General features: G+C 36.4%; 7 protein-coding genes across 8 annotated transcripts; 6 read left to right on the top strand and 1 right to left on the bottom strand.

Moving 5' to 3' along the window:
• Nucleotides 1–5500: 5500 nt before the first annotated feature.
• LOC121414032 (organic cation transporter protein-like) lies at nucleotides 5501–24146 on the top strand. The gene is made up of 11 exons (XM_041607072.1): nucleotides 5501–5690; nucleotides 7695–7970; nucleotides 15758–15861; nucleotides 16247–16401; nucleotides 17767–17935; nucleotides 19500–19638; nucleotides 19994–20085; nucleotides 20579–20787; nucleotides 21193–21301; nucleotides 21666–21875; nucleotides 23738–24146. Exons 1-11 carry the CDS (start codon nucleotides 5538–5540, stop codon nucleotides 23829–23831), a joined length of 1710 nt encoding a protein of 569 aa, XP_041463006.1. The 5' UTR covers nucleotides 5501–5537; the 3' UTR covers nucleotides 23832–24146.
• A 47040-nt stretch (nucleotides 24147–71186) lies between these two features.
• LOC121412983 (apolipoprotein(a)-like) lies at nucleotides 71187–88813 on the top strand. Its single transcript, XM_041605747.1, has 8 exons — nucleotides 71187–71292; nucleotides 71634–71719; nucleotides 72557–72817; nucleotides 76238–76502; nucleotides 81645–81791; nucleotides 82163–82248; nucleotides 85468–85728; nucleotides 87895–88813. The coding sequence occupies exons 2-8, from the start codon at nucleotides 71659–71661 to the stop codon at nucleotides 88158–88160; spliced, it is 1347 nt and encodes a 448-aa protein (XP_041461681.1). The 5' UTR covers nucleotides 71187–71292; nucleotides 71634–71658; the 3' UTR covers nucleotides 88161–88813.
• A 12473-nt stretch (nucleotides 88814–101286) lies between these two features.
• On the top strand, nucleotides 101287–104601 carry LOC121412982 (ileal sodium/bile acid cotransporter-like). The gene is made up of 2 exons (XM_041605746.1): nucleotides 101287–102282; nucleotides 104587–104601. Exons 1-2 carry the CDS (start codon nucleotides 101287–101289, stop codon nucleotides 104599–104601), a joined length of 1011 nt encoding a protein of 336 aa, XP_041461680.1.
• A 3741-nt stretch (nucleotides 104602–108342) lies between these two features.
• LOC121414030 (transcription initiation factor TFIID subunit 13-like) lies at nucleotides 108343–112769 on the top strand. The gene is made up of 4 exons (XM_041607070.1): nucleotides 108343–108424; nucleotides 109843–109939; nucleotides 111617–111714; nucleotides 112605–112769. The coding sequence occupies exons 1-4, from the start codon at nucleotides 108344–108346 to the stop codon at nucleotides 112767–112769; spliced, it is 441 nt and encodes a 146-aa protein (XP_041463004.1). The 5' UTR covers nucleotide 108343.
• A 309-nt stretch (nucleotides 112770–113078) lies between these two features.
• LOC121414031 (ribonuclease P protein subunit p21-like) lies at nucleotides 113079–113597 on the top strand. The gene has a single exon (XM_041607071.1). It carries the CDS (start codon nucleotides 113079–113081, stop codon nucleotides 113439–113441), a length of 363 nt encoding a protein of 120 aa, XP_041463005.1. The 3' UTR covers nucleotides 113442–113597.
• A 3727-nt stretch (nucleotides 113598–117324) lies between these two features.
• LOC121414029 (uncharacterized protein C6orf118-like) lies at nucleotides 117325–127629 on the bottom strand. 2 transcript variants are annotated; one of them, XM_041607068.1, is made up of 8 exons: nucleotides 127541–127629; nucleotides 123722–124065; nucleotides 122793–123323; nucleotides 122304–122435; nucleotides 121525–121712; nucleotides 120290–120602; nucleotides 119987–120048; nucleotides 117325–118077 (listed from the first exon to the last, which is right to left on the bottom strand). In XM_041607068.1, the coding sequence occupies exons 2-8, from the start codon at nucleotides 123974–123976 to the stop codon at nucleotides 118020–118022; spliced, it is 1539 nt and encodes a 512-aa protein (XP_041463002.1). In that variant the 5' UTR covers nucleotides 123977–124065; nucleotides 127541–127629; the 3' UTR covers nucleotides 117325–118019. The 2 variants fall into 2 exon arrangements, with proteins under 2 accessions (XP_041463002.1, XP_041463003.1); XM_041607069.1 differs by having other exon boundaries at nucleotides 123722–123978; nucleotides 127541–127611.
• Nucleotides 127630–127654: 25 nt separating this feature from the next.
• Nucleotides 127655–143686, top strand: LOC121414028 (cleavage stimulation factor subunit 2-like). The gene is made up of 9 exons (XM_041607067.1): nucleotides 127655–127790; nucleotides 132829–133077; nucleotides 134208–134239; nucleotides 135413–135520; nucleotides 136102–136221; nucleotides 136937–137984; nucleotides 139835–140091; nucleotides 140769–140837; nucleotides 143033–143686. Exons 1-9 carry the CDS (start codon nucleotides 127754–127756, stop codon nucleotides 143159–143161), a joined length of 2049 nt encoding a protein of 682 aa, XP_041463001.1. The 5' UTR covers nucleotides 127655–127753; the 3' UTR covers nucleotides 143162–143686.
• The last annotated feature ends 493 nt before the right edge of the window (nucleotides 143687–144179 follow it).

Below are 144179 nucleotides of genomic sequence, written 5' to 3'. Positions count from 1 at the left end.
TTGGATGCGAAAGTTATTGTATGCTTGAATTTGCCAGCGCCATTTTGAGGCTGCGATGAATGCAAGGAATGCTTCACAGGGTGTGGAAATTGTGCACTTTTCACGCTGGGTTGAAATGAATCCTGGGGTAAAAAAAATAATTGACTGGGGTAATAATATGCTGTAAATCGTTTTGAGCCGTTCTGACAAAAGCGATATTTATCATGTTTATTATTATTTCTTATTAATGGCATCTCATTCATGATCAAACAAAGTGCTTAAAATGCAATAGAAATATTAATTTTTTAACTTGAATTTTAGTTTGAAATCTATACCTGTATTATTAATTTTGTTATGATATTTGTCCTATTCGTAAAGTCAAGCGCTGCCTATGTGGTCCTTTTTTCAGTCGAATACATTAAAATACTCTAGTTAAATCAAACGTTGCATGAAACTTCTTTTTATGTTCAGTACAGAACGAAATAATCTGCTAGCATCATTGCCAGCTTAACTATTGCAAGAAATATTTGAAAAGTCCACTTTTCTGATCAGTAGAAAGTGCTTGAAATATACCTCCTTCAAGTCTGTAACCCCCCCCCCAAAAAAAAAAAAAAAAAAAATCTGCTCGTGCTTTGCGCTCGCGTAATATGTTTAAAACACTGCTTGAAATTTTAATTCCTCATGTTTTTTTAGTGATACAATAATTAGGCCCCTTGACCCCGTACTCGTTACTTGTATCATCCCGTTGCCCTATCAAGCGCACTGACTTCAAATGGCTTTTGCTATTTGTGTACTCGTTCCATACATAATTGGGACCTTTCGCAATCTTCACCGACGCGAATTTTGGGGTCCCCTTACACAAAAGTTATCGCTTAATCATACACTTGATTTTAAGATTGATTGTACATTATAGTCAATAGAATCAAACGTAGAAAACTGCTGTACGATCAATTCTAAACTTTGTGTTACAGGGGGGTTACAGGCCCTACAGATCTGCTTTTCGTGTGCAAAATCCTTTCCCGCGACACCCGCACTATACATACATGTATATTATGACTGATGGCTGGAGATATTCGAAATGTAGGACCTAAAATAGATTATGACATGGATAAGAAAGTGGTTTTTCAAACAGATCGAGTACATATTGAATGAGGAAAAACTACTGAATGAACGCTTAGATATAGATCATTACACTCCATCGAATCGATATTGCATTTAATGTGGATTATTGGTGGATCACTGGCAATTGATTTCATGGGTCAGATCAACCTCTCTAGCCAAAACCATTTCTGTACACAGCATATACATGTACAATACGTTTAAGCACAGACCCTATAGGGTCCATGGTTTGAGCTAACGGGTTTCTTTGTTCTATTGTGTACGCCTTCTTCACAAACGATATGCCTCTATAGCACACGATGTAATGGGCATTATGTTTTACATTCCCCAGAAATGGGGATTAGATTCAAATTCCGGGGGACCACTTCCATTGATGAGTGGATACCATGCGCGACAATGGAGTTTCGAAAAGCACCCTAAACAATGGAAGTAAGTCTTTTTCATATTATGAAAATGCATCTCTTAATTAGTATTTGGATTGTGACACCCTACAAGTATTGGATATGTCAGTATCCCTTTTTCAGCATTTTAAACATCGTTTTGACACCCTTATAACGCTACATAGGTCTATACGTAATGTACTTGCCCACTCTGTCCCCTTTTACGCGTGGTTGCTCTTGGTATCCACTAATCAATGGAAGTGGGCCCCCCGGCGGCCTCTCGAGCTCTAGGAGGAATCAAATGTGGCTTTGGAAAGTCGTCCTCAATCGGATATATCGCTGTTACCATAGTAGCAACCAGAATTTTGCACACGAAACGCATATTGAACGTTTCCGTCGCAGACGCGAAACGAAAAAAAAATCTCATGTCACTCAATTTGCATTGCCGGCTAGAGTTTTACGACGGGCCCAAAAAGTCTCTTCCAAAATCAACTACCGTTGTAAATTAGCGTCCGCGTCCTCAAACGAAAGGTCGGGATTAGCAATGGATCCACACATTCCTGAATCACTCCTCTTGCCTTCCTATTCCAGTCCGAACGTTCCTGAAACAGTCCGCTTGCCTTCTTATTCCAATCCGCACGTTCCTGAAACTGTCCGCTTGCCTTCTTATTCCAATCCGCACGTTCCTGAAACATTCGGCATGGCTTCTTCTTTGCTACCGGTGGGTGTTTCATAAAGCTGTTCGTAAGTTAAGAGCGACTTTAAGAACGACTGGTGAACCTTTCTTACGCGCTAAAAATATAATGGTGAACCGTCATTTATCACAAAAAAGGATCACCAGTCGTTCTTAAAGTCGCTCTTAACTTACGAGCAGCTTTATGAAACACCCACCTGAGCTGACCTGATCGCGGATGGCTTCCGGAAGACGCGGAAGGGTTTAGGAAGGGCGGGACATCATCAAGACATCGTAAGGACAAGGTCCCGAAGGTGTCAGGAATTCAATATCCGCGTCGAAATTTTGGTCGAGACCAAAATTTGGATGCGGACAAATTTTGATTTCCCGAACACCAGGAAGGGTTTAGGACAGCGTGCGGACACTCCCAGGAATGTCCGGACAGGTTGCGGAAGGGTTGCGGATTGCAATTATTACATTCCGCGCCTTGTCCTGACGCTGTCCTGGCCCTAGTGGAAAAGGGGTATAACGTGCTTTTACCGCTTTCCCAGTGAATGTGCAGCGAGTTGAGTGATTGCTGATCGGGCCCTCTAGCGCACTCAACGTTCTTCTTGTGTGTTCCTAGTGGCGTGTGCCTATCGTGTACTCATGGCGAGGTATAATTATAAGCGCGCCAAGCACCACCTTCCTCGTCACTTTTCATCCAGCCCTCATGGATGATGACAAATTGAGGCTCATATTGATCGTTTTCTAAAAGAACCTTTGGGAGTTCTAGAAAAAAATGCGATCTATGTACGGTCTGTACGCGCCCAATACATGTATACACGCAACACGTCGGCAACGCGTGATGCATTCGTTGCAAGCCCGTTAGCGCCTTTCCCAGATTCCTTACCAGAGTGGGGCGTACAACGATGCACCGATCATTTTGTCCACACTTTTGACTAAAATCTAACGCGTGGGCCTTGCGTCAGGCTATAATATGTGACCGGGCCTTACAGACTGTTTATGCAATCGAGAATATCAATACTAAATAATTTTTTGGCATTTTATCCTCTACTGTATAGGTATTGATCAATATCCTTCATGTAGCAGATGCACTGTGTTACTCAGCGAGTTTAAAAACTGGCATGCATGGGGATTTGCGTTCCAATAATCAAACAAGTTTGCTCAATCAGATGTCTGTTTCCATGGAAGGACAAAAGAAAATACGACTGCCGTCCTCTTGCGACATGAATGATGATCATAAAACAAAATGCAAATGGGGCATTATCGGGATATATCCCGTTCATGGAGCTATTAGAGATGGACTTCAACGCTATCATTTCTTTGATCGAAGGGGATCCGCCGCCTGGTGATTATGTGCATACAGGTGTTTGACAATAGCGACTACTAAAGCGTATCTTATTTGCAAAGGGATAGCATTCTTGGTTTTGGTTTTGCCGGCTGATGCCCAGTGTTAAAAAATGCTTTTAAATCCACATGCCTCAGATTTGAAGCAGCAAAATTAAGAAGCAGACGATTGGGTGACAAAAAAAATATGCTATCATTTGGTCCGCACACTTCCGCATACACATAATGACCTTAATAACATAAGAAATGCTCTCTACATGATATGAGCCATGTATCTTTGCAACATTAGGAGGAAAATTCGAAAACTAGGATTATAAATATTAGAAAATCAATCAAAATATTGCCTCTATATTAAAATATGCATATATTTTCCCAAATAAAACACAAGGACCTGAGATTGTCAAAGGTAAACAGAACTGCAAATTGATATTCCAGGATTTAAGTGATTTATTATCTTCTGCGCATACAGTTTGTGCAATATCAATGTCTTATCCCGAACTGCTTCTTTCAACTCACGGCCTTATTGACGCCGGAACACGATAAGATGAAAGTATGCAAATATGAAGAGAATGTTATTCAGAGCACAGTGAAGGCCACATGTTAGTGAATTCATTGACTATTCGATAATATGAATGTCCATGGGAGAACCACCCCCTCTGAAAATATACACAATAAAAATAGCTACACTCAGAGACCGATAAAGTTTGGATGGTGTTTGTTATTAATATTATTATTATTTATTTGGCCATAAAAACATACAAAAATTGTACAATGCAATTACATAAATACAATTTGAAATTGAATAATTAAATATAGATAAAGTAGAAATGAAAAAGAAAAGAGTAAGAAAACGGTTTTTCCGTGGGCCAGGGCTCGCAAAAGTGAAATTCAGTACTATTGCCCAGAGGCATGCGAGCCCTCATGGAAAAACCGTTGAGAGAATATTGCACATTCGATAAATAAAATTGCACATTATTAAAATTCAAATAAAACACATTGACAAACATTCTAAAAAGTATGTAACGCCAGGCAAGATACAGTAAAAGAAATAAAGACGGGTATTAGAAAGAATTTGAATACCCATGCCGGACTGATTAAGGAATGTTTGTAATGCTTGACATAATATAGCACAAAAATAACTTAGATTTGTGTGAGGTACTAGAGCCCGAAAAGTAACAATGAAATGAAATAAGGAGAAATGCACTAGACAACAGCAAGAGCATGCCTCCACATTCCTATTAATAGCATGTGTACTCGCCAGGCTCCAGTACCTAATACATAACACTCATAAAGACAACAAATAGTAAAATTACAGGAAACTCGCCTCCTTTGTTAAAGAAAAAGAAGAGAAATTAAGAACTGCATAGTAATAATAATTTAAAAATATATAGTAATGATATTGTTTCGACAAGGGGTTTCAAATATTTACTGACATAGCAACATATATTTCTCTCTACAATTAACAACCTGGCATACCTTTTCAGGACTAAGCTTATTACAGCAGAAGCGTACTAAACTGTATCTTCAGAACCATGGTCACTACAATTACGAAATTGATAGTTATTTTCGCCCATGCTGATGGTCCACATAAAACTAAAGGTAAATCTAAACTAGTATTACTGCGCTGCAGGTTACTTTAATGTCACTGCCTGTTTTTGTATTTAAAAAAGAATGAAAGAAATCTTATCATATGGGGGACGAAAGTTCACATTGAAACATTCTGAAACCAGATGAATCAAATTTCAGTCGCATTGTGCGAAACAAGTTTTGATAATATTGACCCAGTCGGAACACGCACAATACCAAAGTTCAAGAGAATTAAATGATGTAGGCCAATAACTTGAAGCTCCCAGAAAGACCTAGGGGAAGGAATAGAGCTTACTTCCGTGAAACAACTCATTCGCTCATAAACATAATTTTCATACAATTCTCTCTCGAGAGATGCCAAACTTTTGTCTTTGGATACTGGTGCATGTAGATCATCAAGGGATCTAGTTTAGTTGCATCTCTCCACTTCATTACAAAGTATTTCAATTATGTTTAAACTTGACGACCTTCTACGGGAAGTTGGTGAGTTTGGTCCCTACCAGAGGAGGGTGTTTGCAATCACCAGCACCGTGGTCTTCTTCTCTTCCTATGCGTCGATGATTATTGTTTTCTTTACACCGAACGTTGATCACTGGTGTGAGGTAAGAGAGGGTTTATTTTCTCCTTTTTTTTCAAAACGGGGGTATGTTCCCTTCCGTCATTGCGAACGCATTTTTTTTCACATTACGTTTCCAACATAATCATCGTACGAAATTTCGTACTTAAAAAGAGAGTTTTATAAAAATGTTTGATGATACATAAAGCAAACTAATTTCATTGCTCGAAATGTATGTCATCCTATTTACATTTTGACTGAAATGAAAAGATTATCAAAGGCATAATGAAGGTCTACTCATGCCTTTATTGGCAAGAATATAGAAGAAATTATCAAGGAAGAGGGCCCATGGGAAAATCAAAGGAATTTGGAAGAAAAATACCACGGGGTGAGAGTAAGTTAAGGAAGTAAAACATAATGAATAAATTAACAACAATGACATTTATTGCAAATTTAAATTAAAAAATACGTCAGGATTTCACTTAAGCGAGTATCGGGTATTCTTTTTGGCTCATTCAGGTTATCTTTAATTTTTGTGGAAATAATTGTGCAAGAAAATAAGAAATTTACAACTAAATAATGGAAAAGTCTGTTCTCGCTTTTCTTTGAATATAATCACATCAAATATCGGAGGAGAGTATCGAAATTTGAAGCAAAAATCTGAATACATGCATGTCTGTTAAATATTATCTTAGTTCATTTCCATCCACCTTTGTCAGGTTTTCATAGACATAAGAAACAAAATTGGACCCCCTTCATTAGCATAATTGGACCCCCTTCATTAGCATTAGATCTACTTTGGGCTGTCACTCAGTGACTTAGCGGCCCCGGAAAATACTCCGGTACTGTCACGAATGGCAGTTGCAGAAATAGACCAATCGGTTGGAATGCTTTTTTAATGGTAATTTCTAAATACTTAATGTATGCCCAACAAAATACAATTTATGCACCAACGTAGCAACGAGCCTGGCCCATTGTATAACCTATTGAAAGTAGCTTTTGCTCGCCTTTGGAATAAGGTAGTTTCCTGGCGGAATTATGTCCGCCGTAGTGTAATTCGAAGTGGTATAAACGAAATATGTATTACTTCACAGACCCCCCCCCCCGCCCTTATCTCTCTCATAGTGCTCAGAATATCATTGGCCAACAGACATAGAATAATGCAACAATAACGGCAAAGGTCACCGCTTCCCTCGCAAAAGTGAATTATTATATCTACCATCTTATTTCGACACTGATGTAAGTTGGCAACGCGTAACCCTTGCACTCTATTATTCTGACTGTCTAAACACAATTTTAATTTATCGTTGATTATGCCAACATAAATCAAATTTTATTAAAATGATAACACAAGACCTGCCTTTCCAATTAAAATAGTTTAATGCCGGAGCTTACCTTGAATCTTCGTGATTACGTGTAAAGTGCCCTATTTAACGCAGTATTCAAAGGGCAAGTTCATCCCCAGCAAAAAGATGATTTGAAATAATCATGAAAACGTATAACACTGAAAAAATAATCAAAACTGGATATAAGATAATCTCACTTTATTTTCCAAACAGTAATATGCATAATCATCAATATGCTAATGAGGTAACCGATGGCGTCACCCACAAACTGTTCTTTTTCTTTCTTTTTTTACATACAAATGTTGAACATTTCGGTTTTCTCCACGTGGATATTCGAAACTAAGTTTGATTTCACCGTGACGAAGAGGAATCACCTCGATTGAATCTATTGTGATTTGATGAAGAGTCTCGTTATTGTCAAATGCGCGAAAAGAAATTACATTGTATTTGTTTTTACAATAAATTATGGGCAATTTCATCTACCATGTCTACTTTCTCGCTTGAATATTACTCTGAGGAGAAGGCAACCATGTTAACTGTTCATAAAAAATAAGAAGAATTTTAAAATGTCCAAACTTTCTCATTTTTACATCTAATTTTGGTTAAATGTTGAGCATCATGCTTTATGCTTGTTTGATTTTCGTTTATTTCTGGAAAGTTTTGTGATAAACAGTTCCATTTTTAATCTCGTTCTCTTTCCACAGACTCAAGATGGGTCATTTTTGGAAGCTTGTGAGGGTTCTGGATTAGATCTGCAAGATTGCCAGATTGCCAAGAAGAATGCAAGCATCCCTGCGAACTATACATCAGATGGAAAGCTGATCTACGCACAATGTGAGAAATATAATGTGTCAGGAGTGGGATTCTGGCCTGGGATGGATCCGTCCAATTACAGCACCGAATCACTACCGCACATTATCCCATGTGATCAGGGATGGGTCTATGATACCAGTCAATACAAATCTTCCATAGTGACAGACGTGAGTACTGAAGGGGGAAGTTCACCTTGACAAAAAGTTTATTGTAAAAATATAAGAAAAAAATAATATGAAGTATTGCCGAAGTTTTGAGAAAAATCCATCAAAGAATTTAAGAATTCTTAGAATTTGAGTATTTGATTTGTGACGTCATATGCGAGCAGCATTCCTACACATCACGAATGGTAAGAGATCAAAGAAATGTCATTTTCTCAAAAATTGAAAATGGTTTATGGGGAGACCGGGGTTAGTTGGAACATGGGGTAAGCTGAAACATTGAAATTTTCTTTAAAGCCTGTAAAATAAATTTATGCAATACTGCCCTCAATTTATTGCTATTAATAATACAGCAGTGTTGAATCATTATTGCAATAAATTGAGGGCAGTATTGCATAAATTTATTTTACAGGCATTTAAGAAAAGTACTTTGTTTCAACTTACCCCATGTTCCAACTAACCCCGGTCTCCCCTACTGTACCTTTTGTATATCAACAGACAAATCATATCACACCCGATCACGAAAAGAAAACAGGCATAAACCATCAGGAACCATTAAAAATCTGAAATTCGTGCATTATATAATACATGACATATGGGCAGCTGCTCATTTATGACGTCACAAATCCAAAATTTAGAATTCTAATAATTTTCTAAATCTTGTACGGATTTCCTTCAAATCTTCAATATTTTGTTGTTGTTATTTCTGTTTTTAACAAACTTTTCTTCTTTTCTTCAGGATGAACTTCCTCTTTAACACTACTACAAATTGCTATGGTTGATAAGCAACTGCCATGACTGTCAAAAGCTAGTATTCCTAGACATTGTCTCTGTTTCTCTCACATTTATCAAAAGGCCCCGAAAAAGTCTAAGTCTCGTTGAAATTTTGTAATAATTCGATGATACGGATAATTCCGAATAATGACTGTTCCAATAAAATAAAGCCAGCGTAATTACATGCTATTGCTGTACATTGCGTATCAAAAAAAAGTTTACACTTTGAAAAAGCCCTGGGGATTACAAAATATACAACATATGGGTAATTTTTTCACATATAATCTTGGGTTTGGGTCTCACCTATCCAATGAAAATAAAAGTTTTGTCAGAATGTTACACTTGAGTGAGCACTGTCCATTTCTGTAAAGCTCGCAGAAATTTGTTTGCGCAGAAATGCTCGTTTTCATGCTGTGTCAAGGGGAAAGGGCGAAATCAAACTTACACTGCGAAAGATTTATCATACATTTTCCTTGCACTTTTAGTCAATTGAAATAAAACGGATACATTCAAGCATTTTGTAACGATTTTGCCACCCAAATTGAAATTTCAACACTTAGTAAGCGCAACCTTTACCCTATTTGTGCCAGCAGGTTCTGAGGACATAACTTAATCTAAAAAAAAGTTTATATCAGACATCTCCAGCATTTTTTCACTAAGTTTTTATCATTTAAAGTGGGTTTACATTTCATTTTTCATTTAATAATTGTTTCTCCACACTTTTCCCCCAAGCTTAGCAATGATTAACAAAATGAAAATCAAGCTTAAGCCATTCCATGTAAATCACAGCTCAGTGTAAAGCAAATATCGTCACGATGGCCTCGGTGTGTGGGGGAGTGGGATGGGGCGAAATGCACTCTTCGAAGTGTTTTGGGCAAAGGAAACAAGTCAAACAAAGTAGAAGATATTTTCAAATCAATTTTACTAGCTGAATTCCATGAGTTCTTCATGATTAAGGTCTACTTTTATTTCCATAACTATTTCAAAGTTCTGCGCAAATCATTTTTCACTAACTTTTCAAAAGTAAGTGTTGCTCACTCAAGCGGAAATATTTTTCGACAGCTATATCGTCATTTGCATAAATGGATCTGTACCAATGTTAAAATGAAAAAAAAAATCTTCAGGATATTTCAAATATATGATTTTACAGGATTTTTTTCAAAGTGCAAACTTTTTTTGATACGCACTGTATAGCACTTAGAGACTTCTGATAAAGAAAGTGTTTAGCGATATAAGCAATTATAATCATGATTAATATAACTAATGACGTATATAATGATAATAGGTCCTAGTGCGTGTTTTGGCCCAAATATTTCAGGCGCCAAATCCCTTCAGATTCGATGTTAAATGTTTCCCCGAAATACACTAATATTGATACATAAACATGATAAAAGTGTAACTTCTCTGACACGAACGCTCATGCATGACCCAAGGAGTAGGAATAAGTATTTACTGCTCTATAAATTGTATGGCTATAAATATTTTTAAGGGCACTTGTTTTATGTATCATATTCTGCTTCCGTTTCAAGGAGAACAAAATTATGAAAATGGGACTCATAACGGTTTACATGCGATAATATTCTATTGGTAAGCAAATTGTAGGGTGTACGTAAAATAAATGAAGACTAACAGTCAAACACCTTAAAAGGCGATAAAACGCACAATTTTTATGGTACGACCCTCTCATTAAATTCTTTTTAAACTTCCTGTTGATCCAAAACCTTTTGTTGAAATATTATCGCACGGAAACTGTCTGATTCAGCAGTTTTCTCGCAGGAGAATTAAATGCACGTATTATCATAATGATTAGATTTTTATTAGTCTTTATGGCATACTTACACGTTAAATAGCCAGTAAATCATACATAATCACAGGTTGCTTTGTATGGATAGAGATATTCGGTTGTTTCTCAAGGAACCTTGTTCCAGAGCACCCCGAAATAATGAAATTTAATACGTCATATATTTGGTGACACGACACTGGCTCCTGCAACTATCGCTCCGGGCATTATTTCGTCCAAGATATAGTGTTAGGGTTAGGACTGTAATAGGGTTTATTTTAGGTGTCGAGTTAGGTTTATTGTAGGGTATAGTGTTAAATGCAGGGTTGAGGTTGGCGATTCCATTAGTGTTTGGAATTTACAGCGGATCAGTTGTCACCGGAGCAAATGTCTTGGACCCACAATTTTGCCCAGTCCAATATATGATGCCATATGATCCATGGGTGTTTATTTTCATAGGTATACTCATGAGTAACTTAACAATATTAACGTGTAAATCATCATGATCATCAAAAGGTGACAGTAAATGTATCGAAAATGCCCGTCAAAATGACAATGATCAGCTGGTAGGTCTTTCCTTAAAGGACAAGTCCACCCAACAAAAACTTGATTTGAATAAAACGAGAAAAATTCAAAAAGCATAACAGTAAAATTTCATCAAAATCGGATGTAAAATCAGAAAAGTTATGGCATTTTAAAGTTTCGCTTCATTTTACAAAACAGTTATATGCACATTTCGGTCGGTATGCAAATGAGGAACCGATGACATCACTCACTATTTCTTTTGTATTTTATTATATGAAATATGTTTATTTTCTCGTCATTGTTATGTGAAATGAAGTTTCTTTCCTCCCTGAACACGTGAAATTCCATTATTTTAACATTTTGTACTTCAGGCAAGGAGGTCCTAATCGTCAAATTCGTAAAAATTGAAATATTGTATAATTTAAACAATAAAAAAACAAAAGAAATAGTGAGTGAGTGACATCATCGACTCTCTCATTTGGATGTAACTGGCTCGTTGATCAGTGTAGTAAAATCACGCGAAATCGTCATTACGCAAACATGTAATAAAATGAGGTCACCACAGTGAATCGATAACAGCGAGAGCGCTGCACATTGCCAGCGGTTCACGGAGATTTCCACGCAAAACCTATGAGAAACGAGCGAGAGCGAACGATTCCACGAGCTCTTCCCCTTCTTTCCCTTCCCGGCGATTTGTCCCAAAACAAAAGGATTTCTGCAAAGTACGATACTTTGTTTTTCAACTTTATTAGCATTCGATCTATCCGCGCCGATTTTTTTTTTACCGTGGCATTTTGTTATAAATTACCAAAAGAACCTGTACATCAGTTTTGCCGAGCTGAATAAAACGACTGATAGGCGTTTATGACAGCCGTCATTCACGTAAACTTTTGTATCCGATATGTAAACTTTCATTCTACACTTAGTGTATATTGATCAATATGCACACAACGTCGTACTTGAAGGTTCGTTATAGTATTAATATTCATAGGTGATAGCAACGGGGAACATAAGATTGACATGTACAATAAAAACCAGTAAAAACTATTTAAAAATGATGAGTCCTTGATGCAGTTCACCGACACAGTGAAGGATCAGGATCGTCAATTACAAAACAGATGAACATGATGAAATTATAAAACTTACATGACTTGTCCAATATCGCATGAATCATTAATATCCCTTATTTTTCCTTTGGCTTATGACTGTTAAGTGCAGAAAAGGGGGAAACGGTGAATAATTTGGTACTGGCTGTATGGTCCCGTGGTCAGTAAGCGTGCATGTTTGTAGGCCTACATTCACAATGATCACGTCGATGGTCAGAGAACAATTTCCCTCATTCATCTCAATCCTCTCTTATCATGCTTATCATTACATGTATCATGTGTATACCAGGGAGATGGGGTTTGGTGTGTGCATTAACGTGTGCATACAAGGAAAGATAGCCGAGGTATAGGCCTTCGTTTGTGTGTAAGTTCATTGGGCATGTTGGGTCGTCTCTTCGGTCAAGAGCATGGGTGCTGTGTGCATCATTGCACGGTGCAAGCTTGTGTGTCAAATACGCGCGAAACGACTAATAACAGGCTACAAAAATCACTCGACCATGCTGCCGCTATGCGAATTCGGTGTGCGAAGATTACGTAACTTTCACCGAAATTAACGCTACACCGTAATGACGATTTCTCGTTATTTTACTACACTGTTGATATAACTATTTTGTTAAAAATAAGCGAAACCTTGAAATGTCATATTTTTCTTATTTTACATCAGATTTTGATGAAACTTTCAGCATTGTGCATTTTTCTCTATTGATTCAAATCAACATTTTTCTGAAGTGGCCATGACCTTTAAAATTTGTGAACCGGAAAGACAGTTTGGTATTAAGTTTCAGTTGTTAAAGGGACGGTCCAGGCTGGAAATAATTATATAATAATAATTAGAGTATGCTGAAAATTTGATCAAAATCGGAAAACAAAGTTATTGAATTTTAAAGATTTGCATTATTCCGGTGAAACAGTTCTGGGCATTTCTTTATGAATATTCATTAGGTGGGCTGATGATGCCATATCCCCACATGTTCTTTTGTATTTTATTACAGGAAATTAGGTTTATTCAAAAAAATTCTACCAAGATCTAAAACAACAGGATTGACAACTGATTAAGTGCATTAGTTATTGTTTATTGCCGCAATTTATTTCATCATAATGGGGACACATCATTTACACATGTATGAAAAATGAAACATTTATGATTTCATGTAATAACATATGAAAAGGGAAAGTGGGGATGTGACATCATCAGCCCACCTAATGAATATTCATGACGATGTGCACATACATGTAACTGTTTTCAAAAAATATTATTAGATTTTAAAACTCAATAACTTCATTATTTGTTATCAGATTTGGATGAAATTTTCCGCACTTTGCTCTGTGAATTTTACTCTATTTTTTAGATATAAATATTTTCAGCCCAGACCATAAAAAATTGAAATATGTCGTTTGACCAGAGTCCAAGGCGACTCTGATGTTTTGATTCTCCAATTTTCGACAAAGACATACTTGAAGTGTTTTGTCATGAAAGGCAGGTGCCAGGTAAAAAATGACAGAGGTAATAATGGCAAAGGTAAAAATGGAAGAGGTCAAAATGGCAGAAGTAATAATGGCAGAGGTCAAAATGGCAGAGGTAATACTGGCAGTGGCAAAAATGGCAGAGGTCAAAATGGCATAGGTAAAAATGGCAGAGGTAAAAATGGCAGAGGTAATAATGGCAGAGGTAAAAATGGCAGAAGTAAAAATGGCAGAGGTAAAAATGACGGAGGTAAAAGTCATGGCATCCTAGATCAGCAAGGAAAAGATAGAGCCTTTGCAGTTAATATCAGTCATAATTATTGACCTTGAATGACTCCTATCGACAAAAAGAGTATTAGAAACTGATGAGATATTATTTGGATTTAAAAAAAAATAATTTTAGGTCTATACTTTATCCTCGATATGATTAAACTCAAACATTTTCATGTCAAAATTATTCCAATTAGTAAGTGATGAAAGGATTTATCTTGACTAGTTTGTATAGTAGAACAGCACTTCATGACAAACGAGTTTTAATGTAAACACCAATATGCGCTACCATTAACACACTGAAATAGACGAGTTCGGGATTTCTTTCAACCACTTGCATAACTTGGATAACAGAAAAATAACGAAACGTTCTGTAATAAAAGTAACTTTTTCATATTTCAACATCATAATGGATAGAAAAGATATTGATATGATACATTTATAGTTTAATGTAAATGATATAGTAACAGCAACTAGTGTTAATTTTTTTTCAGTGTAATACCTCATTGCAGCTAGTCCAAGTGGATATCAGGTTCATTAACTAGTTTCTGTGGTAACGGTTACCGCATGAATTTTGAAATGTGTAGCGAATCAGGGATTTAAATTTGTAGGTGTTTCTTAGGTACCATCCTATCGACCTGTTTTGAAGGGGAAATTCGCCCTGAAAAATGGTTTACTGTGAAAATAGCAGAAAAAATAGATTGGTGAAGGTTTGCTGAAAACCCATCAAAGATGAAGAAATTTATTAGAAGTTTGAGTTTTTGATCTGTGACGTCATATACTCGTTACTACCCCGTATTTTATGCACAAAATATCTACTTCAAACTTTTTTAATCAGTGGTTCATGATTGCTAATAAAAAAAACTTTCAGGAGCAGATGTGGAATTATTTGTATGTCAATAAACTTAAAGTACAATCAAAACCATTTTATTATTTTAAAATGACATTTCATTGATATTTTTATTACACCATTTATGGGAGAAACTGCGCGCTAATGACGTCCCTGTTAACGTAAAATTTTAGTAGCTTTTTAAATCTTGCCATTTTTTTACTCTGCCATTTTTAGGTCTGCTATTTTTACCTTTGCCATTTTTACCTCTGCCATTTTTACACCGAGCCGGAAGGCATTTGGCAATACATTTTCTATGTGTTTGAGTCCATCGTTCGTCATGGAAGAGAAAACTTCCCAATTTCGTGAATGTACAACTTTAAAACATATTGGGTAAACGTCTTCCATGTGGGTAATTATGTGTCAAACCGACATCGAGCATTGGGGGGATTTTTATTCATCCACTGTGATGAAAATTTTGCCCACTCTAAAGTAATTGCTGCCTATTTTTTAATCTGACTGGACAATATTCTTCCCGCATTGGGTAAAATACTTGCCCAAATTGGATGGACACATAAATACCCTCGTGCACTGTAAACAATATTGGGCAAACTTTTAACCAGCATGATGGTAATTATGATAACCCTATAATACAGAGACACGGACATCTTTGATTTAGGCTTAAGTGCATGAAAGGAAGCAATTATTCGAAATCGGCGACAATCAGTTGAATTTGAGAAGGAATTAGTGTTTTTCATTCAGCTACAGTTTTGAGGAATTTTTCAACTAAAATAACACATCGCTTTTGTTGTTCTGCAACAATCAGTTTATGTTTCATCTTCGCCTCTTTTTTGTCATAACTTACAAAAAAGGGAAAATTTCTGGAGAGGATTAGAAGGGAGAATACAAAAAACACTGCTGAAAGTGCATCTAATTTGGTTAAAGAATAACGGCAACTTTCATGTTAAAGTAAAGAAAAAAATATTTCTTTAAAGAAACTCCCACGCTCAGTTCCATGAAACATTTATTTTGTTTTCCTCCTTAGTTTAACCTGGTTTGTGGAAAGGAAGATCTTACCCAAGTATCCCAGTCAGTGTTCTTTGGTGGATACCTAGTTGGATCCCTAGTGTTCGGATCTTTGGCTGATGTGTGAGTATGTTTCGCAAGTGTGAGTGGCGATTTCCTACCATAAAAGTTTTCAGAGTATTCGGGCGTTTATCTTTCAAAACTGCATGACATTTAAGTTTCTTGGTTGACCGATTCAAAAGGGGAATCTTTCATTTCAAATTTTCAATCGATTTTGTGGGCGTGTCCAAAGCCATCGGTTCTACTTAAAGTCATCATAACTGCCAGGTGCTGAAAATTTGGATAAATGATTATTTAAGATTTGTCAAAACAATATTCGTTCTAATTTTGGCATTTAGCAGAAAAGACCAGGCCAAACTCGGTTTCCGTTTGTAAAAGGTGCAGCTCGTCCAAACGTTCAAGTGTGGCTTTTACGTGCATTAAAGTTTCCTCTTATCTACCTTGATAGGATAGGACGATGGTGGTCTTTGATGATCTGTTTGATCATACGGCTCATCACCGGGTTAGCCCTTGCCTTCTCTCCATCATGGTGGGTCTTTACTACCATTCGATTCATCCAAGGATGCGCTGCCGTAGCTACTTACATTATCGCTTTCGTCTTAGGTAGGGCATTAAAAAGTGCACACATAATTCCCAGGAATGCACATAGTATTTTCATCCATTGTAGGACAAAAGTACTTGCAGATAAGGAGAGATGGTAATTTTTAGCATGGCTCCTATCTGGATTGCCCCTGATGATTAGGAAAAGATCCGCTTTGGGTTTTTTTTTTACCGTTAAACACATATGTCGCAGTCACACTAAAGAACGTACCCCAGATCCAATAAAAGGTTTAGTGTTATCCAATGCCATACCGGCTGTCAAGTTGGAGTTGTTTTCGTATGGTGGGACTGTACAATAAACGATAAAATTGCATCGGGGCCATTTCAAAAAGCTGTTCGTAAGATAAGAGCGACTTTAAGAAAAGCTGGTAAACCTTTCTTACGCGCTAAACAATCGCCAATGAATATACCATTTGCCACGAGAAAGGATCACCAGTCGTTCTTAAAGTCGCTCTTAACTTACGAACATTTTTATGAAACACACACCAGGGCTTCTGGAACGAGCATAATGCTAATTCATCAACAAGTGTAGATTTATGAAAGTTTTCATCCAAATCCATCATGCCCGAGGATTTTATGTCTGCCTCAAGTAGTAGTATCATTATGATTGTGTATAAACCCAAATCGAACACAAACTTCCACACGATGGCCCGTAATCTCAAGTCGGGTTTAACTTAGACCGTGGTCTAAATCTATGCTAAAATTATGGGAAGCCAAGAGTGTCGAAATTTTTGTTAAGTTTTATGTTTCTTATGTTTACTGTGCTCTTTCCTGATGCATCGATGGTGAAGACAAACATTTATTTATACTCCCTAGACAATTATAAATGATCTGAGAGCAAAATGAGCTGAAATGTGAAATCTCTACTGTTAGTGATTTATGTAATAATTTGCTATTCATATTTAAACCACAAATTTAAACCTGAGTTTAAGTTAAACCTGACATCAGAATATGGGCCACTAGCTTTAAACGCACACACACACACGTGCACACCCCTCTTCTCTTTTCGCTTTTCTCCCTCTCCACACACACACACACACGCACCTCAGCATACACATTCTCACATACACTACACCCCACCTCTACACTCACACCGGAATCCTCATCAAAGCATTTTAACACTGTTTATTAAAGGTGAATCAGATTCCTATGTCTTTGGACGTGTTAGAAAATAATTGCTTTTCATTTTTAATCATTTTTATATCCAGTGAAATTTCCGTAATATGTTTTCCAGTTGTACTTGAAAATCTCATTTAATCTTAAAAAAAAAACTTTACCATTGTATTTGAAATAAAAATAATCACCGACACCACAATGAAGTACTGATCTTAAACTAAACATTTTTTTTCTGTGCCGGTCAATTTTCAGTTAATGAATATGCAGGTCCATCCAGACGGTATATCACCGGACTGCTGTTTGGTGTCCCTTTTGCCACGGGGTATGTATCCCTAGCTCTGGTTGCCTACTTCATTCGCTACTGGAAGACTCTAGAGATCGTTGCTACAGTCCCTATCATCGTCCTCATCGTGATAATGATGTAAGAAACCAATTATATCAAATACACTATATTTGTTTTCTAACTTTAGAAGACATGGAATGATTTAGGCCCGTATTCTGAAGTCGGGTTTAACTTAAACTCAGGTTTAAAGTTGTGGTTTAAGTATGGCGAGCCAATTGTTACATAAATCACTAACAGTAGAGGTATCATACTTCAGCTCATTTGGCTCTCAACTCAGTCACAATTATCTAGGAAGTATAAAAAGATTATTGGCTTCACCATCGATGAATCAAGAAAGAGCACAGTAAACAGAAGAAACAAACAACTTAATAACAAATTGGATACTTTTGGCTTTCCATACTTAAACCACAACTTTAAACCTGAGTTTAACTTAAACCCGACATCAGAATACGGGCCATTGTGTTTAACATGCTTGAGAGTGACTGTATGTTGTGGGTTTCTCAAAATCTGTATTTAGGATGTGTAATTGATTGTAAGCGACAGTTTAATATCTACATTAGATTTGTCCCTTAGTACGATTCAATTTTATTTTAAGTGACGTGGCAAGGTAATATATTTTCAAGAATACAATTTTTGTCGACGTTAAATTTGATTTCTTGATACTGTCGATTTATTCCTGTTCCATTATACTTCAGACACAATTGCTCTTCGGCGGCCGTTAAGCAAGTCGAAAACAGCAGTTTTAACATTTTTGTACCAGCTCGATAAAAGTGAATAAAACTGCTGTTTTCGACTCGCCGTACGGTCGCCGTTTAGCTAACGAGACTGAGGTATTAATGCAACCAAAGGATTGAATTTCTAAGTTTTATGGAGGGATTCATGATTTTAAAAATAAAGCAATTCAAGTTAAAAGACCAGTTTGTGTAAATTCGATACTTGTTAAGATGTAAAAATATATTATATACATACCATTATCACTAAGAAAAATCTCTCTACGAGAATAATATGAGAACAATAAGCGTAATTTTGGTCATCTATTCGCTATATATTTCTGTTCTATGAATGACTTCTCCCTAAATGCAAAGGACCTAAACTGGTCCCTAATCTCACTCCTCTCAGAGATGAAAGACCAGTCCTGACGGAATAGGATTTCACTCTTTCAAGAGTGAATTTTTACCATTCTTGAAGTGAATGTGTGTGTCTCTTTTACACTTTTCACTGAAAAAAATAAAATAGAAAAACTTAATAACTTAATAATAAGGATTTAAATCTCATACCTTCAGGACTGGTTAATAATAATAATAATATTTATATAGCGCCATCTATCTAGAAATATTCTATTCCGAGGCGCATTGTTTATTATCATTATTACCCCGGCTTTAGCTCGAGCTGCCTTTCAGCGCTCAGTGCATTCAAGGAATTAATCCTGCCGGGTACCCATTCGCCTCACCTGGGTTGAGTGCAGCACATGTAGATACATTTCTTGCTGAAGGAAATAACGCCATGGCTGGGATTCGAACCCACGACCCTCTGTTTCAAAGTCAGAAGACTAATCCACTGGGCCACAACGCTCACTCTGAAATGATTGTGAAAAGGGACCAGATTAGCTCCTTTGCATAGAGAGTTCGTATTTCTTTGGTAGGTTCCTCCCCGAGTCGGTGAGGTGGCAAATATCTAAAGGTAGATTTGACCAAGCGGAAAAGACACTTGTAAAACTAGCAGAAGCTAACAAGAAGACCCTGCCATCGCCGATTTTTACCGAAGAGTTCAAGAAGGAAAGGGTAAGATCGAACCTATATAGGGCCTTGATTCTAAAGGTTTGAATTATATAGGCCTAATCATGAAAACCTGTACTCAATTCCCAGAAGGGCTGGCTCTCAACATTGGCATTGGTGACGATAGCTTACAACCGTAGCTTAATATGCCGAAGCCAATTACAAATTGTATAGATCTGTTTACATGTATATCAATGATGGCATAGTCCGACATATGCACTGTATTTTTCACATAAAAAGAAAGCATCTATGATGTTTTAATGGATACTGTCGTCTTTTAATTTTCCATTACAAATGCACATTACCCATAGATATTAATTTGATACCAACCACAATTATGGTTGTATTTGATTTTATATAGATATTAGAGGATGCAAGGCATCAAGTATCAGCTCTGGATCTCTTCAGAACCCCGAAAATGCGGCTACGAACCATCAATCTCATTTTCAACTGGTTTGTATCTTAGCGGAATGAATTTTCATTTTAAAAAGTGTAAATAACAATTTACTTAACATCGCAATAAAAGATTAGCTAGCTTTGAAGTTTCGGAAACAGGTTATATGCATGCTCATGACAGACCATAACAAAAACAGGAATGTCGATTTATACAAACCGAGCTTTTTTAATCATGACATTAAAGGCTGTCTTCTGGTACATGTTTTATGACCAATTCCTAAAGGTTATATCAATACCCAAATCAAACGCATTTTGTTTCTTAAAAAAAAATAAAATAAAATCTCAAAATATACGAATAAAACATGCGAAAGGAACAGATTGTTCAATTCATGATTCAAAAGCCTTTTACATACATCTGGGGATGAAAATTACATTGCCTCTTCCCCTCCTTTCGAGATAACACTTTTTACAATTTTTTTGGTAAAGTTTTATTAGCTTACCCGTGGCCTATACTACTTCACCGTTTCTCTAATTTCTATTCTTGTTTCAGGATGGTTAACGCAGTCGTATACCATGGAGTGTCTCTGAATACCTCAAACCTTGGTGTCAATGACTACGTAGCCTTCGCTGTGGCCGGAGCCGTTGAGATCCCATCCTACATTTTAGCATCCTTTTTGATCGAGTTCATAGGAAGGCCCCGGTGTTTGTGTGGATTGCTCCTACTTAGTGGAGCATCGCTGCTCTCTACAGCCGTAGTTCGTAAGTTATCGGGTATCAATTAAGTAAAGGTATTTGAAAAATAACAATTTTTTAAATCCACAACGTTTTTCGCCTGGATATTTTCAGCCCCTGGAACGGCGCTGACAGTCGTTGCAATATGATTGGCAAATTTGGAATATTTGCAGCCCATTTTGCTCAAAAAAATTTGTTTGCAGCAACAGAGGTGATAGTTCTATCTGGCAACCTACATAAAAGCTCCCATAAAATCCTAAAAAAGAACCGATGTTCCATTTCATTTTACTTATCTACAGCAGTTAGAGTACATAGTTTTTTATATCCCCTTATATACTCGGCTCATGCTACAACGCTACCACACCAAGCAAAGACATTTAAAAGCGCAGTATCATTTGGAATACACCATTTTTTTCCTCTTTATATTTTCAGCCCCTGGACCGGCACTGACAGTCGTTGCTATGATAGGCAAGTTTGGAATATCTGCCGCCTTTGGGGTTCTCTATCTCTACTCTACTGAACTCTACCCAACATCGATCAGGTAATCGATGTCGGCTGTAAAATTTCAGACCATTATTCCCATGTCATAAAAAAGACAAAAGAATCATTCACGGCGTTGAACATTGCGATTAGTCATACATAAATGATTATGAATAAATGCGATATGTATATTATCACAGCTTAATCAAATTGTGAGTGAAGCGTAATACTCATCACGTACCATCACCTGTCATATTGCATCATGGACTTAGGTACAAGGGTTCCAATCATATTCATATTTCATTTCTTGGCAAAATGAATAAAATCAACGAAAAGTATCAGAAATTTTCAGGGGAATTGAAGATAACAAGGAATAACTTAAGAGATACATTGGTTGATAGTTTTACGTTTGATTTTTTCGTTAGGAGTGCTGCAGTGGGTTTATTTTCAACGTCGTCACGCGTAGCAGGGATCATTTCCCCCCTCATCCTCACGCTCTCCAAGTATTGGAATCCCCTTCCTATGGTGATCTACGGAGCAGCAGGTGTAGCCGTCGGATTATCAACCCTCCTCCTTCCTGAAACTCGGGGGATGAAACTACCAGACACATTGGAAGAGGGGGAAAACTTTGAAATGTAAGTGTATTATGACAGGGGGAATTTCCCTGTAATTATGATTATGAACTACTGAGCTTTACAAAGTATAGATATGGACTGCTATGTCCATTCTTTCTATAGACTCATGGGGACCGCAACGCGACTATGCACGATGGCTTTGCCCGAGGACATGGTCTGGCCGGTAATGTACCTGCGAGGCAAAAAAAAATCCACATCCCGAATATCAAAGCAGTCCATATACATGTATGTTTTATGAACCGAATCTATAATAAGTATAATTCTCTAAAATAGTCAAGATCTAGATTCAGAGTCTAACATTTCTAGGCCATAAAACAAGTGAGGGCTAACGTTAGGTTTTGAAAATCAAACCAGTCCATTTATATCCCGATATTATAATAAGTATAACTTCTTCAAGTGTCTACATCTATAAACGTCAGATCTGAGATTGAGTGGAAGAGCTAGCACTAGATCTAAACAAGTTTGGTATACATCTAAATCTAACATTAGTCAAAGCATCCCCTAACAAACTTCTAACGTTAACGTTAAATCCGAGTTAGATCTAGCCGAACTCACCTTTTGCAAGCATTACGGCATGAACAACATCAACATGGCCTGATGATTGACACATCCGTCACGACTCATTTCCGTTCCCGATTCTGTTAAATAACATCTATGTTTTAGGAATACTCAATAAAATGTTGCGGATAGCACAAGCAGAGGCCAATAATCCGTATCGTTTCATCGATATGTTATATCCGTTGCGTGCAAATGCGCGAGTTGTCAAAAATTATCCATTAAATCGCGCTCATATTTATGGTATCTGCAATCTTCCCCCCCCCCCCCACAGAAGGCAAGATTTTCCACGCAATTAAATGGGGATCTCAGCCAAATTAACTATGCCTGTTGTCAAAGGGCGGTCAGGGGGGAACGGGCAGAAATCTTGAGAACTATGCGAGTTGCCCAACTTTTGACCAATCCGAAGAACGGACTATTCGACATTCTTAAAGAGAGTTTTATAATGGCCACATTTGACTCGTGGCTTTGTAGCTATGGAGCAGCAAGTCGATTTTCATGTCTCCGTAATTCATATATACATGAAATATTCATAATTCCAAAACCTAATACTGATGATTTTTCTTGATTACATGAACCTCAACACAGCAATGAATGAAATTTGCATTGATTTTCTCGTGACCTGGTGCTGAAGACCTTCAGTATTCAAAAGGATGTCATTCCACCAAATATGACATTAATGATCAAGTTGCCAACAGCGCTGTTATCAAAATTTACAAAACTTTGGAGATTTTCTATATTTTTGTTCCTTCTCTGTCCTCTGAATAGAGGTAGGCTATATATCGGGATTTGTTTATGACAAGAGCCGATTTTAAGTGAGTTTGTAATGTTGAGTGTATTCCTATCTATCACCCTATTTTGTTTCATCAATATATTTCAACTGATTTTTTATCCTCGAACGGAGATATTGTTCCATACATGATTTGTCTTAAGAGTAATAGAAGTGGGAGCAGCAGCATAAGTAGTAACCATTGTAACAGTGGAGGTAATGAGGTTGGTAAGAGTGGTGATGGTGTTGGTGGTGGTGGTGGTAGTGGTTGTAGTGGTAGTATCTGATAACCATTATTGTCATCATCATGATGATGATTATTATTATTTCTACTTTTATCAATCCTGTTAATAGAAGTAATAGCAGTAGAGGTAGTAATAGTAGTAGTAGTAGTAGCAGTTAGTAATAGTATTAATATAATTATCATTATCATCACCATCATCACCAGCGCCTTCTTAATTACAGTTTTCATACTCATACACATCATTTGCATAATCATCATTATTCATAGTGTTTTTATCTTTTTTTTTCTTTAAAGGAAACGAGAAGAAGGCGCCATGGAAGATGTTTCGTCCAAACCAGAGTATTTTCCAGTAAGATTGTCTGAAGATGAGAGGGAAAACGTAGTTTGAGTTTGACGAAAAGTTCTTGGTTGTATTATTTTATCTTGTTCCATATACACATATCGTAATTCGTAAACACAATTTCTTTTTTTTTTTGGTTAAGATACAGATATTTTGATATCTGCATTTCGAAATCTAAAATTCAACAAACACTGCAGTTACAGTAGCTCGCATGCTCCAAGAACAAATAATTTATGGTATATCAGATGTTTTCCTACACGACAGGATGAGTTCATAAATCCTTTTCGATGCATGTAAATGGAAAGGAGAATAAACGATGAGAAGAAAATCGTGAACAGAATGAAAACAGTGTATATTATTCGTTTTTTCATATCTCGTAGGGGTGGGTGTGTATGTTTGTTTATGCTCGATTAGGTCTTGTTCGAGTAGGTGTGAAACAATTGTAAATTACCCCAATATACACCAACCCCACCAACACTTTTCCATATCTTTATCTTTGTTTATTAGATCTCAATAAAACGATTTAAAGATAGTAATTGCAATATCATATACCCTTTTTACACAGGATTTTCTTAGCCCCGGACTATCGCTAACCCCGTACTATTTTTTTTTCCTTTTCACACATGCCAAATTGTTATTGCTTACCCCGGATAAGGAATGCTTGCTTTTCACACACGAAATTCGCTAACCCCGGACTAGTGGTTTTTGTCGATCATTCGTAGTACAAGTACTTCAATCGTACACTTTTTACACACGCTAAAATTTCCTTAACCCCGTACTATAGGTGGGGCTAAATTGCCATTTAGCCCCGCAAATAGTACGGGGTTAAGCTTAGCCCACTTTCGTTTTACACTAGCGATCTTAACCCCGTACTATCGCTCTTAGCACCGCAATTGCTGGAATAACCCTGCTTTTTTGCAGGGCCAAATAATCCCGTACTAAAGTTAAGGTTAGCCCACTTTGCAAAAATTCTGTGTAAAAAGAAAGTGGGCTAAGCTTAACCCCGTACTATAGGTGGGGCTAAATGGCAATTTAGCCCCACCTATAGTACGGAGTTAAGGAAATTTTAGCCTGTGTAAAAAGGGTAACAATGTAACATAGTTGATCTTCATGCAGTTATATACAGCCGGATAGAGTCACCACCATTATAGACCAATGTATACAGTGCGTATAAAAAAAATATACACTTAGAAATAACCCTAATTCATTATGCACATGTATTTGTAATAACCTGAAGCTTTTTCCATATTTCATCATTGTTACGGATCTCTTAAACAAATGACAATATGACTGTTGAGGGAGCATCGCTTACTTGAAAAATTCATGATAATGATCTGAGCAGAAATAGAAAATTGTTGTTCGCATGAAAGAAGACGTTAATCATGAAGAACATATGGATTTTGGTAGATATCTAGAAAGATATTTAAAAGTGCCATTGCGCCCCCCCCCACACACACACACAGGCCATCGTGATGATATCTGGTTTACACGGAGCTGTGATTGACATGAAATGGGTTAGGTTTGATTTTCCTTCTGCTTCTCACAGTCAAGCTCGGGAAAAGTGTCGAGGAACATGTCTTAAATGCAGTATAAAATGTATACAATCTTTCAAAGGGGATGCTACGGTTTGAAAATATTTATATCTAGATATGAAAAAAAAATCACAAAGCAAAATGCTGTAAATTTCATCAACATCTGATGACAAAGAGCGAAGTTATTGAATTTCAGATTTAAGCAATATATTGTGAAAGCGGTTATATGCACGTCGTCATGAATATTCCTTGGATGGATTGATGATGTCAAATCTCGACTTTCCTTTTTCTTTTATATTACCTGAAATCCTTATGTTTATTTTTTTTTAGTATATGTGTGAATGCTATGTGTCCTTTGTATGAAATAAGTTGCAGCAATGAATATCTAATGCACTAAATCGGTTCTAATATTTGTTGGTTCTTGGAGGAAAAATAATAAATCTATTTTCATATAATAAAATACAATATTAGATAGCCAAGACAGATAGCCAAGCGCGATTGGTCCATAGCGCGTCACGTGATATGATCGAAATCAATGTATTTTCCAAGCCGGTCAACCTTCGATGAATATATTGACCAACCAGTCCATGAATATATTTATCTACGTGTATGGCGCCCTCTTGTGGATTAGATGTTAGCATGCATTATCGACCTGCCTTGGGTCCTGGACCTGGACTGGGCTCGAACTCAGATTTAGATCTAGGGCTAGGCCTAAACAAAGTTGATTTGATTAGAAAAGGGTCATTCATTGCGTAAGACTAACGTTACTTAGATATCTATAGATCAAGATACTGTAAGATCTATACCAGTTCAATCAATCACTGTGAATATCATAAACATGCTGCACGCATCATTAGGCCTTATCTTCATCATTAGAGGCTATCTAATATAACAGATATTGACTGATGGGATGTGTGCAAAAAAACATTCTTTGGACCACCTAAAGGATTAATATTTTCCCTCGTGATCATATTTTCCCTCAGCGCTGCGCGCTTCTGGAAAATATAACCCCCTCGGAAAAATACAAATCCGGCTGTCCAAGGAATGTTTATATTACACACCCCATCAGTCAATATCTATATAAAAGAACATGTGGGGATGCCTACATCAGTTTGTTCGTTGAATATTTATGAAGACACGACTATATATGTTTCACCGGAATAATGGAAATCTCTCGAATGCCACGTTGCTCACTGTCAGACTTTAATTAAATTTCAGTATTTTGTTTGTCAGATTTTTCTTAATCTGTTCAAATCATATCATTTTCAGCCGAGTGAAAAAATGCTGGAGTTATGTCCTCAGATACAGCTGGCATAATTTGGGTGGCAAATAATAATTATACTTGCTTATAAGCGCTTAATACTTACGTTGTCAGAAGTTGTTTTTTTTGTATGTATCTGTTACATTTTAATTGCCTGAAAATCCATAAGAAACCTATAACAAATGTACCGCACAGTCAGTTTGTTTACCCATTTTTCCTTGACACAGTGTGAAAATGAGCATTTCTGCCCAACCGATTTCGGCGAGCTTTACAGATATAGACGTGTAACATTCTTCATATTATTTTTTTACTTTCGTTGGATAGATAAGACGCAAACGCAACAACATATGTGAAAAATCCCCATGTCTTATATTTGTTAAATTCCCATGACTTTTTAAAAGTGTGAACATTTTATTGATACATAATATACATATGCAAGAGAAGCAAAAGTTTTATTTAGACCCACCTGAGTTAGTATGTCGACAGTACGACAGTTTGTAATGTTATAGAACACTCATTCTCCTTCTTTCCATTCCCTATCGTCGTTATTACAACAAAGAATTTGGTCCGGGAGTATTTATTAATATATATATTGGTTAATTATATAAGCAAGATTTTATTTCAGGAGTCTGAATAATAATGAAAATATCCACATGTTACAGTGAAAATACGCATGGAAATCGTTCCATTCATAACCAATGACATAAGATCTATAACTCAAAGCAGGAAAGAAAAAACGAAAAGAGCTAAATCATAGTAATACAATATACGAATTCAGAAGGTCAGCACCGCAAAAAACCTTATTTGCTAGTGAGAAGACAATGAATCGTCATCCGAAAGCAACTCTCTAATGAGGCCCTGGCAAGCCAATGTTGCAGTACTCCCAGTGTGTGTCAGTGCCCGCTACGAAGCACCAGACGAAGAGGGAATCATCAGGATTGCGGCAATAGTTGTGGTTCCCGAGCCCTCCATCGGGGTGGCTCTCAGGTGTAATACCTTCTTCAATGGCTATCTCAGAAGTCCAGTTCTAGCACTCCTCTCCAGACCTGGCGGTAGAGATGCTGCCATGGTAGTCCTTGCCATCGTGCCTTTCATATAGTCCAGTCAATATAGGGTTTGACCCACCACTAATTGCAACACTTGATATTCCACTGCAATGCTTTCCAAGAAGGTCCCCTTAACAACATACTAAAAGTACCAAAAAATCCAACCAGTGGAAATTTATGAAATTTGCATATTATGCAAATTAGCCATAAAAAGTTAGAAAAGTAAGGAAAATAGTCCAAAAATTACAAATTAACTGTCCAAAACCATTTTATTTGAGCGAAAATTCATGATAAATAACTTAAATCAATGTTTTTAATCAAGAGTGCAAAAAAATCTACCTCATTTGCATAATATGCAAATAAGCATCCTTATATGGAAAAATTGTCAAGATATTGTGAGTTTTCTCTCATTGACTGCTTGAAAATTTCAATAATGTTGAAATTTACATGCTGCTATCACTAAGGACGTTGAATAGATTTATATTTAGCTTAGTGTCTGTAGTGTCATTTGCATATTATGCAAATAAGTATGTAATAAATATTCAAGAAAACACACTGGTGATACATTCCTCAAGAAATGCAAGTAGATTATTTATTGAAATTTGAATATGGCAATGCCTTAAGTTACAGGAAGTTAAAACCATATTAAAAGTCATTAAATAGACAAGCATGGGAAAATCACAAAATTTGCATTTTATGCAAATTAGCCATAAAAATTTGCAAATGAGGAAAATAATCCCAAATTTGGAAATCAAGTGCGGAAAACAATATAAATTGAACGGAAGTTTATGATAATCTTTACAAATTTAATAATTCTTCAAATAAAAAATAATGTAAATAAATCTACATCATAATTATGAGCATACTTGTAGGAAAAGAACAAACCAGAAATTTTTATTTTTCTCACACAAACAGTTAAACCCTCATTCCACAGAGACCAAGACCTCTGAGAGACTGCTGTAAGACCATAAAACTTGCTTGATCTTTCAACGAACTTTTAAAGATATCTGATGTCTTTCACGATTCCTGATAGATCTTTCAATGGTCTTTGTGGTCCCCCTGAGTCCAAAACTTTTTGAAACGGTTCAAAACAGTCTTTCAGCGGTCTTACAGGAAAATTGTTTTTGCTGGTCTTTCATTGGTCTTTCTATGATCTTTCGGCAGTCTCTCGATATTTTTTCAGAGATTACTGTAAGACTCATGAGAGATCATTGAAAAATCGTCGAAAGATAATTGAAAGACCAGGCAAAGTCAATGGAAAGAATTCTGAAGGATTACTTGATGCATAAACATCTCTGAAAGACCATTGAAAGATCTCTATAGGACAGGTGTCTTTCAGAGTTCTTCGAGGGGTCTTTCTGAGCCATTCCACAGAAATGACAAAATTCAGTGATCTTGGAGACTGCTGTATAAGACCTTGCCAATTTTTGGTCTTTGAAAGGCCCTTCAAAGGTCTCCCCTCTGTGGATCTAGATCATGTATGACTACTAAGATTGCCTACTAGTACATTAAATATCAGCGTAATATCTGAAGTGGAATGTACATATTATGCAAAGAAGCATCCGGCATGTTATAAATAATCAAGAAAACTTGTGATATTTTCCTCTAAAATTCCACGTAGATTATATATATGTAACCTTGATGACCTTGCTTGGTTATTGACTTTTTTCATGAGCAGTTACAACCGGAGTAGATACCCCACTCATATTGTGCAAAGATGAATCAGTTCTACATGGGTCCCACTGTTTGAATGCTTCATATTTCTACCCATGTTCTCTCCTTGACATGGTAGAGTCTTTGCGTTTCTTGCTAGTATAGTCCACGCTATCATGCTCCTTGATTGTCAAGTGATCAGTACAAGATGTCACAACCAGTTCAAATAAAAGCTCGTTAGCTTTGAATAGTTGTTCCTTGTAGCACACCACTTGTCTTGGTGGTGAATATGAGTAACTTCCTTGGATCACGAGATCCCTGGGCATGGTTTATAAGTATTGTACCAATGAGCATTTGCCCATACGAGCGACATGAAAGCCATTCATAAAGTCATGATAAAGGCTTAAAGTGTATATAGACATCTTTTCAGATACAGGAATCATGATTAGACGTCCTTGCTGAATCCAGTTGCTGCTCCAGGATGAAGCATCCGTTTTCTGTTCTTTCCTCTTTGATGAATCTCCTAAGGATGGCAACTATCTCCATATATTGTAGCTAAGTTTCTAAGCAAATCGTATGCAAATAATATCAATTTCCTGATATTTATGGCAAATGGAAATTCCTAAGTGAGACAATGAACAACCAAGTAGACGTTAACAGATGAAGGACTAAGCCAACGGAACACCATTAACATCACCATCAAATACCATCCAACAATGATTAAACAGTGTGTACCCATACCAGGATTTGTTTGCCACTTTGTGTTATTCATTGGTATACCGTGAGGGTATACAGAGGAATAAACCTTTCAGAAATTATGGTACGACTAAGGATGTCTTCTGGAGGAATGCTGAATTTCATAGTGTCATACAGATGTACTTTGGACAATCATACAACTCTCTGTACATACTGAAATCCGACAAGTCGAGCATAGGAGATTGAATGTCAATCAAGAGGACTTTGACAAGAACCAAACCATTACCCTTGTCTTCTTCCGACACAAGGCGCCTCAATGAGACACTGGACATAAATTGTGTCGGAAAAAAAGTTTTATACGAAGGCTTGCGCATGTTGAGCTCCTAAAGCATCAGTAAGGTGAAGCTCAGAATAGCTACAATGCATTAGAGGACCATAGAATGGTTATAGACAAGCCTATAGTACATAATTTGTTGACCGGATTGGCAATGATCCAGGCTGTAACAACTACCATGTTGGAAGCCCTTAATATCATGGTCGACATTGGAAGACAACAGATTCTTTAGTCTTAGTATTTACCACTGATCATGATGATGATGACGCTGCTCTGCAAGTCCTGGAACCCTGTTCTGACCCAGACATGGCCAGAAAACATATTATTTTTTAGTCAAGCGGGTGTAGCCAAACTACTGAAGAAATTGTTAAAGAAAGCAATCTGCATGAGGCTACTAGGCCAGATGGAATCTCTGTTACACTTCTTTATGAGACTACTCATCAGATCTCACCTGCCATAAGTTTGCTTTTCTTGGCCTCCCTTCTGTCGTTCCCATCCATATAAGAAAGGGATGTTAGCTCTAACAAACTACTCACCAATTTCAAATAATGGGCTTTGTTCTTGCCAATTGCATCATCTTGTCAGACTAACAACATGGCTTTAGGACGTGAAGAGCACATTTTCAGTATTTCCCTTAAATACAAATTATATTAGGATAAATATGCATGCTTAGTGATAGCAGCATAATGATTTGAACAACAGTCAATGTGAGAAAATCAAAATTTCTTGACATTTTCCATATATGGATACCTATTTGCATAATATGCAAATGAGGCAGATTTGCTAGCTTTTTAAAATAAAAAAATTGTACTGATTTATTCATCATTAAAATTTTGTTCAAATTAATTGCTTTTGACATTTAATAATATAATCTTTGGATTATTTTCCTTATTTCCTATTTTTAATGGCTAATTTGCATAATAAAAATTTAATTTTCAGGCATTGTGATGAATTCTCATGCTTAGTGATAGTAGCATATAAATGTGTACATAAATCAAATGTTTTTAATCAGTCTATATGAGAACAATTGCAATATCTTTAATTTGTTCCATATAAGGATGCTTATTTGCATAATATGCAAATTAGGTAGATTTGTTTGCGCTTTTGAATAAAAACATTGAATACAGTTATTTATCATTACTTTTCGCTCAAATTAAATTGTTTTGGACGCTTAATTTGTAATCTTTGGACTATTTTCCTTATTTTTCTAACTTTTTATGGCTAATTTGCATAATATGCAAATTTCATAAATTTCCACTGCTTGGATTTTTGGGGACTTTTAGTATGTTGTTAAGGGGACCTTCCTGGAAAGCATTGCAGTGGAAAATCAAGTGTTGCAATTAGTGGCGGGTCTCCCCCCTATTCTGGCTAGATTGACTGGACTAATAGTGTTCGGCTGCCACATGAGTGATGGAATCTAATGAAATTCAGAAGAAGAAAAAATCAATGTACACCAAATCTAAATTTCATTTCAGTATACAAAAACTCCAATATCAAAACATCTCTGCTTAAGGTTCAATAATGTTATTTTTATTGTATGATTGTATCTTATTTATATGTCCATTGTAAAATATGTATATGTTCTTTTTATCGTTGCAGGACCTCTTTGTAAATCAGTTTTATAACTGAAAGGGCTACCCTGCGTAAATAAAACTGAAATAAATAAATAATAAATAAATAAATATAAAAAAATGTTAAAATTTAAAAGGAAAGTGTGAGAGCTCCAAGTGATAAGTGTTTCTGAAATTACTACTCTGAATGAAAAATTTACAAAACATCAAAGGATCCTACATTAATCCAATCTGTAGTATTAAAAACCCGACCTGCCTCTAATTGCTATATCCTGGAAAAGATCATCCTCTGATCCCACTTTCACGCTTCAAGAAAATTAATTTACCTTTAACTTCGTTTTAGGTCCTTAAAAATTAATGCTACCAAATATTCATATGAAAGGACACTGGATTGATCTGTCTTCACAGCCTGCTTCACAGAAATTCATCTTCGCCAATGGGTAGATGCAAAAGAAGCAATTACTTGCAAGTAACTTCTTAAAAAACAAGCAATGGGTCAGATGCATAAAAACTAGCAGTTGCATTTGATAGGCTTTTACTTGACTTTTGCTTGATTCTGAATGCATACAATTAAGCAAGCAAAATGCTTTTGCTACTAAGTCCAAGCAATTGTCAACTGACTGCTAGTATTTCTTTGACGGTTAAGCTATTGCTAAAGAGCGTATGCGTAAAACAATCATTATGCTTGAGCGTTTAAGCACTTGCTTCGGTTTTTCAAGCTCCGTCAGGGCAGCTTGAGTGTTTGCTTGAACAGGGCGTTCGCGTTTTTAATCATGTTTATGCATCCGAGAGAGAACCCAAATATGTACAGTAGCCTTAATGTACATGTTTTCTTCCTAGTGGGTGCACACCAAATGCCAAACATATACTTCACCGACTTTTGACTACATGTATGTGGACTACGAGCCGCTGACTATGTAGACTAACACGATATTTTCGCAAAATTCAAGCTATTAAAAGATAACCAGGTTTCAGTATTGATATTTGGACCATATATAAAAACTCTTCACTGGTTTTAACACCGATTAGTATGATTCTATGTTTAATTGAAATATTCAAAATCATAATTAATCGACATGCAACCCACTCTCCTCCCCCACAACCTTTTCCCATCCCATCACCTACCCCTTGCCTTTTCTTTATCTGTTTTCTTCCGTAAATTTGTTGTAAATAAGAAAAAAAATAAAAGAAACATGAACATCTTAAAAAAAAAAGATTTAAGTTGTTTTTGTCATGTCTGCCCTAATGTGTGCGCGTGTGTGTGCGTGTACGTGCGTGTGTGTGCGTGTGATAATTGGTTTGAGCAATTGCTTGATGGAATTAATGTTTCAGTGATTTATCGATTGATTTCATTGATCAAAATGAGTGGCTGGTTAATAATTTGATTATTAATGGAAAAAAAATGATCCACCAAACTTTCAGAAGAAAAGTGATAAAAAAGGAAGGAGTAGGTGAGAGGATAGGAAGAAGGTTGTATGTGTGTGCGTGTGTGGGAGGGGGAGGACAGTGGGTTGCGTAATGTTAATTATGATTTGGAATATTTCAATTTAGCCAATTCCCATTCATCCTTAATCCCGTTCACATCTACCAGATCAATGATACAATAAGATGGGAGTGGAAGTGTGTGTGCGTGTGTGTGTGTGTGGGGTGGGGGTGGGCGATGGTGTTTCGGGATTGATAAATAACAGAGAAAAGGGAATGGTATTCAAGGTATTCAAAAATATCCTGTTGATCCATCGATCATGAATATCTCATATCGACCTTATTTTGTAAGCTACAAGTAACTTACCTGTCCAAAATTGGAAGGAAAAATCATGTGCAGGCACATTTTCATACCTCTAACTAAGTGAACACTGTTCATCGAAACATGATTTTTTTTTTCAATTTTTCATATCATATGAAAGGTTGGTCCTTCAGCTTTCTATACATATCGACATTTCTTCATAAAATTACATATGCTCAATTTGGCAACCATTTCAAAAGTGTTACGTTTTTTGAGACACACGGTATAGTTGCTGCTCATTCGGAACACTGATCCGTGGAATCATTTGTTACTGTCACAGTTGAGTGAGTACGATTGCATTTTTACGTACAACCGGTCATTTGCAGCCATCTTTAATTGGGTTGAGTCTGTACTCTTATACTGACAAAATGTCTAAAACTTCCAATGTTATACGCTAGGCATACACGTAGCTCACATCAATCGTCTGAATCTTCTCAACATTGTGTCTTGATTGGAGAACTTACAAAACAGCAAGATTTTGCCGATGTATTAAAGAAGGCAGTTCGAGACGCAGTTCGGGAAGAATTTGTAATAGTTCGACAGGAATTAGCAAAGCTAACAAACCAGATTGAATTAAATGAATATAAAATAATGTCACTACAAGTTGACTTACAAAGCAAAAGCAATGAGATTACTAAAATTCAGAATCAACTAACTCAACAGAATGATAAAATCTCAGCACTTCGACTTGCAGGAAATGAAGCAGAGTTGTATTCCAGAAGGAATTGCATAAGGTTGTTTGGCATCCCGGAGACCAAGCTTGATAATACGGATGATGTGGTTTTAAAGATTGTGAATGAAAAGTTGAAAGTCGAGTTAAAAAATGAAGACATTGACCGAAGTCATCGGATTGGACCAATTCATAACAAGGAGGAGCCCAAAGTACATACATCAGTTCCGACTTCCATGTCTACATCCTCTTCACCGCCAACTATGAATTCCTCATTGAACGCGAATTCAACTTCGTCATCGGAACCGTCTTCGTCAACTTATGCCAGCAAATTGAACTCATATACGTCAACTGTTGAAAGTCGTCACAGAGCTATAATAGTGAAACTTACGTCCTACCGCATTCGCCAAGCTATACTTCATTCTCGACGCAAGTTGAAGAATTCTGGAATATCCATATCCGAAGATCTCACAGCAGCAAATTATGAAATATTGAAAGCAGCTCGAAAATCTACTTAAATCAATGCAACTTGGTCAAATGATGGTCGTATTTTCGTTGCATTGCCCACCACGAACGGCAAGTCTGTCAAAAAGCTTATCAGATCCTTAGAAGAAGCAAAGTTGCTTTCAGCTAATTGAGAATTTTGGTTTTGAAGATCTTGTAGTTCTAAGGACAATGAATGCTGGAAAACAATCTACATGTACACTTCTGTTTAGATTTTTAGAGGGCACCCCCATCGACTCTGCTTCACGTACATATACGTAGAAGCTTTTTACTGTTTTAGACCATTTGACTTGTATTTTCTTTGTTTCGGTTTAATTTTAATTGGTTTAAGTTTATTTTTTCCTTCTTCAAATCGTCGTATATGCTGAAATCATCATTTTGTGGAATATGTAGAAAAGAGGTAAAAGCTACACATAATGGGTTGAAATGTACAATTTGTACCAAATGGATTCATATATCCTGTTCCGATGTTACAAAAGATCAATACAAACACTCAAATGAATACTTTATTGATTGGAAATGTCATAAATGTTGTTTAACTGACATGCCTTTTTATAATGTGACGGATTTACATTGCAGTCCACATAAAGAGGAACGTACAAATAACAACGGAAATGAAATTATTTCGAAATTCATTGATAACAATGGCCTCAATTGTGTGCATCTAAATGTCGTTAGTTTGAATATTTCGCACATTTCTCTTATGCACCTGTCATTGTTTCATAAGACCTAGTCCTTGTCTCTTCACTATCTGCCTGTGGAGTGAAACTTGGATGAAAATTATCACACTTTGATTGGATTATAAATGAAATAAAACGAGATTTGTATCTGGTTAGGTTAAAGATAATTTTAGTTTAATGATATATGATATAAGTTTCTTGTTTCTTCTTATGGGTGAAGGTTGTTATTTTTTGCAGCTCCACTTACCAGCCATATTAGTATACAGAAGAGATAGAAAGGACTTACCGTGGCGAGGAATGTAGAGCTCTTGAGCGATTTTCTCTCCGTTTACTGCCCGATGTGCCAAGGTCTGCTAGATCTACCCGGTGTTTTGTAAAGGTGGAAGCCAATATTTATAACAACCAAAGCAGATAACATCCCCAGAGTAAATCAAACGCTTATTTTTTATTAGATCAAAATATAATTTGTTAACCAAGGTCATGGATGATCAATGGACATTTAATCAATCAGAGGTATATATGGATAAGGTTGCCTGATTGGTTTATATGGAACCAAGCACCGCCCTCGGACAAACTTCAACGCCCTGATTTACGGGGGGGTCATCTAGGGCCACTCCTATCGAGACTCACTCATCTCCGTGCTCGTATTACTATGCACACCGGGACTAGAAAATAAAATATAAATTCTCCTGGTGACTGAGAAACCAAAATTTTACATGGCTGCTAAGTCCCGCCTCGCATCCTGAATGTAGCCACGTGTTATGAATGTCATTCAACAGTTTCCTCTTAAAGTCGAGTCGGAAATTCCGGTGCACCATCTTGATTTATAGTTTTAACCAATTTTTTGTATTGCCTGAAGTGCCCTTTGCCAAATTGTATCCCATGGGGGTCAAAATTGGCAATTTTGGGCGGAAATTTCGATTTTTCATGAAAATCAATCATTTCCATAATATGTTTTTCCAAAGACAATAGAAAATCTTAAAATAACAGGCTTTTCACTATCGTTTATTTATTTTTACCAAGAATGCGTATAGCGATTTCCATTTATTTGAATGCAGGATAAAATAGCATTGCCGATTAAATACCTTGCTCACAGGCATAGGTGCCGCGGCCGGGGATCGAACACCGGACTTTCAATAGATAGGCGCCTTAAACCACTCGGCTTTACGGCACCTTCACAAATTTCGTTTTGTAGTATTCTTTTATTCTCTTCTTTCATAAAACAAAATTGAACATAGTAAAATATAACACTCATGATCATAAATTAAAAAGCGATATCAAATCAAATTACACCATAATTACAGAGTTGGGTTTGAACGTACAAATATTGTGATCAACACCTCCGTACCTTTGACAATTCATCACAAAATCGAAGTACAACAATGTCTTGAATAAATTCTAAATCAGTTCAATTTGTTCTCAAATTGAAAAAAGTACAACCTATTTACCTTTTCTTGATAGTTGTATCACCAAAAAAATCTGTAAAGAAACCTGTAAGTTATTAAAATACTACGGTTTTGGTAAGAAGCTAAATATATGAGAAAATTTAATCCTTCAGAAAGGCTAAATTGGAGAGAAGATTAAACTTTGGAAAAGGGATTGTTTTGGATTAAACGCCATATATTATTATAATGTTTGTTAATTATCTATCTCAAAGATACCATAGCAAATTTGTCAACACGTCAATCTACAGCAGTGCGCTATCTTCAGCATCAGATTTTTCACGTTCATCAATTAATGGAGGTGCTGCAGTTCGTCACCTTTTATGTCCAAAATTCAGCAATGTTCATTTGTGTCCCGTCATAGAAGTAAGTTTCGTAGATTAGTGAGATAATAGGGGAGATAATTTGTTGATTATATAATTATGTCAAGAAAGTCAAAGAGAGTTATTGACGAAAAATAGAAGTAAAAAATTCATTACAAATGTATACGTGAAAAGAGGTTGAAGTTAGTACACAATTTTTGGCCCCAAATGCTCGTGTTAAATCTGATCACAATTGTCTTAAATGCACATAACTGAAATTTATGTTATAAAGTAAAAGCTACAAGATGTCTAAAATCTGAATATTTGATTAATGAAAAGCTTCAGTTATAAGCTTTGTTTAGTTTTTTTGGAGCAATTACTTATTAGTGATGTTGGAAAATGTAAATATAAACATTTCCAAGAAGTTCAGTTCGGTTTGGATTTATAATCTTAGCAAGAGCATGAAAATATAAGACATCTTTTAGTGAGAATTAAGAGACAAAATATGTGGGTTTAATTTTATATTTCAAAGTTTGGAATGTATTTTAAAGCATATCTACGCTTAAGACAAGTTGCCCGTTGTGAGTGAAAGTGCATAAATTTATATAGATCTATACAAAAGGATACAAAAACATGGTCATGAGTCTGATACATGAACGTTTGGTGAATTCATGAAGTGTATTTTTAAAAAAAGTAGAAATAAGTTTCTGACAAAACTAGTTTTGGTTCATGAATAATTGGATGTACATTTAATTTAGAGAAATGCAGTCTTAAAAGTTATTAGGGATTTGTGTCTGCATAGTTGGACTCAACTATGTTTGTTGGCTCCCTGCCAAAATTGGGCAATGATTTTAATTTATAAGGAGTGATTTTGATAGAAAATAATATTGTCTGCTACATTCAGACTTTCAGTTGGTTTATATTAGTCTTAATCCATGCTTTTACTAAAAACAATTAAAGTCAATCTTGGTCAGAATATTTAGTAATACTTTGATGGACAAATGTAAATGCATCAAGACCAGGTAACACAAAATATTCATTTTTAAGTGCATGTTTTAATTCAGGATGAGATGACTCAAAATATGCTGTTTTGTTTTATCATTTCAGATTGAATAAAATCTACAAATCTACTGTAGAAATATCTCAATTCCATGGTTCACATCTCTGCTTGTTCTGTTTTATCCAACTACTAGTTATTAAAAATACTACTAAGTTATTAAAATTGCTACTAGTGAGATTTATGAGAGAAGATTATTAAGAGTTTAGATACCAGATGTCGATTGCGATCGTTTTCTGGACAGTTCGGGTAATATCTTTAAAAAAAAAAAGAATGAGAATAATGCCAAAAATTTCAGGCTTTTGGTCAATATTGGGTAAATTTTTACTCTGCTTTTAGAACGTATTTACAAGTAAATCTACCATTCTAAAGCCCCCATTGAGCATGTTGTGACCAAAAGGTGTTTCTGCTATATAGCAAGCCACTTTCACTGAAACCGCTTGGAGATGAAAGAGTAGGTTTCATCTATCAGCTACATAATAAGCCTACCCCATCAGGAGGCTGCCAAAGTCACCCACCCCTATTTATGGGAAAATCTACCAGATTGGAGCCCCAATTGAGAAGAATGGCATTTTTGCTTCCTCCCTTTCGTACCTGACTTATATTTGGAAGGGTTTTTTTAAGTAGGTGGAGAGTGGCAAATTGTGGATTGACGCCTTCCCAAAGGACGCTAGGCCATGGAGAGATTCGAACACACGACCCTCCGATTACAAGGCTAGAATCAGAACCGCTACACCACAGCGCTTCAACAATCGAGTGTAATCGAGTGTGTTTTCAGACAACTTTTTCTCAACCATACGTCAATCATACTTAAAGAATGATGTATCATATGAAAAAGAAAAGATGTGTACTAAGTTATGAACTTTGTTTTCTGAATACACAGCACTAAAAGTCAGAAAAGCTAACTCAATAATGGAAATTTGCTCGTGCAAATGAAAATTTAGTAACACCACTTTCTATTATCACTCATTTTTCTGGGACGCACTGTAAAACTTTCCATCACTATGCGCATTAAATGCATTTCTTCGTGTTATCGACGAAGACATGCCAGACCGATTGTACTCTCTCGACTCTTGAAAGCCATGCCAGAGATCACATTGTAGTCGGTATCATTAGTGTGACTCAGACACGGAGGTTGCTTTCTGGTGTCATTTTATCGCAATATCGAGTAATACATTTGGAACTATTTGCCCTTTATCTCAGCAAATTAAGACATTGGCTTTGTCATGAAGTATATCAGTATTCCCGTTAATATATCCTGTTTCGTGTCGAATGCTTATATTTTGCATTAGTTGTTGATGTTTATGATAAAAGAGGAAGATATTAATGCACATGCATTTTTATACCGAAATAATGAAAATTTTGGCATAAATTTACCGAACAGTTCAGAAAACGATTGCAATCGATTTCCACTGTTTAAATCATAGTGAAAAGCGTATTTTATTTTTGTGGAAAAATAATTGATTTTCATGAAAATCCAAGATGGCCGCTAAAATTGCCAATTTTGAATAGCATGCGACACAATTTGGCAAAGGGAACATGAAGATTAATTAACTAGACACTTCAGGCAATAGAAAAAAGGTTGGTTAAAAATATATCACGGTGGTGCACGGGAACCCCCATTTCAGACTGAACTAAAGTGGTATTTTTTAATCACTTTATCATAGTTTTTATGATGATGATTAGACAAGTGTGAATTTTCATCCAATATTTGTAATATTTTACAATGTTCACACCCTTCACTGAAGTAGTTTTAAAGTTGCATCTTTAACGAACACACTAGGAGCACCTATTCTGATAGAACTTTGCACCTTTTTATTCAACAGAGACTCAAAAAGCATTTAAAGGGGAAGTTCACCCTGAAGAAGACTTTGTTGTAATAAAAGCAGAAAAAATAGTAAAAAAATATTGGTGAAGGTTGGAGGAAAATCCGTTAAAGAGTAAGAAAGTTATTAGAGTTCAAAGTTTTGGATTTGTGACGTCATAAACGAGCAGCTGCCCCATGTGTTATGTAATATAAAACGCATGAATTTCAAATTTTATATGGTTCCTGATGACTTAATTTTGTTTTCTATTCATGATCGGGTGTGAAATGATTTTTCTATTGATATAAAAAAGGTACAGTAAAAAACATTTTCAATTTTCTGAGAAAATGACATTTCAATGATTTTTCACCTTTCGCTATGTAGGAATGCTGCTCGCATATGACGTCACAAATCAAATAATTGAAATTCTAATAACTTTTTAATTATTTGATGAATTTTTCTCAAACCTTCGGCAATATTTTTCATTATCTTTTCTGCTATTTTTACAATGAACTTTTTGTCAGGGTGAACTTCCCCTTTAATGATGCCTGACGTATTGCAAAATGATGGAATAATGCTTATAACACTCATTCTTTCTGATGGCTTTGTCGCTGAACTCTTGCGCAAATTTGCCACCAAAATGCAACCTGTCTCATCCATGCAACACCTCAACATATTCCTTCATTAAACAAACGAGTTCAAACGAAAAGTAGCGTGCAGAGTCAGGATATGTCAGCATACCTGCACATATAGGTAAAACTATTTAAAAATTATTTCTCAGAAAAAGGTTACGAAACAGGAGATATATACAATTGAATTTCCATACATTTGCAAAAAATACTCAAATCCATTTCAGAATAATTATTTTGAAGGTCATGTTGTTAGGTTCAGGTTCACAATCATATTCTAGCTAGGGTATAAAGAAAAGCCTGCGATTTGGAGGCATGGTGCCAAGTATATACATGTACTTGAAGATTAGTGCTATCCTGTTCATATCACCTTTTTGCATTATTTCCATGAAATAAGTCGATATCATTGATCTAAATTTTGGGGGTTTTCTTGATTGATTATCTCTTCAAAGTTGTGTATTTATAAGTTAATCTGTAAATCGAGATACCCCCTCCTCCACACACACACAAACACAATCTCATACCAACACAACGAGCAAATATCTCCCCCCCCCCCCCGTTCTCTCTCTCTCTGTCTCTCTCTTCCCACTCCCTACCTATTTTTCCTATACATGTATATATATATATCTTGCCCCAACCCCTCTCCCGAAACAACTCTTCTACATAGATGATTCATATCACATGATAATGCACTCACCCACATATAGAGTTTACGCCTGCTTCATATGGGGAGTCTGTGGGTTGTTGAGGAGTGGTGATTTTTAATATGCACAAGTCACAATTAAGTGACAATATAAGGTATACAGGCATTTTGTTATTATTGTAATTTTCACCTCGACAAAAAGTTTATTGTAGAAATAGCAGAAAAAATATACTGGTGAAGGTATTAGGCATATCTATCAAAGATTTAAAAAGTTATTATAATGTTTATGCTTTCATTAGTGATGTCATGTGCGAGCAGTTTCCTACATATTGCTTGGGGAAAAATCAAACGAATTGGCATTTTTTATTTTTGAAAATAACAATGGTTTTGATCGTACCTTTAGTATATCAACAGACAGATTATTTCACACCCCTCGATATATTCCTTCGTTAAACAAACTGTAGCGTGCTGAGACAGGATATGTCAGCATACCTGAACATATAGGTAAAGTTATTTAACAATTATTTTTTTAGCATAGGGTTACGAAACCGGAGATATATACAAGTGCATTTCCATATATCTGCCAAAAATACTCAATTCCATTTCAAAATAATCAATTTTGAAGGTCATTTTGTTATGTTCAATTTCACATTCATATTCTAGCTTGGGTAAATAAAAAAGCCTGCGATTTGGGGGCATGGTACCAAGTATATACTTGAAGATAAGTGCTAACCTGTTAATATCTTTTTGCATTATTTCCGTGAAATAAGTTGATATAATTGATTTACTTTTTTTCTTAATTATCTCTTCTTTGTGTATTTGAAAGTTAATCTGTAAATCGAAATACCCCCTCCACACAAACACACACACACACCCTCACACCAACACAACGAGCAAATATCTCCCTCCTCTCTCCCCTCTATCTTAATCTCTCTCTCTTTTCCCTCCTACCTATTTTCCCATGTATATATGTATGTATATATATATATATTCCTATTTTCCCATGTATATGTGTATGTATGTATATATATATTCCTCTCTATCCCATTATATTTCTATCAACAGGCAAGTTCTCTTACACCCGCGCCTAAAAAAGTATAGTCATCATGAATCATAAAAACATTGATTTTTTCTAATATGGGGAAGCTGCTCGTATATGACGTCACACATTCTAATAGTTCTAATATTCTTTTTTAATGTTTGCTAGAATTTCTCAAACCTTCACTCTCATTTTATATTACTTTTTTTGCCCAGGGTGAACTTCATGTTTAAATTCCGAAGCACAAAACAGAATCACAATAGAATCTATATTATACAGTGAAAAAAAGGTTTACACTTAAAAAAAAGTCCTGTAAAATTAAACATTCGTAATATCCTGAAGATTTTTCGACATTTTAACATTGGTACAGTTCCATTTAAGCAAATTACGATATAACTGTCGAAAAATATTTCCGCTCGAGTGAGCACCACTTTTGAAAAGTTAGTGAAAAAATGATTTGCACAGAACTTTGAAATAATTATGCGAATAAAAATAGACCTTAATCATGTCGAACACATGGAACTTAGCTAGTGAAATTGATTTGAAGATATCTTTTACCTTTTTTAAATTGTTTCCTTGTCCAAAACACTTCGAAGAGTGCCATTGCACCCCACCCCACTCCCCCACCCACGGAGGCCATCGTGACGATATTTGCTTTACACCGAGCTGTGATTTTCATGAAATGGCTTAGGCTTGATTTTCATTTTGTTAATCATTTTCAAGCTTGGGAAAAGTGTGGAGAAACAAGTATTCCATGAAAAATGAACTGGAACCCACTTTAAATGATACAAACTTAGTAAAAAATTGTTGGAGATGTGGAGATGTCTGATATAAGCTTTTGTTTAGATTTAGTTATGTCCTCAGATCCAAAAACGGTAAAGGTTGTGCTTACTAAGTGTTAAAAATTTAATTTTGGTGGCAAAATTGTTACAAAATGCTTGCATGTAATCAGGGGCGGATCCAGGATTTTGAAATAGGGGGGCGCCAGCGGCGAGGGAGCGAAGCGACCGAGCGGGGGGAGGGTGTGGGAGGGTGGATACCCCCCTCCCACGGCAAGGACTTTTTCAAAAAATCATGTCCAAAGTCGTATATTGAGAACACCTTTAGAAGAAAAATGCACACTTAAATCACTGTAACTTCATGAATAAAAGACACATACTGACTCATTTAGGAGCTGGTTTCCAGTCACACACCGTATAAGCGGTCATTCAAAACATACATTTGGCAATGGCTCTTCAGTCACTTGCTTGCATCGTGTGATTGAAACGTCAAATTTAAGTGATACGAAACTGAGACTTGTAATCGATAAGTTCCGAATAATCCATTCTGTTTATTGTCATTTGTGTATTTACATTGTGTGTTTCAAACGAGAATAGTTTAGTCGTATGGCAACATGCATAAAATTTGGTTCTTTTTTCCCCAAAATGCACAGTAAATTGTTACAAACTACAGAAAAAACGACATCATCTTCTGGTAATCAACCTTTTCCCTCGTATTATTTTCAAATCATCTTCAATATTCCAGTCATTCTGCACAACCTCGAAGTAATATAATGCTTCTTAAGGGGATTCTCATCATTTTTATTGTTTACGTTCAAAGTCTCTCATCGCGTTGCCATCTTAACTTATGACCAACCAGGATGAAATTGTATTTATATTTATTTTAACATAAGATAATCAATTTTTACGAAGCACTTGTTAAAACTATACCACAAATAATTAATTATGGTTAATGATAAAATGCTAGAAAATACATGTAAGGAGCTTTGATATCCAGTCCATAATTGTATAAGTTATAACTATCAGTGGCAGAAAATGTAAAATAAACCGAGGCTCGTCTTTGGTATACAGAGTTCAGAAGGCATTTTATAAGCTTTTCATTTATGAAATTACATCTTGTTTAGACCATGAATTCATATAGGCTTCCAATTTGATGTTTTTTCTACATGTTGAATCAATGTATACTATAGCTTTCAAACCAACAAAGTAAATGTTGTAAACTGTATTGATTGCCTTCTGTTGGGCAAAGCTATTCCTGCCAAGTTTGAGCTCAATCATGACTTTTATTTTTTTAAGATGAAAATATGGAAAGTTTATTTATGCAACACAAACGAAGAAGTGAGACATTAACCCCCCCCCTTACCCCATTTAAAAATGGGGTAAGGGGGGTTAATGTCACAATTTCTACTTTTTAACAATACACAATGTGTCCTCGGGACTTTTTTCCCCAGCACGAAAGTTTTTTTATTCCCCCCCCCCCGTCACATAAAATCTTCGCTCCTTACGCTGACATATAGCTGCCTATACACAGCAAACGCGGAGTGGGGTCGACTGGTGATTGAGAATATACAATTTTGCTCCTTGATAATTCGTTGGAATGATTGCTTCGGCGAAACTTAGTTGGGGCGCCCTGGATAATATGCCCCTGAATCTACCGGAAAGTGTAAAAGTTATACATTTCAGTGAAAACGTACATGACCAAGGCAGAATGATAATGCTGCGCACGTGGCGCCCGATATAGGGCTTCATCTTTGAGTGAAGAATAATCTCGGGGATAGACATTATCATTCGCATCGTTGACACTTTCTCTCGCGATCTGTTACTTACAATTTACATGTATTTGCCATAAAGACGGACAAACGAATGTTACAAAAAACACAAAATTGCGGGGGAAAATGATATCGAATCCAACATCTTCACACTGGTCACTGCACTGCAACTCCCGATTACAAGTGGTGCAACTTTCCAACCAATCGACTTGCGCGCCCTGGAATTCCGGAATTTACATACTGCAATACAGTATGACAGAGGTGCATTTGTGCGAACACAAAGGCCATGAGCGTAAGTTAAAATATAGTTTTGACTAGATCTAGCCCTTGAAATTGACTACATTGTACCAATCCAGTAAATATAACCATCAAAAAAAAAATCCAGCGAAAATAGGGGGGGCGCCCCCCTCTGGATCCGCCACTGGTAATCGTTTTACTTCCATTGACTCAAAGTGCAAGGAAATTTATGAGAAATGTTTCGCAGGTTAAATTTGATTTCGCCTTTTCCCCTTGACACAGCGTGAAAACGAGCATTTCTGCGCAAACGGATTTCTGCGAGCTTTACAAAAATTGACAATGCTCATTCAAGTGTAACATTATGTCACAATTTTTACTTTCATTGAATAGATGAGACCCAAATCCAAGAATATGTGTGAATTACTTATATGTTGTAGAATTTTTAATTCCCAGGGCTTTTTCAAAGTGTAAACTTTTTTTATATACGCACTGTAGAAAGAGTGATTGTATTACCGATCGGCCTTGTATTACCTAGCGGGGCGTTGTGGCCCATTGAATTAGTCTTCGGACTTTGAAACAGAGGATCGTGGGTTCGAATCCCAGCCATGACGTAATTTCCTTCAGCAAGAAATTGATCCAAACTGTGCTGCACTCAACCCAGGTGAGATGAATGGGGAGGAAGAAATTCCTTGAATGCTTTGAGCGCCTAGGCAGCCCAGCTAAAGCCGGGGTAATAATAATAGCTGGGAGAAGAGTTTTCGGAACTGAAGCGGCTTCCCTGGGTAAATATACCTATATTATTATTGTTATTACCGAACGCGCACGTTGTACGCGTCAGAAAATAATTTCTGTTTCTGTTGATGGTAACACCCGTAAAGACTCGGCAGGATAGCGTTTTGATAGTAAATGCCAAGCTTGTATATTTCATACGCTCAAAACTTTGCAACCTTCCAAAGGGAACTTGAATAGAAAAATGATGAAAATGGTCAAAAAACTCATTTTCAAAGTCCTTACATTCACAAAATAATGAAATATTGTAAAAGATAGCTCATCAGTTATTTGGTTGTTTTCTCAACTTTTCCCATAGAAAACACATGTTCGGTAATACCATAACATTTTCAAGTGACCGAAATATTTCACATACGAAGGGTGGTCCGATTGGAAGCTTCTATCGTGTAAATATAAAAACGATTTTGGCAAAATTTTTACATATTTGTATTTTGTAGGTATTCGTATGTTTATGGTGAAAGTTTGGTGAATTTTTTTAGAATATTGTGTTTGGTATGATTGAATTCCTTAAAAGTGTTTGGTAATACGATCCACTGCCTTTGGTTGCATGTGAGTGTGTGCGCTCAAAGCTCAAAAATGGAATGTGACGATTTAATCAATACGTCTAATAATAATAATAATAATAATTACACTTGCTTATATAGCGCTTAAAGGGGAAGTTCACCCTGACAAAAAGTTTATTGTAAAAATAGCAGAAAAATTAATAAAAAAATATTGTCGAAGGTTTGAGAAAAATTCATCAAATAATTAAAAAGTTATTAGAATTTCAATTATTTGATTTGTGACGTCATATGCGAGCAGCATTCATACATAGCGAATGGGAAAAAAATCGAAGAAATGTCATTTTCTCAGAAAATAGAAAATGTTTTTTTACTGTACCTTTTGTATATCAATAGACAAATCATATCACACCCGATCATGTTTATATATGGTATACAATTTGTTTTTGTTTGATGGAAGTGAAATAAATAAATTTGAATTTGAATTTGATCATGAATAGAACACAAAATTAAGTAATCAGGAACCATACAAAATTTGAAATTCATGCATTTTATATTACATAACACATGGGGCAGTTGCTCGTTTATGACGTCACAGATCCAAAACTTTGAACTCTAACAACTTTCTTACTTTTAAACGGATTTTCCTCAAACCTTCACCAATATTTTTACTAATTTTTCTGTTATTTTTACAACAAAGTTTTCTTCAGGGTGAACTTCCCCTTTAATACTTACTTTGTCAGAAGTCTCTAAGCGCTCTACAGTATGCAGCATAAATACCCTGGCTTTAGCAGTGCAGCTGTTACGCGCGCTGCGTTTCAAGGAATAAATTCCTGCCAGGTACCCATTTACCTCGCCTGGGTTGAGTGCAGCACATTGTGGATCAATTTCTTGCTGAAGTCTAATAGTATAATTATGTAATACAAAAATATTACAAAGTTTGTGTTCATGCCGTGGTTCACCTGGATAGATTCGTCCTCTGTTTAGACCCATAAATAACTATCAGAAACAACAGTGATTATTTGCAGTGATAGTTTGATTCAGTCCGGTCTACGCTGATAGTAAGACACAATTTAAATGTTGTAAACATTTTCCTCGTTTCGATTTCTTGTAATTATTGTTAGTACAAGTACAGATTGTAATTTTTAATACATTTATGTAGGTAAACCGTAAATCAAATATGTCTCAAAGGTCTAAACAATCATGCAAATTGGTGATAAGTATGCATGAGATAAACACTTTAAATAATAGAAAAAATAATGTGCATTCCTGTCCATACCTTGTAATAGTGTTTTGTAGTATGTATTTAACTTCCTGTTATCCTTTCAATCATTCACCTTCACTTGTTTACAAACTCCCCCAATGTCTTCTGTGAATTCCAACCCCCCCCCCCATACTATTTAACTCCTAAACCTTGACCATAAAAAGACCAATCCTCAGTGACGTCAGCTAACTTCATGGAAGAAGTATGACTCACACTCCAGCCCCAGTCACTTGCACAGAGCATCACCACACCCCTTATACCAGAGAAAGTTTGATAGACCAATCAGATCAAGTTTAGATCACTACCATCTTGAATTGTTACACCCCAAACTAATGATATAATAAGACTTCTTGATTTTTGCCGACGACTCAAATATATTATTTCCCATAAGGACCCCCAAATATTTACTTGACACACTCAATAAAGAATTAAAACTAGTCTCAGAGTGGATCAAAGCCAATAAATTATCGCTTAATCTCACTAAAACCAATTACATGCTCTTTAGCAATATCATTGAAGAACTCCAAGGTAACATTACTTTTGATAATATTAATATTCAAAGAGAACTTAGTCCGAAATTTCTTGGAGTAACTATCGACGATAGACTGTCATGGAAAGAACATTTAGATAACACATGCAAAATTCTTTCACGGAATATTGGAATTATAAATCAAGTTAAATTCTATTTCCCGACTCGTATATTACTAAACTTCTACTCTACGCTGAAACTCCCGCATTTGAACTTTCGTATTATTGCATGGGGGTTGTGCTGATTTTCATTTGAAGAGACTTTTAGTTCTTTAGAAAAAAGCTTTGCGCGTATTTGCCATTCTCATTATCGGGCACATACGAATGTTCTTTTTAAAACTCATGGAATTCTTAAGATACATGATCTTTACCATTATAATCTTGGATCTTTAATGTTCAATCTTAGTAAAGATGAACTACCAGACGTATTTTATTCTATGTTTACACGAAATATCAATGTACATCACTAACCTACAAGATCTGCTGGACTTTCCCATTTACCTAGAACGAGGACATTATTAACAAACAAACTGTTCATGTCTTCTGGTATCAAACTTTGGAATTCACTTCCGCAAACTTTAACGAAATAAGCCAACTATCCATAGCTTCAATAGAGCACTTAAAACAATCTAAACAATAACTATAACACTCACATCATTCATCCTACTTAGGATATCTTGTGGATCTTCTGTTCTTCCGGATCCCCCCCCCCCCCGCCTTTATTTCGTTTCTTTTCCCGTGTCTTTTCATTCGCTCTACCTGTGCAGATTATTTTTTTCTTTTACTCGTTTTTGTCCTTTGTTTTGCTGCTGTTGTTGTTGTTGTCTTTTTTCAATTTGTCTGTTCTTGAAATATTTCGTCTGTCTTGTTTTGGAATAACTTTTTGTCATGTCTTGTTCTTGCACCGTTCTGTCACGTCCTGTTTTCGTAAAGTTTTGTCTCGTGTGTCCTCTTAAGTTTTTCTTCATATCTTGTAATATAATCCAGCCTCGTTTATCTTTTACTTGGGAGAAAATATATATATATATTTCACAAGTATGTACATATAATTTTACAAGAAAGATATGATGACTTGTATATTTTGAACTTCAACAAGAACAATATGATTTGTACATTATTTATATATATATATATATATATATATATATATATATATAATATATATATTGGGTTTTTTGCATTAATGCGTCTTATTTATTGAGGGAAACCTTCAATAACACGCTTTGCCTTCCAAAAGGTTCCTATTTCATTTCAAAATGCTATATCATATTTTGCTTTACTTTGTAACTTGGTTGAAATTTTGGAATGAATAAATTCGTTATCAATCAATCAATCAGTATACAACGATAGAATATTAGACCCACACTCATCCAGATAGACTGACCAACTTCAAGACTTATAGATGTCCATTCAATATAATTTTAACTTCAGAATCGTAATCTTACACTAATAGAAAATATTACATTCATCTTCCTGCAACACGACAATAGTCCAGATTGGACTTTGATGTATGGAAGCTCTCTTTCCCAAATTAAGCTAAAGGCCTGGTCACACCGCCCGAGCATTGTTGGAGCGGTCGTGGAGCGGAGAGAAAAAAATTATCACCACTCGCTACCGTTCACCGTTTTCGATTTCGATTTTTTTTTCGATTTTTGTTTTTGACTTTTTCCCCAATTTTGTGAGCGAAATTCGACCCTCTCTTTCTACCGCCCAAGCGTTGTTGAAGCGGTCGTGGAGCGGGAAAAAATCATCACCGCTCGCTACCGTTCACCATTTTCGATTTCGATTGGATTTTTTTTTTCGATTTTTCCCCAATTTTTTGAGCGAAATTCGACCCTCTCTCCCTACCGCTCCAACAACGCTCGGGCGGTGTGACCAGGCCTTAACATAGAGGGCCTCCTGACTCACAATCGCCCAGAGGTTTCACAGGCCTAATTCATTACCCATAGACTCATGTGTTAAATTGGCACTTTAAAAAATTCATAAAAAATAAGGATGAAATTCGGGGTCGATTGTTTACTACCAGTGGATAGAATATATATCTGGCAATCCATATCTGACCAGAAAAGGGTCCCTCGACCGGCTCATTTTGAAAATAAATTGGCGTGTTTGAAGACACCTTCGGGGGGAGCAGATTCATTACCTCAAATAGCAAAATAGCCCTAATCCTTCCGCCAGTCAAAATATAGTCCAAAATTGGTGATATTTCTTCCCAATCTGGGAAAAGGAAGTTCAGTAATTACCAAAAATAGAATCAGTTTTAGATGTACAATCATATGCATACACTTTGTCAATCAGCCATATCAAAATAAAAAAATAGCAATGGGTTGGCTCGAATGAATATCTATGGCCTGCCACTAGTGATTAGGCCCGTGTAACCCAGAACCATTAATGGCTCTGTGTTCCCTAACACAGGTGCAAATGTGATATGAATGGATTGACACTAAACCTTGACCATAAAAAGACCAATCCTCAGTGACGTCAGCTCTGTTAAGTATTGGGACTCAGGGGACCCTCTATAGCTTTGAGAAATAGAGCTTCCAGACATCAAAGTCCAAACTGGACTAACGTCTTAGTTTAAATTTACACACGGTAAATATATTTTTTTAAGAATAATAGGATTTATATAGGCAATGAATCCACCTTGTTAGCTGCTCAAGGCGCTTCAACAGTACCCCGGCTATATAAGCTAGTCTATACCGATTCCGGTGCTCACAACTTTTTGAGGAATTACTTCCTGTCCGTACCCATTTATGTCACCTGGGTTAAGTGCAGCACCTGGGTAAATTTCTTGCCGCAGGAATGCAACGGTATGGCTGGGAATCGAACCCACGTCCCTTAGTAGTGAGAGCCGTCGGACTTCACGGATGTAGTCGGGATCTGGTCCCGTAACACAAGAATTAGCGCTTAATCCTTTTAATTTTGAAGAATAATCTGATTGGTATACCTGATCAGACTACTGAGTTAAAATGCGCATGTAACGATGATCTTGATAAGCCATCTCATTTAGCGATTAATCACTAACCTTTGTGTCAGATGGGACCCGGGTCAGGTTAAGTTTAGTTGTGGTATCAAATTTATTGTTTCAAAGTTATGTGTAAAGGTTGTTCATAATGCACCCAAGAAATGTTTTTCGTTGTCAGTTAATAACTGAAATAAACAATATCAGGACTTCAAGCCACAGTGATAAGAAGTAGTAGTGGATTTTTCATCACCACCGACATCATTGCTCCGAATTCATGCATTTTTGTTTTATTGTCTCTCAATATGATAAATCATACTGGATTAATGCATGAAATCTTCATAAACCATTATTCTTAACCTTGGATAAAAAAATGAATCAGTGCCATTATTATTGTAATTTGTTATTTTCATTATTATTTTATTATTATTATCATTATTGTTATTATTATTATTATTATCAAATTTCATTAATTGATAAGGTCCTGGAGAGGGTCATGACTTCGTATTTAAAGCATAACCTTGAAGGATATGGCATGCTTCCTGACAATCAGTATGCTTTACAGAGACAGTCCTGGTGACAGTTTTCGATGATCTTCTCCTGGCTGTTGATATGTGGTCGTTCAACTGCAAAATGCAACCTCTGCCAAATTCAACTCCTCAACGTTCTCCCTCATTTTGCCAACGTGTTCAAATGATAGTATATAGCGTTCATGTATATTGTATGTCAGCGTACGTACCGGCAAATATATGTAAAATTTGTAAAGAAAAATATTTTTATCATGTGGTTACGAAGCAGGAAATACAATTACATATATCTGCCAAAAATAGTTTCAAATAAAAAATAATCAACTTTGTGGGACATTTGGTTATGTTTAAGTTTACAATGCTCTATGTAGTCTCATAAAAATATGACTGTGATTTTATTGTGACAAGCTAAGGTATTAATCGCATGCTTAAAGACAAATGCCAATCTGTACATGTCTTTTTTTTTATTTCCATGCACCGGGTATATGATTATCATTGAACTAAATTTTTCTTTCTTCAGAGATTATTTAGTTTCTTGAAAGTAAATGTTTTGTAAAATTAATTTGGAATGTGAAATACCTCCACTTAGCGAGCTAATATCCCCTACTGACTTCCCCCACCCTTCTTTTCCATTGATAACTCTTCTACATTAATGATTCACATTAATTCTTAATGCACACTATACACACACGCTCACCCACACACATGTACAGATTTCACATTGCAAGATAATTATGCACAAATTCCACATGCTCACATGCATAGTAAACACTTGCTCTCCCGCAATCATATAGACATATAAATCTTCAAACTTTTCATTGATATAATACCGAGATTACATATATGTTATTGAGATCATATGACGAATGCTTGTAATTACCATCGTAAAACTATCATTGCAAAGCGAGAATATACTTTAAAAGGTGCGCACCACACGAAAATTTATCTTGGATTCTGTAGCCTTTGTTGATTTATATTCAAGATCAATACTTTTTAGTTTAAGAATTCAAAAGAAGAATAATTAAAATGTTCAAGTAGTAATAAGTTAAGAAGTATTTTTTTCAATATTACATATATATATATATATATATATATATATATATATATATATATATATATATATATATATATATATATATATAATAATATATATATATATATGTATATAGTGTAAAGAAATGGATGAAGAGAACAATGGTAGGCGTAGCTTAAATCAAGGTTCCCCAGAGCTATCTACCCTCTGGAAAAATTGGTGATGCCGAAAAAATGTATCTGCCGGGAATCGAACTCGGGCCCCCAGCTTTGAACGCCGGTGCCTTAACCACTAGACCACAGAGGCGGGTTAGTGGCTGGCCGACCCTGATCCAATTGACCGTCAGATAGACAGATTTTCGACACCATACCAATTATAATTTCCTTTGTCGGGTGAAGTTGGGTTTTCAACAATGACAAGCCGCCATGCCTCTGCTGGATCAAAGCTATTGCTTTGATACAAAGCTAGTCCTTTGATACAGTACACGTATGGGAGAAAGTATGCAAATGTGTGTGAAGCTATACATGTACAACAGCTTTGGCAACTCTTTTATTTTAAATATTGTGTAAAGAAATGGATGAAGAGAACAATGGTAGGCGTAGCTTAAATCAAGGTTCCCCAGAGCTATCTACCCTTTGGAAAAATGGTGATGCCGAAAAAATGTCTCTGCCGGGAATCGAACCCGGGACCCCAGCTTTGAACGCCGGTGCCTTAACCACTAGACCACAGAGACCGGTTAGTGGCTGGCCAACCCTGATCCAATTGATCCAATATATTTTGTGCATAGTTATCTTGCAATGTGAAATCTGTACATGTGTGTGGGTGAGCGTGTGTGTACAGTGTGCATTAAGAATTAATATGAATCATTAATGTAGAAGAGTTATCAATGGAAAAGAATATATATATATACCCGCCGCACCACACAAATAGTCAATAACGTCAGTCTGCCTGAAGATCGCCTCAAGTCCGGGCGTGAAACCGCCGGTAGCAGACGTTTAATAGGTATGTATATAATTTATATATATACATATATATATATATATATATATATATATATATATATATATATATGGGTGTGTGTGTGTGTGAGGGTGTGTGGGTGGGTGTGTGTGCGTGAGTGTTGGTGTGTGTGTGTGTTTAACGAAAGTTTCATGTGAAGAGAGGTTTGATGAATTGAACGTTTGCATTATATACTTATTGTATATATACGTGTACAAACTTTAAAAATCTCATAAGAATAAAAGGGACTTTTGTTCATCTATTTGAATATCTTGCCAAATTAAGACGAGACGGAACACGAAAATGACCAGCGCCAGCTATCGACGTGGTGGATAAAAATGAATGATGAAGCTAGGCGAAAATCACCAGAAATAACTTAGTGATATAATAATAGTGATATTATTAATTACCTTTTCTTTAATAAATCATGAAATATCCTTTATTACCTGAAAATATGAAAATGCTTTTTTTCCGCGGGTTTATTTTTTTCTCGGTTCTGCAACCCAGCAAACTTAAAAATCTTGCCTACAGAAAGGGTGGTGATAGGTATTCTTGGACTACTAATAAAATCCCGTCAAATACTCAAAAGATAAAATGACGCTCATTTTGGACGTATCTGAAGCAGTAATAGTCTTAATTTATGTGTTCATGTTATTCACAGTTCTTAGATGTGCATTATTGATTTGATATGAAATTTCATTTTTATAAAGGACTTCAGATTCCCTGATTTCACCGGAAAGAATAAGTGATGTGCAACCTCTAGTTACTGACTGACTGGTCAGGAGAGAACGGTGCATTAGAATTAGAGAAGAAAGTTGATCATTAAAACAACATTTTTGAATTTATATGAATCGTGCACTAGACCTACATGAGACAATATTCCAGCTAATATTATTTCATTCGAAGTCTATCAGGAAAAGATAATTAGGGACTCCAAGTACCTCTGCTAAAAAGATATAGTTGATTATATTATAGAATAAAGCAATTCCCATGCTATATGTATACTTCCTTACTATCAGGTTTTAAGGAAATCATAGTAGAAGCTCCACAGAATGGTCTTTGAAAAACCACCTTGTACCGTTAGTGTCTACCGTTAGGCCTTACGGCTATATGAACAGGTTAATGTACTTGTACCATAGGCGGGGGGACGTGTCCCCCCTAAATTTGAGGAGGGGGGGCGACCCCCCCCCCCATTAATTTTTTTGTTGCTGACCTTTTTTTTTGCTTGTCAATTTATTTTCCTACGTCCCCCCTAAAATGTTTGTGTTGAGACCCTTTTTTTTTTGCTTGTCAAAATAATTTTGGTTGTCCCCTTCTAAAATTTTGGGCTTCCGCCGGCAATGACTTGTACCCTTGTACGCTGTGGAACACCTGTAATCTTACTGCACTGAGCAATCTTACTTGCATTTGTGTCAAATAACCCCAAAAAGAAATGGTATTTGGTGTATGTAACCTAACAAATTTATTGTAATAAAACTGTTTCCCCCTTTTTTTAATAGACCTGTTCTGAAAAATTGTATAAAAAAAATTGTACAAAATCTTTCCTGTTATAGCAATTTACAGGATGATTTCGTTATTTCTTTCTGTAAAATCAGTTTTTTAACTTCTCTTATGTAAAATCTTCTGGGGTTTTGTCCTGTGTACCCGTGCGTGATGCAGCACCTTAATATTTCCAACCTAGCAATAGCAAGGTGCTATAAAATAACACTTTCCCGGTTTACATGAACTAGAAATCGAATCCCGAAGTGCTTAATTTAACACTGTACAAGGACCCGGGGCGAGGACGAAACACTGGAGATGCAGTTACATCTACCAGCAAGATTATTTTTTTTGCAGACTGAACTATCTTTGATTTCAACAAAGTCAGGTTATCACCCGCAAGATTTTCACATATTTTAAAAGCTTGTGTTTCTTCTTACCTACTTATGTCATGGAGGTGCTATGGGGTCAATTAATTATGAGTGATTTATTTTCGATCAAATTAATATGGTGTTACAATGTCATTTTTTTACACTGTTTTAAGCTCAATCATTTAATATCACATTCTATTTTATATCTCCATTACAACTTCGCACACATTTTCCATGTTAGAAATGAGAGCGAAACTCAATATTTTCACAGCGATGACATTGGCTTGCTATGAAATCTGAACAGGAAAGACGTATTTGTATCATTTGTATAAAAACACTGAGTAATATAATTGTAATAAATGGAAAGTGTAAATTGATATAACCAGGAAACACCAACTTTCTTTGCGAAAATGTACCTACTGTAAAGCAATAGTGCCATTATCAGTTTTTAACATGATTACAAAGGTGTGCCAAAATTAATAATTTCAATAAAAAAAGACCGCTGAAGGTCGCGCCAACACTCAAATCGGTAATAAAAAGTCGGATTTTGCGTGATTGCCTTCGAGTGGACGCCCCTGCATTTGAAGAAAAAACTATTGGAAAACAATGAACGTGACCTCTTTCGGTTATTTTTTTAATTTGGAAAAAATAAGAAGAATGCGACTTGTTCTATAATCATGGACTAGTCGTAAAATGTGCGGTGGCATTAAAATCGTCCTGATGCGGTAGTTTAGTCGAAACCGATATTCTCTCTTTCCCGTTTGATATATATCGCTATAGATGCTCAGTGACACATGAAAAGGGGTAGAAAACAGAATAACAATACTCAAATCATTGAAAAAAGCAGAGCGTGGCTATCACGGATTTCTCGTGGGAAGAAATTTCCATATAGCGAGGGCCTTCCCAGCCCCACCCCATAGTATGTTTCACATTGTGTAACTGAGAGAAGACCGGATCACGGGAGTGTACCCGGGGGGCACTCAGTATATGATGCGTATATTGGGTATGTGCCGCGGAGGGGACCCCCATTTTTACACTAAAATTTCCGTTCCAAGGCATAGCATTTTTTGTCTTATTGAGAAAAAGAACAAAGAAAACCGCTCCAAAGCCTTGCATATTGTTCGTTACGCTGTTCCGGTCGCATTGATCTGCTATGAGCTGCACTTTTGGTGAAAAGTGGCCGCATAGCGCTGTCCGACCATCGCCTCTGCGCGAACGCACCCGGCGGAGGCCGCGCTAGATGCATCATGCACGCATACCCGTTCCATAGGGATGCATACGCATCTCTGTACACGCTGGCGATCCGTTCCAAGGACCCCCTGTTTTCACAAACATTTGTAGTTCCGAAGCCCGTTCCGAGGACCTCCTTATTACAATAAGCCCGCTCAAAGGGCCCCGTTTTTTTTGTCTCGCCCGCGGCACACCCCTACCACTTTTTTGGTCGAGTGCCCCCCCCCCTCCGGGGAGCGTAGAGGGTCAGATTTTGGTGTGTGTTGATACATGTATATCATTACTATTCACTGGTGTAACGGTGTGGAAATCGATACCCCGACTGGGATATTTTTTATATCCATCAATAGACCTGTATCTTTTTGATGTATTCTATTTCCATTGCATTTCTTTGAATATCAGGAAACTAGACTCTTTCTTGTCGTATCTTTAACAGAGAACCGGGGGGAAATTGGGATTCGCTAGTCTTGTAAAGATTTTACATAATTTAAAGTGCACCTTTCCCCATATTCAAAACCTAATCTCTAAATGGGTTTGTTTTGTTACGCCAACGTGTGCATATATTATTGATTTCATAAATGACTCTTAAAATGGATAAATTGAACAAAGCAAAATACCAATATCGATTGTCCTGATAGCCATCATTCTTAGTTATATTATAGCGTAAAGATTTTTAAAAAATTAATAAGTGTTTGTTACAAAATCAAGCGAAACAGCATAAAATAGAACCGAAAGAGACATTAGACGCTATAGACGAGCTGTGATTGACTGTCAAAGTAGAACCGGGGGGCAGTCAAATGTATTGCTATGCACACGCGTTGCCAAATTACTTCCAAACACCCCCTAAACGAGTTTTTCTCTGTGTGCAAAATAACCACCTAAACAAGTTTTTCGCGGGCTTTATTTACACATTTTGGCCCCTAAACAAGTTGTCGCCTGAAAACATACCATATTCACGTTTGGCTAGTCTTTAAAAAAAGCTTTGGAAAAAAAACATAGCCTACATGTAAATACGTGTAGGCTATGTTGTATGTAGGCTATGTTCAGTAAAGAAGACTACTGAGAAGAAAGAGAAGAAAAAGACGCCGAAGAAGAAAGTCCCTTCCAAGAAATCGACACCCAAGAAGGCGACCAAGAAGGTGGTAGCCAAGAAGCCAAAGGCTTCGAACCCCAAGAAACGTTTTACCCTGCGATTGACCAGTCTTTCAAAACTAATCCTTTTTAAAAAGTGCAAGCACCCATGGGCAGATTTTTCTTCTGCTGCTTCTTTACAACGACCCTGCACGATATCATGCAATGTAAATAAATTATACAACGCTGTTTACTATGAACCTTACAGTAATTGTTTAAACAGATTAGACAACTGTTTAAATCTTAAGCAACAAAGTTTAATTTTTAATAACTAATTGTCAATTAATTAAACATGATTGTTTAAACGGTTAAACAAATACTGTAAGGTTCATAAAGTAAACAGTGTTGTATAAAATTTTAAACAGCGTTTTTACTATACATGTACAGAGTTAGTAAGCGATATTCTTATGCACGCAACTTCCCTTCATTTTGAAATACGTTATACTCTTGACCTTAATCAACAACTTGTTAAAGCGATTTTTATCTTTTTATATTCAAATTTGCTGGTTCGCTTCTCGCAGAAAGCCTTCGAGCCTTCACCTTTTACGCAAAACGTTACAAGTCATTAATAATAATCAAAATAATCATTTTTATCATTTCCCTATTTCCTTCGTTAAATTTTAATTTATTGTATACATATATTTTATGGGGAAGACTTTTGTAATACATGTACAATAATTTGGTTTACATTTGCACAATTATGTATTTTTATGAATTTTTACATTGTGATTCTAAATTGGAAATAAATGAATTGAATTGAATTGAAAATTGAAAAAAATATCATTATCATCATAATTTCTACTTTTATTATCATCGTTATTATCATTATTTAATTATCATCTTTATGTTAATTATCATTGTTATGTTAATTGATTGATTGATTGATTGATTGATTGATTTGATTGATTGATTGATTGATTGATTGATTGATTGATTGATTGATTGATTGATTGATTGATTGATTGATTGATTGATTGATTGATTGATTGATTGATTGATTGATTGATTGATTGATTGATTGATTGATTGATTGATTGATTGATTGATTGATTGATTGATTGATTGATTGATTGATTGATTGATTGATTGATTGATTGATTGATTTTATTCTTCTTCATTTCACACAAATTTACAAAGTAAGAAGGAACAAATCAGAATATGAATAAATGAAATGAAAAAAGGGAGCTCACTGGAAAGCATCGCTTGTTTATGTGAGTCCCTTGAAATAAATACCTGATTAAAATTCATCAAAAACAGCTAGAAATTAATAATGTTCAAGAGAAAAATACTAACGGGGTCAAGCTTCGTAAGTTTTATGCAATATATTACACTTAATACAATCCTTACTACATGATTCATACCCATGGCATACAAGAAAATATACAAAACAACGATTCTAATAGTGTTTATAAAATAAATTAGACAAGACAGGACGAAATAATAACAAGAAAAAAAAACAGTGTACACAGAGGACAAGACTAGACAAAACAGTACAGAAAGAAATCACACACACACACACAAAACAGAAAACAATTCAAACGACAAAAACAGACAGATTAATATCATAATCATCATTATCATTATTACTATTTACCCAGGGCTGCCAAATTAGTTATAAAGTGCTTTATCAGCAGTTCTTGCATATCATAGGACGTCATTACCACCTTTTTCCAGCCTAAATTCTGAGCGCCAAGCCTAGACGGCAGAAAAGGGCCCTTTAAAAAAATGGAATGACTCCCCCGCACATCGAACCCACAACCTCCTGTTTATGAGTCGGACGCTCTACCACTGAGCTATCATTTCCGGTTTATCAATCATTTTATTTTCATTTACAAATATACGTCGACAGGACGTTTTTTCAGCGTTGGCTTATGATTCCCCTTTCCTTTCTATGATCCTGCAAATATTGTTATTCATGAAGTGGTTGTTATTCAGATGTAAACCAAAATTCCTTTTTTTTTGGGGGGGGATGTCTCGGAAAACTCGCCGAGGAGTCAAATATTTGTTGAGAACTAGTTGCAAGCCCAGTGAGATACACCCTTTTATAATCTACCCCCCTCCCAGTTTAATTTCATTTATTTTTTTCCTTGTTCTTGAACAATTTGTGGGGGCAAGAATCCGCCCAAGCCCCCCCCCCTCCATCTGTAGTTCAGTTGTATGGAAGTTACAAATTGATGCAGAGGATTTTGCAGAGTTTTTAGACCCGGGGAGCGTTTCATGAAAGGACTTGTCGGACGTTTTATCCGACAAGTCTCATTTTATCCGACAGTTAGTATAGTAACATTACCTCTCAGCCAATCAAAATCAAGGAAAGATGTCAGATCTGACAACTTGTCGGACAAAAATGTTAATGAAACGGTCCCCCGGTCACCTCATTTGGACATGTTGGATGGTGACGTTAACTGTTGGTTCAGACGTGAATGATCGGATCTCACTAATACACTTCTGAAAACACTCAAATACACACAACACCATCTCTACGCCAGTTGTAAGGAAGTTACAAATTGATACGAGGTTCGAGTTTTGAGACCCAGTCTTGTCATTTGGATGGTGACGTTAACGGTCGGTTTGGACGTGAATGATCAGGTCTTATTTACACGTATGAAAACACGTATCCACAACACCATGTACATATCATTGAAGACAATAATGTGAACCATGATCAAGATCCGGTATTTCATTTTCTTACTTTTTCGTTATGTTTTCAATTTATTTTTTTCATTTATTTTTCGGGGGTTTTTTTTGGGGGGGGTTACTCATGAAACTTTTTGGGATCCAGTGCCTCCAAGACCATTCCCCTCCCTAGACGCCAACGCCAGTGATTGTTATCCACCTCTGTATGCTGTATACAGGCCCCAAATAACATTCAGATACATTGATCACTACTCTCGAGTGCTAAAATATTTTCCAAACAATTATAAATAATAATCGCTAAATAAGTTATCATAGGTGTCTTATAGGTTAGTGGTTGGGGGTTTAGTTCTTCATCTTTTAAATGGTGATGTCACAGCAACTTAGACTAATGTCGTTACTATGGTGGTGAGTTATTTTTAAACTAACTGCTAAAAATAAGCAAGCAGAGGGCAAATGGCTTTGTTCTCTCCGAGGGACCTGGAAATGAGTATTAATGCCTTACCAAAGTGCAGTTGCGCACCAAGTGGGATCTAATCCCGGTCACCAGAATCCGAAACCCCCGCTCCACCGACTGAGCTAATGCGCTTGCGCTAATGTGATTTTACAACGACCTCGCTTGCTGCACTATAGTGCGTATCAAAAAAAACGGGACAGATTTGAAAAGTCTATAAAATTTTTGTTTCAAATAATGATGTCTATATTTTGGTGTTAATAGATGCTCTAAGGTCTTATCTTTAAAATGCAATTAAAAAAAATAAATTTTATTCATGCTTGAGCGAACACGGGACATTTTTGTTGAGGGTTCAAAAAGAGGCTTGCGCCAGAATTGCAGAATATGTGTAATACAATGATCAGACTTCTTGCTAATCAGGAGACTCCCTCTTGACCTTTTCATTATCTGTTCCACAATTTTCGAATTATGCTCTCAAATTTCATTTACAAAGTTATTTATTTAATTGAATTATTTCGTTTTTTCATTTAATCTTCTCTTACCTTTTAATTTTCCTTCATAAGTAACTGAGAAAAGAAGTTTTTTTTTGTCAACCCAAGCAAGAAGATTTGAATGATTAATTGGGAAAACTTGTGATTATTAAAATCGTTTTATTATATGTGAAACAAACAATGTTATGTACCTTTAAAAGACATGAATCTGTTTTTCAATGGGTCATTAATTCCTTGACCAAGTTTAATTGCTTGACATGAAACACAGGAAGGGATTCATGTCTTTCAATGACAATGGTGTATTGAGTCAATTTTGAAGGAGCTAGATATGGCAGGTCGGGTAAAATGTATTAAAAAGTTGTGAGCGAGCGAAGTGAGCACGCAAATATTCCCACTTTTTTAATTACAATATCAAATTTTGTGATAGATTTTGACATAATATTCAGAAAATAATATCATATTTTACTTTCTATCTGTCCTTTTATTTCCTGTCCACTTCTTTTTGGTCATGATTTTTTTAATGGGGGGGGGGCAACCCGAGCGCCCACCCATCTGTGTGGCTTTGTTCAAAAGGCACCATAATCTTTGTAGCACAAAATGAAAGGATTTGAATAAAAAAATCCATGCTCTCCCATAATTCGGTTGAAAAAAAAATAGCTTGAAGAAGGAATATTCAAAGCTAACAGAGAGCATATTAAAAAGAAATAACAGAATAATTCAAGCAAATAAATAGATCTGAAAATGAATTTTGACCGCATAATTTGAAAATTATGGCAAAGATAATGAAAAGGTTAAGAGGAAGTCTGCTAATAAGCAAGAAGTCCGATCATCATATTACTCATATTCTGCAATTCTGGCGCAAACCTCTTTTTGAACCCCCAACAAAAACGTCTCGTGTTCGCTCAAGCATGAACGAAACTAATTTTTTTAATAGCATTTGAAAGACCAGACCTAAGAGCACCTATTAACACCAAAATATAGAAATAATAATTTGAAACTAAAATTTTATAGACTTTTCAAATCTGTCCCGTTTTTTTGATACGCACTGTATAGCCAAGCACAAGTAGTGATTGATATTGCCCGCGACCTTACTTCATTTTGAAATACCTCTTACCATGCTTACTATTACCCTCTATCAAAAACTTGTCTTCAGAGCGATTTTATTTGATTTTTTAATCAAATGTGCTGGTGCACTTCTCACGAAAATCCTGAAACCCAGCACCTTAAGACTAGACGTTAAAAAAAACCTATACAAGATTTTTTTCAGGGTCAGTTTTATAATATTCCCAGGTCTTTTCTATTGTGGGTTATTCGTAGATGTGATTGTCATTCAGTGGTCAGTGGCTTATTTTTTTTCCTTAATATCAACTTTTGGCTACTAATTCAGATTAGATTGAATGTGTGAAGAATTGACATTTAATAGTATAACATGTATAATTGAAAGAGATGAGTATTTATTGTCATCAAGATTATAGTCATCCTTCTACTAGTCGACATGACAATTTAATATTCCTGCCATTTTGAAAATGAAATCTCTTCGTTAAAAGGTGATTTAGGCAAAGGTCAATGCATCAAAAAATATAATATTCCCATAGAATCTTTATCAGTTTTCTTGCGTCATAATGAAAATTTAGATTGTTTCTATTACAGTTTGTTTATTTTATCTCATCCAAGGTGCCCATGTTCAGGACAACTGAAGAGGACATCAGAAAAAAGTTAGATAAACATTTAGAAAAACGATGTGGAAGAACAGAATAAGAGATTGATTGGTAATGTAATTCATATGAATCAGGAACAGCAAAGGACCAAGGACTGAACCTTTGAGTGCGCCACGTTTTATCTTCCGAAACTGAATTGACATGATTGAGCTTTACAGTACTCTAATCATTTATGCACACGATCGTCATGGATTTTTTTTTACCTCGATATTAATCATATTCAATAGCCTGGATTGTCTCCAGGAAATTTAAAAACAAAGCCTGCCAAGTCGAAATAGTCGATCACCTAATGTTCAACTTACAATACCTAATTTAAGACTAACATTCTTCATGTTCTTGTGTTATATTCTTTAAAATCCAGAATGCTCTGACTGAGCTGCCCTAATTTAGACAAGGGCGGCAGCCCGCCTTTTTTCATAAGTAATGAAACAAAAGGATGAAGGAGAACAAAGGGGAAAAAAGGGGGGGAAATGTTGATTCTAAAAAAGACTGTTATTGATTTGCCATCAAATAGACATGGTTAGCCAGTTTATCCGTTACTAGCTGCATCAGTATTTTAGACTCATTTTCCATAGCACATTTCAACCATAATTTCAACCGCAGATCTACGGCTATTTCAAAGGTGTTACCAAGGATTGAATGTATTGCATCTATTGCAAGGCGATCTGCATCAAAGAGACGAAGAGCAGGCTTGCCCACAGAGCGACGGAACATCTTCGCTCCATCAGGATCAGGTCAGCAGAGTTGGATCATCAGCCACTTCAAGGTGTGCTTTCTTCTGACTGATTTTCGTTCTGATGTGGCGAGAAGGGGGAACGCCTCATCCACTCTCTCGGCTGTCTCCAGCCTGATGGGATTAATGTATCTTTCCACTCCTTTCCCGTAAATTCATTCTCTAAATTCTATTTCCTCCCTCTTCCTCTTCCCCTTCTTTCTTTCTTTCTTTCTTTCTTTGTTTTTCCCCATCCCCTCTATCTCTTTCTCTTTATTTTACTTTGAACTGCGATTTTACAACGACCTCGCTTGCTACACTAAGTAGTTACTGATATTCAGTTGCCCGCAACCTTACTTTATTTTGAAATACGTCTTACTCTTAACCTTTATCAACAACTTGTCGTCAGAGCGATTTTATCTTTTATACTAAAATGTGCTGGTTCACTTCTCACGAAAAGCCTTTCATAACACCTTCAACTTCAGACTAGACGTTGCAAATTAACCTCTACAAGACCTTTTTCAGAGTAAATTTTATAATAATATTTCCATGTTTTTACTATTTTGGGATATTCATGGATGCGATTGTCATTCAGTGGACAGACGACTTAAATATGAACTAATCTTTTGGCTGCTTATTTAGATTAGATCGAATTTGTGAGGAATTTGCATTAGTATAAGATGTGTAATGGAAGGTTGAATATTTATTGGCATCTCGAATCTCATTGCCTTCTTGTGGACGATATATTTGTTCAGCTCCATTTGATTACCCTATGTCACCTATGTGAATCAAGAAATACATACACGAATCAATATCATATTGAAGAAAATATAGCCAGTATAAAATTGCATAATATCATTGATAATACATTTGCGTGAAATGGGAAGTACAATGGAAAGTCTGCGGAATTAAAATAAAGTATTCCTGCGATTTTTTAAATGAAATCTGTTCGTAATAAAGTCATAGACAGAAGTCAACGCATCCCAAAAAATATACGTATATATATTCACATACAATTTTTATCAGTATTCTTGCGTAAACATTTTAAATTATTTCTCTTAAACATTTTAAATTATTTCTCTTACAGTTTATGTATTTCGGGATCAGGACAATTCCCCCCCCCGGACAATTACCCCCGGACAATTACCCCCGACGACAATTACCCCCCGGACAACTACCCCCTGAGGACAATTACCCCCAGACAATTCCCCCCCCCGGACAATTACCCCCGGACAACTACCCCCAGGACAATTACCCCCCCGGACAATTACCCCCGACAACTACCCCCAGACAATTACCACCAGGAACAATTACCTTACCCCCCCCCGGACAATAACCCCCTAGACAAAGGGAATGCACAGAGTCATACGTCGGCCGTACAAACTACTTAAAACCCCCCTTGTTTATGACAGTCTCACGTTTTGCGCTCGCATTTTTGTTGAAAATATATCAACTCACAAATCCTATTTTTGATTACAAAAGTGCTTAAAATATTCAGTTTTCAGGCTTCGGTGTCAACTCATTTCAATCACTCATTAGGCTTATTACATTAATAAATATGATATTAAAAATTTCATGAATTCTTAATGACTAAATTGTCCCTTTTCAGAAAAGAATATCGACAATACCACAGTTTCATTTGTTTCATATCGCGCTTAGGAAGAGGAATAAGAAAGTTGTCACCAGTTTCATATGATGACAAAATGTCCTTAGACCTAGAATGTCCAGGTCCTTGGTCAAAATATTAATGAAGATATCAGCTCGCGCTTCACACTCGCATCATTTATCAAGTGCTTTCCACATCCACTTCACCATTTTCATACCGGAATATCAAATATTTTCCGCTCGCGCTTTTCGCTCGCATTATTGATTTTCGTGATAAAAATATCAGAATGCCCAGATTCTGTCTAACTCTAAAACACACGCACAATATTGAGATACCGCGCAGCTTCATCTTTATTCAAAACGTGCTAAAATTGTCTAGATTCAGATCAGATCGTGCTTTGCGGTTGCATAATTACTGTAGGAAAAAAAATACCCATCCTTTTTCATGATTTACACTAATCCACTTATTTTTGTAACCTAAGTTGTCATACATGCTTTGATTATTGTATAATATACTAAGTAGCCTCCAAATTAGCATTTATTATTCTTAGGAGACTTTTACTCACAAGGCCACTTTTGGCTTTATTTTAAGTCCTCCTTTTCGTTTCTCATTATTATTACCGTACACAGGCCTAATTATACATGAATATCATATTTATTTTAAGTAGTGTTTTGCATGTTTACATTTTTAAAATACTGATGTATATATTTGAATGTGTTTTTTCTATGTATATATACTCAATGCCTTTTTTTAGAAATGAATAAATAAATGAACTGAACTGAACAAAACATGATTAGAGTGTCCCATTTTTAGGTCTGAAATCTCAAATTTTTTCTGCTCGCGCTTTGCGTTCGCATCAATTGTTTGGTTTTATACCTATACTGTTAATGATTACAAAAAGTGCTAAGAATGTCATTTTTTTAGGTCAGAATTTCACAAGAAATTCAGCCCGCGCTTTGCGCTCACATTATTCAATAGTTGAAATATGTATCGTTTTAATGGCTAACATTTAATTAAATGTAATATTTTAACAACTACAAAGTACGAAAGAGATGAGTATTTCGCGCTCTTAATATTTAAATAGGGCTTATAAGCTAATTACACTTTTTATGTTGTTTTATAAGAATAAAGCGTAGAAATGACTGTTAGGACATGAGCGTCCCCCCCCCCACCGCCCTTATTTTTCACGACCAAGAAAAAAGAGAAAAGCAAAGGGATGAGGGTGAAATATAGACCTATCATTAGTTATGTCAAAATCTATCAAAAAAAATTTTGATAAAAATGTTGAAATTCTTGCTAGCTCGCTTCGCCCGCAACTTCTTATTAATTTTTACGTGATACGCTGTATTGAGCCCCCTCAAAAATTTTGGCTCATTACTCCACTGGGACAACCCCTTCAAAAACAAATTAAAATCAACTTTGAGCGGCCGATCTGGGTAAATATGGGTGAAAAAAATTTCGCCCCCCCCCCCGTATTGGGAAGAGCTGGATTCGCCCCTGCCATCTACAAAACTTTACGAAACCCAGTATGTCACCATAGCTTAAGATCATTCGTTTTGGCAATCTTCGCAGTGGCGTAGTATACGGGGGCCAGGGGGCACGTGCCCCTCCCTGAGATTTGGTTTGCCCCCCTGAAAAAAATTGACGGAGCAAAAAAAAGGGGGATAAAGAAAGAAAAAAAAATAAGGGGAAAGAGAAGAGAAAATAAAAGGAGGAAGAGGATTGAATAATATAAGGTGAAAGGAAGACTTTTTATGTCAACTTATAAAATTTTCGCTCATTTCCGCTCGCATTGCCTTTTCGATGAGATTCATATCTTGCTCAATATAAGCTGATATGGAGCTTAAAATATCAAGTTTTGAAGTCAATATACAAAACATATTTCATCTCGGATAGAGAGCTTTTAGCATTTTTAAATTTACAAATTGATTTTTCAAGTGCTATGTAAAATGTCCGTTTTATGGTCTAACTATTAATATTTTCAGCTCACGCTACTCGGTCGCATTATTTGATTTGCATAGGCCTACTTCTTTATAAATTCTTACAAACCGTCCTTAAAATGCACCTTAAACGAATTGTATCATGATTGCCAATTTGTATAGAAAAACACTGTATTTGATTATGCAATAATGTTTACAATTTAGTCATTTTGGTACTTAATTTCCTTCTTTAATGTTTAATTGCTTTCACCCAAGAATAATACACACAAAAACACCTTGTAATTTTACAATTTAGGTCCTAAAATGGTAAAATTACAAGGTGTTCTTGTGTGTATTATCTTTGCATAAAGTTTTTTTTAAGCACACTGTATTAAGTCATAAAGCCACATCTTAATCTGGAATATGCACCAATTGTTTCATAATTCTTAGCTTCTTGTTACTTGAATTGTTTTAAAATAACAGGTTTATCGGTCTTACTGGACAGTGTTAGTGTTGATAGTTGCGCTATCGACTTCCAATATTTCTACCTATGAAGACTGTGTCTTTTTTACATTTTATCTATTTGCCTGATTTCTTTCCTGAAATTAAACCCAAAATAAATATTTTTAGAAATCAGATCAGTTAAAATCAGAGATATTCAGCATTTGTGATTATTATGACTAATCGTGTTGAATCTTTCTATTACACATTTTCTGATGTATATATGCATAGCCAAACGGGAGGTTTCGGGTAGAGCCCCCCCCCCCCCCCCATTTTTCATGATGCAGAAGGCGCCGCTAAACAAAAAAAGGAAAAAAGAAGAAAGTGAAAGAACAGGAGAAAGAGCAATATAAAAGAGAAAGAAAAAGTTATTAACGTAAGATAAAATATGAAATATTTCGAAAACATGTGCCACCGACTAAAACTTACAATGGGTCCCGCTTAATTCTAACATTGATGCTGGAGAGAAGGGGGGATTTTCTGGGGTAATTGTCCGGGGTAATTGTCCGGGGGGTAATTGTGCGGGGGTAGTTGTCCGGGGTTAGTTGTCTGGGGTAGTTATCCGGGGGATAATTGTCCGGGGTAGTTGTCCGGGGTAGTTGTCCGGGGGTAATTGTCCGGGGGGTAACTGTCCTCGGGGAGGTAATTGTCCTCAGGGGGTAATTGTCCGGGGGAATTGTCCTCGGGGTGATTGTCCGGGGGTAGTTGTCCGGGGGTAACTGTCCAGGGGGTAATTGTCCTAGAACCATGTATTCATCTCATCCAAGGTGTCCAAATAGAACCTTGTAAAATGGGTTTTAACTATTCAACATGCATGTTCAAGGCAATTAATGAGTACACCAGAAATAAGTTCGATAAACATTTTGGAACACGATATGGAAGAACAGAATAAGAGATTAACTGATATAATTGATATAACTCAGGAACGGTAATGGACCAAGGATTGAACCTTTGGGGATACCACATTTTATCTCCCTAAACACAATTGAGCATTAATGTATTATAATCGTTCATGAATTTTCACACGCCAATGCACATACGATCGCCATATTTTTCATTTTATTATTAATTGCATTCACTACAGTGGATTGCCTTCACGAAATTCAAGAATAAAACCCACAAAGTCAGTAATGTCTATCATCACTACTTGTACCGTTTTTAGTAACTCATCACTTTTAAGTCTCCACAAATAGGTCCATGGTCCCCACCAGGCCCGCAGTAAAATAGTTCGCACCATAAGCGTTATGTTACTGCAGCAGATCCGCGCTACTTTTTGCGCGACTTTTACGATGGTCCGGTGCTCATAAAAGCAGCAGCAAAAAGCCCTGGCATACTGCTGGCTATTTTAGCCCGCGGAATTCGAAAACTCAATTTTCTACGACGTAGCACAGGCCTGGTCTGGACCAGCGAATTACTGAAAGTGGTCTTAGTTATCCAGTCCATCCGTTCCTAGCTGCTTCGGTGTTTTATTTTATACCCATTTTTCAATAGCAAATGTCCTATTAACATGATCAACTTGTCAACTTTGCATCTGTAGCTCCTTTACATCATGAACATAGTGATATGATTGTGAGGCAGTGTCCGGGGTCCCGTAACACAATATGTTAGCGATTAATCGTATGTTTGATTTTCACAATTGATTGTACATCGTAGCCAATGCAATCAATCGTAGAAAACTGTTCTACGATCATTGCTAAGGTTTCTGTTACAGGCCCCTGATTCGTTTTTAACGTGAAGTGGATTGACGGGGCGACACTTTTGGGGGGTCGTCATTACTAATGCGAGAGGGCGCTGGAAATGACGATATAACAGACTACACCTCGTGATTTTTTTTTATTGATATTAATAAACATTAATATCATGAACACGATACATGGGGATATATCGTAATATCAGACCCATCGATCACCTCGATTGCTGTGGCTCAATCAGTAAGCCAATCCTGCATGGACGCAGTTTCGATTCTCTCCTAGAAAGATTTTTCAAAGGACTTTTTTTTTAATAATTGAGGCCAGATTCAAGTCCAAGACCTGTAATCCGATACAAAGCCCATTATATTGTTATTTCCACTCCCCTCTCGCGTCGGGTGCACAGGTCCTGACGAAAAAAAAACCGCGGGCGGAACATGGTCAGTGGTGGGATCAATGCTTCTCAGTGAGCATGGTCAGTAAAGAGAAACTGGAGAGCAAAATTCATGACAGAGGTTTGACAATGATTTTCAATGATAAATGTTATGAGCTATAGAAAATACTCGTGACAACCTGACAGCAGATTATTGGGTGAAAATCACTTTGTTATTATTAATATTTGTTTAGCGTCACATGTGCCTGGGAGGCGAAAAGCGAACTGAATCACCACGACCCGCAGGTCTCTCCTCCCGATATAACTGATTGGGGGGAATACAGGTGGACCACTATCGGGGTTTCCACCTACTCTTATACGAATAGTGCAGTGGGTTCTTAACGTGCAAAGGTGGTGACTCTACTCTACACGGGGCCTCCATTTAACGTCCTATCCGAGGGACGGAATGTTTTCCATTGTAACATAGCCTGCATCTATGAAACATGGGAGAGACGTTTACACACAACGCACTGGCTTTTAAGACTCTCCCTGAAAGATGTCTAGACCAACGTCCCATCAGAACAACCAGATATGTCTCGCTGGCCTGGTATGCATCTCTTGTAACAAATAGTCCTTTCATTGACTAATTTGTTATAATCTACTAAAATCTCTTCATCTGAATGATTGACTCAGAAGTTTTTCAGTGAAAGTGACCGACCACGGTTTTAATGAAGCAATCCCTTGATATGCACTTCTTTAACCAGGGAGGTCTAGGACTGGATTTCGTTTTGTTTTGTTTTTTTCTTCATTAGAAGGATATAATTAGGTGTGGTTTCACTCTTTGTCCCAGCCAATCGCGACGTTTGCTTTGCATTTCAAGAGGATAATTTTCATGTCCTTCGAAATATGGGCCGGGCTTGGATGGTAATTTGGACCAACCACACAATCGATTAGACACACGGTAACATTTGATTGGTGTCTGATATGGGTGGCTTAGTCTTTGCGTCGACCAATGAAATTTGAGCCCGGTATATTACGTGGGGTCACCTTCTAATTCAAACATTATAAATGTAGGCATCCTGTCCTTCCAGAATCACATCGAAGATTCGACAGGCATTGGAACTGCGAGACTGGGCGAACAACAGATCTTCAACAAATCTTTTCGAGTAGAGTAAGTGAATTCACTATTCAACCATCTATACAAGAAGCAAATGAGGGTTTATTAATTGTCTTGCTCCTTAACATTGTCTGAGTCTCAATTCTTCTCTAAGATTAATATTACTAGTGATTTCATAAAATGTCATATATTTTCTTCCTTCTGTCTGACCATGTTTCTGTACTTTTTTTTATTTTGAGCGCCTAGGCATCCAAGAGCTAAGACCTAACAAATAGAAATAGTTGAGAAGGACTACTTGTAATCTTTGGAATAATTCTTCATCTGCCACTACAGAATAATATACCACGGTTATTAATCTTTGATTTTAACAAATGTGTATGTTGTTTTAATTTCAGTCCTTCTTTGACTTCAAAAGTGAACATGGGCCGACTGTTCTTGCTTCTGGCATTCGCTGCTGTTGTCGGGCTTGTTTCTAGCCTTCGTAAGTAACAGCAATTTTCTCTCTTTTCTTCTCCAACCACCCCACCCCCCCCCCTTCTCTTTCCCTCCCTCTCTCTCTCCCTCGCTCTCCCTCCTTCTCTCACACACACACACAGAGAAACCCATCACCTTCCCTTTAGTATAATAATAATATATAATAATGATAATAATACATGGGATTTGTATATCAGCGAACGCATTAGATAGCACGATCCGACGGAGAATACAATTCACTAAATTGAAATCGTCTAGGGCTAGACTATTCTAGATAACGAGGAGTAAATAAGAATAATTCATATAAATAAATACAAAAGAAATAGTGAGTGGATGGCATCATCATTCTCCTCATTTGCCATGTTTTCATACCGGCCAGGATGTGCGCATACCTCTTAATTGTGCATTTAAGCGAAACCTAAAAATGCCATAACTTTTTATTTTGCATCCGATTTTGTTGAAATTTTCAGTGCTATGCTTTTTTGTTTTATTCAAATCAACTTTTTGTTGGGGTGGACTTTTTTTTAAATATTTCTTTTGTATTCTTCATGAAGTTTCTCTCGCTGATGGCTAAAAGAGATTGGATTCAGATTCACACGCGAGATTCTACGCAAATCGTTTCCTGTGCCTCGTATATCTTGTTTGTAATCTGCCATGCGTGAAGGATTTGCAAATTTGAGTATCAAATTTATAGCAAAAACATGTTTAATGATTGTGAAAAATATCTTTGAAACGGTATTCATTCTTGGTAGAACGAACCGCAGTTGTTTGAAATGCTAACACTGTCATGCTCAAGACAAGTAGTTCTTGTATTTTTCAGTATCATTTTATCGTTATTTTATAGCGGCATGCACGGATGATCCAAAGGGGACGAACTACAGAGGGGATTTATCTGTAACTTTGAGCGGTAAAACATGCCAATCTTGGACATCTCAGACCCCTCATGGACACAGCAGGACACCCGACAACTACCCGGATGCAGGCCTTGGAAACCACAACCACTGCAGAAACCCTGACGGGGCCTTCACTGCATGGTGTTACACTACTGATCCCGATCGCCGATGGGAATATTGTGCCATTGGTGATTTCAGTCGACAATGCACAGGTAAGTGAAAATTAATGTATATTCATAGAACACTATTTCCGCAAAAAAATGTGCTCAATACACGTGCGAAAATCGCAGGGGGTGGGGTGATTTAGCCACCACACACACACTTACAAACACTTACTTTTCGGCGAGGGGGGTGGCATGTATAATCACCTCCCCCTCCCCAGGTTTTCAAGACAGAAACAACATAATGGTTAGTCGAGTGCATTTGAGTGTCCGAAAGTCCACACACTCATCAGCTTCAATACAGGGAACAGTCATTTTCACGAGCGTAATATTGCAAAAATCCGGGAATATCTTAAAATTTATTAATAATCTCACACCAGATTGTTAATAGTGTGACATTCTTCCTCAATTTCATTAATTTGATGTCAATATTATAACAATTAATTCACTATTTATGTCTCGCTGTTCATTTGAAATTATCCATGTTCACAACTCTTGCTATGGCAAACGGTCCGAAACCACCCATGTTTTCGAGACATTGGCATCTTTGTTTTCCTACTGAAATATCCGTAAAGGTAAAAAAGGTCGAGATTGATTGTCATCTCAATGCTAAATAGATTACCTACACGTTGATGTAGAATACTTTATGACTGGTATAATGGTTACATTTCGTTTTTCTCCAAAACTTTGAGATAAAGCAGGCAGAACATAGCATATTTCTGTGTACAACGTCACCTGATAACGTATGATAGTTTCCGTTCCTAGACCCTTTTCCTTTGGAACAATTAATACAATCCAAACAAAATCAACTAACATATTTAATGTTGAAAGTAAAAATTTCTTGTACTACAAAACTTTGTCTACTGAAATTCATAATATAGCTACAGTTTGAGAGGGCGAATATTCAGATTATTGAGTCTGGAATTGATTTGATTTGCGATAGGGTCTGCGTACATTATAGAATAAACTAGTAGGCTGCATCGTTTGCTCGTTAACCAAATGAGCGAACATGACCGAAACTAACCATTATGTTTCTTTTTTCAAAATAATTATGAAATGATTAATACTACTGTTCATGCGTGGAATCATCTTTAAATGCGGTCAAAGTGCTTAAAGGACAAGTCCACCTCAACAAAAACTTGATTTGAATAAAAATAGAAAAATTAAACAAGCATAACCATGAAAATTTCATCAAAATCAGATGTAACACGAGAAAGTTATGGCATTTTAAAGTTTTGCTTCATTTCAAAAAATAGTTATATGCACATCTCGATCGGTATGCGAATGAGGTACTGATGACGTCACTCACTCACTGTTTCTTTTGTATTTTATTAAATGAAATATTAAATGTTTTTTATTTTCTCGTTATTGTCATGTGAAATGAAGTTTCATTCCTCCCTGAACACGTAAAATTCCGTTATTTAACATTTTGTGCTTCAGGTAAGGAGGTCCTAATCGTCATTTTGTGCTTCAGACAAGGAGGTCCAAATCGTCAAATTTGTAAAAATTGAAACATTGTATAATTTCAACAATAAAAAACAAAAGAAATAGTGAATTAGTGACATCATCGATTCTCTCATTTGGATGTAACTGGCTCGTTCATATAACTATTTTCTAACAAATAAGCGAAACTTTGAAATGTCATAACTTTCTTATTTTACATCCGATTCTGATGAAATTATCAGCATTGTGCTTGTCCAATTTTTCTCTATTGATTCAAATCAACAGTTTTCTGACGGAACTTGACCTTTAAATTTGCCCAATTTCGCATGAAAAGAAAATGCTAAATTTTTCTAACGGTCGCTCCGATCCTCCGCGCTCAGTCTTATCTTACAAGATTTTAATTGTTTTATTTGATAAATTTATTATTTTTCTTGGCAATACGATATTCAATAACCTTGTTAGAGGTCAAATATGGTTTATAACCGTCAAAAGTTGGTGGTTCTGAATTTTACAAATATAATAGACGAAACAAATATGTAAGGAATTTGTCAATATAACCGAACATCTTTTCAAATTTTGAAACATTCTGTAAACCATGTTATTGGGGTTTCCTTAATAATACCTTTCATAGTTTCATCCCAAATAGGTTTCACAACAGGACATTCAATAAAAATATGTAAATAGGTTTCCGGGTCAGTGTTACAAAAAGAAAAATTAGGGGAGTCCTTCCTTTTGATTGCTTTATGAAATCACTTGAAATAAATAGAGCGCACACGTGTCATTATAGCGAACTTGAAATTATTTACATAAACTTTCTCCCAATTTGCCTCATCTGTATTATGGAGATCAGTCCAAAACACTATACGTTTTTCTGGAACACATGTTTAAGTAAAATACTATATGCATATTTTGGGATTTTCTGCGTTCTCAGCAGTGTTACTCTGATTTCATCAAAAATGTTATGTGGGGATAAAAATGATATTAATTCTTTAACTTTCTAATAAATATTTCAAATATGAGTTTTGTTCAAATTCTAAATGTTATATTAAAATATAATCTTCAAAATCATTCAACTTTTTTCCTGCAATATTTTCTTTTGATTTGCATCATTGTGCTATCTCCATCTTTTTGGAAGTATATTTTGGGGCCTGTGATGCTGCATTTATCCCATAATTACTCACCCCTGAAAGATGGTTTTTGGTCATTATTCTGTCTTCCAACTTTTGAAAATTTGGTCGCTCGGTTTAACTTAAACTCGGGTTTAAAATTATGGTTTAAGTATGGATAGCCAATTTTTACATTAATTACTAATAGTAGAGGTATCATATTTCAGTTCATTTGATTCTTAAATCATTCATAATTGTCTCGGAAGTGTAAATAGATGATTGTCTTCACCATCAATCAATCAGGAAAGAGCACATAAGAAACAAAACCTCCAAAAAAAATGAAACTTTTGGCTTCCCATAATTTTAGCACAGAGTTAGACCATAGTCTAAGTTAAACCTGACTTCAGAATATGGGCCAATGTACCAGGTGGCCAGTGAGGCCTGGTCTTGAATATGTGAGCAAGACTGTTAACACGTCTTTAACAAAATCATTTATAATCTGCATTTACATTCCGGTCAAGAATTTTTATATTGTTCATTCTCCTTTTTCTTTCTTGTATATATATACGCATATATAAATCGACTATATTTTCTTCCTTTCCAAGGGGGTTCCACACTTTATAAGCTTAGTGGACCCCCTCATTTCCATTTATGCTCAATATTATACTGTGTTTTTTTTCTTTTGTTTTACGAAGTAAGAATGCTCGTCTGTAAAATTGTACTTAATTTGTATTACTTTATATTACTTTGTATTGTGTTTTGAATGGAAATTGAATAAAGAATTGAATTGAATTGAATTGAAGGATTTACTAGTCACTGAAAGTGGACGCCGTGCGCAGCCCTTTTACACGTTTTATCTTCGCGAGAATGACCCATCTACGGTCAATGAATAAACATACTCCCTTTTTCTCACTCTACCCAGATCCTGAGTACTATGAGGAACCCAGTGGCACCGATTACCGGGGATACGTCTCTACTACAAGGACCGGACTCGAATGCCAGGCATGGACTTCCCAGAGTCCTCATGGACACTCTCGCACTCCTGAAAACTACCCTGATGCTGGCCTGGGTAACCACAACTACTGCCGCAACCCTGACAACTCGGACTTTGCCTGGTGCTACACAACCGACGCTGGCACTCGCTGGGAGTACTGCAACATCGGGTTGCCAGCATTTGATGAAGACTAATGAGGGCATCAGTCATGAAGTTTTGTTGTCTTCTTAAAATGCCGGATACTGGTTGTGTGGGGATGTGTGTTCTGAAAACATCTCATGGTCATAGATTTTCATTTCTGCAAATCTCTTGAAACAAGTTTAGAGTCATAGGGTATTGTGAAGCCAGTCCATTTTCCACTTTATTTATACTTACCTTAGTTACCATATTTGCCATAGTCTCCTTGTAAGTCATTGTGGGTCATTACAATTTCATCAATAATTTTATTGTAGACTATTTAGACAATCATGTCGTTATGCATGGAACAGATTTTTCGTAGTCTTTTCACATTACTCGGCATCTTTATGACAACATTATGATGAAAACACTACCAGTTTAGCTTTTTATCGCCTCATCTAGTGTCAGTTGATTTGAATATTAACAAATAGACATTATCTCAAATAATGAGTAGCAGATCGTGGAAAGTGTACATTTAAAATGCTCTTTATGTTACAGTATAATTCTTGAGCTAATTGAACAGTACCTATACTGTAAATTGAATTAAACACTGCAATAAACCAGTTAACTTTCATAGAATATTCTTTATAACGAAATTAAGGTGAGCCTGTCCCTACGGAGTAAGTTTGTTATCTATCGCTATTGATTTCTAATAATTATTTTAAATCGCCACATTTATCTGTTGAAGATATAAAAGACAATTAAAACATTTCAAATATAACCTTGATATTAGTTTTGTTTTATTATCATTTTGGCCTGGGATTATGTGGAACATGGGGAATACAAAAAAGAGAATGCTGTTTTTTCTACGTTTATATTCCACTTCACAGATATTTTTTTTATCAAAATTTACACATATTAGTATGATCAGGGGGGTGTTTCATCAATAGTTTTGTCCGACAAGTTGTTGGATCTCACAACTTTCCTTGATTCTGATTGGTTGAGAAGCATTGTTACTATAGTAACTGTCGGATAAAACAGGACTTGTCGGCTAAAACGTCCGACAAGTCCTTTCATGAAACGCTCCCCAGGTGTGTCAAACAACTAGGCAACGTATCCTCGCGAATATAAAAAAGAACCTTTAAATACACTAGGAGTGCGTGGGTGTATATATGAGTTCTGCGTCGGCGTCATAATGTAGAAACAAAAGAAGACTTAAAAAGAACGCCGTGAGGAGACATAGTCTTCCAAATTTTCGGTCATAGACCTTCTTCAGGGATGGTTTTATTATCCAAAACAGGTTGCATCATTTAGTGACGATACAAACGCGCAATGAATACATTGCGCAACAGCATAACGCGACAGGTGCACCTGTCGCGTTAGGTTGTTGCGCATATATATATATATATATATATATATATATATATATATGTGTGTGTGTGTGTGTGTGTGTGTGTATGTGTGAGGGTGTGTGTGTAAGGGTGTGGGTGTGTGTGTGTGTGTACATATGAGAAACTATACATGTACAAGGGCTTTGTCAACTCTTTTATTCAATATGTTGCGCGAAAGAAATGAATGAAGACAGCAATGGTAGGCGCGTATATATATTTATACATATAGATCTTCCAAAACGTATCTGAAATAAAAGAGTTTCTGAAGCTTTTGTACATGACACTTTCTCACATTTATATTTGTGTGTATATATATATATATATATATATATATACATATACAACAAAAAAGTAAGTCCGCCCTTAAACAAACATCCATAATCCATAATTTATTCATTTATTTATTGTTCGAAATAGACATAAAATGACATATTCCGAAAATTTGCTTTGCCCAATTGATCGTGGGCCCAGCAGCCACTGTGCAGCGCCAGATCGACGAGGCTCTATCCCTTCAATCGTTGAACGCCAAACAGGGTAGCAGCAACTCCCATCTTTTAACGTCTTATGGTCTGACGCGGCCGGAGTTTGAACCCCCGACCTCCCGGTTGTGAGACGGACGCTCTACCAACTGATCCACACACCGGTTGCGTATATTATAATATAATCTCCGAACCAATGCGAGTTTATAATATATTTTTACATGAGCGTGTAGGTAATTTTATGGGCTACCCTCTAAGTAAATGTTATGGATGTATTTCATGTCATGCTTCAGTGAGCACCGCCAGAAGAAAAAAATGTTACTTTTCAAAAGTCACAAGCAAAATATGATTTTTATTCCACTTTATTAGAACGAATTCCACATTCTCATCATAAAAATAGTCAGAAGGCTTCTAAAGGTACTTTCCAAAAGACGAGACAATTTTTTGGCTTATTTTCACGGTTGAATATAAAACACACTTAGGCGGATCCAGGGGGGCCCGGGCCCCCCAACCCCCCCCCCCCCCCTATTGGCGCAGCAGAAAAAAAGGAAAAAAGGAGAGGAAAAAAAGGAGGGAAAATAGAGGAGAAAAAGGAAGACGAGGAAGACGAGTGAATAAAATAAGATGAGGGGAAGACTTGGAAAATAAAAAAAAAACTTTCATGTCACTTTAAAATTTCGCTCGCGCTTCGCGCTCGCATTGCCTTTTACGTGACTTTCATTTCTTGTTCAATAGGGATTTTAACTATCAAGTTTGGAAGTCAATATACAAAACATATTTCACCGCGGATCGAAATCCAGCTTTCATTATTTTGTGTGATATAAAAATTGATTTTTTAAACGTTCTCTGTAAAAACGTCGGTTTTATGGTCTAAATATTAACATTTTCTGCTCGCGCTCGCAAATTTATCAGGTACCTATCATTTTCGTATATTCCATAAAGTTTTCAAAATATCCCTTTTCAGGTCTAATTGTCAAACATATCAGCTAGCGCTGCACGCTCGCATTTTGATTGGCGAGTTATGTATGTGTCATTGATTATACAACAAACTATACTTAAAATCCCCTTTTCATGAAAATGAATAAAAAAAATTGGCTCGCATTAATGGTTAAAAATATATTAACTAATGCATCCTATTTATAATAACAAAAGTGCTAGAAATGTCCAGTTATCAGGCCAAAATATCATCAGATTTCGCGACCTCATTAGGCATTGATGAATAAGATATTAATTTAATAATCAAATTTTCCCTTTTGTTTGATCTCGCGCTTAGCAAGAGGAATAGGAAGATAGTCTTTATTTTGATAAAATGACATGTGATAATAATAAAAAAATGTCAGCTCTTCATTAGGAACGATCCATATCCACCTCACAATAAAAAAGTATAGAGCTGAAATTGACTCTTTTTTTCAGATTAGAATATCAAATAGTTAAAGCTCGCGCTTCGCACTCGCTTTGATTTTTATAATAAAAGATTATATAGAATGCCTAGATATTCAGATACTCAACTTTATCTCTATTTATAACATTATCCAGTTTCGGATCACAATACCAAAAATTTTCTGTTTGGCCTTTGGGCTCGCCGCTTGTAGGACGATGCACTATTATTCATTCTTTTCATACTTTACAAAACATGAATACAGTTTTTTTACCGTTTTTAGAGCTAAATCTCGTTTTTTCGCTCGCACTTCGCGCTCGCATCAATTGCTTAGTTATATAGCTATCCTGTTCACGATTGATTAAAATTTTCCATTCTTTATCTAGAAATTTCAATCTAAATCTCGATTTTTTTTTCGCTCGCGCTTCGCGCTTGCATCATTTGATTTTCAAAATATGTAACGTCTTCATGGCTAACTGCATGCAGTGTTTAACAGGTACCTCTTCCATCAGTTCATTTTTACTCGCGCTTTGCGTTCGTAAGTAATTACTGAACTGCATACACACCTTCTTCAGGATAACAGACATTGCCCAGAATGTTCAAATTTTAGGAAAAAATACACAAGAATTCATAAGAATAAAGCTAATAGTGACTATTAGGACTACCCCTTTAAAGAAACCAAAAATCATCTTCGAGCGGCCGGTCGGGGAAAATATGACTGAAAAAGAATTCCGCCCACCCCCCCCCCTGCGTTATGTTCATGATTTTTTTTCACCCTTTTTTGTTATGTTCATGATCTTTTCTCATCCTCTTTCGTTATGTCTATGACCAATTAACATGCTTCAATTATTCAAATGCGTTTAATTAAACATTCACGCTTGAATGAACATGTGAAATGTGATCAGCTTTTTTACGTTATTGGAATAAATGCAATTGCTAACTATGGATATCTGTCACAAACCTCCTTGCATAGTTCATTTTATTTCATTTTTATAAACATCCCGATGTCTAATGCTTCAGTGAGCACAAAATATTCGAAAATTATGCAAATGAGAAGAAAGTTTAAGGCCTTGGCCCACTCTGTGCGGTATCGAATGATTATTTTTTGCGCGCCTTTTGGATAGTGTTACTCTGAAGCAATGTGCGAAGTTTCTTTAAAAATTCTTCTCAGTAGTAACAAAAACCGTCCATGAAACAAACCCTCATTTCATTTTGTTAAAATTTTGACTTCTTCTCTCATAGACATTGTGTACCTATGGGTGCATATGTTTAAGAATAAGTGACCCCTTATTCAATATGGTGGAACTTTTTTTTCAAGACAGTCTTTATCAATGTCATTTGGCAGTTATGTTTATCAACCTATGGGCAGAATTCTGTGCAAAAATAAAATCGATATGTTTATTCATGGATGAGTGAACATTTTAAATGTCACAACTTATTTTGAGGGGTAATAAAGTCAATAATGGGGGCAATTTCGATATCAAATGCTCCCCCTAATCTCTCGCCAGGATTGTATCAATATGTCTAGGTCAGCTTCCCATCAGAACAACCAGATATACATCTCGCTGGCCTGTTATGCATCTCTTGAAACAAATAGTCTGTTTTTTTTAAGCAACTGAAATCTTTGCATCTGAATGATATTGACTCAGAACAGGCTTTTCAGTGAAAATCACCGACCAAGGTTTTAATGAATCAGTACCTTGATATGCACATGTTTATCCAGGGGCGTCCAGGACTGGGATTTTTTTTTCTTAATTAGAAGGCTATAATTAAGTGTGGTATCACTCTTTGTCCCAACCAATCATGACGTTCGCTTTGCGTTTCAAGAGGATGATGTTCATGTCCTTCAAAATATGGGCCAGGCTTGGCGACAATTTGGACCAATCAGATAAGCGATGAGACACTCGGTGACATTTGATTGGTTTCTGATATGGGTGACTTTTGTCTCTGCTTGGACCAATGAAATTTAGCCTGGTATACTGTGTGGGATCGCCTTCTAATTCAAACATTATAAATGTAGGCATCTTGTCTTTCCAGAATCACATCGAAGATTCGACAGGCATTAGAACAGCGAGACTGGGCGAGCAACATATCTTCAACAAATCTTTTCGAGCAGAGTAAGTGATTTCACTATTCAACCAATCTCTACAACAAGCAAATGATTTTGATATTGTCGTGCCCCTTAAAAAATGATATTAGTCTCAATGCGTCTCTAAGATTAATATTTATTGGGATTTTATAAAATGTCATATAATTTCTTCCTTCTGTCTTGCCATGTTTCTGTACTTTTTTTTATTTTGACTTCAGATGGGCCTCAAAAAGAGAGATTTTTACCTCTGAAGAATTTTTCAAATCCAAAGTGGGCCTAGACATGCTGAGAAGGACTACTTGTAATCCTTGGAATACTTCTCCATATGCCACTACAGAATAATATACCACGGTTATTAATCTTTGATTTTGACAAATGTGCATTTTGTTTTAATTTCAGTCCTTCTTTGACTTCGAAAGTAAACATGGACCGACTGTTCTTGCTTCTCGCACTCTCTACTGTTGTCGGGGTTGTTTCTAGCATTCGTAAGTATTAGCAGTTTTCTCTCTCTTCTTACTCTACACCCCCCCCTCGCTCTCTGTCATTCTCTCACATACACACGCACACAGAAATCCATCACCCTCCCTTATAATAATAATGATAATAATAATCTTTTTGAGGCCTATCTTAATTTTAGAAATAATGAAATAGAAATCAGAAATGAAAATGACAATGCACTTGCATTTAACGAATATTTTACCAACATTGGACTATCAGAAACAACATTGCAAGAGGTAATATTGATTATAGTTTTTACCTGAAAAACACCCTGCCTTGTTCTTTATATCTCAAACCAATTACAGAAAAGGAAATTATTAACATTGCCAATTATTTACAGAATGAAAAAGCCCCAGGAATTGATGGTGTTGAAAATGATGTTGTAAAAAGGACAATTCATATTTTATGTAAACCATTATGCTTTATTTTCAATTTATGTATTCAAGAAGGTATATTTCCTGATAGTTGTAAAATATCACAAGTTATTCCTGTATATAAATCTGGTCCAAAGAATGTTTTCTCAAGTTATAGACCAATTTCCTTATTATCGTACTTCTCCAAAATGCTATACTTTATCAAAAACAATTTGGATTTAGAGAAAAAACATTGTACGTCTCATGTTCTGATAGATTATTTAAATGATATTATAAATGCTTATGAGAATAACGAAATATCGTTTGGAGTGTTCATTGATCTAAAAAGGCGTTTGATTGTATTAACCATGACATATTGCTTAGTAAATTATCTTTTTATGGAATACGAGGTATTGCCCTTAAATTGATACACAATTATTTAAGTAATACAAAGCAATGTGTTCTTTATAATTCATGTCATTATGCGTTCACGAAAGTATCAATAGGCGTACCGCAGGGTTCAATCCTCGGTCCTCTTCTTTTCCTTTTATATGTTAATGATCTTCATCTCTGCTCTAATTTATCAAAATTTGTTTGTTTTTTGTTTGCTGACGACACAAATATATTTTTAATCACATTGACATAGATTATTTACAACAAAATATGAATATTGAACTTAATAAAGTACAGGAATGGTTCTCTAATAATAATTTAGCTTTGAATATTCAGAAAACAAATTTTATGATCATCAGTAGAAACGATGTAGATAAAAAATCTGCTAAATTATATATTAATGATACTGAAGTAGAAACGGTGAAGAATGTGTAAAACTTCTTGGAATTTACATTGATGATAATTTAAAATGGAAAAGTAATGTTAACAAGATAAACTCCCTCATTTCTAGAAATATAGGTGTTTTAAATAGATTACGTGAATTTGTCCCACATAATATTCTCTTAATACTTTATAACACTTTCATTTTATCATATCTCAATTATGGAATTGTTGTTTGGGGGTCTTCAAACTTTATTAGATAGAACTTTAGTTTTACAAAAAAGAATTATCAGAATGATATCTCATTCTGGTTTCAGAGCTCACACTGCTCCACTCTTTCTTAAGTTTAAAATATTGCCTGTGTATGAATTATATAGTTACAATCTTGGTATCTTTATGTATTTATACTATAAGAAATTACTTCCAATAAATTTTGATTCTTTATTTTTAAAAAATCTCATATTCACAATTATGATATTAGAAGAAAATCTGATTACCGTTTACCATGTGGGAACTTATCCTCATCCCGAAAGTCAATTCATAATGGTCCTATATTCTGAAACAGTCTCCCTGAAGTTGTCAAAAATTCTCTTTCCCTTAATGTATTTAAATATAAACTTAAAACGTTTCTTTCTACAAAACCTTTAATTTCCTAGACTAAGTTACCTCAATTAAGTCTTTCTCTGCAAAACTCAAACTTTTATTGCAAAAATCGGGATTATGTTATCACTTTTTAACTTTTTGAATGATCCCCCACATTTACATATAGTGTTTTTCTTTTTATCTGATTTAAGCATTGTTCAGATTTTGGTTTATTGTTTTGTGTAGTACAGAACAATATATTCTTTATGCATCGGAATATATTGTACTGTGTTTTGTAATACCATCTTTACTCTGTATTGTTCTTTTTATGAAGTGTGGAAATAAATGAATCAATCAATCATTACATCAGATTTGTATTGCGCACTTTCCATCTTGATTCGATCCGAGAACCTGTCCACCCGAAAAAAAAAAGAAAATAAAAAATAAAATCTCGGGCGGAAAGGTTCTCGGATTTGCGCGCTCACTCGGCTTGAGCTTACGCACGGGATAGTACGATACGACGGAGAATATAATTCATTGAATTAAAATCGTCTAGAGCTAGACTATTCGTGATACGAAGACCGCGCTTATTCGACCATTGGCCAAGTCCACCCCAGAAAAATGTGGATTTTAATCAATAGAGAAAATCAAACTCGCATGATGCTGACAATGTCATCACACTCGTATGTAAAATAAGAAAGTTTTGACATTTTAAACTTTCACAAAACAGTTATATGCACATCTCAGTGACATGCAAATGAGACAGTCGACGATGTCCATCACTTTCAATTTTATGATTTTTTTTTTTAATCATACAATATTTTATTTTTACAGACAATAAGGGCCAACTTGGCTAAATCATAAAATAGTAATTGCACATGTTTAGGGAGGAATTAATCTTTGTTTCACTTGATAATGAGGAGAAAATAAGAATATTTCATGTAATAAAATACAAAAGAAAATAGTGAGTGGATGGCGCCATCATTCTCCTAATTTGCCTTCCGGCCAGGATGTGCACATAGGCCTACATGTTTTGTGAATTTAAGCGAAAGTTAAAGATGCCGTAACTTTTTATTTTACATCCGATTTTGATGAAATTTTCAGTGTTATGCTTGTTGATTGTTTCCTGTTTTATTCAAATTAATTTTTGGGGGTGGACTTGTCTTTTAAACTTTTGTATTTTTTCGTGAAGTTTCTCTCACTGATTGCTGAAATGAGATTGGATTCAGATTCACACGCGAGATTATGCGCAAATCGTTTCCTATGCCTCGTATTTCTTGTTTGTAATCTGCCATGTGTGAAGGATATGCAAAACTGAGTATCAATTTGATACTCAAATTTGCAAAAAAACATGTTTAATGATTGTGAAATGTATCTCTGAAAACAGGTTTCCTTCTTGGTGGGACGCACCACAGTTGTTTGACTGAAACGCTTACACTGTCATGTTTAACATGTTTAAGACAAGTAGTTCATTTCATTATTATCGTTATTTTACAGCGGCATGCACGGATGATCCAAATGGGACAAACTACAGAGGGGATTTATCTGTAACTTTGAGCGGTAAAACATGCCAATCTTGGACATCTCAGACCCCTCATGGCCACAGCAGGACACCCGATAACTACCCGAATGCAGGCCTTGGAAACCACAACCACTGCAGAAACCCTGACAGGGCCTTCACTGCATGGTGTTACACTACTGATCCCGATCGCCGATGGGAATATTGCGCCATTGGTGATTTCAGTCGACAATGCACAGGTAAGTGAAAGTTAATGTCTATTCATAGAACACCTTTTCCGCAAAAATGGGCTCAATACACGTGCGAAAATCGAAGGGGATGGGGTGATATAGCCACCCTCCCCCCCCCCACACGCACAGACACACACACACACACGCTTTTCGTCGAGGGGGCTGGCATGTACAATCACCTCCCCCTCCCCAAGATTTCAAGACAGAAACAATATTTTTTTCAAAACAATATAGCATAGCCCCCCCCCCCACACACACACACAACACTTTTTTTTTTTTTTTTTTTAAACAAAAACAAGTGCACACCTAGTTACCAATAATGCATATAGCATTTCCATTTATTTGAAAGCAGGATAAAAGAGCATTGTAGATTAAACGCCTTGCTCACAGGCATAGGTGCCGCAGCCGGGGATCGAACTCCGGACTTTCCATGTATAGCCAGGCGCCTTAGACCACTCGGCCACAGCACCTACACACACACCCACACACACACAAACACACACTTTTCGGCCAGGGGGTGGCATGTACAATCACCTCCCCTCCCCAAGTTTTCAAGACAGAAACATTTTTTTTTTCAAACCAAATTATTAATACTGCTAGTCTTAATTGCTTAAAGTGCTGAAATTTGCCCAATTTTGCATTCTAAAACAAAGCTAAATTTCTCGCACGGTCGCTCCGATCCTCCGCGCTCAGTCTTATCTTACAAGATTTTGGTCATAACAAATCTCTACGTTTAGCATACTGCAAAAATGTTATATCCCCTGCATCAGAAGAGTAAGGTTATAATACGTCCATTTATAAATTGTAAGATATCGTCGACATTTAATATGATATTGTTACAACTTTGATCATAAACCAATCTCGAAACATCATTTGAATAATATCTTAGCATTTATGGAAGCGGGAGTTAATGTGTACAGAAAATATAGGCATACTCTATACTTCAAGTTAAGTGTGCGATTAGTTACTGATGGAATTTACCCAAATCAATGCTGTTAATGAAACATAGAGGCAAATTAAGACAGCAATATTAGCCAGATACTTCACAATTTTATTCGTTTATAGGAGACTCTATATCATATTATTTTTTAACAGTCTAATAGATATTTAAAATATGAGTTTTGTTCAAATTCTAAATGTTATATTGAAATATAATCTTAAAAAATATTTTTTCTGCAATATTTTTCTTTTAATTTGCATTATTGTGCTATTTCCACATTTTTTGAAGTATATTTTTGGCCTGTGATGGTCTTTAATTATTTTATAAAGCACCCTTAATCATGATAATCATGATCCCTTTGTTTTATTTTCATCTCGTCTTTGACCGGAGTGAGCAAATGGGTTTTCATTGAAGTAGTGCACTTTATGTGTGGAGAAATTATAGATCCTATGACCGGGGTAATGGTAATTGCAAAAAGCGCTTAGAAACCAACGTATGACGCGCTGTGCAAGATATGAAAAATAGTAATAGTTTTATTTATAAAGCTAAACAGATCAAACTATCATTATCATACCTTGCAAGGTCTTTCTACATTTTGTTTGAGCAATAACGTGGACGGAGGTCCATTAGAACACAGACGCCCGTATTCCGAAGTCGGGTTTAACATAAACTCGGGTTTAAAGTTGTGGTTTAAGTATGGATAGCCAATCGTTACATAAATCACTAACAATTAAGATATCATATTTCAGCTCATTTGGCTCTTCAATCATTCATAATTGTCTCGGAAATATAAATAGATGATTGTCTTCACCATCAATGAAGCAGGAAAGAGCACATAAGAAACATAGAACCTCATTAAAAAATTGACACTTTTGGCTTCCCATAATTTTAGCACAGAGTTAGACCATGGTCTAAGTTAAACCTGACTTCAGAATATGGGCCAATGTGCCTGGTGGCCAGTGAGGCTTCGGCTTGAACATGTGAGCAAGTCTGTTAACACGTGTCTAACAAAATAATTTTTAATCTGCATTTACATTCCGCTGAACGATTTACTGGTCACTGATCAGAAAGTGGACGCCGTGTGCAGCCCTTTTACATTTTTATCTTTGTTGGTCTTGCTTGGGGACGTGGGCCAAAAGATGGTCGAGTCGTGATTTTCATGAATTGCGACACTTTCGCGAGAATGACCCATCTGTCAATGAATAAACATACTCCCTTTTTCTCTTTCTACCCAGATCCTGAGTACTATGAGGAACCCAGTGGCACCGATTACCGGGGATACGTCTCTACCACAAGGAACGGACTCGAATGCCAGGCATGGACTTCCCAGAGTCCCCATGGTCACTCTCGCACTCCTGATAACTACCCTGATGCTGGCCTGGGTAACCACAACTACTGCCGCAACCCTGACCGCGAAGACTTTGCCTGGTGCTACACAACCGACCCTAATACTCGCTGGGAGTACTGCAACATCGGGTTACCAGCATTTGATGAAGACTAATGAGGGAGTCAGTCATGAAGATTTATTGTCTTCTTAAAATATCAGATACTGGTTGTGTGGGGATGTGTTTCTGGAAATATATCATGGTCATAGATATTCATTTCTGCACATCTCTTGAAACAAGTTTAGTTTAGTTTAGAGTCATAGGGTATTTCGAAGCCACTCCATTTTCACGTTTTATTTATGATTACCTTAGTTACCATAGCTACCATATTTACCATAGTCTCCTTGTAAGTCATGGTGGGTCATCTTAATTTTTTCAATAATTTTATTGTAGACTATTTAGACAATTATGTATTTATGCATAGAACAGACTTTTCGTAGTATTTTCACATTACCCGGCATCTTTATGACAACATTATTATGAAAATAGTACTCTACCAGATTTGCTTTTTTATCGTCTCATCTAATGTCAGTTGATTTGAATATTAACAAATACACATTATCTTAAATGAGTAGCAGATCGTGAAAGTGTACACTTAAAATGCTTTTTATGTTACAGTAAACCATTTAACTTTCATAGAATATTCTTGATAACTAAATTAAGGTGAGTCTGTCCCTACAGGGAAGGGGGTTTTTTTATCTTTCGCTATTGATTTATCGCCACATCTATCTGTTAAAGCTATAAAACACAATTAAATCATTTCAAACATAACCTTGATATTAGTTTTGTTTTGTTATTTTAGCCTGGGATAATGGGGAACATGGGGAACACACAAAAAAGAATGCTGGTTTTTTATTAGAATTTACTCGGATTGGTAGGATCAGGGGCCGTTTCATAAAGTTGTTCGTAAGTTAAGAGCGACTTTAAGAATGACTGGTGATCATTTCTTGTGGTAAATGGTATATACCAAAATGTTAATTTGCGATGGTTTAGTGCGTAAGAAAGGATCACCAGTCGTTCTGAAAGTCGTTCTTAACTTACGAACAGCTTTATGAAACGGCCCCCAGGTGTGTCAATCAACTATATGGCAACGTATCCTCGCGAATATAAAAAAGACCCTTTAAATAGACAAAAAATAAACTAAGAGTGTGTGGGTTTATATATATTTCATATATATATTGTAAAGAAATGGATGAAGAGAACAATGGTAGGCGTAGCTTAAATCAAGGTTCCCCAGAGCTATCTACCCTTTAGAAAATTGGTGATGCCGAAAAAATGTCTCTGCCGGGAATCGAACCCGGGCCCCCAGCTTTGAACGCCGGTGCCTTAACCACTAGACCACAGAGATGGGTTAATGGTTAGGGCGAGCCAGATCCGATTGACCGTCAGATAGACAGATTTTCGACACTATACCAATTATATTTTCCTTTGTCGGGTGAAGGTGAGTTTTGAACAATGACAAGCCGCCATGCCTCGGCTGGATCGAAGCTATTGCTTTGATACAGTACACGTATGGGAGAAGAATACAAATGTGTAAAGCTTTACATGTACATGTAAATGGATCTAAATCATGTTGTGGGTAGTGTTTGGTGTAAGATGTATGTGAGGGAGGGGTGTGGGGTGGGTATAGGGGTTAATGAACATGTTTGTAATGTCTTCGCAGGGTATGTGAACGACTATTGTCTTAACTGAGGTGCCCGATATCACACGTGAGAGGTCCATGGTTCGATTCCCGGCACACGTTTACTTAAGTTGAACATGGGTTGTATCTACATTGTTTTTTAAATGATCCATCAAATAAGTGAAATTGATTCAGGCATTATTTATACCACCGTGTGCTCTTTTGATTATGAAAAAGTATGTGGGTATGCTTGTGTGCGGTGAGTGGGTGTTAGTAAAAGGAGTGTGCAGAAGGTGGCCAGGTGGTTGAGTGCTCTCATTAACGGGAGGTCGGGGCTTTGATCCCATTGGATTCACCCCCCCAAAAAAAAAAAAATGGACCAAACGCGTGCCTTCTGATGAGGCGTTCGACGTTTTAGACTGTAGAATAATAACATGGTCTTCTGGGAGTACGCACAGTTCAAAATAAGTGACTTGGATAAGTATTATGCGTTTGATTTGTGAGTGTGCGTCATATTTGTAAAGGATATTTACAAGTGTAAGCTGAAGGTGGGTGTGTGTGGGTGGGTGGATGGATGGGTGTTTTTGTATTTGTTTGAATGTGGTGCAATATTTATATGTGTTAGGTTTTGAGGGGTAGTGTGGAGGACTGAAGTGTTAGGGTTTATTAGGGGTGGGTTTCAGTATAATATAACTAATTTCCCCCTTTTTCCTAAGAAATGTTTTTATACATTTTGAAAAAAAAGAATTCATAAGAGCGCTAAGTGAAATATAAACAAATATAGTTATCATAGATTGATGCAAGGTAATGTACCTAATTTTGTAATATCTGCACAATCATTCTATGTGTTTCGGTTGCGAAAAGCTAATATGTACATGGTGTATTTGAACATTTTACCCGTGTAAAGAAGAAAGAAAAAGAAGGAGAAAGTCAGAAGAAAAAAAGAAGAGGAGGAAGACGAGTGAATAAAATAATGTGAGGGGAAGACTTGCAAAAAAAATCTTTCATGTTACTTTATAAAAAATTTGCTTGCGCTTCGCGCCAGAATGGCCTGTTCGATGAGATTCATATCTTGCTCAAAAGGCTGATATGGAGCAAGTTTTGAAGTCAATATACAAAAAAAAATATTTTGGCTCGGACATCGAGCTTTCATTATTTTTTTTCATTTACAAATTTATTCTGTAAAATGTCCGTTTAATGGTCTTATTATCAGCATTTTAATCTCACGCTGCTTGGTCATATTGTTTGATTTGCCAAGTTCCCATTGTCTACGTGTATTCCATAAAATTCCATTAAACAAATGTATTCAGGATGCCCAGATTCTAGGTCTATATCTAAAACATGCGCGATGGCCTGCATGTTCTATGTTTAAAATGTACTTGAATTATCCAGTTTCACATCAGAATATCAATAATTGTCTGCTCACGCTTCACGATAGCAATATTAATGATACCCAATTAATCATATCCTATTTATGATTTACAAAATATGAATAGTGTCCCGCTTTTAGGTATGAAATCTCAATTTTCTTCCTTTTGCATAATTTTTTAGTTACATACCTATCCCATTTATGAATACAAAAAGTGCTTAATAGAATGACCATTTTTTAGGTCGGATTATCAAAAAAAAATTATCGCGCTTCGCGCTTCCATTATTGAAATATGTACCGTTTTCGTGGGTAACTAAGCAGTCCTTAACGAGTCCCTTTTCGATAATGCTAGAACAGTTCATAAAAATTTCTGCTCGCGCTTGGCATTTGCAGTAATCATATAGTTACATACGAATCTTGTTCAGGATCATACATAACACTGCCCAGAATATCTAATTTTTAGGACAAAATGCATGAAAGTAAATAAAAAAAATCGCTCTCCCTTCGCGCTCGCACTTTTTATATGGCTTATGAGATTATTTCATGTTTATGTTGTTTTAATAGAATAAATGTAAGAAGTGACTAATCGGGGAAAATATAGGTGAAGATAATTTCGGGCCCCGGTCCCTATTGGGGAAAGTCAGATCCACCCTTTTGACACATACACACATCGGAAAAAATGCCCCCCCCCCCCTGAAAAAGCAAGGACCCCCCCAGGAAAAAAATCTTAGCTTCGCCACTACATTTTACTGACATTATCACACATGATATATTGTAATATTTTTTTAGTTTTGACGATGAAGAAATAAAATATAATTTGAAGCAAAAAATAGCAGTTTGAAATAGGGAGAAACGAAGGTAAATGTAAGAAAGAGACCTGAATGATTTTAACACAATCATAAAAGGAGGGTCCGGTGGACTAAGGGAAAGAGGAGTTTATTTCCAATTGGTCTAATGCCAATTTGTCCAATTTCCAACTCGTATACTATCATTTGGTCTACCATCATTTCGTCCACTATCTGCATGGTCTAATTGACAATTTGTCCACTTACCATTTCTTCTGATGATCAGTTGGTCCAATTCCTTAAACCATTCGGTCTAATTCGATAAGTGTTCATTGGGCGAAATGAGTGAAAAGAAACTGTGTATTAGACCAACTGGTTATTAGACGAAATGGTAATAAACAAACTGGTGATTAGACGAAGTGATAATTGGACCAAATGGTTGTTATACGAAATGTTGATGGACGGAATGACATTAGACTAAATGAAACGAGTGGACGAGACGAATCGGCAATTTACCGAAAGAAGCAGGTAATGTCGAGAATGATTGTCATGATACCAGGCCCGCGCCAAGAAGATCGTTAATACCACTCGAGCCAACACAGGCAGTATAAACATAATGAATTTCCTAGTTGATCGTGCAAAGGCATACTGTGCGATTTTTATGGGTATCATTATCATACCGTCAACTTTATTCGAGTGATTTCTAGAGGAGAATTTAATCCTTTCACAATTAACTTTTTTTTATAAAGATCCAAACTAACAACATGCAGAATGCAGGTAACCACGACAATATTTTAATAGTTTAATGTTTCAGTATTTTAATATCAGAGGCGTCGATCCTGGGGGGTAGGGGGGGCGATCGCCCAACCAATGAAAATATTGGGGGGCAAACATATCGTTTTGCCCCCCCCCCCCCAATAATTCCGTATAAGTGCAAAAATAAAATGAGATTGTAATGTTACAAAGAAATTAGCAAGCGAGATTGAGATACACAACTCGTTCTTTGGTTAAAGTCGTAAAGTCGTGCTCAAAATGTCAGCTTTTCCAACTGGAATGTAAAAATTTTCAGCTCGCGCTTCGCGCTCGCATGATTTCTTGAGCAAAAACCCATACTCTTTATGATTAAATAGGTGAATAAAATGTCCCGTTTGCAGGTTTAAACCTCAAACGAACTCCCACTTCGATTTGCAATAATCTTTTGTAGGATCTTAAACTCCTTTTTTTCATATCGATATCGAAAACTTCAGCTCGCGCTTCGCCCTCGCATCTATTGTTCTTCTAGATACCTGTCTTATTTATTGGTACAAAAATGCTTAGAATATCAAGTTTTCAGGTCAGATTATAAAGAAATTTATGCTCGCTCTCGGCACTCGCATTATCTGTGTAGTGAGATATGCATCCTCCTCAAGAGTTACTACAAAAAGTCCAATAAAGAGGTGCCTTTTTCCTGTTTTCAGGACAGTATACTAAAAAATTTCAGCTCGCGCTTCGCGCTCGCATTAATTTGTTTGTGAGATATGTGTCTCTTTCTCATGACATATTTATATATACATGTATATATATATATATATATATATATATATATATATATATATATATATATATATATATATATATACATATATATATATATACTGTATATATATACACAACAAAAAAAGTAAGTCCCCCCTAAATCAAATTGCTGTAACTTTTGAACGGAATGATTTTGAGATATGATGTTTCGTAGGTGGATTTCTACACCCATTAGGCAACTCCTGGGGAAATATGAAACTGATCGGTTGAGTCATGCATGAATAATCAAAGATTGAATTAAAAATGACCATTTTTGAAAGTCACAAGAGTCGTGTTTCAGATTGTGCAAATACAATGTTGGACAAAAGTTGTTTTTTAGGTGAATTTTATGGTGTTATACTGGTTTACTATCCATCATTTAGCCACTCCACACACAATTTTGATATCGTATGTTCATGGTTAAGTGAGCACATTGTATTGCAGGGGCCGCGGAAGCGGGGGGAGGGGTTCAGCCCCCCCCCCCACTTTTTCAAAAAGCATGTACAAAAATGACCAAACGATTGTGATTTTTTGCATGGTCAGCCCCCACCCTCCCACTTTTGGCTCAGCTACCCCCAACCTCCCCCCCCCCCCACTTTGAAAACCGTTCCGCGGCTCCTTTATTGTGACGTATCATCATAGGGGGTTATGGTAGTATCATTTACAACTTGCTATAGATCATGTTAGAATTTGAAAATGTTGGTGGCTCCCCCGATTATAGGCCCCTCCCCCATTTTAAGATTCTGGGTCCACCACTAATTTGCCCATAAATTAAACTGATCATGAAAATTTGTTACGAAAAGAATGCATTTATGCCGTATAAAGAGTATTCATTCCTAAGTTTTCGAATGTGCTCGCTCAACCATGAAAATGTTTTAAGTTCAAAAAGTGTGTGGTGATAGAAAATATGATGGATGATAAAACAAAAACATTTGAAACCGAATTTGCCCTCAATATGCACTTTATGACCCTTTAAAATGAGTCTGTGACATTGAAAATACCAATTTTCCCACTTTGATGCGTGCTCACTCATCCATGAATAAACATATTGATTTCATTTTTGCACAGAATTCTGCCCATAGGTTAATAAACATTACTGCCAAATGACATTGCTAAAGACAGCCTTGAAAAAAAGTTCCACTATATTGAATAAGGGGTTAAGTATGCTTAAACATATGCACCCATAATGTACACAAGTCTATGAGAGAAGAAGTCAAAATTTTCACAAATATGAAATGAGGGTTTGTTTCATGGACGGTTTGTGCTACTTCTGCCAACAGTTTTTTCATGAAACTACGCACATGGCTTCAGAGTAACACTATCCAAAAGGCGCGCACACCAAAATAACCATTCAACACGGCACAGAGTGGGGCCAAGGCTTTGAACTTTCTTCTCATTTGCATAATTTTCGAATATTATGTGCTCACTGATGCATTAAACATCGGGATTTTCATAAACATCAAATCAAATAAACTATGCAAGGAGGTTTTTAACGGATATCCATAGTTACGAATGGCATTTTTTCCAATAACGTAAAAAAGAGAGCATCACATTCCACATGTTCATTCAAGCGTGAATGTTTAATTAAAAGCCTTTGAATCATTCAAGCAAGTTAAATGGTCGTGAACATAACGAAAAAGTTGAGAAAAGATCATTTTCAGTTACCAAAATGAAACAATAATTGTCTATGATATTTGAAAATCGTATTTTTTGTTTTTAATAAATGTTCATTTAACCGTGAAACGATGAATATTGTTGAAGATACTCTTCCCAAAAATAACTGTCATCATATTCTTTCATTCCTAGTGATATAAATGTGTAAAAAATCCAATTATTGCAAATTTGGACTTGTGTTTATTCAACCAAGAAATTTAGCAAAAAAGTTGTATCGTACTTTAGAAAGTACATTTTATAAGCCTTCTGACTATTTTTCATGAAGAGAATGTGGAATTAGTTCCAGTAAAATGGAATCAAAGTCATGATATTTGGCTTGTGACTTTTGAAAAGTGACATTTTTGCCTTCTGACGGTGCTCACTGAAGCATGACGTAAAATACGTCCATAACATTTACTCAGAGGGTAGCCTATAAAATTACCTACACGCTCATGGAAAAATATATCAATAATTCGAATTGGTTCGGAAATTATTGATGTTTGTTCAAGGGGGACTTACTTTTTTTGTTGTGTATATATAATATGTGTGTGTGGGGGGTGAAGGTGTGTGTGTGTATGTATAGGCCTATGTGCGCGTTTCATGATTTTGCCCCCCAATCTGAAAAATGGATCGACGCCCCTGTTTGATATTAAAAAACCGTTGGTGCTAAATTGACATTTGCAAAATTCGTAGTATTAGCTGAAGTCGAACAAAACAGATTACTTCTGGAAGATTTTTTTTCTTCATTTATAAAGACAATGACATTAATATAACTTATGTTATTGTAAGAAAAAGAACCTTGTCCAGGGATGTACACCGGAGCATCATGGTAATTTTATTGATATCAACCATTTTCACCATGTTCTAAGATGCTTAATCGAAAAAGTGACAACTTTATTATTTTTATATATATTTGCAGTAAACTTTTAAACAATCTCACAATTTGTTTTACCATCTCACTCAATTCCTGAGATATTATACTCTATAAAAACAAACAGATAAAGACCACAGAGGTTATGCATCTAGAGATTGAATCGTATGGAGCAATAATATCTTTACCAAGTTTACCAACCCCCAGGCGCGGGTCCAAGGGAGGCCGAACCTCCCCCTCCCCCCCCCCTTATTTTTGGCGAACGCCCGAAAGGTGTCCTTTTTAACTTCAGAGAAGCGCTAAAAAAAAATAAGGAGGTATTATACCCATGTTAATTTACGGCTTCGTATAACGGCAGATACGGTACTAGGCACACAATCCGCCGGCTGATCGGTTTCAAACTCCGGCAGATTACCGTAAGACACAGACATACTTGTAGCCCTATTTCGAAATGGCGGAAAAGGGAAACAGTTTATAAAAAAAATTCGCCTTGCGATTTGCGCGTACATTTTATTGTTAAAAATTAATTATGTCAACCTTTGCATTCTATGCACTATTACAAAAGTGTTAATGTCCAGTTTTCAGGCCTTAATATCAATAAAATTCGTCCCATAAGGCTTATCAGATTTATGAATAAGACAATAACACTTTCATGAATTCCTTATAACTACATTGACCCCTTTTGCAGAATGGAATATCGAAAACTTTCATCTCGTGTTTAGAAAGAGGAATAGAAAGATACAGTCATCACTTTCATTCGATGACAAAATGTTATTTGAATGTCCGGTCCTAGGTAAAAAAAATAATAATAAAAAGAGAAGCTCGCGCTTCGCGTTAGCATCATTTTTAGTGCTATCCATCCCTTTTTACAGTTTGTATGCATATATTGTTTGAAGTAGTCCTTAATTTGATCCTTTTTAGATAGGAATATTAAATATTTTCACCGTGCACTTCGCAATGGCATTATTCATGATAAAAAAAATATATTCAGATTGCCCGTGCAGATTATAGGTCTAAATCTAAAACACACGCACGCATGTTTATTGAGCTGGTTTATTATTAATCAAAACGTGTTCAAGTTATACAGTTTCAGTTCAGAATCTAAAATATTTTCTACTTTCTACTACATTATTAATGTAGGAATTCCAATCACCCATCCATTAATTTTCATGATTTACAAAACATGAATAGAGTGTTCCGTTTTTAGGTCTGAATCTCATTTTTTTTCCGCTCGTGCTTCGCGTTCGCATCAAATGTTTAGTAATATATCCCGTTCCAAATTACAAAAAGGACTTAAAATGTCGTTTTTTTTAGGTCGGAATGTCAAAAATTATCATGAAATATGTATCTCGTCTTTGTGGCTTACTGCAGAGAGTCCTTAAGAGGCCCCTTTTCGATCGGGCCAATATTCGGGACAAAATACATAAAATTTCAACAAAAAAATGATCGCGCTTCGCGCACAATATTTGAATAGGGTTATAAAATGTTGGTGAATTTTTTTTACCCCCCCCCCCTCCCTTGCCATTCGGTCCCCATCGTAAAGCAAAGCCCCGCCACTAGGAAATCATATCAAACGCTCTCCACACCTCTACAGTTACTGGGACTGTCTTGAGACTATATAGCGTTGTTGCCTTCAGTGTGAATTCTCCCGCAATAAACTATACCGGGATAACCTCGCCTCGTTATATATCCGCAACAAGCTACCGCTAGGCAAGTCATAGTGAGCACCGGGACAGCCCCACGACCATCGCGATGTTCCTTCAGTACAGTGTGAAGGCACACCGCAACAACACCGGGGGAGCATTTCATGAAAGGACTTGTCGGACGTTTTATCCGACAAGTCCCATTTTATCCGACAGTTACTATGGTAACAGTGCCTCTCAGTCAATCAGGGGAGCGTTTCATGAAAGGACTTGTCAGACGTTTTATCCGACAAGTCATATTTTATCCGACAGTTACTACAGTAACAGTGCTTCTCAACCAATCAGAATCCAGGAAAGTTGTCATGTCTGACAACTTGTCGGACGAAAATATGAAACGCCCCCCAGAATCAAGGAAAGGTGTCAGATCTGACAACTTGTCAGACAAAAATGTTGATGAAACAGTACCCTGGATTAACCACTTGTGATATGTTTACTATGATGTGGGGGCGTCGTAATCTAGTTGTTATGACTCTCGTCTTTCAATCTGAAGGACGTGGGTTCGATTCCCCGCCCTCAAGTATTCCCGGTGTATCAGAGTCGGGTCACTCATGGGGTCACAAACCTACACGTCTTTTGTAACGGAGATCAAAAAATGAACTGCGGCAGTGTGAATTTATACATGGAATTTATCCCGGGACTGTGCCGGGATAACTTTTCTACTGTGAATTTTATAGCGATGATGTCGCCATTCCGCCACAGCACCGGGGAAAATTTGAAAACTAGTGTGAAGAGGGTATTAGATACGTTAGCGTAAATCATACCAGTGTATTAGTCAAGGTGTAAACCCTACTAAAGGCCAATGCTAAAGGCTTAATCTCCAAACAAAATGGCCAAGGATGAGATGTAAAGGTGATTCCACTCGCGCTTCGCTATCCAATATAAAAGAGATACATATCCTGTTTAAGCGGTGACCCGGTTTTGCTCCTGCGACAATTGCTCCGGGCTTTATTTGGTCTAAGATAAAGGATTGGGGTTGCAATGGGGTATTATTTTTTAGGTTTAGGGTTAGGTTTGTGATATGATACAGTGTTGAATCCAGAGTTGAATTTGGCGATTCCATTTGTGTGTGGAATTCACAGCGGATCAATTGTCGCCGGAGTATATGTCATGGATTACGAAATTTTCAGGTCAATATACAAAATATGTACTGCTCACACTTTGAACTTTCATTGTTTTTGTTTAGTGAGATACCCTTTTTCAGCATTCATGATCCATGAGACTTTTGCCAGAAGTCCAAGTGCCTTTCATCCTTTTTTTCGAGTAGAGTTTCAAAAACATTTACATCAACGCTAATCTGACGTCACACTCTCCCTAGCTCACGTGCACCTTGATATGTAGGACATCGAACCCACATGGAAAGTTCATTGCATATTGGCATAACAAGTATACATAACACAACAAAATAAATAATTCGAGAAATAAGTCAGTCCAAACTGCCATCGCAATAATAGAGAGGCCAAAAGTATGAGCCTACTGTAGGTATAGTATGTCTGTAAAATAGAGCTTGATTTTTAGGGCCTTTGAGTTTTGAAATTTTAGATCAACATGACTATTGTCAATATTTAAGTATTAAGTAAACACGAGAAATTATATCCAAAGCATTTGGACAAAAACGATCTGAACATTTTTTTTTATTATGATGTGATGTTTTTGGTTTTGAATAAATAAACTTGAACTTGAACTTGAACTAACAGGGCAGATGAGGATTGACATTGACAATGATAATAAAATAAGTAAATATACCATAATAATCATAACACGTAGTATACCAACTAAATCGTAGACTCCCCTTTGTATAAGAAGGTGTAGGGGTGTATGTCAACATTTTCATGAGTTGGTTCCTGGCATGTAGTTGACAAAGATTCGAAATTACAGGTAAGTATATGATTTCGATTTTCGTTTGACATGTATATATATATGAGAATATTATTTTAGCCAGGGTCCTGGGAACATTTGTTTCCCCTTTTGTGGGGTGCTCTGAGGCAAAAAAGGACTTTCACTACAATATCGAGATCATTTTGGTCCCGAGAAATTTGACAAGCAAAAAAAGGGTTTCATTTAGAAATTAAGGTCGTTTTGGTCCCAAGAAATTTGAAAAGCAAAAAAAAATGGTTTCAAGTAGAACCAACACAAAATGGTGGTCATTTTCAATACATCTTTCCAATTTGACACATCTACCAGAATTGCAGGGGGTGCTTTCTATGGAAAATGATACACGCAGCACCCCCTTGGAAAATATTAGGTGTGCTTCAGCACCCCCGCTTCCCAGGGGCCTTGTATTTAGCAAAGTAAGTGACTATGATGTTGCAATGATTAATCTTATTGCTTGAGTTGCATTTTAGTGTGAATCCAAATAAGAAACACTTATAAATCATGTATGTAGGGTGGATATGTGCGTGTGTGCGCGCACGTGTGTGTATTGATGTAAATGTGCTTTGCATTGATTTCCTCCATTCCTTACTTGAATATGACATTTTGGTCCAAATGACTTGAGTAGGTCTGTAAGGGGAGGCACTTTGTTTCTCACAACAGAACATTGACTCCACCGTCCCTGAGACGTTAAAACAACCCGTATTCACTATCACAATCTAAATCTTAAAAATGATTGGTCAAAAAAGCAATGTATTCCACAGAAGAAAAAAAATAATGAACGTAAAGATTAAGGTTAGAGGAAAGATTTTTTTCAATCTGAGCTACTATAAGCGATTGGTATTGCCGCCCTTTCACATGGTTAAGAAATCGTAATTTGAATGATGATTCAAGTGAAACATAAGGCTAATGATGAATATTAAGCACGTGTGAAACCAAACAAGAACATGATTAGAATCATGAACGCTAATTATCGTCACGATTACAATAGCAATCATCATTACACAGATGATTCAAGATTCGTTTGAAAAGGCCCTTGGATTTATTGGCCTTGGTCATCTAGTTAACTAACCGCTGTTTCAAACGGTAAAAAAAATTCAATGATATAATTCCAGTGAAAAATAAGGCTATTAACGAATATTTAGCACGTGTGGAACCAAACCAGAACATGATTAGAATCATGAACGCTAATCACAGTCACGATAACAATAGCAATCATCATTACAATTATGATTCAAGATTCACGTTTGAAAATACACTAAGATTGATATTGTTATACAACAATGTTGTTTTGTTTTTCCTTCCGCCCAGATTTCTGTGAACGTCATTCTTCTTGACACTTCAATATGGGTGCGACTTCACTCTGTACGAGCATTTGTGTCCTATTGTGCATTCTACATGCAGGGCTTGGTGAGCTGCAGCCTATCAACATAACATTTGGTGATGTCACGCAAGTAGTTATGTTCGAAGGCCAAGATAAAACCATCAATGTTTCAGTAGTTTCTTACGATGGTGCCGTTTCCGTTTTCTTCGACAGTGAAAACTCGTACACATTTGAAGTTATGAACCAGACATTCGCCCGACTTGAAATGAATAACGATAGCCATTTTCCTGTGACCGCCCAAGTGACTCTTAAAGGACGACACATTGGCATTTCTAATCTTCGGGTTTTTATGTCAGCAGTGGGATCTACCAATAGTACTCAGGTTGCATCTCTAAAAGTGAAGGTTAATGTCGGAAATTTTTTGATCCAGGGGATTCTCCAGTATATTTTCTATATCCCTTTGGTCTGTATATTCTTCATGATGGGAGCGAGTATGGATCTCGAAGAAATCGCAAGTTGTTTCAAGCATCCAATCCCGATCTTCGTCGGATTCTTTTGTCAGTTCGCCATCATGCCCGCTTTATCGCTGGGTATTGTGAAGATGTTTGGACTTGACACCGGGTACGCGCTGGGTCTTCTTCTATTGGGATGCTGTCCCGGCGGTAAGATTAGCAACGACCTAACTATCCTACTCGACGCTGATTATACCCTTAGCGTAACGATGACGGCTTGTTCGACGGCACTGGCTTTGGCAACGATGCCCTTGAATATATTCATATATACCAGATTCTTGATTCAGTCAGAAAATATCGAAACGCCTTACGGCCAGATTGCTATGCAGATAGCCATTCTCATGACCCCTATCCTACTCGGAATGTTGCTTAAGTATAAGCTTCCATCAATCAAAGACAAGGTTTTGAAGATTTTGAAGCCCATTGTAGCAGTCGTAATGTTAGCATCTGCTGGCCTGCTGATTCCGTTTACTTTGTATATCTTTTTGTCTCCCTTATATGTTTACCTTGCTGCTTTCCTGCTACCTGTATGTGGAGCATTCCTTGGTGGATTTATTGCAAAACTGCTGCAACTTCCGAACAATAAAGTGGTTGCCATTTCTATGGAAACAGGGGTTCAGAACGGGTTGTTTGCTTTAGTTGTCCTTAGAGCCGTGTACCCTTCACCGGAAGCAGATTTGGCTTCTTCGGCGCCAACTTTATCCTTTCTGTCAATGCTTCTTATTGGCATCGTACTGGTCATCGGCAAGATCGTCTACACCAGATTTGTAAAGCGGAAGCAAGGCGAAGACACCGAAAATATCATCAAGATAGAGTCGGATGACCAAGGCAAAGGAAAGGAGGAAAATGGAAAGGCAGTTGTCCTCACCTCTATAAACACGCTTGATGATGACCAAATTATATGCAAAAACAACAACAAACTTGTCGGTATCAGTTTTCCTGGTGGAGATGCTGGTGGCGATAGTGGTGGCGATGGGGTTGGTGGTGGTGGTGGTGGTGGATGTGATGGTGGTGATGGAGGCGGTGATGGTGGTGATTAGTAACACTGAATAAGCCTATACAATTCTTATATCTGTAGTCCATTGTAAATTTGTAATCTAAGAAACATTTCTGTTGGTTCATTTTTGTTCTTATAATACGTCGATTTCGAACAGTATAAGGTACACTTCGTAGCAATGAAGTTTGTACCATATTGTTACTTTAATTGTCATCATCATCATTCTGACTGTCATCATCATTATTAATCTTAGTATGGACGTTGATATGGCCGCCATAATTGTAATAGTTGGTGTTGTTTACATTTTTATTAATTTCGATTCGGGGACGCACCCGAAAACCTGATTATCCAGCACGCCCCCTGGTTTGTTGTCTGATGATGATCTCATTCGAGACTTCATATTTCTAAAATGTTTAATTCATCGAAGTTACATCATTGTACTTCCTGATAACGATATTTCATTTGACAGTTCGTTCACGTTAAACGAAAACCCTCGAATACTAAATAATTCATTACCATTTAAAAGAGGGTTTTAGGGGTCTGCAGAAATACATATCTGATCACTTGTCATTAATTACTGTAAGTGCAATATGCTAATCCATGTCATCAGCCCTTAAAGAGGGGCTGATATTGCTCCGATCTCAATGATATTATGGTTACTCTTGTACTCTTCGGGTAAGTTATACATGTTTATTGAATACTGACTTATATAACCGTACCATTAGCACAAGACATTAACAAATGTTTTAAAATCATTATCTTTTCCATATACCTTAAAGTTTATGTTTAAGACAAATCTATTATGTATATTTTTTTCTTTGCAAAATCAAGATAAATTTCAAGTCTAAATAAGACATTTGGATGCATTTTTATTACACATTTTAGATAGGATGCGTTGACAGTACTTATATCCACCTGCTGATCCAAACTTTGGTCATACTTTACGTTACTTACATTACCGATGTTAAGTTGAGCCGATTCTTTTTATTTGACTTTTTAAAGTTTGTAACAAGGTCCCATACGTTATACAAATTAAGCCGTAAGAAAACTGCACTATTATCTACTACTTTAAAGGTAAGAAAATAAATTGACTGGAAACACCGTCCCAATTTCATTTTATATTCTTCATTGTTATACAATAAGAGTCACTATCAGAAAAACTAAATAAATTGTTTTCTGCATGAATTTGGGTTGTGTTTTCTTCTTGTGTGTTTCTTAAAAATCCATATGCAACAAAGTCGAAGTTCAGGGGGATTTTCCTAACGAAGACCGTTATATTATATTATATTGATATTACATAATTTCTTTCAATTATTTCATGGTGAGCCCTTTGGGCCGCATGGGAAAAGAGCAGTATAAATAATTAATAATAATAATAATGTAATAACCCTTCAATTTCAACCATGCCAATTCACAATCTAAACTGCTGAAACTCCTCATATTTGCTGACTTAAACTGAAACATTTTAGTCATGTATGCCCGGTAGGAAATTTTTTATAATACCTTTTCTCTGCTCCCCTTTTTAACGTTCATATTCAACAAATCTTTACCAAAATATGTCTACAGTATGCGTCCCAGCAATCCGTTTCTCAATAAAGATGGAATTACCATTAAAAAAAATGGACAGTTTGATTTCTCCAGCTTAATAAAAGGGTATCATTATCCTAATTATGCACCCAGGGCCCGGGGCATAATGTCAAGTGATCCATTAATTACAGGTTCTTGGAGGAAGCGAAGGTCCCAAAAGGCCCGACTAACTGCTCTGTGCAGAAACAGTAATCATAAAATAAACTTAATGATACGCGGACAAATTGATTTATTGGTGTTGTGATGCCTTATGGATACACCAATTGATTAGGTGCTGAAATGTGATAACTATAAAAAAGCAAACATGATTAATATAATAAATGAACATGAATTTTCAAAAGACTTCTTTGTTTACTATACTACGTGATCATCATAATGAAATAAAACATGAAGCAGTTTGGCAAAGAGCCATTTGGTAAAGATTTACATGCAAATATTGCGCACACATCGGTGTGTGCATAATAAGCAATCACTTTAAACCCTCAAGCTATCTGGAAATTGCAATGTCGTTCTTGAAGTATGAAACTAAGGTTTTTAGTGAGTTGAAAAATAATAATTATTCAAAAACTATGATTCTTTCATATTCACACTTTAAACGTCATTCATAATGTGAGATTTCTTATTTTCTGATTACTTGGATAAAATATTTATCCAGAGAATATAAGTTAAATCTTTCACATTTTCTTTTTAAATGAAGATTTTCTGTGGATAGACGACTTGATGTTTAATATTCAACGTGTCCATGTTTGTGAAAGAAAAAAATAAATCTTTATATGGCTTGGCATTATTTCGTATATAAAATGTCATCTCATGGACTAAGTTAAGGCAGGATAAGGATATTCAATTGAATTCAAACCGCCTAAGTTCTAAGTTCTCATGGACTAAGTTGAAGCAGGTTAAGGATATTCAATTGAATTCAAACCGCCTTCTTTCATGCCTCGTGAATGCAGTGCTAATTGGAGTTCCTTTTCAGATATTTAGAATCCTAACTTTGAGGGTATTCTCTGAATGTACATACTGTATTAGAGTGGGAACGAATATTTAATTCCAAATCTTTCGTAAGGTAGCAAATTATTTCTTTACTGGTTATTATGTTTCTGTTTATGGCAACGTATAAAAACTCAGCAGGACTGCGCGTTTTGCTGGTAAACGTAATTTTTTAAGCTGGTATACAACCAGTTACCTATAGTAAACATTTTACGTCTAGGTTAGTCAATCATAGTGGCTGACGTTATAGACGAGATAACACTCTCGGGCCTTTTTATCAATGGCAGCGTTGGGATTCGAACTCACAACCTTGCGATTATGAGTCCAATGCTCTAACCACTGGACCACACGACCCGTATGGTCCAGTTCCCACTCTGGTGGGAAATGTATAAGTTACATATTTTTAGCTAATATCATGACAACATATTGGCCTGCCTGGCAGATCAGGGCCACGTTGTACAAAGAGTTACGATTGATCCAATCAATGAAATGAAATGCATGTTTGTCAAAAAAATTCTAGATATGAATCCATATTCATAAATTCATTGATTTCCTGACAATTTGGAGTGTTCTCCTTTGATTACAAAGGACATTTTGCAAATGTCCTGTAGAAGAAATTATGACACTGATGGATTTCCATAGAGTTACAGTTGATCGGATCAATCGTTACTCTTTGTACAACGGGGCCCAGATCTCTGGTGGTTGAAAAAAAAATATATTCATCTGAGAAGTAGAAAGCTTTGTTGGGACAAGCTTTTTGGCCAGGCGGAACTCAATAGTTGGCCAGAATCCTGCGTATACTGTGTGACCTAGAACGGTAAATTTTCTTTATACCTTCACTGTTAGAAAAAATAAAAGAAGTTCCTGCAGCAGAGTCTCGAGAACACCTGTAATCTTACCGAATTGCGTAATCTTACAGGAAATTGGTATTTGATGTATGGAATCTTACAAATTTCCTTGAATAAAACACCCTTTTTCCCTTTTTAAACAGACCTGTTCTGTTAAATTGCAGAAAAATTCTTGTTTTATGAATTTACAGAATGATTATTACGCAATTCGGTAAGATTACAGGTGTTCTCGAGACTCTGCTGCAGGAACTTCTTTTATTTTTTCTAACAGTGTTAATTGCATGCCTTCAAAAGTTAATGTTTCTGTTTGCATCGTTCATTGAAGGATCTTCATTTTATACAAATTAATTGTATCAATATCTAGATTTTAGTAAAGTTGTTTATGTTTATGTTTTCATGATCTACTTCGCCAACTTGGGTGACTGTATGGAATGCCCCCGTCACTGATCACACATCGGCCAAAGATGTAATTACATGTTTATGGTAGGAAACAACACTTACAAAAAGACAAAAGCAAGAATGAAAACAAAAAGGGAAACATATATGAATTAAATCTACCCCCATCTAGTAAACAAATTACGAAGTTCATGAGAAAAATGTGGTTGTTCCAAATTATTGGGCCATTAAATAAATCAATGTACAGTTCAAAGGACTACGCAAACATTTGAATGAACTTTTATCTTGTAATCAGGGTAATATATATTTATTAGATGTCTCCTCGTTGCTGTACTATGAGTGAAAAAGAGCAAACATTGACCTTGAACTTTAGAAGTTGTTGAACTCGGTATTCCAAAACTGGGGAAAATGTTTGAAAATATACCTATAGCAGACACGCCTTCATAATGTACTTACTCGAGCCATCGATGCGAAATGATGTGTTTGTGTTTATTCTTACTTTGGGAATATTTAGATAGGCTTATCTTATGATATGCCATTCATGAATGTCTTGATGGCAGATTTGCCTGTATGTTTGTGGCATTTGTAGGCACGATTATCACAAAATAACTCAATTATAACTCCATTTTTACAACATTTCTGATATATTGTCTTCTGTATCAAGTGTATATTCTTTATATTTGGTTTATTTGAATATTTATGTCATTTGTATTTTCTGATGTTATATTTTATTTGTTGTAATTATTGCTTATTGATATTGTTGGAAAAATTGAATGAATGAATGAATGAATGAATGAATGAATGAATGAATGAATGAATGAATGAATGAATGAATGAATGAATGAATGAAAAAGTGCTTTTAAAGATATTTTTCCAGATTTTTTTTTCTATCGAATTGAGTTTAAGCTTCGAATTTGTGTTTTTGAATAGTGAGTGACGTATCGTATAGGGCCTAAGGCTTAAAAATGAAAATAAATTCAATACTCTTTTTCAACTTAAACTGCATGACTACCGCTCCATCTTGATGCTAAATCTCCATTCTCATTATTTAATGTTATATATTTTTCATGTTCAAAATCATAAAAACATTATTGTTATACTTCTCTATTAGTTCAAATGTCTGGTGATGGGGATGCTATAATTATCGTCTTTCACAAACAAAAAATGTTTTTAAAACTAAGTAAATGCTTAACTCTTATAAATGCCTTGAATTGATTTCAAGGCTTCAAATCCTTAAGGCCATGGCCAAGGCAGACCAAGGAAAGCTGCAATCTCTGTTCAGTCAGGGTTTTTTCCCACCTGATTATCCCCCCCCCCCGCGCTTATAGCTTGCATCCAGACCAGTCTTTCCACTAAGCACTTTGAAGGAAATTACCCGAATTCCGGTGAATCCGGATCATTTTCTGGTAATTTTCGGGTACGATAAAAAATTCTAGGTAATTCTGGCTAATCCGAAAATCACAATGAAAATTTTTTTGATATTTATGTTATTAAAGAATTGTGTACCTCGATACGAAGCTCAAAATTTTCTGCTCTGGCTCCGAGCTCGCATTTCGTCAATTTTGTTGAACAATAATTCGTTGATTTTGGTCACTTGGACTGAATATAGGCTCGCTGTATTATTGGCCGATTTTGATTTTAAAAAATCAAATTTGAAAATTTCTGGAAATTCATGAATTTTCAGGAAATTTGGGATTCAGTTGCGGAAAAAATGTTTTGGATCTGAGGAAACACTAATGCACTGACGATGTTGCCAGCGCTTCCACTCTTCCTGGAATCCAGGAAATTACAGGAAGTTTTGCTATTTTCCAGAATCATTCCAGGAAGTTTTCCAGGAATTTCTAGAATAACATATTATCTGAATATTATGTCAAAATCTGTAACAAAATTGGATCACTTTAATTAAAATGTCAAAAATTTATCTCGCTCGCTCGCGACTCTTTATAAACTTTTTCCGTTATACGTCACGTTTTGCCCCCTCAAAATTTTTGGCTCAATTTATTTATTATTTATTTATTAAAATATCTTTAAACAGGATAGCAGGCTCGGATTAATTACGGCACTGGGTCCTATATTTCATGCTTTGTGTGTGTATAGAAGAGAATTATAACTTATTTAAGATTAGAGAACCGTTCAGAAAATTCCAAGATATTTTGTAAAATTCCAAGAACTTTCAGAGTAAATTCCAGGAAGTTTCGTTTTAAAAAGGGGAAGCACTGGATCATGTTGCAGTCACGCACGCCCTCTGTCGTCATTTTTACAATAATGGCTGAATCTTCAAGTGCTGCTGCTTCCAATTCAGAGGTTTGCTTTTCGTTTTGTCACAATAATAGGGCACTATTTGCTATAATCTTTTCGTTTTTATTTAACTAAGATGTATTTCTTTATTTCAGGATAAAATTATTTCGTATTGTTACTTTGAGAGATCGGTAACAGTAATGAAGTTAAGTTATATTTTATTGTATGTCCCATATGCTGCAAAATTTGTTTGTTGTGCACTGTTAGTGTTACGAAATACCACTCTTTCAATGAACAAGCCAACAAGGTTATGAAATATGATTAGGTCAGGGAATCTGAAGTGATCCAGTGGTTTTCCGTGTAATACTAGGCAGACAAGGGTATACTCCAAGATGGGGTTGCAATAGCTTTCCAAATAAATTGGGGAAAAATAAATTGTGCACTTGCGCCTCGATTATCATGATTACTTATAATAATATAAAAATCGTTTGTGACTTTTTTGTGTTCTTCATCCATTATTATTAATGGATGAAGAACACACGTACACCATGAACCGCGTTTGGCAGTGGATTTCTAATTTGTGGGTCGCGTGTGCTGCGTTCCCACTTCTGGTGTACCCGCTGCCTAATATTACTAGGGCAAGTCCTGGGCTCCGACCCGTTTTGCGGGCCAGAGCTCCCTTGTGATAGGTTATGATTAGACCAAAAGCTTCATGGTTGTTCCGCTGAAGTCCGTTGGCTCCACTCATCGAATACAAAGACCAAAGTTCTAGCTCGATCTGTACGGTGACTCAAAGTGGATTTTCAATGGTTTTCCCCATGTTCATGGATGTTGGAAACGTCCTCTCATGAAAATGGCACTTTCATGAGCTAAAGTCGGCCGCCATTTTTCCCAGGAAGTCATGCGGGAAAGGCTAAAAAATTGACCTTCATTATTGCTTAACAGTGTAGTTCACCAGTAGAGGCACTGGTAAGAAAATTGGGGACGTCCAAGTTACAGGGACTGTCTCGGTTTTCAAAGATTTCTCCAAACATGAAATCTAGGATAGTTCATTCACCAGTCAAGTGCCGACTCCAATCTTAAACATATCAGGTCTCATAACAAGATTATTGGAAGATGACAAGTCATGAAAAATAGATGGTGAATTTGGGGAATTGAGGTCACTGAATCTGTATTAGCACACGATATCCCTGTAATTGCTGTCTATTTCTCGGAGGGGTAAGTGAAAAAAAAGCTGTCCCCATAAACAAGGAATATCTCCATTTTTCAAGATATGGTTTGTCTTGGTTTATGAGGATGTCCTTCGTTTCTGGGACAATCCCAATTTTTGGACCAGCGGCTCTACTGTTCACCGATGAACTGAAATTACAGAGCTAGATCTACGGGTACATGTACCAGTATGGGATTTTTCCCTCTGCATGCATCACACTGTCATCTATAGAAAACGGTTTTGTTTGCAATTTGATCATTCTCTCCTGAAACAGGAAACTGAGGATACCCAGGACTTCGATGGGCAGGAAGTTGATCAAGAAATTCCAGCTGAGAGTGCCGATAAGAAAAAAAGGTTCTTCAACAAAGAGTGTAAGAGGCATTATGATTTCAGGCTTTCCATCCTGTTTTAGTTTGCAAGATAACTGAAGGTCCATTTAGCAGATAAACTTAAAATGTATGCTCCTTTTTTTCTAATTTACATGTACATCCTCTAGGGCACATGGCTAACGTGGATATGCCTTGAGTTTTATCATTCCATACTAAAAGAATATACAGAAGAGGAGGAAGACAAGTGAATGAAATAAGATGAGGTTAAGACTTGGAAAATAAAAAGAATCTTTCATGTCACTATAAAATTTTATTATTAGGCATTGATGAATAAGATATCAATCTAATAATCAAATTTCCCCTTTTGTTTCATCTCACACTTAGCAAGAGGAATAGGAAGAAAGTCATCATTCTCATATGCATGTCCTAAGGATGTGCCGTTCCTATGTTAAAACTCAAAGTAATAATGAATAATGTTTATTCAGATAGTCAACTTGTTCTCTACTAAATCATTATCCAGTTTCAGATCACAATATCAAAAATTTTCTGCTCGCACTTTGTGCTTACATTATTAATGTAGGAAGATCCCTTTTTACTCATTCTGTTCATGATTTACGAAACATGTATAGAGTGTCCCATTTTTAAGTCTAAATCTCGAATTTTTTTCCGATCGCGCTCGCATCAATTCTTTAGATAAATACCTATCCTGTTTACGATTAAAAAAATTGATTAGAATTTTACATTCTTTGTGTGAAAATGTCAGAATTTTTCAGCTCGCACTCTGCTCGCATTATCTGATTATTGAAATATGTAACGTCTCCATGGCTAAGTGCAAGCAGTCCTTAATAGGTACCTTTTTGATCAGTTCAAAACGTATATAAAAAATTTCTGTTCGCGCTCTGCGCTCGCATTATTAATGTAAGGAAGATCCCCAGTTACTCATCCTTTTCATGATTTACAAAACTTGAATAGAGTGTCTCGTTCAGTAGGTCTAAATCTCTACTTTTTCCGCTCGTGCTTTGCGCTCGCATCAATTGTTTAGTTATACCTATTATGTTTAAGTCACAAAAAGTGCTTAGAATTTCCATTCCTTATGTAAAAATTTCAGCTCACGCTTCGCGCTCGCATTATTTGATTTTTGAAATATGTATAACGTCTTCATGGTTAACTGCAAACAGTCTTTAATAGTACCTTTCCCATCAATGCATTTCTGCTCGCGCTTCACGTTCATAGAATTATTCATTTGCATACACATCTTTTTCAGGATAATGAACATTGCCCAGAATGTTCAAAATTTTAGGAAAAAATACATAAGATTTCAAAAAAAAATAGCTTGCGCTTTGTGCCCGCATTATATAAGTAAGGATTATGGTATTATATATTATGTTTATTTAATGAGAATAAAGCTAAGAAGTGACTATTAGGACTACCCCTTCAAACAAACCAAAAATCTCGGCAAAAATCATCTTTGAGTAGCCGATCAGGGAAAATATGGCTGAAAAAAAAAATTTCCCCCCCCCCCCATTGGCGAAGGCTGGATCCGCCCCTGATATATAGATATGTATGGAGAGAACAGAATTTTTCAAGTTTGAGATAGCATTTGTCATTCTGTAGGAGGTATCAAAGTATAAATCATTTATCCATATACATGTATATTTTTTTATCATATTACAGAAAAGCAATGTTTACATCTCGTTCTTTTTTCTTCTTACTGTACAGTGAGATGTATGATGTATGGCTTTGGTGATGATCAGAACCCATATGCTGAAACTGTGGATCTACTAGAAGATTTAGTTCTTGGCTTTATTACAGATATAGTAAGTGTGCTATGCATGTTGCTTTTGAAAATAAATAGAAAAAAAGAAGTGTGGATAAACTAAAGTGCATATTCCACAAATGTTCAAGGTGGATTTTTACAAGTTTATACTAAACGTGACAATGATGGTATTGATAGTCATCATATTTAAAGGTCAAGTCGACCGCAGAAAAATGTTGATTTGAATAAATGGGGAAAAATCAAAACAAGCAAAATGCTAAAAATTTCATCAAAATCGGATGCAGAATAAGAAAGTTGTGACATTTCATTTAAAAAGTTTGGATGATTTCACAAAACAGTTATATTCACATCCTGGTCGGGATGCGCATGAGGAGACTGATGACGTCATCCACTCACTATTTCTTTTGTATTTTATGATATGAAATATTCTGATTTTCTCATTGTCAAGGGAAACGACAATGATTCATTCCTCCCTGAACATGTGGAATTAGCATTGGTCAATACTATATGGTTCAGTCAAGTTGGTCCTTATTGTCCAATATATACAACAACAAAAAATTGTATTATTCAAACAATAAAAAAACAAAAATAATAGAGTTAGATGCAATGTCTCTACTCTTATAAGCCAAGAGAGTAATAACTACATGTACAGGTATTTGAATGGATTTTCCAATTATATTTATGAAGATATGCATTACCCATGAAAGCTTGTCAACTTTTTTCTTTAGAGGTGTAGTCTAGAAGAATATAGAGATTTATTTTAGTAACTAGACCATGCTTGTCTTTTCAGAGGTACAATACATGTTTCCCATTATCCACCCTTAAACTTGCTTTAAATTGTTATTGACTTTTGGAAAGTACTGCATGCAGTAGAGTAAATAATAGTTCCATGCAGCATCTCATTCTCTTCCTCATTTTGTTTTCAATCAGACCCTGAAGGCAACCCAGGTAGGCCGACAAGGCAGAGTTCAAGTAGAGGATATCATCTTTCTCATCAGGAAAGACCCTCGCAAGTATTCCAGAATCAAACAGCTTCTGCTAATGAATGAAGAACTCAAGAAAGCCAGGAAGGCATTTGACGAAGCCAATTATTAGTGAAAATATCCTGTTGAACTGTCAATCATAGGAGATGATACGGGTACTAGGACGGAAGTTCCGCTACTTTAGGAAACTCAGCAAAGGACCAATAAACTAATATAGATATTCGATCTTAGATAATTTTTCTGGTGATACGACAGCTGTGAATTGTAAGAACTGAAATACAGTGAGATAGTATTAGGAGTTTGTTATTGGTGTGGAAACGATATGAAGGTTACGATACAGTGACTTTCAGCACATATTACCGCTGCATTTCTTGAAGACATCCTTAGCTTCGGAACCTCTGAAGGATCGGCCTTGCCCAAGATGGTGAAAAGTTGCAAAGGTGACACGGGTCACCAGCGAATGAACTACCTGTACCAAGCAGCCCACTGCACCCTGGCACAGAACCCAGGGAACACTCAGCTGGCCAGGTTCTACATCGAGACCATGAAGAGTGTAGCAGCAAAGCTTGTGCTGAGACTTGATCCTCATATCAAGCGTACTATATGCAAAAAGTGCAGTTCCCTTTTGATCCCTGGGGTCACTGCTACCGTCAGGGTCAAAGGTCGTAGGCAGAAGCACATGGTCGTGACATGCTTGGATTGTAAACAAGTCAAGAGGTTCAATACGGATGAAAAGCATGTCCTGTGGGCACATAAAACAGAAGCCATTCAAGACAAGAGCTGATAAATCGGCTTTTAAGTGTAGATTGCCAAAAGAAACTTGTGCTAAGAGGATGCGCGATAGTGCATAGTTTTTTCTACAGGAAAATTGTAAACTAAGGAGATCACACCAAATTGTCAAGAAATCAATGAATATATGGATATCTAGATGAATATTCATATCTAGATTTTTTCTTTAGAACAAACTTCATTTTATATGTTGACTTTGCTGGCTTTCCATAGTTGCGATTGATCGGATCAATCGCAACTCTTTGTAAGACGGGCCCCAGGGCTCCATAACACAAAGCTTTGCAATCAATAGCTAAATACCAATGACCAATCAAGATTATCGTTGCATGCACACTCTGTTTAAAATACTGGCCAGGAGCCAATGGCCCGTATTCTGAAGTCAGGTTTAACTTAAACTCAGATTTAAAGTTGTAGTATGGGAAGCCGACAGTATCAAAATTTTCATTAAGTTGTAAATTTCTTGTGTTTACTCTCTGCTCTTTCCTGATTCATCTATGGTGAAGACAATTATCTATTTATACTTCCTAGACAATCATGAATGATTTGAGAGCCAAGTGAGCTTAAGTATGATATCTCTAGTGATTTATGTAACAATTGGCTATCCATTCTTAAACCACAACTTTAAACCCGAGTTTAAGTTAAACCTGCTATCAGAATACTGGCCAATGAGTGCAGTTCTTTCATGTTTGCAATTCATTGCAAACCTTGGTTCCGGAGCCCTGGGCCCCGTCTTACAAAGAGTTATGATTGATCAAATAAATCGTAACTTTATGGAAATCCAACAGTGTCATAATTTTTCCTACAAGAAATGTGCGAAAAGTAAAGAAAGGAGAGCATACTGAACTGTCAAAAAATCAATGAATTTATGGATATACATCCATATCTAGAAAATTTTTTTTAGCAAAGATGCATCTAATATGTTGACTTTGCTGGCTTTCCAAAGTTGAGATTGATCCGATCAATCGCAAGTCTTTGTGAGATGGGCCCCTGATCTCCATTGGCATTGGGTTAGTTTCTTATTTAAGGTCACCTGTCTTTTGTAGTATGAACAGCTTTATAAAACACCCACCCGCTGTGGTAATAATCATTAATTACAATTTGTAAGAAAATGATCCTGGGACCCGTCTTACAACGAGTTACAATTAATCCAATCAGTCATAATTCCATGGAAGAGAAGTGCAGTGAATTTTCAAGAAAACAATGAATGCATGATTGTACATCATAGCTAGAAAATATTTTGAACAAACATGCATAATAGATGTTGGCCGTCCATAGTTGTGATTGATCAGATCAATCGTAATTCTTTGTAAAAGTAAAGACGGGGTGTTGTCTTTTTCTGGCAATGTGCAATCATGATGACATCCAGACACCATTGTATCCATTGATTTATCCATGATTGAAGGCCACAAAAGCAATGGTTGTTGATGCCATGTCCACTGTGCTCAGTTCCCTCCAATTGACCTTTGGAGTTCTGGGGCCCATTTCATAAAGAGTTACATCTGGGGAGCGTTTCCTGAAAGGACTTGTCGGATGTTTTATCCGACAGTTACCATGGTAATAGTGCCTCACAGCCAATCAGAATCAAGGAAAGTTGTCAGATTTGACAACTTGTCTGACAAAAATGTTGATGAAACGCTCCCCTGTTGTAACTTTGCCATTATGGTAACTACCATGGTAACCTTGATTATGATTGGCTGCCGAGTCCTGTTACCATGGTAGTTGTGATAATGGCACAGTTACAACAGCTATAAGTCCTTCATGAAACAGGCCTCTGACATGCCCTTTAGTTTGAGTGTTCAATTTGTGCTGTATTATAGAAATGTACCTGACAGTTGTGCTAAAATCTAATCAAAAATTTAAAGCATGCAGCTACCATGGTTGAATGAAATGGAGCAGGGTCATTTTGCATAAAGAATTGATTATTATGGTTACTTGGCTATTTGATATATTATTAACTCCATGTACATGTAACAGGGCTTAGCAGCAAATCAAACAAGGTTTCCATTTCATGATAATTAAAAGGCACAGTGACTATATATTTTGTTGGTACAGCTAACAATTACAATACATAACTTCAGGGCCTAAAGTTGAATTGTTTTTGGTCTCGCTTATTAAAATGTGCATGAATACCTTTTAAGCAGTGAACCCCTAGACTACAAAAGATTTTCTAAATTTTATATGGTCTCCATTTTCTTATAATACAGGATACTCAGAGTGGCTGTACCTTGAGGATTTTAAATGAAACTGGAAAGTCTTAATTTTCTGATTCATTTGAAAGTGTAAAGGCGACCGCACACCTTACGACTGGTCCGCGACCCGATTTTAGAATAGATTGTAGTAGAATGTGATGCTAATATTGAGACTTGGAATATCTTACTCTGTAATGTTCTAAATCATTGTACGAATACCTATGATCAAATTTGTGACTGTGCTATCATCCTTAGAATAAAAGCGAATTTAATATCTAGTCATAATGACGTCATAGCAGTCTTACGATTGGCTACGATTTGAAACTAATTTGGACTTTACTCCAAAATAAGGACTTGCAATCTTTCAAAATTGCCATAATATTATTTCTATTAATTTTAACCTCAAATAAAATGATACCCTATGTTCCATTCACATCTTCAGAAAATGAGCAAAAAGCAATTTGTTCCAAAATCGGGTCGCAGACCAGTCGTAAGGTGTGCGGTCGCCTTTAATTGTCTTGATTTCATTTAAATTTTTGTATGTAGATGTATGATGTAAATAAAGTGATTATCATTGTACATATTTTCATTAATAAACATCACTACAGCAGACATACATGTAAATGCTTGCTTTTGTCAAGTCTATTGAGCAAATGCATGAATGAAAGAGGAAATCAATTCACAAATAATTCTATATATAATTTTAATTTGATTGACAAAACATATATGTAACATACATTTTTCCTGGAGGTTGGAAAATAAATCAATTATAGTTGAATATATATAAAAGGTAAAAGAGTTTCACGTCTTCTTATGATACAATTGAAAATCCATTTCAATGATATACGGTAGATAATTCACTTTGGAAGAGATTAGTTACCAAATCCTCTGAAAATTAGAAGAGTGTAAATCCATTTGCACATCTCCAAATCTGTCTCCAATCTGATTTTAGAAAACAAAAATTACAATTTGTGAAGACCCGACTTCACAACATTAGTTAACATTGATTTTACTTTTTTTAAATCTTAGCTGTAACTTTTGTCTGTGATATGTTGTATAAACGAAGCCCTTTTTGTAAAAGGACCAAACATATCATTCCACATATTACATGTGTTATTACAATTATTAACCTCTGGCAGAGTAATTTGACTTTTTCTTCATACATGTAGCTGTTTCGTCCAATCCATAGGATATATACAACACAACAAAGTTCAGGATTTTGTTCACAAAACCTTTGTAATGTCAAATGCTTTCAACCAAATCAATGAATAAAAATCCACAACAGTTGACTGTTCCAAAAGCCAATATGGTTAGATCATTAAGTGTGCAGAATGCTTCCTTTTCTTGAACTGTATTGCTGGACAAAAAATGAAATTCAAGAAAAAATATATTCTGGTACACTTCATGCTCTCAGCAGACTATAAATACTGTACATATAAATTACATTCTTTAAAAAAACAACAAGAAGATTATTGAATAGCACATGAATATTTATGGTGGGTTAGAAAAAAGATGATTTTGATAACCTGTTTGCTACACATCTGTGACTAAGTTTCAAGGGCCTTTAGTTCAATCAATGACATCAATCAATCTTAAAGGGATCGTTTCACTTTGTAAAAAATTCTCAAACTGAGAAGAAACATTTGTATGCTTCAGCCCCCCCCCCCCCTTTTTTCCCAAAACCGTGCACAAAAACGTAAAAATGACCATATGATTGTGATTTTTTGCTTTGTAAGACCCCCTCACCCCACTTTGAAAACCATTCCATGGCCCCTGCTACCCACAGGGTTTTTAAAGTTGAATAACATTGACCAAGTCAGTTAAGGTCTGCTATTTATGGTAATTTCTAACTGGGGCTTCAAGTATGCTTAACAAAAGACTAATCGGCTTTAGTCATCTCATGCTGCACCTTCTGGAATGTTCAGGCATACTCTATTCCTAGCAAAAACAAGAAAGGACTGTCTATACATGGTGTGAGGTGTGCTGCCATTGGTTCTACAAAATGCAGTTCAGAATTCATGAACCACAAGATGCACTGTTGGGATGATGATAATATAAACAAAAGGCCAAGAATACAGCATTCTGGAGTCAGTACAAGGTGTGCTGCTCGTTAAAGCTAATACATGAGACCATGTTTCCTTGATACATTCATTGATCTAGTAAACAAATGCTGCATTACGTGGAATGCTGTAAGGATACTCCATAATCCCAAAGATGGCAAAGAATAGTGTACGGGCTCGGTGGGATGTTGCAACTGAAATACATGGAGGATGCACACTGATGATGGAGTTCTCACTGTTCAATTCACCCATTCAAAACAATTCCTTGGGGATGGTCAGTACCTCTACATCCTGTGACAGGTGACAGCATGTCTCCTGGAACACTCAGAATACACCAGGAAATGGTGTTGTCCCTGCAGTGTTTATGCTCTTCCAGATGGCTCTGCAAAGGGAAAATCAGATCATGTTTTAAAAACATACTGTAAGATAACATTACAAGTGTGTGATATTAGTAGTAGAAGCGATCCAATGTCTTGACTCCAGTTTTGTTCTCAAGGGCAGAGGCGGCTGAATTTACCTCATGTGGATTTGCCCTTAGGTACCTTGTCAAAAGTAAAAACTGCGTCTTTCGAGAGGGGATCCCGTAATTTTCAACCAACATCATAGACGAAAAGAAAAGGGAATGCAGGATAGCCACTATGAAAAGATGCATTGTGCTTTTATGGTTGGATTCCAGCCAAAAGATGTGGCACAGACTTTTTAACAAGGTATCTTATCCCCTCCCCTTTGACTTTGCCCAATACAAAATATCCTCCATCCTCATTCCAAGCCTAAAATTTCTCCTATAATTTCTTTTTAAAATATTGAAATTTAGAAAAAGAGAAAATAAGTGTATCACTAACCAATGTCCACTCAACACCCCCAGAACCAGGAAATCAAATTGAAAGATACTGCTCTCAAACTTACATATAGTTACAAATCCCAGTTCAAGATCAAGAATTTTTCTACATGATTATTTTCAATAATAATATGTAGAGCATCATTGCCCAATGGATTAGTTTCCGGACTTTGAAACAGCGTCGTGGATTTGTATCTCAGTCAAGCATAATTAACTTCAGCAAGAAATTAAACCACATGGTGCTGCACTCAATCCAGGGGAGGTAAATGTGTAACTTGCAATGTGCGAACACGCGTAATAGTATGTCGGCTAAGCCTTAAGGCCAGGGATAAAGAAGGATTAGGTGCTATATAAGCAAGTATAAACATATTTGTGGCAGCACGTTGCCTTTGGCTGTGGTAATCCCGTGAATTTACCTTTTATGAAATCATAGCAGGCCAGGGTTTGGCTCAATTACTTTCTTCAGTTACAATTACGTAAATGAAGAAATGTTCAATTACAATTACTTTTCAATTCATTTACAATTACTTTTGTCATTTACATTTACTATTCAATTACTTTCTAAAAAGCCATAAATCAAATCAATTTATACTTGGTATGTAGCACACCCCTTTGAACATTATTTTAAGTTAGAGAGAAACTGACAAAAGGAATATTTAGTTTTATTTTTGATCCGCCTATCGCTCCCTTTAATGCTAAAATTAATTGACATTCTCAAAAATATGTAGACTTGCATGCTTCATTTGTAGAAATCATGACGTACAACATGTAAACTTAAAGCCTGGCTCACACTATGCAATCTGATGCAACGCGATTTTTCAAGAAATCTTATTTTGCATTAAATGTGAAAGTTCCAAGAAGCAAATTTATTTCATTTAGAATCATATTTTATTTTATCTAAAATCATATTTTTTACTTTTCGACAAGCCCTACTGTCGGAGGATAGTCCAAATTAGCTTCAAGCTGCAGCCAATGATGACATCATTAAAATTTGGAGTGGAATTTGTTTTTATTTATTTAGGGAGGCTCTAAACCGGACTGAATTTTGATTTCAGTAGTCCTACCACTATTCTGAACCCTGATCCGTAATATTTATTACTTGGATTATCCATTATCAAATGTTATCACAATTAATTTGAAATTCTGATTGCAATGAACGGCATAGTGTGAGACGGACTTTAAAGGGAAAAGAGAAATAAGCAATCCAGAATAAATTGAGTACCAGTATCAAAAGATATGTAATTGAATGTAATCAAAATAATCGACAGTAATTCAAATGACAATTTTTCAATTACAATTACAATTACTTTCCCTTTAAAAATTAAATAATCGATCAATTACTTTGCAATTGAGCACGACCCTATCACAGGTTGTTATTTGCAAAAGGTCGGCTCAACCATCTGAGTACATCCCTTAAAGAATGGATGAATGATTTGATAATCAAATGACTCACCTTATATCTGTATCTGGTGCATCATATCTCTCAAGAAGCTTATCGACATCCACCCCAAGACCCTGCAATGAAAAGATTAATATATTAGTATAAAAGTCACTGTGCTTCTCTTTGTTTACAAAGGACATTGTGCAAATTTCCTATAGAAAAAATTATGACACTGATGGATTTCCATAGATTTATGATCGATTGGATTAATTGTAACTCTTTGTAAGACGGGACCCAGGTCTCTCTTTTGTCCACACTTCTTTCTTTCCCTCTCTCTCTCTCTCTTCCTATCTCTTCAGAATAAAAAAAAATCACCTGTATTGTCTTCTCCAGGTACTCATTGGTAGATAGTAGTTTCAGCACCTCAGCCTCTGTATCCCTCAAACAGCCTTCCATGTGATCACAGATAGACCGAGGAACATGGTGCTTGTGAAGGTCCTCGGTCAGCTCCTCTATCTCTTCCTGCAAGGCCAGGATCTCATTATGGTATTCCAGGACCTGATCGCCATGGCCCAGGACTATCTCCTCCTCCTTGGAATTAGCACTCTTGGCGTAGGGGTCAGTGTTGACAATGACTTGCGGGAGACGGGCAACTGCGTATTGCTCTTGTCGCAGTTTCTCACGTAACCTGATTTTGATCAGTAAGAACCAAGAGTAAATTAGTCAACTTTAAATTTCGTAAGTAATATATTATCCTAAGTACAGGGATATTTTGCATTTTGCATTTATAAACTGTATAACAAATGGTACAGATATATACAAATTGAGTTTCAAATACTTGAGGAGGCGTGATAGCGCGATAGCTCAGTCGGCAGAGCGGGGAATTCGTATTCCGGTGACCCGGGTTCGATTCCCACTTTGTGCGCCAGTGCCCTTTGGTAAGGCATTAATCCTCAGTACCAGGTCCTTCGGAGAGGACCTTAAGCCGTCGGTCCTCTGGTTGCTTGCTTACAAGCATTCATGCTTTCTTAGCAATCAGGTAAAAAAAAAATCACCACCAATACCTATCCACTTAAAGCATATAAACAGAAGTAATAAATATCAATTTAAAACATAATTAACACAAGAAAAGCATGAAGAGGAATATTTGCAAAGATTTCAATCTTTTAAAAAGCATATGGGTCTATTAAGGTTATAAAGTGGGTGTACTGGGTTGTAAAACAAAAGTTTCTTCATTATTTTTGTCTATTTTTTTTCAAGCAAATAAGCAAAACATTTGAAAAAAACATAGTACAATCTTTTTCAAAAAGAAAATTTCACAACTATTATCATAGAGCAATCAGAATTATACACTAAAACGAACTCACACAGTAATGATTTTATTAAAAACCTATTAAAAGACAGTATCATGATAATCAATGAAAAATTCCACTCTACTCGAGTGGAATTCCACTCTACTCGAAAGACCAAAAACCAAACAAGCATGATGTTTATTCAAAATAATATAAAATGAAACTGATAGACCGGCGACTTACATTCCACTACAAGTTGGGCAAAATTGCAATGTTTCTATTTGAGTTGGATTACTCTTCAAATTATATGATCATTACCTTTCATTCTCTTCAAGCAGATCTTTGGTCTGTTTCTCCATCTTCTTCACCACTTCTTGACCAATGGTCAGCTCACCAGGCAGGACCACACCACTAGCGGTCAGTCCTCTGACCTGTTGGCTTAGGATCTCACTGTGTTTGTGAGGCTGTGTGTCCAGGATAGACCCCATGTACAGATCAAACTCACTCTGCATTGGGGAAAGAGCAAAGAAAAGAATATTGAACTGAAACAGACCTGAAACTGAAAAAAATATGATCTTAATTGTTATCACTGTTGAAGCAATACTACATGTACTGTTGTTTTGTCGTAGCAATAATGCTTTTTATTAACAAAGCTGAAAATTTGTGTTGTTGTTGTTGTTATTGAAGCAATACTTATATTTTGTAAAACTGAAGTAACATACGTCTCAAATTAATCATTAGACAAAATAGCAAAGAGGATATAAGATTTAATATCTTTCCCGTCTTAGTCACAGTCGTGCCTTATCTATCCGGAACTATTTTCTGATGGGCAAGTTTTTTTCTAAGACTGGACACCCCAATGATTTCAAGACTATGATTATGGGTTTAAATTTACACTTCCATACATTCATGCAATTATCCATGCATCTAAAAAAAATTCATATATAATTTAAACGTTTTAGCAAAACATGTACTACAAAGAAAGAGTATACAAGGCGATCATACTTCTGCTGGGTTGTAAATTCCTACTCAAGCAAAGTGTCTTAAGTGACCAGAAATCATGCTTCCTGTAGATCTTCATCTATGATAGATCTTACCTTGATGTCTTGGAGAACCTTTGCAAAGGTAGGTGTTTCTTCAATGAGTTCATCCCAGACATCACTGTAGATCTGCAACCGATGGAAGTTGGGCGCACTGAACCTCGTCTCAACACTCAGCTCCTGCAGTTTCTACAAGTTGGTTGTTCAATCAAAATTTATAATTCAAATCAGATAATCAATGATACTTGCAACAGATAACAAGTACTTATTGGCATAAATAAGAAAAAGACACTAACCAGAAGATATCTGATATGAAGCCAAGTGAATCATTCAATAAACTGTTCACCAATTTGCAGGGAACAATAATGCCATGCATTTGACTTCATCTTGATTATATCTCAAATATCACTTCTGAGCAAAGGAGATAAGAAAACACATTCTCAAAAGTTAAATGCATCTATAAAATAAAATGAGCTACAGTTTGAATGATCAAGAAAGTGGTATCTATCCTTTTTTTAATTGTAAATCCCCTCCGGAGTCCCTTACCTCATATAATTTTCTCTCCAAATGTTCAACTGCCTTTCTTCCTGTTAAGACCCCTTTCTCATACATCTCTTCTTTCCTAAGTACATTCTTCTGAAAGTCCAGAAACCTATTCAGCTGATCTTTTTTGGTTATTCCAGCCAGATGACTTTGTACAAATTGTTGCTTGTGCAAGTCCTTCCCTCCAGCGCTCCTATCCTCCCTCTTCTCAAATGGAGGCAGCCTGTGAGGGGGAGACTGAGTCCGCGAGAGCCCCCGAGTTGTTTTTTGTCGAGAGACTGGGAGCATTATTTCGGGCATTGCTAGCTCTTCAACGCAAACGCCATCATCAATGTACGAAGCTGGGGAATCCATCCTAGCATCTGATTTGGATGCTCCATGGGATCTGGCTCTGCTAGCAAAGCGAGGACTACTGGAGGATGTTTTTGCCATTCTCTGGTCCGTTTGCAAGTCCGCAGGTGTGGGGTGGGGCATGCTCCCTGCTGTCCCAGTGCTGAAGTGATATAAGGCCTGTACCATTTCTTCTTCTTTACTCTGTAAGAGGAGGAAAGCCCAAAATCCATTGTCAGGTAGGTAATGAACATGTTTAATGTTTTGTTACAAAAATACTTTATCAAGGCAAATTTTGTTACTCTCTGGTGACTCATTTTGCATAATGTAAATAAAATGAAATGTTACTTATTTCATAATGATAATCAGGTGCATTCTCATAAAACTGGGTATAAAGCATGCATCTGTGGTAGATGCTGTATTTTGTTTTTCCATAGTTAAAATAAAGACACCTACATGTATTTCCAATTAGCATTATGGCCTCAGAAGTACTCTACAAGATTCCCATCCATTTCTCCACTGACAAAAAGCAATAAGGATTTACTGTATTGAGTAGTAAGGAGTAATTGTTTCCTAGTTCATTGATATCACTTCATATTTACCTGAGCCCTTCTTGGTGAAGGTAGCTTGCTCGGAGCAAGCAGCAGGGGTACTTCCTTGCCTGAACTCTCCCAGGGCTTGTGGGTTGCCAGCTCGGGGGGCTTCGCAAGGCGGTTGTGGTTCAGGTGACCCTTGGTTCGAAGTAAGATGTCATACTTCTGCTCCAGAAAGATGCCTTCCATGACATCTCTCAGTGGACGGGAACTGACCCCCGCTGGAGGGAGTGGCCCTTCTAGATCCTCTTGCTTTGTTGCCATGGCTAATTTAAAGACCAATGATAGTCCCGTCGGATGCTTATTACAACACTCTCTATTTAGGAAGGCCGTAGAATGTTTTGAAGGTTTGACTATGATATAAAACAGATTTTTAAATGTATCAAATAGTGAAAAAGACATCTTTAAAAACAATGATCAATTATAGCAAAGATTGACATCATCATTAATAATATTATCAACATTAATTCATTATGTAATTTGATTCTTTTATTCAAAATAATTCATGAGGTAGAAGTTTTAGTAGTAGTCGTAGTAATTGTATTTATTATCACCATACATAAGTATGACTAAGAAGCCATTGCAACTAGCAGCCTACAGACTTGAGGAGCTGCATACAAAGTGTTGCTAAGAAATCTTCCACAGAACTTTGAAAATCTAAGTCAAAGTCGCATTTAACACCAATGAAATGCCCTTCTACAGTCCATATTGTTAAAATCTTGTGTACCCTGATTATTTGCAAGCATTAGAAGGAGCAATTATGACCTCTCTTTTCGACTAAAAAAAACAGAATTTTAAATTAATACACACGAAAACCCATAGGTGAGTACATTGCTGTCCCACATGTGCATTTGTATGTTTGTTGATACTTAGTTTCTTTCGCAGCTGTGTCTTTTCTAGCCAAAATTAAACAGATAATTTCTTTATTGGTTTATAAATGACTTCTTAACCCACTCTTGAGAAAATAAATACTCTAGGAAAGCATTTCATTGATATGATATGCGGATTTTCCAACATTTTGGCAAATATAGGGAAGGACTTTTCTCACACTTTTTTCCAGGAAGGAACTATTTTGCCATTCCCTTATCATCATTTTTTCTCTTTAATTTTTTGGTTAAGCTCTTTATACCTCTTCCCATTGACTTTGCCTGATTAAAGAATATGTTGCTACGGACAAAAAAATAAATTATAACAAGTGGAATGCCTCTGGCCGTCTCACCTGCATCACGCGGTTCGATATAGCAGCAGTGCTGACTTTGAATACTACTCTAACTCGCACAAGATGTTCAGTGATACATGGTTACTCTTATGTCCACTTTTTATGAACTAGACCAATAAACTTACAGAGATATGATGGTTATTCAACAAAAAACCCCAACATGGCCAAAGTTCAATGACCTTACATGACCTTTGACCTTGATCATGTGACCTGAAACTCGCACAGGATATTCAGTGATACCTGATTACTCTTATGTACAAGTTTCATGAATCAGATCCATAAACTTTCAAAGTTATGATGGTAATTCAACAGATACACCCAATTCGGCCAAAGTTCATTGACCTTTGACCTTGTTCATGTGACCTGAAACGCGCACAGGATGTTCAGTGATACTTGATTACTCTAATGTCTAAGTTTAATGAACTAGACCAATAAACTTTCAAAGTTATGATGGTAATTCAACAGATACCCCCGATTCGGCAAAAGTTCATTGACCCTAAATGACCTTTGACCTTAATCATGAGACCTGAAACTTGCACAAAATTTTCAGTGATGCTTGATTACTATTGTGTCCAAGTTTCATGAATCAGATCCATAAACTTTCAAAGTTATGATGGGAATTCAACAGATATCCCCAATTCGGCCAAAGTTCATTGACCCTAAATGACCTTTGACCTTGGTCATGTGACGTGAAACTCATGTAGGATGTTCAGTGATACTTGATTAACCTAATGTCCAAGTTTCATGAATTAGGTCCATATATTTTCTAAGTTATGATGACATTTCAAAAACTTAACCTCAGGTTAAGATTTCGATGTTGATTCCTCCAACATGGTCTAAGTTCATTGACCCTAAATGACCTTTGACCTTGGTCATGTGACATGAAACTCTAATAGGATGTTCAGTAATACTTGATTAACCTTATGGCCAAGTTTTATTAACTAGGTCCATATACTTTCTAAGTTATGACGTCATTTCAAAAACTTAACCTCAGGTTAAGATTTGATGTTGACGCCGCCGTCGCCGCCGCCGCCGCCGTCGGAAAAGCGGCGCCTATAGTCTCACTTTGCTTCGCAGGTGAGACAAAAAACTAAAGGATATAAAACATGTAAATGCCTTATTCCAAGAAGGCAAGTGAAAGTTATTTGCTTGGCTTTTAATTGCATTCCAGTCAGAATAGACTTTTGCCACAGCTGTTAAAAAATATTCGTTTAGCTTCTCGTTTTTCTTCCCCTTTCCCCCATTTTTTTTTTTCATTTAGTTTTATTCATTTTTCTTTCATGTTCATTTGTTTTTCTTTTTTATTTTTTTTTTCCTTTTTTTATTTTTTCCTGTCTTTTTTCTTTCTTCATTTATTTTTTTTGGTTGTTTTATTTCACTTCTTTCTTAATTAGTTTTGTTTTCTTTTTTTATTATATTTTTTGAAAAATATTTTTTGTTGCTTACTTTTATGAATTGTTCTAATTTTGCAGCATATTTATCCATGATTTTCTCCTGCTAATATGCTGCAAGGCAGAGAAAAAAAAATTTGATTTGGGGCCTCCATACGCTAGGTTTTGGGATTCAAAGAGAAAGAAAGGGAAATTATTGTTTTGTATCTGAATTTGTTATGCATAATTTGTTTACTTTACCATTACGAGTGTAAACTTCATATTATAAACTTCATATTAGCCGTATTACATCTCTCTCCTCTCTGTAATTATTAACTACTGTTGGACATTCTTTGTGCAGCACCTTGCTGTTGATCTCCGATATAAGCGGAGGAAGAAGAAGAGTGGGTGTCTAGAATATTAAGTTTAGATCGAAGAAAAAAGTCCACACAACCTGGGAACAATACAATTCATTTATTCTCTTTCAATCATTTCATATTTACAATGAAAAAACAAATTATATTACCAAAAATCAATTTGCAAAATATAAAAACAGCAAACAAGGTTTACATACAAGATACACATAGACATATATAGTGAAAGTACAAGTAACTTAGTGGTCGTGGCTGCAGATTTAACATTTTAGAAGTTTGTTTTATTCATTTTTAATGTTTTTCTTTATATTATAAATTTATATTACATGAAGATTTTAAAGTTAATGTTGAGCCTTGATATGCAAATATTTTAGGACCTCAAAACAATTTTAAAACATTCCCAATTGATCATTCATTAATCTCAAGATGTTTATAATTTCTATTTAGGTGATCTGTCAATTGACAGATCAATTATTTTTGTACGAATTCTCATTTTCATTATTTTTTTTTCTTATTTTTTATTTATAATAGGTGATTTGTCGATCAACAGATCAACTATTTTTTTCGTACGAATTTCCTTTTTTATTATTCAATGTAATTTAATTATGTGATGAACTTTTGAGTATATTGGGCACTAAAATTTAACAAACGTCCAGATCAGTAACATGTCTACACTGGTCTACAAACAAATAAATGCACGCACGGGACTGGCATTTCTCAAACTGGAATTTGCACATTTAACGTTAGGCTCCTTGAATTAATGTTAGATGTCTTTCACACAAGAAGATAATAACCAAGAAACAGTTACACAAAATAATTTTCAAACTATTTCTCCAGGAAAAATTTTAAAACTAATCATACTTACAGTAGAAAAGCAATTTTTAGTTCTTGATTCTGAATTTGTTTACCCTACTCGAGTTGAGTTGCTATGCTAGTGAACTGTAGATGGCGCTACACAACTAATTTTACATGCTGTCTCGTCGATGTTGAACTTGAAGACGAAGCTTGTTGATGTCTTTGTATCTTCTATAAAATTTCTCTTTTCACCTTTGTTTTTCCACGACTTGACACATGCAAAATGTCTGCTGCCGATAGATCCATCCGCTCTGTCTTTGGTAAGGAATTTATGAGCCATTATTTGCAGAGAATTAACTGAAATGATGTTGAAACTCGCCGCTGACTTTTTCTTTTCTTTTTTTCTTTACCGGGGCCGAGGCGAGGCGTAGACGATAGTGATACGGCGGATGCGATGCCGCCGGCTCCCCTCGCGGCTCGGCGGCAATTGGACACGGGACGGTAGACGTAATCGTATTTGACTAACTTAGTTAGAGGCTTGTTAGAGTCCAGCTAGCAACCTTCTGTTTTTAGGAGTCTTTTTTCTCTGTGTACACTGTCACTGCACAGATGGCTTGCTGCTCGCGATCGTGTAACCGAGGGAGCTCCGCTGGAGCCTGGGCCTGGGGCCGATTGCACGAAAGGGTCTTTTGCAAGGACCATCTTGTGTGTCGCCCATCTTTTATGATGCACCATGTAAAACGCATTTTAAATAAATCATCTGCAAACATATTTCATTCGTCCGTTAAAATAAACAAATTATTTGTTTATAAAATGATGTGATATGAAATTGTATAAAATTTGATTAAAAAGCAAGCTAACGAATCTTATTATTTATCATAAATGTCAGAAACTCCCCGCTTACAGCGTATCATAAAAGATGGGCGACACGAAAGACGGTCCTTGGAAAGACCCTTTCGTGCAATCGGCGCCAGGAGTAGACCGTGCAAAACGAGTATGAGGGAGACACTGGGGTAGATTGGGGTCTCAATAGTATAAAAATTGTGGAAACAGAAATTATGCACTTACTACAATTATATGGATGAAGGTCTATCGTGACACACAAATCCTGACATCGAGGCACAGAATGGAACCTCAAAAAATGAAAAGTTCTGTCGCGATACCTTTCCTTTAAAAAAATTCAAAACAAAATGGCTGATCAAGACGGAGGCTATATTTGGGGTTTTTTTTGAGGTTCCAGTCTGTGTCACGATAGACAGCTCCCTGGGTTAGCGATGGTGCAGCAGCCTACATCATGTACATGTTGGAGGGGTAGAAAAACCTCCACGGGGCTTTTCGATTTTTATCAACTTAAAAAGTTAAACTTTAACTATAAAAGGCCAAGTAAAAAAGAAAGTAGTTGATCGTCCAGGTTTTTCGAGAGCAGTGATGATGGAGGTCCTTACTATTTGCTATTACAGGGCTCGACACTAGCGGCGGTCCGACGGTCCCAGACCGGTAAAAATCGCTGTTGGGCCAGTAGATTTTCAGAAATTGGAAGATTTACTGGTCCGACATGACCAGTAAAAAATATCATTGTCGGGCCAGTAATTTTTCCAAAAATAGCAAGATTTAAGGGTCCGACATGACCAGTAATAAAAACCATTGTTGGGCCAATAACTTTTCCAGAAATGGTCAAATTCACAGCAAACCATTTCCCCCCGTTCAATTCTGCAATTCACACACAGAATACACACAGAATGAATCGCACGTGTTACTAGAGTACTATACAGCATGCGTATAGTGTACATGTAGTCAGCCACACAATCCACATGGTGAATTCTCCACTGGCCGCACGAACGAAGCCTGGCTAAACTCTGGCAGAAATCTCTCACAGAACTGTCAAAATTCACGGTTCATACTCATGAAAGGCTCTTATAATGTCCATATTTCCTAAAAATTGGAGTAACTCTGTCATCTGTAAGCAGTAAAAGGGTAAATTTTCACTTCTGTTTGGTTCAAACAGATCGGGTCTCGGGTGGTATCGTCTGAATACATATAGCCCCACATATGCATTTATGTGTGTGTTGATACACTTGGTTTCTGACTTTCTTTCGTAGCTATTTTAATTGAGCCAAAAAAAGAAACAAATTATTTATGATAATAGTTTTAGCTTTCTTCCTCTGTTTTCTTCCTGTTTTCTTTCCTTCTTTCTTTTCAATCTTTCTTTTAATTTTTTTTCTCTATTTCTTTCCTTCCTTCCTTCTTTCCTTCCTTCCTTCCTTCCTCCTTTCCTTCCTTCTTTCATTCCTTCTTTCCTTCCATCCTTTCTTTCTTACTTTCCTTCCTTCTTTCCTTCTTTCCTCCCTTCTTTCATCCCTTCCTCCTTCCTTCCTTCCATCATTTCTTTCTTTCCTTCCTTCTTTCCTTCCTTCTTTCCTTCCTTCCTTATTTCCATCCTTCTTTCATTCCTTCTTTCCTTCCTTCCTTCTTTCCTTCCTTCTTTCCTTCCTTCTTTCCTTCCTTCCTTCTTTCCTTTCTTCCTTTTCTTCCTTCCTTCCATCCTTTCTTTCTGACTTTCCTTCCTTCTTTCTTTCCTTCCTTCTTTCCTTCCTCCTTTCCTTCCTTCTTTCCTTCCATCCTTTCTTACTTTCCTTCCTTCTTTCCTCCCTCCTTCCTTCCTCCCTCCTTTCTTCCATCCTTTCTTACTTTCCTTCCTTCCATCCTTTCTTTCTTACTGTCCTTCCTTCCTTCTTTCCTTACTTCTTTCCTTCCTTCTTTCCTTCCATCCTTTCTTTCTTTCTGACTTTCCTTCCTTCTTTCCTTCTTTCTTACTCTCTTCGTTTCTGTCTTGCTTTCTTTTTGTCCTTCATTCCTTCGTTTTACGGGGGGGGGGGTCACGAAAGGCTAGAAAAATAAACTTGCGCCTTTTTTTAAATGTTTTTACTTTTTGGGACCAGTAGATTTTAGGTTCGGACCAGTAAAAATTTGAAAAACTGGGTATCTACTGGTCCGACATGAATAGGTTGGACCAGTAGAAAAAATGGGTTAGTGTGGAGCCCTGGCTATTATATAATCAGACGATTGTCAGACCATGCAAGGCCTGAATTTATATGATCGATGCATGTTGAATATGAATATTGAACAATTAATTGGAATTCTATGGAAAATGTATTATGCAATAAAAAAAATTATTGATGTATTACCAGTACTGTCTGTATTATTGTAAAGCAAAATGTTCATGTCAAGTGAATGATTTAAACATTATTCTACATTACATGTTACATGTATATATTTAAAATATACTCAGGGGGGGTCATTCAGAAAAAAAAATTGAGAGCCATTTTTAATTGATATTCTTTAAATGTTGGAAATAAAGTTCTAGCCCATTTAAAGGGGAATCCAACCCAAATAAAAACTTGTTTTTATAAGGAAAAGAAAAATCAGACAAGTTGAAAGGTGAAAGTTTGAACAATATTGGACAACCAAAAAGAAAGATATAAATTTTTTAAAGTTGTAAATATTGGTAATCACTATACCAATTGAGATTTCAAATTGGCCGCATATGGGATGTCATAGTGATGTAAGGCAAGGACTACTCTTCCATGTACTCCAATACATATTATGGCTAAAATGTCATTTTCCCAAAGGTTTTATTTCAAATTATATTTTTCTTTCATGAGGACATAAAACAATATACTACATGGGTTATATTTAGATTACTGCCCCAGGGGAATGGGTACTTAGGAGAAAACCACAAATCCCTGATAATAAAGTACATGGCCTATGGGAAAGTTGTCCTTGCCCCTTGTCATGATTTACTTACCCAGTTGCCAATTTGAAATCTACATAGTATTAGTGATCTCAATTTTAAAGAATCTATAACTTTCTTATTGCTTGTCCAATTTCTTTCTTTCACACTTTCACCATTCTGTTAAATTTATTTTTCACCTTCCCAACACAACATTTTATGGCCAAGGCTGGATTCCCCTTTAATTGATTTAGTCATAAATCTTTTACAGGGAAAGTAGAAATCTCGGGGGCAAAAATTGCAATGTTGACCGCAGTATACATGTACGCACATGAGGGCACAATCCCTGGCTCCGTGGAGAGTAAGCATACATTAATCAGTGAATGATTTTTACTCTCTAGGAGCCTCCTGGCTAGATCTGCAATGTACTGCAGAAGAGTCTGTAATGATATTGGAATACCTTTACCATATTGCCAATCGCAATGTTAGCACAACGCGCAGTCATTCAAATTCTTTGTCATGTTTGTTTTATTTTATTTCTATACATTTGTTAAAGGTCAAGTCCACCCTAGAAAAATGTTGATTTGAATAAAGATAGAAAAATCAAACAAGTAAAATGCTGAAAATGTCATCAGAATTGGATGTAAAATAAGAAAGTTATGACATTTTAAAATTTTGCTTATTTTTCACATCACAGTCTTGTGCACAAATCAAATGAGACAGTCGATGATGTCCCTCACTATTTCTTTTGTTTCACGTTGTATTTGAATTATATAATCATTTTTTATAGATTTGACAATAAGGGCCAACTTGACTGAATCATAAGACAGTATTAAACAATGCTCATTCTACATGTTCAGGGAGAAATTAATTTTTGTTTCACTTGACAATGAGGAGAAAAATAGAATATTGCCTATTTCATGTAATAAAATACCAAAGAAATAGTGAGTGGATGACGTCATCAGTCTCCTCATTTATGTACCCACCAGGATGTGCATATAACTGGTTTGTGAAATAAAGCAAAACTTTAAAATATCATAACTTTCTTATAATGCATCCGATTTTGATTGTGGAGCGTTGTGGCCCAGTGGATTAGTCTTCGGACTTTGAAACAGAGGGTCGTGGGTTCGAATCCCAGCCATGGCGTAATTTTCTTCAGCAAGAAACTGATCCACGATGTGCTGCACTCGACCCAGGTGAGGTAAATGGGTACCGGTAGGAAGTAATTCCTTAAGAAGCTGTGTGCGCTATGAACGCCTAGCTTAGCCGGGTAATATAGGAGCGCCTTGAGCACCTAACAAGGTGGAAATGTGCGCAATATAAATATCCTATATTATTATTATTATTATTATTATATTGATGAAATTTTCAGTGTACTGCTTGTTGGATTTTTTCTCTTTTTATTCAAATCAACTTTTTGTTGGGATGGACTTGTCCTTTAATTATTATCAAGTGATGGTATGAGTCTATGAGAGATATGATAGGCAAAGTATGACATTATTTATACTATACTTTTGCACATAATTTGCCATTCTATAAACTTAAATCGTCTCACGCTTTGTTGTAGATCTGTACACAGTGGGAACTCTTGCAACAAAATTACTGTTACTATGTCGTTTTGATTACAGTGGGTAATATTCCATATGAGATAACGGAAGAGAAATTGAAAGATATCTTCTCAGAGGTTGGCCCGGTGATTAGCTTCCGTCTGGTCTTTGATCGGGACACCGGCAAACCCAAGGGATATGGGTTCTGCGAGTACCAGGATCAAGAGACGGCTCTCTCTGCGATGAGGAACCTGAATGGCTATGAGCTCAGTGGGAGGAGTCTTCGGGTGGATAATGCTACCAGTGAGAAAAACAGGGAGGAGCTAAAAAGTGAGTTTAACAACATCTGTTTATTATTTGGGGGAATATCCTTTTCTTCTCATGCAATCGAAAATAGTAAAAGCTATAAAGGATTTATTTCCCAGTAATCTAATTCTAATTCGTCCAATTGCCATCTCATCTACTATCATTTGGTCTACCATCTATTCATCTACTGTCCACATGTTATAATTGCCAATTCGTCTACTCACCATTTCGTCTAATAACCAGTTTGTCCAATAGCCTTTTAGTCCATATACCATTTCATTTGGTCTAATTGGACTAAATTGTGCACAATGAATGAAAATGAAATGGATATTTAGACCAACTGGTTTAGATGAAATGGTGATTATACGAGGTGATGATAGGACCAAATGGTTGTTAGACGAAATAATGATGGACAGAATAGCATTAGACTTACTGAAAGTAGACCGTGTGGTGAGTGGATGAGTTGGCAGTAGACATATTGGCTTTTTAGTATTTACTGCTTTAAAGTATCAGGGTTGAATAAGAAAAGGGGATATTCAGGGTTTTTGGTGAACTCCTTGGAAAAGTAAATTCCACAAATAGCAAATTTAAGCGTTATCAACTTTAAAAATATCTCCCTTTTTTAAAAAAATTTTTCGCTTGTCAAAAGAAATTAAGAGGCAAATGTTGACCCATTCTACCTTGAAGGTTTTTTTTTTTTCAGGGGAAGGGGCGTTGTCAGTGAGATCCACTTTTTTAAAGTGAACCTTCCCCTCTCCTTAAAATGCTTGTCCAAGCTTACGTGAATGTCAGTTTAAAATTATTGCAAATTACTATTTATCAGCTTTTCATTGGCCTATTGCATTGTAATTAGGGAAGAAAGGTATCACTGATAAAAGTGAAAGAGTATCAAAATTATTGTCTCAGAGACTATTGCTTTGCTTGACTAGAAATTATTGCAATTACATGTACATAATTATGAATATATGATGACTCTTTTATTGTCTTCACAAAGATTAGCAAATATATGTTCATAGTAATTATTTTTTCTAAGGTTGATTGTGTTCCTATGAAGTTTATGTTTAAAACTTATTAAATTACATAATATATTATCTTGATTTCAGTTTGTGAATTACCTGCAATTTTATAATATATTCTGTTTTATTCCATTTTAGCTGCACTGCAGCAGAGTCAGCCTCCCCCTGAGGTAAGTACTCATTGTCCAGGGGCCTTTTTCATCAAGATTTGCAACTGTTGTAACTTTGCCATAATGGCAACTACCATGGCAACAGGGCTCAGCAGCCAATCAAAATCAAGGTTACCATGGTAGTTGCCATAATGGCACAGTTACAACAGTTGCAACTCTTTATGAAACATTTTTTTTTCATGTTATGGTAGATGTAATCAACTGTAAAAAAATAATTATAATAATAATAAACAGTTCTATGATCAGTCATGAAGGTTGTTGATCTTATTCATTCAAAACTACATTTTACAGAAGTTTCAATATCTCATTTTTATTGACCCTTTATAGACTTAATAGTCCAAGCTTTTGTCAAAGATGTTATGATTTCACCAGTAATCTGAATAGTCTTTTAATGCTTTAGATCTATCTACAAGTATAAGCTAGAGAGATGTAGAATAAGAGTGCATTCAGCCCTTTATATTTAATGTTTGAGAAGTCTTTAAATCTCACCACTTGGAAAAATGGAAAGTGAGGTAACACCACTACTTTTTTACCACCACCCCCCCCCCCCCCCCCGAAAATAAATTTGAAAATATATAAAACATATGATGTTGGACCTTTTCATTTGTGCCCTTTAAGTGCATTTTGAGAACCTTCTTTAACCATTAATTAGCTTAAAGGATTATGGGGTTAGGAATACTTTTATACATTTGTTAGTGATCTAGGGAACTATAATATTGGGGTAAAAAACACCTTGTTATTGTTTTCACAATACTTCTTTTAAAAAAAACACTGGTACTTTTTATTTGATTTGCTCAAAATGTGCATCTTTGCTAATTTCATTATGTCTCAAAGCTCTGAAATAATTCCTGAGTATTAAAAATGGCTAGAGATATTCATTGTAATAAATGCTCACAAGACATGAAAAAACTACAGGCAAGAAATAATTCCTTTAAAATGCCTTTGTGCTGTGTAAATGCTTTCCAGTGTAATGATATTCACGTTTATATGAATCGCATACATGTAGAGATGTAAGTTGAAGTGATTTTCGCTATCCAAGTACAGTATATTATTACTCTGCATTAGAGCATTAACAATATATCTGCCTTATAACTGCAAGTTGCATCGAGACTCGAGAATGTATAGCTGTCTGATATTGCCAAAGAGAATTCATAATCCTCATTTCAATTTTAGTCTCCCTATGGTGATGCTGTAGCACCCCAGGAAGCCCCTGAAGCCATCTCTAGAGCTGTGGCTAGCCTTCCACCAGAGCAGATGTACGAGGTCATGAAACAAATGAAGGTGAAAAAACAATATATATATATATATACATTGCTTCATAGTTTGTTTTTAAAATTAAGCCTTTCAAAACTCCTTCCTGTACTTGTTGCTCAACCATATATCTATGTTGCCTGGTGCAAGAATTTTAAGGAAAAAAGTCTTGTGTTATTGTAGCGGTAAGTGTTGTCCAGTACAGATACAGAATGTTCTTAGTAATCAACCTGCACTCATCATATTCTAAATAATTACATTTTCTATGGTACATAGTTTTAAAAAATTAAAATGTCATGAATGATTATTGCAAAATTGATATTAGAAAAAATATTAAAGATATAGAATTTTAAATGGCATCTCGAAAGTCAGTTTCCTATTTTATTGTATTGTTTATTTTTTGTACATGTAGATGCTGTTCAATATATATGTCTTGTAGTAATGAAAGATGTGGGACAATAGTCAATAAACCAAGGTGACTCTGATGAATTAAAGCTGCCAAAAGATATTGTCATGTACTCTTGCAAGTGTTTTGTTGATGGAGTTCCGAGAGTAAACAATAAATCATAATTGCTGATATTCATTGTTTTCATTTTTCTTTGAATTCAAAGATTGTGATTCAGAACAACCCTGTTGAGGCTCGTAACATGCTCCTACAGAACCCTCAACTTGCCTATGCTCTGCTTCAGGCCCAGGTCGTCATGCGCATCGTGGACCCAAATGTTGCCATGGTGAGAGAGGTTCCTTAGTGGATATTTGATCATTTTCAAGAGACACGTATGGACTCATGGCATGAGACAGTGATACAAGTGACACAGGCCTTCGCACCTTTCTAAATTTGGGAGAACGAATCTGAATTATGACAATTTTAAGATCTGACAACTTTTTGGACAAAAATGTTAATGAAAGGCTCCCCTTATTTTCCTGTTGGTTGTTTTGTTTTTTCATGATTTTACAACTAATTCCTAACCAGTGATGCTCCTTTGCTGTTTTAGTAGCTAGATCGTCCCAACTTTTCTGTTCAATCATTTGGGAGGTCTGAAATTAATCATGATTTTTGATTACATGTATAAATGTGATAAAGTATTCAGTCATGAAAGTTGGTTGGTATTATAATTACAGGGACCTATGAACTTTTGATATATCTTTTTATCTTAAAAAGAGTTTGGTATTAACAGCTTGCATTTCTGTTGGGATGATTTTGTCACCAGCTGCTAGTTTCAACACCATAGTACTTTAAATGATTTTCGTGCTTGATCTGTCCTCAAAAAATATTTGACTATACATTATGTAATCGGTATCAATTTTGTAAAACTCTATTTAGTGTTTGAATTAAAGTTTGACAGCGCGGTATAAGCTCACAACACCAACACAGAACAAATCATCCATCAGTTTAGAAGATAAGTGATGTTCATGTCTTTAATTTAAATTCTGTTTTTGCTTCAGACCTTGCTTCACAGACAGACAGATGCACCCCAACCACTGTTCCCTCCTGAATCTAATCAAGGTCCTGGACCTCACCAAGGACCAGGTCCTCAGGGTAACCAGCAAATGATGGGAGGGAACCAAGGAATGGGTATGGGTGGACCAAGACCTGATCATCAGATGGGTCCAGGTGGGCCAAGAGGAATGAATCCTAATATGGGCCCAGGAATGAATCAGGGGCCCATGGGACCACGAGGGATGGGTCCGCAAGGGATGGGACACCAAGATATGGGCAGGGGTGGTATGGGCCCACAGGATAGGAACATGCAGGGAGGTATGCAGAGGGGTGGCATGGGCCCAGGAGAAATGATTCGGAGTGGCATGGGTCCTGGAGAGATGAACCGTGGTGGCATGGGCCCAGGAGAGATGAATCGGAGCGGAATGGGCCCGGGTGAAATGAATCGGGGTGGCATGGGACCAGGGGAAATGAACAGGGGAGGTATGGGCCCTGGAGAAATGAACAGGGGCGGTATGGGCCCAGGTGAAATGAATAGGGGTGGCATGGGCCCTGGAGAAATGAACAGGGGTGGTATGGGCCCTGGAGAAATGAACAGGGGCGGTATGGGCCCTGGAGAAATAAACAGGGGCGGTATGGGCCCTGGAGAAATGAATAGAGGCGGTATGGGCCCAGGGGACATGAATCGTGGTGGAATGGGACAAGGAGAAATGGGCCGTGGAGGAATGGGCCCCGAAGACATGGGCCACCAAGGCAGGGGTCCAGGCGAAATGAACCGCGGTGGCATGGGTCCGGGTGAAATGAACCGGGGCGGCATGGGTCCTGGCGATATGAATCGCGGCAGCATGGGCCAACAGGAAATGGGCATGGGAGGTCCTAGGCCAGGGATGGGTATGAATGAGATGGGTCGAGGGGGTGGGCCGGATATGAACAGGGGTATGGGTCCTGGGCAGGGTCCACAAGGAAGGATGCATGGAGGAATGGAGCAGGGTCGGATGAACATGGGTCCAGGTGGAGGAGGACCTGGAATGAGCCCAAACATGATGAGTCAAGGTAAGTTAAAGGTCCTGTGACACCAATTCCATCTTATTCTAGATACATATCTATCAGTAGGTACTTTGTTAAGTTGTTTCATGGCAATGAACTTCAACGGGAACTCCCACTAAAAGTTTTGAAAGAGTCGACCGATCGATCTCTCAATCATTGTGACGTCATCGAAGGAAGGTTTTCTCAGCTGTGCAGCTTGACCCCTAGTCATTGTACACGTTCCTTGTGTAGTTGCTGCTTCGACCGAGCTCATCTTTAGCAGATTTTTTTTATTTTTATGAGGTTTTGATCATGGCTGCAGCATCGTCATCAGCTGATTCTTCAGACTGAAGATTCAGGTTCTGAATATTATTCCAGCAATTCAATTTATTTACTTTGAATCACATGTGCAAACACAATAGGCACTTCATGCTCCAAATGTCAACAACGCTCAGCAGCTTCCTTCCCTGACGTCATAATTGTCACATGATATACGAAACCAAATCGGGCTGAATTTTTTGTGGGCGGGGCGAATTTGGCTCAATTTTCAATATAAAATTGCCTTTGAACCTGATGTGGGATGTTTTTCAGGTAAAATTTTGATGGAATCATAATTAGTAACCACAAAGCTGATAAATAAATCAGCATCTTTTCTGTATTTCATGGGACCTTTAACCCTAAATCTCCCGGGGTATTTTGATTCTTGTCATTCCCGGGGGGGTGCCATTATGGCCCCCCCCCTTAAGATCTCGGTCGCGGATTGCGTGATCACAGCGAAAGTTTGCATGATGATAGAGAATGATGTGATCTACCCGGTTGCATTGGTAAATTTCATTAAATTCATATATTTTTATTTTATATGAATTAATTATACTAATTTATTCATGGAATCGTACTTTTTGCTCTGATTCACTAAATAAAGCTCCTAGAATGCTATTTTTTGGTGAAAATTTTGAATAAAAAAAATTCTGGTACCAAGAATGATTTCTTATGTATTTTACTGGGGTTTTTTTAATTACTTATGTATTTCTTTGGGTTTTTTTTCATAAACAAGGCACAATTAATTCAGTTTAATCAGTAAAAGTAGAAATAATGATACATTTATGAATGTTTGCTAAAATCTCAATCTGCATTGGATTTGTACACGAAATCACATTTATGAGCAATTTTGGGTCTGACATTCACTTGCATAATGTTGCGTAATGTCATAACCGGGTACCCGGGCGTTACAAATTTGGTCTAAAAATTTGCGTGAGACTTGAAAGTAAAAAGTCAATGAGCGGCAAGGTCAAAAAATTTGCGCAGCAGATATATCGCGAAAATTGTCGATGGGGGGGCCATTATCCCCCCCCCTGGGAGAACTAGGGTTGAAGATGGATTATTTGTAACTACATGTACATGAATCTGTCAGTTGAATCTTCCTGGAGTTGAGAAATACTATACATCAGACTTTGATGCAAGGAGTGAGATAAAAAGCACTTTGAATTTTAATACATCAATTGAAATTTGTATTTATTTCTTTAAAAACACATGAGAGGTGTCTTACTATTTACATATGTGTTTGTAGTTCATAACATAAGTCTTTGTCACACATCTGTGATATTGACACTATGAGTAGCATGTTGTGCTGCGTTCTTGAGTGTTTCTTTATGCTGCTGTCTTGGAACTTTCGTGACAGAAAGGAAACTGCTTAGCGATATCCCCTTGTACATTTATTGGCGTATTTTCAAAGTCGTGTGCCAATTGGACCTTTCTCTCCAAACAAAGATCATTGACTGAACAAACTTAACTCATAATTAAAACTTGTAGCATCTATTTTTGTAGGCCACCCTAACTTAAAACCTACTTATTTTTCCTTTTCTTTTTGTTTATATCAGAAATGCAGATGACCCGTGGTGGTGTGGGACCAGGCCCAAGAGGTGGACCATCAGAGGTCCATGATCCCCGGAGACAGGACCCCAGGGGACCAGGAGCACGAGCCGATGGACCGGGCGGAGCAGGGGGCTTTGAGAGGGGTGACCCCCATGGCATGGGGAGCATGAGGCCCGGTGGAATGGCAGCAGGAGGTGGTGGTGGTGGTGACCCACGCATGGCTGACCCAAGAGCAGCTGATCGCTCAGCCCTCAGTGCATCTGTAAGTTCAAACAAATTTCTAAGCTAAACTTAGTACAGGTAACATTGCCGAAGTCAAATCTTCTTGGACCACAGATTTGTGGTCGACTTAGGAGAGGTTTGTAACACGTTTTGCGTAATCGGGTGAGAGGTTAATCGCCAGTGTGAAAGAGCAATTCTGATTGGTTCCTCGTCAGTCTAATGAACAAAATGTGCATGCAACAATGAATTTGATAGGCCTTTTCATTTAGCAATTAATCGCTAACTTTGTCTTACGGACCTCAATGTGAAACTTGCTCTGAGTAGTTGGGCAAGGATTTGATAATGGAAGTTTACCAGTACTTGTAGCAAACAATGGTTTCATGAGAAAGTCATTCAAATCAATATTGATTGTCATCACACCTGCCACATATCTTAAAACTGACATTAAGTTTTGAAAATCTAATCTGAAGATTGCCAACACAGATAAGCACATGTGGTACAGTGTATACTATTGTGTGGGGAAAGACTCTACACCTGGCAGGAATACAATTCTTGCTATGCTCATTTCTCAGCAATTACATATTTTCTACTAGAATCATAGCTGTATGATTAAATCAAAAGTGTAATTAAAAGTACACTTTTCTCCATGTCAGGGCCCTGGTATATATTTGTTTTACACTGAATTAATATTCTTGTCATTTCATTTATTTTTCCCAGAATCTTTCTCAGCTTGCCCAGAATATCAACCTATCCCAAACACAGCCTACTCAACAAGATCAAGAAAAGGTATGGATTCTTAATCATGTACTAAATCTATCTATCATATATTTCATTACATCATGAGAGCACAGTGGGTGATTTCAAGTACAGTGTTGAATTCTGGTGTTGGTGTTATGACAACACCAACACGTTGTTGAGCGTCGTCAGCTGCACCAAACATCACAGCTGGTGTTGACGATCTACCTGTAATTTCCCTATTCATCAACACCAATCCCCAGGGATTTGAAAAATCGTGATTTCAAGTTCGGTGTTGGTGTTGGAGATTTGAATCTCACGAACAGGCAGCGAACAGTATGAACCATCCCCTTAAAATTAGATTTAACAATGAAGACGAGTGCAAACCATTAAAGCTTGAATTAGATTTACAATTAAGACGAGTGCAAATCATTAAAGCTTGAATTAGATTTTACAATTAAGATGAGTGCAAATCATTAAAGCTTGAAACAATGACATGGACAATGATGTTTACTCTTTTGGATTCTTGAAGTGATTTTAGCCTTTGCATCCTGCATGAAGAGATTTTATTGTAATTTCTCCCAGATTATCACTTTATTCTTTGAGAAATTCTCGCTTATTAGTTGAAATAATCAGCAGGGCAGAGGCGTGATTGATAAGCACAATCGGTATGGTTCTTTTGAACCCAGCTTGGTTCAGGAGCCTTTTTACGCTCTCAACACCAACACCAAACTTGAAATCAACCAATGAGCATTTCAAAAGCAAAAGAATATGTAAATGCAAAAACGCACTCGTATGAAAATCCCATGCATTATTCTTTCTTACAATAATGCTTTCTGTTAGCTGTACAATTCTTAAGCCATTCACACATGGAGAATGGAAAGTTATTTGTAATATTTTTTTTCTCAAATAATGTGATAGTGCATTATATAAAGTGTCACTTTATTATGATGTGATTGTTAAATCATATTATTTTGGATTAAAGGCTGAATTATTTGTTACAGTGATGCTTGAAATGGCCTGTGAGTACACTGTTGCAATATTTTTTTTTCTTTTAATATAAACATTACAATACATGGCGCAATTTAATAATTACCGGTAATATCACATCTTATTCATGGTATGCTGTTATCTTGTCAGAAAAAGCATTGGAAATTTCTGTACTTGTGGTTCATGCATTTCATAAAAAAACATGTGCCAACAACATTTAAAACCATGAAAGGCATGTGGGTCGGTAAACTACTAATCTGTCCACTGCCAACTCGTCCTCTCACCACATGGTCTACCTTCATTTAGTCTAATGCCATTCCGTCCATCAACATATCGTCTAAAAACTATTTAGTCCAATAACCGTTTGGTCCAATCATCACTTCGTGTAATAAACATTTCGTCTATGACCATTTCGTCTCATAACCAGTTGGTCTAATATTTGTTTTATTTTTATTCATTTTGCCCAATTAACACTTAGTCTAATTAGACCAAATGGTATATAGACTAAATAGCTATTGGCCCATCTGGTGAGTGGACAAAAGGCAATTAGACCATGGGGATATTTGGATGAACTGATGGTAGACCAAGTGATAGTAGATGAGCTGGCATTGGACCAAATAAAAATAAACCTGTGGGTCGACCTCTATTTCCTAAAACAAACAAGATGGGGCCACAAGTAAGAATTGAAAAATTAAAGAAAATATTTAATTGAATGAATGATGACTGGGGGAAGAATAAGGAATAATCAGTAGAACTATAAAGGGGATGAAAGGAAAACTGTAGGGAGGTTTCTAAGGTGGGCGCGTCGTGGTCTAGTGGTTCTGGCTCTCGCCTTTCAAACAGAGGGTCATGGGTTCGAATCCTAGCCATGGCGTGTTATCCTTCAGCAAGAAATTTACCCACACTGCTGCACTAAGTGCACTCGACCCAGGTGAGGTGAATGGGTACCCGGCAAGATTAATTCCTTAACTGCACAAGCGCTGAAAAGCAGCTCGAGCTAAGGCCGGGGTAATAATAATAACAATGCACCTCGGAATTGATTGTTTCTAGATAGATGGTGCTATTCAAATGCCCATTATTGTTAAGCTTTTTGAAAGAAAAGCCATGTGATGAATGCATGGTGTTGAATACTGTTATAAAAGGGAAGGTTTAAATCAGTGTGCACACTTAACTGCAATTTCTTTTCTATTTCTAACTGAATAATTTGTGTTAGAAGGTAATACATGTATATCTTTATGTGTGTTTGCTCTTCATAGGCCGCCCTGATCATGCAAGTGTTACAGCTTTCACCTGAGCAGATCAACCTTCTTCCGGCAGAGCAGAGGGCTAGTATCATGGTACTCAAAGAACAGATCTCGCGTAGCCAGGGAGGGTTGCCATCTTAGACCAAACAAACCCACATTCTTCATCATGATGGCATCGCCAGGATTTCATCGTGCGGGGGGGAGCAAATCTTCAACAGCAACCACTTTATGGGCAACCATTTAATTTCCTAATGGTAGATGCTTTATTTGTTGAATTCGTTCCATGTTTTCAACTAAGTTACTTGATGATAATCCTACATTGTGGATCCCACGCTGTTATCAGTACCTTGTTTGATCCATTTGAAATTACTTGTCTACATTGTGCTTTATGTTCTGAAGGTACATGTGTGGTACATCAGGGCTCGACATAAGCAGTGGCCTGGGGCAACCAAAAATGAGAGTCGGGCCACCAAAATTCTGTAAATGCCAAGACTTGGTGGCCCTGTTGGTCTACCAAAGATTTGATAAATTGTAATGTTTTCTGTTGTCTTAGGGCCACTAAATTTGCTTTGCAGGCTACCAAAAATATGAAATTGATGAGTTTGGTGGACCAATCGGGCCACCAAGTAAAAAAGTTAATTTGGAGCCTTGAGTACATATTACATATTGTCCGTTGGAAAAACCCTAATGGTTATTGGGACCAGCAACACATTTCTGTATATTTCAATAATAATTTCATGAATATTTGTTAGATCATACTCAGATGACTCATGGTATTGAATAGGTTATGCGCACTGTGTGCTTGTTCCATTATAAGGACAAGTCCACCCCAGAAAATGATTGGTTTTGATAAAAAGTGAAAAAAACAGCAAGCATAACACTGAAGATTTCATCAAAATCGGGTTCAAAATAAGAAAGTTATCACTTTTTTAAGATTCACTTGATTTCACAAAACAGTTATATGCACATACTAGTCTGTATGCAAAGGAGGGGACTGATGATATCACCCATTCACTATTTCATTGATTGGATTTTGTTCAATTTGATCCATATTGTCAAATGAGTAAAAATTGAAATATTGTATAATATCGAACAATGGAAAACGAGGAATTGTGAGGGACATCATCGACTCTCTCATTTTCACATCACTGAGTTGTGC

Source organism: Lytechinus variegatus, chromosome 4 (assembly GCF_018143015.1).
Source record: "Lytechinus variegatus isolate NC3 chromosome 4, Lvar_3.0, whole genome shotgun sequence".
Classification (NCBI taxonomy): Eukaryota; Metazoa; Echinodermata; class Echinoidea; order Temnopleuroida; family Toxopneustidae; genus Lytechinus; species Lytechinus variegatus.
Note: the sequence above shows the minus strand (reverse complement) of the source record. Positions and strands in the feature narration are given on the sequence as shown.

Excerpts from the sequence above, each read along its gene's own strand:
- LOC121414032 (XM_041607072.1), top strand. The coding sequence starts at position 5,538 with ATGTTTAAACTTGACGACCTTCTACGGGAAGTTGGTGAGTTTGGTCCC. Across the intron at positions 17,936-19,499 it reads GTCCTCATCGTGATAATGAT|GTTCCTCCCCGAGTCGGTGA; the intron begins GTAAGAAACCAA and ends TTTCTTTGGTAG. Across the intron at positions 19,639-19,993 it reads AAGAGTTCAAGAAGGAAAGG|ATATTAGAGGATGCAAGGCA; the intron begins GTAAGATCGAAC and ends GATTTTATATAG.
- LOC121412983 (XM_041605747.1), top strand. The coding sequence starts at position 71,659 with ATGGGCCGACTGTTCTTGCTTCTGGCATTCGCTGCTGTTGTCGGGCTT. Across the intron at positions 76,503-81,644 it reads CCAGCATTTGATGAAGACTA|CCTGGTATACTGTGTGGGAT; the intron begins ATGAGGGCATCA and ends AATGAAATTTAG. Across the intron at positions 81,792-82,162 it reads AACAAATCTTTTCGAGCAGA|TCCTTCTTTGACTTCGAAAG; the intron begins GTAAGTGATTTC and ends TTTTAATTTCAG.
- LOC121412982 (XM_041605746.1), top strand. The coding sequence starts at position 101,287 with ATGGATCTCGAAGAAATCGCAAGTTGTTTCAAGCATCCAATCCCGATC.
- LOC121414030 (XM_041607070.1), top strand. The coding sequence starts at position 108,344 with ATGTTGCAGTCACGCACGCCCTCTGTCGTCATTTTTACAATAATGGCT. Across the intron at positions 109,940-111,616 it reads AAGGTTCTTCAACAAAGAGT|TGAGATGTATGATGTATGGC; the intron begins GTAAGAGGCATT and ends CTTACTGTACAG. Across the intron at positions 111,715-112,604 it reads TTGGCTTTATTACAGATATA|ACCCTGAAGGCAACCCAGGT; the intron begins GTAAGTGTGCTA and ends GTTTTCAATCAG.
- LOC121414031 (XM_041607071.1), top strand. The coding sequence starts at position 113,079 with ATGGTGAAAAGTTGCAAAGGTGACACGGGTCACCAGCGAATGAACTAC.
- LOC121414029 (XM_041607068.1), bottom strand. The coding sequence starts at position 123,976 with ATGGCAACAAAGCAAGAGGATCTAGAAGGGCCACTCCCTCCAGCGGGG. Across the intron at positions 122,436-122,792 it reads TGGAGAGAAAATTATATGAG|AAACTGCAGGAGCTGAGTGT; the intron begins GTAAGGGACTCC and ends ACCAACTTGTAG. Across the intron at positions 120,603-121,524 it reads CTGCTTGAAGAGAATGAAAG|GTTACGTGAGAAACTGCGAC; the intron begins GTAATGATCATA and ends GATCAAAATCAG.
- LOC121414028 (XM_041607067.1), top strand. The coding sequence starts at position 127,754 with ATGTCTGCTGCCGATAGATCCATCCGCTCTGTCTTTG. Across the intron at positions 127,791-132,828 it reads ATCCATCCGCTCTGTCTTTG|TGGGTAATATTCCATATGAG; the intron begins GTAAGGAATTTA and ends TTTTGATTACAG. Across the intron at positions 137,985-139,834 it reads CCCAAACATGATGAGTCAAG|AAATGCAGATGACCCGTGGT; the intron begins GTAAGTTAAAGG and ends TGTTTATATCAG.